The 140,801-nt window shown below is 35.7% G+C and overlaps 1 protein-coding gene and 1 pseudogene across 2 annotated transcripts; both read left to right on the top strand.

Moving 5' to 3' along the window:
• Positions 1-19,682: 19,682 nt before the first annotated feature.
• On the top strand, positions 19,683-111,478 carry LOC308605036 (WD repeat domain phosphoinositide-interacting protein 3-like; annotated as a pseudogene). The gene is made up of 5 exons: positions 19,683-19,751; positions 19,979-20,086; positions 107,421-107,429; positions 110,345-111,023; positions 111,354-111,478. The product of its transcript is annotated as a WD repeat domain phosphoinositide-interacting protein 3-like (transcript).
• A 20,134-nt stretch (positions 111,479-131,612) lies between these two features.
• On the top strand, positions 131,613-132,744 carry LOC308605071 (nucleophosmin-like). The gene has a single exon (XM_081214739.1). It carries the CDS (start codon positions 131,686-131,688, stop codon positions 132,463-132,465), a length of 780 nt encoding a protein of 259 aa, XP_081070865.1. The 5' UTR covers positions 131,613-131,685; the 3' UTR covers positions 132,466-132,744.
• Positions 132,745-140,801: the final 8,057 nt, after the last annotated feature.

Raw genomic sequence — 140,801 nt, 5'->3', positions numbered from 1 at the left:
AAGGTGAAAGATGGCCCCAAGATGTGGAGTAATTAGTTTATTTCAGCTGGGTAATTTTACAGACTAACAAGTAGAAGGATTATTCCAACTGTTTTGGGGAAGGGATGGATATTTACAGGAACTGGGCCACTGCCCACTTTTTGGCCTTTTATAGTTAACCTTGGAACTGTCATGGTGCCTGTGGGTGTGTCATTTAGCATGCTAATGTATTACAATGAGCGTATAAAAAGGCTCAAGTTCTACTGGAAGTCACATCTTCCACCATCTTGGGCCTAGTTAGTTCTAACCAGTTTATGTCATATACTGTAATTAATGGTTGTGCCATTTTTTAATGGCTGTGCCTGTCCCTTTCTTTCCTTCATTACCCCTCAGAGATTTTATTTCCATATTCTTATGGGAAGCAAGGGGTGATTGTCTGTCTTCTGTAGCTGCTTCAGAGCTGAGTAGAGACATTGACACTGCCTGTCAGGGAGTAAAAATCTCTGGATGCCTGATCTAGGGGCCCCAGGGACAGGAGGGCTTCTTGTTTTAAATCAGAGGGTGGTAAGTGATGGAATTCTGGAATCCTTGCATAGCCAATCATCTTGATGTGGAACTGTTGTAACTGCTCCCATAAACTTCCTATGAATCTCCTTGAAGATGAAGCACTTGCAACAGCATCAGAATACAACGATAACTGCCTATAAATGACAAGATTTAAAATGTCATGGTTAAACACTTGATTACAATGTAACTGGCCAACTTGATTACTGCTGTGACACAAAACAATTTTAGATAATAACTAGAATAATGACTGGTAACCTTATATACCAGGACATATCCAAATTTTAGAAATTTCATATAATTTCTAAAATGTCTATATTAATAACGTTTACCCACAGTATAATCTGACAAGGCTTATCACTTATATGACAAGGTTTCCCATGTAATTTAACATACCAAGTAATCCTAATTAATTTAATATCTCTCTGAGATGCCTCAGAGTTCCTTTTCCACAAACCTTCTACAACTTTCTGTATCCATATTATTTTGTCCCCTATTTTCTTTTTCATTATGAAAAAATCAGCTCCAGGACAAATAACTCTCTTTTCCCTTTAACAAATACATTCCATTCCTCATACCTTCTTTTACTGAAAACATATCTTACTTCCCTGGCATACTGAAGTACTTCTTATTTTTAGTAGCTTCAATTACCCATGTTATACTTTTAATCCTTAAAAACCTTGATCTTTAGCAAGCAGCAAATAACTGTAAACTGTTTGTCATAACAACATTTTCTGACTGGAAAACTTATGTTTTAGTTTTCCTCTCCTAAGAAGACAAAGGTAGACAAACTTAGACCCACCCAGTAATTAATATTCCAACATTTTATCCTATTTAAAATGACCCAGATAGTCGATGATTTACCACAATTTAATTTAGTTTAAAGTTACCAAAATCTGGAAAGACTATTTTAGATAGACATTCCAAAAATATAATTATTCTTATAGAGTTTACCTAAAAGCCCTTATCTCATTTACATTTACAGTAAGTCCATAACATACGAACCTTCAAGTGGTGAACTTTCTAAGATGCAAACGTGCATTCCATTAACGTCAGGCGTAAGTTAAATTGCAATTTGCCTTCCATCTCCTATTGCTAATGATCCTTCAGCTCTACCATCTCCTACATCTTCTCCTTTCTCCAGTCAGTAACTCTTCTTGCTTGTTCACTCGATCCCAGCCCCTGTATGCCAGCTGTTGTACTGTACTACTGTAATTTTCAAGGTACTGTACTATAAGATTAAAAATGGTTTATTTTTTTGTTTGTTTGTTTGTTGTGTGAAAAGTGTTATAAACCTATTAAAGTACAGTACTATATAGCTGATTGTGTTAGTTGGGTATCTAGGTTAACTTTGTTGGACTTACGAAAAAATTGGACTTACAAACGTGCTCTTGAAACAGAACTCATTCATATGTAGGGGGCTTACTGTACTTCCCATGTTGACAAAATATGTCAACAGATATAAGGTCTTACTTGACCTTCAGTAAGCTTAGGTACAACAGAAGTATTATAAGATACATACAAATACATAAACAAAGAGCTCATATTTCCCTTTCCAAAATTTCAAACATGAGTCGGGTACAACAATGTAAAACCCATCAGTTACAAAAGAGGTTGGATTCAATTGGATTTCTGGCAGATGAAACAAATCAAGGCACCTGTCTAGATGGCGAAATCATTTTTACTAGTATTTATGGGAAAGATACTTAAGATTTCTGTTTGTTCTTGACAAGTGAAGTTCTAAATTACCTACCCACTTTTCTGAAATTTTCATTATAAAAAGATGTGGGAGATGATTGTTCCTGGAGAGGAACAGTTATAATATTTGCATTTTAAAGGCATAGGAAGAGAGAGGCATTTTTTTTTTTTCCTAGGAGGATGACTTTGTTCCCTTAAGGCCAGAAAAAACAAAGTTTTTTGTTTTGTTTTGTTTTGTTTTGTTTTCTCAATACTTACAAACCTCTTAAGATAAGTTGGGGGCTTCCCTGGTGGCGCAGTGGTTGGGAGTCCGCCTACCGATGCAGGGGACGTGGGTTCGTGCCCCGGTCCGGGAGGGTCCCACGTGCTGCGGAGCAGCTGGGCCCGTGAGCCATGGCCGCTGAGCCTGCGCGTCCAGAGCCTGTGCTCTGCAACGGGAGAGGCCATGACAGTGAGAAGCCCGTGTACCGCAAAAAAAAAAAAAAAAAAAAAAAAAAAAAGATAAGTTGGGGAGGTTTGAGAAATGGTAAAAAAAAAAAAAAAAAGAAATAGTGAGCTATGGATTATTCCTGGAGCTACACCTCTGGTCCTGAAAAGACTAGATTTGTAAAACAAGGACAATTCCTGCTCCCCCACCCAAAGTGTTGAGTGGCCAGCTCAATGATATCAAAGGACTGAAACACGCATTCACCTATGCTGGAATGCTTTACTTTCTCTTTTTCAGCTTAGGAGAAAAGACATCCCCACCCAATTCCTAACAAGTTCTGAATATCAGCTATGGTTAACTTAGTCAGACCAGTGGCTTCCCATTTTGGAAATTTATTAACAAACACTTTTGAGGATTCTCCCTGGGTTTAAAAATTCTTTAGTTATGGCACTCAGCTTGGACTTTGATCTGAGGAGGCTTGCCTTCAGCCTCATGTGGTCCCACTTTTAAAGGTAGCCTTGCCAGAAATACTAGCTCTGTCAGGGACCTTAGTGTTCCAGAGAGCAGGGTTCACTTGAGGAACATTATGGAGTGGAAACCACCTCTGATTAGGGACTGAGGTAGGTTCCCACAGTCAAGAGCAATCATTTTTCTTGGTGGATGCTTTCTCTGTGAGGATCTCCAAATTGGACTATTATCTGGAAATTAGTAAGTAAGTAGGCCCTTCCCAGCAGGGAATGGGGCACTCAGGTATGAGCAGAAAATGATGTGCAAAGGTCAAATTTCCTAGCAAGAAGCTGAGGTGGGGAATTGCTTGGTTTGGGGCCTTCCATTGATTCCTATTATCATATAGAACTTGGAACAAGGGTCCAGGAAAATCAGTTAGCACAGTGTAGGCTGCATCTAGCTTTCCTACCCACCGCATCAATGGTTACCTTAGCTTTCTCAGGAGAAACGGCCAGGTGTCCTTTGGGAGACAAGGAGTGTCCTGGGCCTTGCCAGTCTTTGGTCTTCTTAGCTATTATTGCCACCCACTTCCAGTGGCCCTCTTGTTTGTATATTAGGTAGGGTCAGTAGACTTTGCCCATACAGGTGACATTCATCCTTCCAGTGGCCCTCCTGGTCACATTTAAATTAGATATCTTTTTGGAAGGACAGTGGCTCTGATCCAGGCTTCCTTGATCCTATCCCTGCCATGAGTCCCCAAAAGGGAGAGTAACTCTGATGTGGTGCAGGAGTTAGGAATGCCACCAATATTTGTGCCTTTCACTTTTGTTCCTGAGTCATTTTTGCCTCTTCATCCCTATTTTTATTGCTGAATACTCTAAAGGCCAAGTCCATGAGCTGATTCATGGATTTCTGGGGTCTTCAGTTGCCCAGATGGGGCCTTAGGGTTAGCTGGTCCATGAGACTATCTCCCTCTTTATTTGTTGGGATAGGCGTTCTCATCTTCATTGTGGACTTTGGGGAGGTGGACTCATTTAAAACATTGGGCTCCTGTGAGGAAATGTACTTTGAAGGGGCATGAGAGAGGCACACCCTACAGGAGTTCTTTAGACCTGGATCTTGGAATAGGGTCATGAACATTTGGATGTATGGAACTTCCCCCTCCACTTTTGGTTATGATGTCATGACAAGACAAGGGTCTGAGGGATCCTGACCAGATGGTAGTTATTCGTCCTTGTACTCTCACAGTGTCAACAGTGGGGTCCCTCTAGGCACTCAAAATCTGCCTGTTCAGTGAGCCTGAGGAGACCCCTTGGATTAATCAAGGAGAGGAACAAGAGTAAGAAGGAGAAAAAGCGACCAGAGTTCCAGGGCCTAAATCCTTCAGACATGGAGGAGACCTAGTCCCTGAGTCAACTAAGTGGATTACCTTTATCACTGCAAAAGAAAAAGAGACACAAATAGAGCTGAAGGGTAGGTCTGGATCACCTGAAAGGTAGTGATAATAATACAAGGTAAAAACTCCCCTCAGGATATGGTCCTTGTGATGTTGATGAGGTCTACCTCTTCACAGAAGTAAAAGAGGCAACATGGAAACCTGTTGGCAAAGCTGGCAGTGAGGCTCAAAGTTCAGTAGACAGTTTAAGAAGTCAGTAGAGAAGAAGGTGAAGGAAGCTATAAAAGAAATCAAGAGCAAAGAAAGAAGGTGTATAGCCATGGCTCTTCCTAGAGTACAGAGGAGTTGGCAAGAAGGTGTACAGCCATGACACTTCCTAGGCCAGAGATTCATAAACCCACTGAGAGAGGTGCTAGACCACTACCTAGACTCAGGAGTTCATAAAGCCTGCAGCTCCTGTGAGGGAAGTTCCTGCCCACAACTTTCACTCAGGGGTGCAATATCCAGGGTGAAGATCCCTGGGGAAAAATGGTAAGAAGGTGTATAGTCATGATGCTTCCTAGGAGAGATCCATAAGCCCACTGAGAAAGCTGAGAAAGGTGTTTGACCACTACCTCTGCTCAGGTGTTAGTAAAGTCTGAGACCTTCATGAGATGTGACCCTTAACAGGGAGCATGACATCCATCTTGGTGCCATAGTCAACAGCAGATTGAAATAAAGAGGAAGACTGATTGGGACTTAGAAGGTGCACAGCCTCAATGCTTGCTAGAGGGGGAAGAGACTATGACCCTATTGAGGGAGGTGTTCTCCCATAACTTCCGCTCAGGGGTGTAATGAGACCATAAGCTCCAAGAGCACTTGGGGAGTGCTGCACCGCAAATCTAGAGGAGGACTCATGGAGTCCCCCAATTTGGGTCTCCTGATGCAGTTTTGGCATCCCAGAACCAGACCGAGACTAAAAACATGTGGGGAGAGGAAATTGGGCTCGCAGAGACCTAAAGGGAAAACTCACCTGATCAAGTTTTCAATTATTTGCTGCAGTCTTAATTTGGATGTCCGTGTTGTCATCTCAGTGGATCTTCTCAAGTCCAAAGAGACAGAGCAATAGGGGAGAATGAGAAAGGTTGAGGGGAGAAAAGCCTCGGGTTCACTGAGCTCGTTCATGGTCAGAGCACTGGTCTGCCCGCCAGATCCCACAGGCAATGTCAACAACTACCTAAGGGGCTACTAGAATATACAAGGCATGAGAGGAGTCAAAACCATCCTCCATAGAGGGAAGCCATAGCCTGATAAGCCAATTTAGATTATGCCCTTTGAGGTCCTTTCTATATTCACTGGGACTGTCCCTTTGTGGTCACCAGAAAAGATGTTTCAGCAAATAGGGCATGAGAGGATGGTCCTGTCCCAGGTCTTGGGTGAGTCTCTGATACAGGCTGCCAAGTGAGGGTTCTTGGCTTCCCACAGGAAAGAATTTAAGAGTAAGCCTAGGCTAATGAGTGGGAGGATTATTCCAAATATTTTGGGAAAGGGGTAAATATTTCAAGGAATTGGGCTACCAACCACTTTTCGGTCTTTTTATAGTCAGCCTCAGAACTGTCCTGACACCTCTGGCTGTGTCATTTAGCATGTTAATATATTACAGTGAGAATATAATGAAGATCAAGGTCTACTGGAAATCAAATCTTACATCATCTTGTCCCTAGTTGGTTCTAATCAGTTTATGTTTTATCTTGTTCTTAATGATTTTGTCATTCTTTTAATGGTTGTGTCCTGCCCTCTTCCTTCCTATCTAACTTTGAGTCTCGAACCAAGAAACAGTACTTTAATGTGATTCTTGTTTTCTAGTGCTAAATCCTATATTTTGACTAATTTATATATGTTTTGTCTTATCCGTTCTTACCAGCCTCCATTCTCACCACTACCTTATTAAATAATCTAATAATCAATATGCTAAATAAGTAATGTTCTGAAACTCTTGGAAATGTGTTTTGAGATAAAATTTTTTTTTGTTAATTATGGCCATGGGAACTTTTTGATAACAGTATCTATTATTTTTATCTTTTTTTTTTCATTCTCAAGCTATAATGGAAGGTCTAATCTACAAGCAGTGTACAATAACTATTTGTGGAGAAATGAGTTAAAGTAAATAAATACCTTTTAAAGGCCTCTGATGAATGTTAATTTGAATCTACCAATATTAAAGTAGAAAATTATATAAAGCCTACTCAAATTTCATTTACATTCCTTAAGTACTACATAGTAGTATCCTTTATTTATATATATATTTGATTGCTGAAAGTTGTTTCATTTTTAAAATTTCTTTTTGATGAAGTATGAAAACAGAAAGTACACTTCTGTTCTTTAAAACACCCTTTCAGAATTGTTTTTCCTAATCTCCTTAGTATCAAAATTCTGTCCTGAATTTCTTAAATAAGAAACAAAAAAAATGATATAAACATTCAGCTTGTAGGTACACCAGTGCAACTCTTTCACATCCTTGTTGCCTAGGAATATTTAAAGAGAATTGGTAATGAGATTTACCAGTTTTAAATCTCAGAGGTCTGTCTGATGATCTTTTAGGTGTGGATACTTAAACCCTGGTTCATGTAGTAGCTACATGAACTACTTCACACTTAAGACCCACAAATCAAAGTTTGCCTTCTGACAAAGATGAATTTTTATTATATTATATATATATATATATATATATATATATATATATATATATATATATATATATATATATATAATATATTTATTTTTTTAAGTAGAAAGTTTAATAATGAGAGAAAAGCAGAAAAAAAAAGAAGAGGGCAATTGGAATTGGAATGCAAAATGTTATGTGTACTTATATATAATAGAGCAATAAATTAGTAAGATGATCTCTCAGGAAAGAAGAGAGAAAAGATTAAAATAAAAGTAAAGTACAATAAATACAGCAAAGACAATGGCATATTGTTTTCATTTTGAACACGGAACATAAACATAGATATCAGGTAACAACTCAGAAAATGATCAAATAAAAGTGAGTAATACAGACAAGAGAGAGATAAAACCACACATTTAGTCACATTCAAAAATGTGTGTTCCAAATTGATCCATCAGCAGATACTTATCTAAACAGGATTGAATTCCAAGGACCAATGAAAGCATTTTCAGGATCCTTAAACTTTTAGAGCAGCTTTTCACATTAAATTCCTAAATAAAGCAAGAGGATATTAATCATTGTAGGTGGTGGTAAGCTGGAAAGGTTGAAAAAAGCATTTCATTTTTTGATCTGAGAGAAAATTATGCACTTCAAGGAAAACATTTTATGAATAAGAACTGATTTATTCTGGAGAATGAGGTTATACCTATGTACAAAAACCACTTGCATTAAAATAGGGAAATATTTCATGGTAGTATTTTCCATTGGTGTATAATTTGGAGGTTACTTTTCTACTTTCACTTAGTTCTTCAACCATCATTGGGAAAATGGCATAGTGAGAGCAATAGCTTATACTTTGCTTATAATTTGGTTTTTAATATAAACATAAATATGTGTGTGTGTGTGTGTGTGTGTGTGTAAAATCAGAAAGAAAGGTCATTCTTTCCTGCTTCTCACATTCCCCAGTACTCCTGAGCTCAAAATTGTACTTCTATATGAAAAAAAAGGAGGGATAAAAGAGGCACGGGGACCAGAGATGTAGTTTTAACAAATTTCTAATTTGTACTTGAAGAAATAAATATTTCTGGATCCATGCACTGAGAACATGCTAGTTGTATGGATTGTGAACTTGTTTTTTAGCTTGAGATGTGGAAATTTGGTTAATGAACAATAATAATCTTGTAGCATAGTTCTCCAATTTTTTTTTGTTTGTGGTAGAGTCCTAACAATTGGCATGAATTAGTTGAATTCCAGGAGATGTATTCTCCTTCTCAGTTTCTGACTTTATTCCTCATTTCTGGCAACTCTAAGCTTCAGGTAAAATGTATGGGTTTTAAAATAAATCTAAGTCAATAGTGTAATATTTTGGGAAAGGATAATATTTTATATAAAAATTGTAAGCAAATATCTTATTTAGTTATGTGATATCTCAAGCCGAGTAAAGATTAAAAATGAGAGAGAAGCCATAGTCAAACATATGTTAGTACTTTAAAATTTTGTAAGACAAGGATATTTTTTTCTTATGGCTTTGAATTCTCTAGAGGAAAAGGATACTGACTTAATATAATGTTATTAATTTAAAAATAATATTAAAAGTTAATTTTAAACTTTTGCTTTTGTGGGGGAGTGACCAAGATGGTGGAGTATGAAAATCCTGAGCTCACCCTCTTTCATGTGCACACCAAAATTACAACTATTTACAGAGCAACTATTGATGAGAATGACCTGAAGACTAGCAGAAAATATCTTCTACAACTAAAGAAATAAAGAACCAAAATGAGCTGGGCAGAATGGACAGAGATGTAGTATAGTCTAGCCTCTCACCTCCAGGTAAGAGAGCCACAAAATGGCAGATTATCAAATTTTCAGAGGTTATCCCCAAGGAGAAAGTGGTCCAAGCCCCACATTGGCCTCCCAAGCCAGGGATTCTGCATCAGGAAGTTCAGCTCTGAGAACATATGGCTTTGAAGGTCAACAGGATTTTCGTTTGGGAGAACCATAGGGCTATAAGAAGGAGAGACTCCACTCTTAAAAAGCACACCCAAAATCTCACATGCTCCAAGACCTAGGACAGAAGAAGTAATTTGAAAGCAGCCTAAGTCAGACCCCCTTGGTGGTCTTGGAGAGACTTTCAGAGAGACAAGAGGCAACTGAGATACACCCTGGGGACAGAAACATAGGCAGCAGTCTTTTGGGGCAGCTCACTCTACCAGAAAAACTCTGGTGCTGGCAATTGTCATTTTAGAGTCCTTATTAGTGCCTGAACTTACCCTGCCCACTAACCAGTCAGTGTCAGTCCTGGGACTCCACAAGTCAAGTAGCAAGCCTGACACAGCTCCACCTACCAGCAGGCCAGCACCAATCTTGGCACACCACCCCTCCCCCCCACCCAGGCAAACTCACCAGCAGGCCAAAATCTTCCAATCTAGGACTGGTGCTGACCACTAAGAGTTGGCAACCTTTATACTATGCAGACCTTGTCAATCAACTGGGCTGGAGGGCCAGCCATGCTTACCAATGTGTTCACAGTAGTTGGCCCTAACACAGCAGAAACATTACATGATGATAAAGGGATAAGTACAAAAATAAAATATAACAATTGTAAATATATATGCACCCAAAATAGAACCTAAATACATAAAGCAAATACTAACATACATAAAGGGAGAAATTGATAGTAACACAATAATATTATGGAACTTTAACATGACAGTTGCATCATGGACAAATCAAGCAGACAGAAAATCAATAAGGAAAAATTATTTCACCTTAAATGAAACAGAAGAATTTAATGAGCAAAATAATTTAATGTTTTATATAAATAAAACAGTTCATCCCAAAACAATAAAATACATTCTTTTCAAGTTTACATGGAACTTTCCCCAGGATTGATCTCATGCCAGGACACAAAACAAGCTCCAGTAAATTTTTAAAAGATTGAAAACATCTCAAGAATCTTTTCCAACCACAAGGCTATGAGACTAGAAATCAACTATTGGAAAAAAAAAAACCTGCAAAAATATACAAACGTAAAGTGTAGACAATATGCTACTAAACAACAATGTATCATTGAAGAAATTAAATTAGAAATCAGAAAATGCCTAAAGACAATTGAAAATAAACACAATGTTCAAAAATCTAGCAGATACAGCAAAAGAATTTAAAAGAGAAATTTATCTCAATACAAGCCTAACTTAGGAAACAAACAAACAAACAAAAAACTTCAAATAAACAATCTAAACTTCCACCTAAAGGAGCCAGAAAAGGAGGAACAAGCAAAATTCAAAATTAGTAGAAGCAAAGTAATCCGAAATATCAGAGCAGAAATAAATGAAATAGGGCTTCCCTGGTGGTGCAGTGGTTAAGAGTCTGCCTGCTGATGCAGGGGACACGGGTTCGTGCCCCGGTCTGGGAAGATCCCACATGCCATGGAGTGGCTGGGCCCATAAGCCATGACCCCTGAGCCTGCACGTCCGGAGCCTGTGCTCCATAACAGGAGAGACCACAACAGTGAGAGGCCCGTGTACTGTAAAAAAAAAAAAAAAAAAAAAAAAAAAAAGAAATGAAACAGAGGCTAAAAAACAATAGAAAGGTTAAATGAAACTAAGAGTTAGTTTTTTTCAAAAAATAAACAAAAATAATAAACCTTTAGTCAGATTTATCAATAAAAAGAGAGAGCTCAAATAAATAAAATTAGAAATGAAAGGGTAGAACCCTAGAAATAAAAAAAAAGATCATGAGAGATTTCTACAAATAATTATATGGCAATAGAATAACCTAGATAAAATGAATACATTTCCTAGAATGTACAATTACCCAAGACTGAGTCAGGAAGAAATGGAAAACATGAACAGGCCGATTACCATTAAGGAAAATGAATCAATAAAAACAAACAAACAAATAAAAAAACAAACTCCCCTCAAAGTATTTCAGGACCAGATGGCTTCATAGGTGAATTCTACCAAATATTTAAAGAAGAGTTAACACCTAATCTCCTCAAACAATTCAAAAAATTTAGAGAAAAGAATGCTTCTAAACTCATTCTATGAGGCTATCATCACCTTGACATCAAGACCAGACAAAGACATCTCCAAAGAATTATAGGTCAATATAGTTAATGAACATTAGATTTGCGTAGATGTAAAAATTCTCAATGAAATATAAGCAAACTGAATTCAACAATACACTAAAAGTATCATGCATCATGATTAAGTGTGATTTATCTTGGGGAGGTAAGATGTTTTAAAACCTGTGAATCGATCAATGTGATACACCACATTAAGAAATGAAAGAATAAAAATTATATTGTCATCTCAATAGATGTTGAAAAAGCTTTTTTGACAAAATTCAACATTAATTTATGACTAAAAATTCTAAAATAATTGGGTTTAGAGGGAACATACCTCAACATAAAAAAGGCCATTCATGACAAACCCACAGTCTGTATTATACTCAATAGTGAAACTCTGATAGCATTTTCTCTTAGATCAGGAAGAAGATAAGTATACCCACTCTCACCATTTCTATTTAACATAATACTAGAAGTCCTACTCACAACAAGCAGAAAACAAAAAGTAAATGAGGAATCCAAATTGAAAATGAAGAAGTTAAACTATCACTGTTTGCAGATGACATGTTCCTATATATAGAAAATCATAAAGACTCCATCAAAAAATAATAGAACTCATCAAAAGATTCAGTAAAGTGCACATTACAAAATTAATATACACAAATCTCTTGCATTTCTATAACCTAACCATTAATAATCAGAAGTTAAGAAAATAATCTTATTTATAAATGTACCCAGAAAAATAAAATACCTAGGAATAAATCTAATTAAGGAGGTAAAAGACCTGTTCTTGGAAAACTATGACACTAATAAAATAAATTAAGAATGACACAAATAAATGGAAAAATAGACCATGTTCATTGATTTGAAGAATTAATATTGTTAAAATGACCATAGTGCCCAAAGCAATCTACAGATTCAGTGCAATCCCTATCAAAATATCAATGGCATTTTTCACAGAACATGAACAAATAATTCTAAAATTTGTATGGAAACACAAAAGACCCTAAATCACCAAAGCAATCTTGAGAAGGAACAAACCTGGAGTTATCCTGCTACCTATTTTCAAACTATACTACAAAGCTACAGTCATCAAAATCATATAGCACTGGAACAAAAATAGATACATAAATCAATGGACCATAATAAAGAGCCCCCACATTTACCCACACTTATATGGTCAATTAATCTACAACAAAAGACACAAGAAAATCCAAATGAGGAAAAGACAATCTCTTCAATAAATGGTTTTGGGGAAATTGGATGCCTAATTGCAAAAGAATCAAAATGGATTACTTTCTCACACTATATATATATATATATATATATATATATATATAAAATATTTTTATATATTTATATAATGTGTTAACTCAATATAGATTGAACACTTATATAAGACCTGAAACCATAAAATCTCTAGAAGAAAACATAGGCAGTATGCTCTTTGACACTGATCTTAGGGATTTTGGCTTTGTTTGTTTTTTGCCCTTCAGGCAAGGGAAACAAAAGCAAAAAATAAACAAATGGAATTATATCAAGCTAAGAAGTTTTTGCAAAACAAAGGAAACTATCAACAAAACAAAAAGTCATCCTACTGAGAGGGAGAATTTATTTTCTAATAATATATCCAAAAAAGGTGCTAATATCCATATACAAACAATTCATATAACTCAACCTCTAAAAAACAAACCAAGTTAAAACATGCTCAGAGTACCTGAATAGATATTTTTCCAAAGAAGACATACAGATGTTCAACAGACATATAAAAGATGCTTAACATCACTAATAATCAGAGAAATGAAAATCAAAACCACAATGTGATATCACCTCACACCTGTGAGAATGGCTATTTTCAAAAAGATAACAAATAGCAAATGTTGGTGAGGAGGTGGAGAAAAGGGGACCCTCATATACTTACGGTGGGAATGTAAATTTGTGCAGCCACTATGAAAACAGTATAGAGGTTCCTCAAAAACTTAAAAATAGAACTACCATATGATGCAGCAATTCCACTACTGGGTATTTGTCTGAAGAAAACAAAAGCACTAATTTGAAAAATATATATATGCCCTCCTATTCTCATTGCAGAATTATTTACAATAGCTAAGATATGGAAGCAACCAAAGTGTCCATCAATAGATGAACTGATACAAAATAAAATAGACACACACATAAACACACACACAATGGAATATTACTCAGCTTGAAAAAAGAATGTAATCTTGCCATTCGTGACAAAATAGATGGACTTAAGGGTTATTATGCTAAGTGAAATAAGTCACAGAGAGAAAGATAAATATCATGTGATTTCACTTATATGTGTAATATGAAAAACAAACCAAACAGAAAACAGAAACAGAGTCACAGTTTTGGAAGTGGAACTTCCAATAAACTTGGTAGAGTAACAGGATACAAAATTAATGTAGAGAAATCTCTGGCACTCCTATACACTAATGATGAAAAATCTGAACGAGAAATTATGGACACACTCCCATTTACCATTGCAACACAAAGAATAAAATACCTAGGAATAAACCTACCTGGGAGACAAAAGACCTGTATGCAGAATACTATAAGACACTGAAGAAAGAAATTAAAGAGAATACAAATAGATGGAGAGATATACCATGTTCTTGGATTGGAAGAATCAACATTGTGAAAGTGACTATACTACCCAAAGCAATCCACAGATTCAATGCAATTGTTAGCAAACTACCAATGGCATTTGTCACAGAACTAGAACAAAAATTTTCACAATTTGCATGGAAACACAAAGGACCCTGAATATCCAAAGCAATCATGAGAAAGAAAAACAGAGCTGGAGGAATCAGGCTCCCTGACGTCACACAATAATACAAAGCTACAGTAATCAAGAGAGTATGGTACTGGCACAAAAACAGAAAGATAGATCAATGGAACATGATAGAAAGCCCAGAGATACACACATGAACCTATGGTCACCTTGTCTTTGATAAAGGAGGCAAGAATATACAATGGAGAAAAGACAGCCTCTTCAATAAGTTGTGCTGAGAAAACTGGACAGCTACATGTAAAAGAATGAAGTTAGAACACTCCCTAACACCATACTCAAAAAGAAACTCAAAATGGATCAAAGACATAAAGTTTAGGTCAGACAATATAAAACTCTTAGCCGAAAACATAGGCAGAACACTCTATGACATAAATCACAGCAAGATCTTTTTTGACCCACCTCTTAGAGAAATGGAAATAAAATAAAAAATAAACTAATGAGAACTAATAAAACCTGAAAGCTTTTGCACAGCAAAGGAAAACATAAACAAGATGAAAAGACAACCCTCATAATGAGAAAGAAATATTTGCAAATGAAGCACTGACAAAGGATTAATCTCCATAATTTACAAGCAGCTTATGCAGTACAGTATCAGAAAAAAAACAAACAACCCAATCCAAAAATGGGCAGAAGGCTTAAATAGACATTTCACCAAAAAAGATATACAGATTGCCAACAAACCATGAAAGGATGATCAACATCATTAATCATTAGAGAAATACAAATCAAAACTAGAATGAGGTATCACCTTACACCAGTCAAAATGGCCATCATCAAAAACTCTACAAAAAATAAATGCTGGAGAGGGTGTGGAGAAAAGGGGACCCTCTTGCACTGTTGGTGGGAATGTAAATTGATATAGCTACTATGGAGAACAGTATAGATTTTCCTTTCGAAACTAAAAATAGAACTACCATATGACACAGCAATGCCACTACTGGGCATATACCCTGAGAAAACCATAATTCAAAAAGAGTCATGTACCACAATGTTCATTGCAGCTCTATTTATAATAGCCAAGACATGGAAACAACCTACGTGTCCATCAACAGAGGAATGGATAAAGAAGATGTGGCACATATATACAATGAAATATTACTCAGGTATAAAAAAACAAAAAAAAAACTTAATTGAGTTATTTGTAGTGAGGTGGATGAACATAGAGTCTGTCATACCGAGTGAAGTAAGTCAGAAAGAGAAAAACAAATACCGTATGCTAACACATATATATGGAATCTAAAAAAAGAAAAAATAATGTTCTGCAGAACTTATGGCAGGACGGGAATATAGACACAGACGTAGAAAATGGACTTGAGGACACGGGGAGTGGGCAGGGTAAGCTGGGATGAAGTGAGAGAGTTACATGGACATATATACACTACCAAATGTAAAATAGCTGGCTAGTGGGAAGCAGCCGCATAGCATAAGAAGTTCAACTCGGTGCTTTGTGACCACCTAGAGGGGTGGGATTTGTACGGTGGGAGGGAGATGCAAGAGGGAGTAGATATGGGATACATGTATAAGTATAGTTGATTCACTTTGTTTTAAAGCAGAAACTAACACACCATTGTAAAGCAGTTATACTTCAATAAAGTTGTTAAACAAACAAAAAATGAGTTATGGTTAATGTCAATAGAGAAGATACACCATTCATAAAATAAATCAAAATGCTGTGCAAACAATTTCAAAAAAATTGAAAACCCAATACACTATCTCTGGGTTAAGTTCCTGTATGAAAAGAGCTTAGAAGTAATCACTCCTATTCTCACAAAAAGGAAAAGGCTGACTGAACTGAAAATCAAAAAGTTTTCTCAGGCCCATCACAGAAATGAGGACACAGGGCAAATCACCATGCAGAAACTGGAGAGTCAGTAGAATATAGGAATTCACAGCTGAGAGCAGCATACCTGGATCAGAAACTGCATGAGATAATAATTGGTAGGAACAATTGTATGGTAAGTAATGGATAGCAGGAGGCTGAGTGTAGACTGTATTGAGATCTAAAAACGACTGTGGGACTAGTCTTAAGGAGAACCTCACAGTTGCATGGCTAACTGTTGGAGTTCCATTAGGCTATTATGGTAGATAACAGAGAAAAATCCCCTTGGGAATTAAGTATCTATCAATACCAGAAAGATCTCTGGAAAATTCCCAAACATTTTGAGAGTAATCAAGATATTTCTAAATAACACATGGGTCTTAGAAAAAGTCTCAAGAGAAATTTAAAAATGTATTTTGAGCTAACTGAAAATGAAAATGTAATTATGACAATATGTAAGGTGTAGCAAAAATGCTTAGAAGAAATTTATAGCATTGAGTCCATTTATTAAGAAATAGGAAGATCTGATCCAAGAGGCAGGATCAAGACGGCAGAGTAGGAAGACACTGAGCTCACTTCTTTCCATGAACACACAAAAATTACAACTTCCTCAGAAAAATTCTCTCAGAACAACCTGAAGACTAGCATTACGCTATTCTACAACTAAGAATACAAAGAAAGAACACATCAAGATGGGTAAGAGGGGAAGAGAAGCAATCTAGTTAGGACCCACACCCCCAGCATGCAACCCAGAAGAGAGGAAAATCACAAGCTTGGTGATTCTCCCTAAAGATTGAGGGTGTGAACCACATTTTGGGCACCCTAGCCTTGGGGCTGGCACCAAGAAGATGAGACCCATTAACAGACTTTGAAAACCAGTGGGGCTTACAATTGGGAGAACTGGAGAACTATAGGAATCCAAGACTTCACTCTTAAAGGGTGAGCACACAAACTTATTCCCAGTCTTAGTATAGAGGCAGCAGATTAAAAAGTGCCTGATGCATTAATTGACCTGACAAGACCATTCCAGTATGCCCCACAGCCCACAGTAGGCATTGGCTCTAAAAGTGCTCTGCCCTCACTAAGATGGCTACCACTGTGCCCTAAGAGAAGCTAAGGCTCACACTGGGATACAGCCCTAGCCTCTCTGCTCTAACCCAACCCTGCCTAGGTGGCAGCCACCAGAATACTGTGGGAGAAGCTCTAACTCAGATTGGGCTCCAGCTCTAGCAATGCTACCAAGGCAATGATATTGGTGCAACCCAGAAAAAGCCCTGGCCCATGTTTGCTTCACATCCAGGTCTCCCACCAAAGCCACTGGGTACACACAGACTGCTTAGGGACACTCCCACACAAGGGCAAACATTTAAGACTGGGATGGGTAAGTGTCCTAATTTCATAGAGACAAACAGAAAGTCAAATAAAATGAAAAGACAAAGAAATGTGTTCCAAGTGAAAGAACAACATAAAACAACAGAATAACACCCTATAAAATGGATATAAATAATTTACCTGATAAAGAGAAAAAAAAAGAGTAGGCTCAAATCAATAAAATTAGAAATTAAAAAAGGAAAAGTTACAACAGACACCACAGAAATAAGAAGGATCATAAGAGACTACTACAAGCCACTATATACCAATAAAATGGACAACCTGGAAGAAATGGACAAATTCTTAGAAATGTATGATCTCCCAAGACTGAAACAAGAAGAAATAGAAAATATGAACAGACCAATCACAAGTAATGAAATTGAAACTGTGGTAAAAAAAAAAAAAACTCCCAACAAACAAAAGTCCAGGAGTAGATGGCTTCACAGGTGAATTCTATCAAACATTTAGAGAAGAGTTAACACCTAGTCTTCTGAAATTCTTCCAAAAATTTGCAGAGGAAGGAATACTCCCAAACTCAATCTATGAGGTCACCATCACCCTGATACCAAAACCAGACAAATATACAACAACAACAAAAATTATAGGCCAATATCACTGATGAACATAGACAAAAAAAATCCTCAAAACTTACTAGCAACCCAAATCCAACAATACATTAAAAGGATCATACACCATAATCAAGTGAGATTTATCCCAGGGATATAAGGATTATTCAATATCTGCAAATCAATCAGTGTGATACACCACATCAACAAGTTAAGGAATAAAAAACATATGATCATGTCAATAGATGGAGAAAAATCTTTTGACTAAATTCAACACATATTTATGATAAAAACTCTCCAGAAAGTGAGAATAGAGGGAACCAATCTCAACATAATAAAGGCCATATTTGACAAACATACTGCTAACATCATACTCAATGGTGAAAAGCTGAAAGTATTTCCTCTAAGATCAGGAACAAGACAAGGATGTCCACTATTGCCAATTTTATTCAACATAGTTTGGAATCAGAGAAGAAAAAGAAATAAAAAGAATCTAAATTGGAAAAGAAGAAGTAAAACTCTCACTGTTTGAAGATGATGTGATACTATACATAGAAAATCCTAAAGATGCTACCAGAAAACTACCAGAGCTAATCAATGAACTTGGTGACATTGCAGGGTACAAAATTAATACACAGAAATCTCTTGCCTTCTTATACACTAACAATGAAAGGTCAGAAAGAGAAATTAAAGAAACAACTCCATTAACCATCACATCCAAAAGATTAAAATACTTAGGAATAAACCTACCTAAAGGAAGCAAAAACCTGTACTTCAAACACTATAAGATGCTGATGAAAGAAATTGAAGATGACACAAACAGATGGAAAGATATACCATGATCTTGTATTAGAAGAATCAATATTGACACAATGACTGTACTACACAAGGCTATCTACAGATTCAATGCAATCCCTATCAAATTACCAATGGGGTGTTTAACAGAACTAGAGCAAAACACTTTAAAATTTATGGAGACACAAAAGACCCCAAATAGCAGAAACGATCTTGAGAAAGAATACAAACATGGTGCAAAGGTTGTTTTTAGTATGTATGTCTGCCACCTCTTTCTTAGTGTATGCTGGCCATTATCCAATTGATAGAAAGTGTGACTGATGTTGTGGTGACTGGAGCCTGCACTGGATATTGAGCAGGGCCCCCTGTTCTGTGGGTGTCACTGCCCTGTCATGGGTGGGGTCAGTTCCCTCTTATTGGAGTAGAGGCCCCCAGATTTGTTTCTTAGCTGTGTTTCTGATCTGTAGTGCAAGGTAGGTTGGATTGGAACCCTCCTACTGGGAGAGAAGCTGCTCAGTATTCCTCCTCTGGAGCTGTTCACCTGTGGGTGTGTTCTGTTGTGTCACATTTCACCCATTGTGCAAGCTCTCAGATTTTACTCTTATTTCCACTGCACTTGGCCCCACCTTAACCATGGGTATGCAACCTATTGGCCAGGCTGTCTCTCAGGCACTGTTTTCACCAGGCCATATCATAGATCCACTGAAGCCAGGTCCTGGGATTTCAGTACTCCTGGATCTGGACCTGCTGTGGGCGTTATGGGGGAAGCTCAGACTCTGGCCTGGCCCTACCCCCATGTGTATGTGTGCACAAAGTCTACAGCTGCTAAAGTATAGAATGTCTTGGCTGTGGGATCACTCATTGTCCATTCATATGTTCTGCAGGTGCTGAGCTTACAAAGCCAGTCATGGGGGTGTCAATACCATGGTTGCACAGTAGCAAGGAGAGATTTCAGTTTTTTTCCCTTAGTTTCACTGCACCTGGGGCTCAGCTGTAGTTTCAGTCCCACCTCTGCTTGTGGGCCACCCACAGGGGTCTGCTCCTGAGTCTGCCTCAGAGCACAGGAGTCTACCCTGGCAAGGAGCGGGTATGGAGGAGGCAGCAGCCTGGGGCATGCGAAAGTCTGCCAAAGTGGGGACATGGTGTAGAGGAAGAGGGGTCAGCTGCCAGGGTTGCAAGAGTTGCAAGAGTGCCCAAGCAAGAGCCCTTTCTCTTGCTCAGAGAGGCAGGGGCTGGTGCATGGGGAGAGATGCTGTATATGTGGCCCTGCCCTTTGCGCATCACTCAACAATGGCATTTTGCTTCTATGGCGGTCCACGTTTCCTCACGAGCATTCCTGGTTGCGAATTTCCTCACTCCTGTCCCTTCACACTGTCTCTTTACAGCCAACAGCACTCTCCTCCCCGGGGCTGCTCTTCAAACCCACATTTCAGTACCCAGCTCCCATCCACACCAGCAGACACACCTCTCAGGTTGGGGCATGCAAGGCTGTGGTAAAGACCATCTGTGTACTTCTCACTCTGTCCTGCATGCCACAGACTAGTTGCTGCACTCTCCTCTGATAGTGCTCGAAACTTCCCTTCTGTCCCAAATGATCTCCCTGCTGGTGAGGTGGCTTCCCCAGATGTGGGAACCTCTCCTCTCCTTTAGCTCCCCGCCAGGGGCACAGGTCTCATCCCACTTCCTCTCCTCTTCCTTTTCCCTCCTTCTTTCTTTCCTCCTACCCAGATATGCGGGGATTGTCTTGATCTTTTAGGTGCCCAAGGCCCTCTGCTAGTGTTCAGGAGGTGCTCTGTGAGAATTCTTCCATTCCTAGATGTATCCTTGAGGCATTTGTGGGGAGAGAGGAACTTCACATCCTACTGCTCCACCATCTTGACTCATCTCATCTTAGTTTTAAATTTCTTGGGCGATACAGGCAGATTTATGCTACTTAATTTTTATTACACTTTAATTTCCATATCAGTGTTGTGGTTAGAACTTGTCTCTTCTAATTATTGCCATTGATTCAGGATCATGTATAACTCTTGAGTTCTGATATACAAAACAACACATTTTCACAACCTGAACATTTTGCAGAATGTGTTCTTGTGTTCTTCAACCTGTGCTCTTTATTTCCTTCTTATTTCCATTATTTCTAAAACTTCCCTTTCTATCCTAGTCATGGCTATTCCTAGATCTTTAAATGTTGGAATTGGATAGGACCTTGGGGGGGTCTACTCTCTTTCACGTTACTTATGAGGAAATTGAACCCGAGATGCTTAAAATTACTTGCCTTATGCCCTTCAGCTAGTAGATGGTAGAAATAAAAATAAAAGCGTATTTTCTAAAATTCTATTCTCCTAACAATACACTTCTTTCCCTTCATATAATATTTATTCTACAATGGTGGAGGCATGGCAGTCTACAATTTTTAAGAAGGATGTCTTAAAACTTGAAGAAACATTTTAAAAAATTTCCTTTCAGGAGGTGACTCACTAACAAACTTTAAATTACAAGCAGTAAGAGTAAGCATTGACCATTTAAAACATTGGAGAATTGTATCTAGTCAGTATCTACCTCAGACTAAGTTCTATTGTAGTCTATCTCAAAATGAAATAATACTCTGGTAGTTGACTATTATTATTAATATTAATTAATACTATGATTTTTATGTATCAAAAGGAGCAAATCAAAATGGATGAAATCATGTAATCTGAAAAAATGAATTTTATAAATCTTAAGAGTATAGCTTTTCCTGACATATATTAGTCTTTGGTACATGCAAGTACATACAGTTTTTTAGCTATAAATATGCAAATGATTTCACTGAAGCAGATCAGAATCGATCATTCATATTTCATACCCATATATAATATCTGTGTTGTACCCTTGATATATTTTACTAAATAAGGCTCTACCTAGAATTTGGGATGAGAAGGAACATATATCTCTTTTACCTATTCCTGAATGCATACTCAATCCCTGTGTGTATTCCAACATTCGTTCATAAAACTTAAATGTGGCCTGGCTATGTGTTTGCCTCCAGAAGAATTCACCAAATAAAAGTAGACATAATTTCCTATATCTAAACATTCTCCTAATTAAAACAAACATTTAGCAAGTATCAGATTTTTGTCAACAAACTTTTGCTATATAGAAATGATAAATATATTTTGTACTTCATTTATATACTTAATTTGACCAATTCTTGTGATATATAACTTACAGTTGTAAATTATCAATTTCATGGAAAATAATACAAGTTTACTAGAATAGTTCACATAGCATGTATGCATATTTTTCCATAGAAAATTACTGTTATTATAAGACAGAACCCCTAGGGCTCACATTTCATTATAGAACCTTATCCCATGACTATAGTTGACTTGGTAATGGTAGAAAGTTGACACGACTTAGGCCAATTGGAATTTATCTCCTGGAAATGCAAGGAGATTCATCGAGTTACATTTGGTTTTATGTTTTTATTTTTTTGTGTGTATTTGGAATTTTATAACTTTAGCATACAAACTATGAAAATTTGAGCTATCCATATTCAGCCTTTTATCTAGAAAATGTGTCAACATAAAGGAAAATGAGGAAGGCAGGAAGATGACGGAAGAGTAAGACACGGAGATCACCTTCCTCCCCACAGATACATCAGAAATTCATCTACACGTGGAACAACTCCTACAGAACACCTACTGAACGCTGACAGAAGACCTCAGACCCCCCAAAAGGCAAGAAACTCCCCACATACCTGGGTAGGGCAAAAGAAAAAAGAATAAACAGAGACAAAAGGAGAGGGACGGGACCTGCACGATGTAGAGAGGGAACCACAAAATACATAAAGATCTCTGTCGTTGCTTTGTCCAATGATTTAGTTTAGTTGCTGTCTAAAATTAAGACCTATAATATTCCCCTGTGGAATATATAGATAGATAGATATAGATATAGATGATATAGATATAGATATAGATAGAGTCAAGCATATTTCTTTACTTAAAATTAAAAAGAGATTCAGCTATAACAAATTCCACTTCAAAACATCTCTCAGATACAGGCAAGTTTAGTGCACTGATAACAAGCCCATTTCAAGGTAACATGCATTTTATATTTTGCTTTGATCAACAATTACAAGAAAAAATTAGACCTTATAGGTAGAACAGCATAAGCAGGAACAATCTTAGTCTAACTTGCTATGATAATGTCAATTGGAACTCTAAAAAGTGAAATACATTTAAAATTGTCAAGCAATGATAGTTCAAACATCAATAGCTTTGAAGTGATCTGCTTTAAAAAAAAATCACAATCTATTTCCTGAATGATTTCCACATGTTTACTGGACTGGGTTTTAACTGAGAATTGAGCTTTTATATAAGAAGGAATGTAGTGCCCAGAAGCTAGAAGAATTGACCTGTAGAATTCATTAGTGGAAAATCTATTTTAGCTCATCCTGAATAAACCATAGTACTAATAAAGAAGTCTGGTCTCAAGGTGCAGAGTGCAATTTTCTCTTTGTTATGAGGTATAATGGTGAAAGTATTAATATTTGTGACTCTCAAAAAAGGGCACTATCATTTGTTATTAGCTTTACACATGTATGTAACAGTGACAGACTCTTCACGCATTTAGCAGGTTATGACATTTGAGTGTCGTGGTTTGTAGGAAAGAGAGTTTTGTTCTTAGAAATGCAAATGTTCTCCTAGCTAACAGGATTATAGCCAAAAGTCTTGTCAATGACAAAATTACAGCTGCCTATTCATTTATGTCAAATGATTTTCTGTAAAGTGTACCTCTACATTATAGGTAGCACACAGTACAATTAATTAATTCCCCAAATTAAAATAAACAACTTTATTCAGGAGATTAATAAATGTAAAGGAAGAAAAGCTATTATCATTTTTGAATGATATATTTTTATAATTACAAAATCATTAACAAAGAAGTAATACATGTAAAGAAAACAAAATAATTATTTTTGCTAAATTAATTGTGCACAAACTTTTCTGCTTCCCTTTTTTTTAAATAAAGAAAGTCATATTTCTGCTTATATCCATTTCATTTCATTTAAACATTTCACTTACTGTCACTTATAACTTGCTCCTATCAACAATAAAAAAAGATCTGTAGGTTGAATAATAGTTTAAATGGTCTAGATCAGTGGTCCCCAACATTTTTGGCACCAGGGACCAGTTTCGTGGAAGACAACTTTTCCAAGATGGGGGTGGGGGTTGAGGGAGATGGTTCAGGCAGTAATGCAAGCGATGGGGAGCCATGGGGGGTGGCAGATGAAGCTTAGCTCACTCACCTGCTGTGCAGCCCAGTTCCTAACAGGAACCCAGTACCGGTCCACAACCCTGGAATGGGGACACCTGGTCTAGATGATTTATGATGGATTCTTTTAATAAAGTCAATAAAGTCATGGTATCTTTAGCTTTGTCCTTCTTGCTCCACCTTCCCCCATACCAGGTCTTTCCTTTGTAAATCATAGATAATTTGTCCCATTTCAAAACAAAGGATTTGGAATTTTAATGACTATCATGGAAATTATGGGAAGATACAGTTTGCATTTTTTTTCTAAATTGAAGCCTCTCATTGTTGATAATAAGCCCAATTTAAACAAAACTCTACACCCCAGGGACTAGCCTGTAACATTGCCTTGAAAATGTTAAATTGTGATTGCATCTCTTCTATTCATTACTTGGAGGGTTATGTTCTTCAAGGTAATCATGTATAAGTGAAACACTATTTAATTCTGGTGTTTATCATCAGTGAATCCAGAAATACCCATAGGCCTCTGGTTTGCCAGTTCTAAATTGAGAAAGCACGCCAAAGGTGGTATTAAAAGAATAAGATTAAGCAATATCCCTTGAAAGAAGGATTTACTTATCTAGGAAAGCAGAAATTATGTTTTACTACCTTGGAAACACCAAGCCTTAAATGAAAGATGAGAATAAAGCTCTAAATACAGAATGTAATAGAAGTTTTGTGTGCATGCACATATGTGCCTTTTTCCACAATCGACTTCTTACTCATGTGACATAACTAACCAAAAACTGGAAAGCTTATGGAATTCTGTGTTAAAGAGCCAACTTGAGCCATAGAATGTTCCTCCTCATGAATTCTACAGGTGCAGTTCTCTGGATGAGATGAATTTATTCTTGTGGTATTTATCTTGTTATTTTTAAGCTGTAAGGAAAATATATTTACAATATATCATGTAGTAAAATTGAGTGACTCATATTTTATGTTGATAATGAAATGAAAATTTCTATTAATTACATATATATGTGGAAACATACTGCTGAATGTTTGTACTAGGGAAAAAACAAAACAAAAAAAACACTTTCTCTCGGAAAAAGCACCAACCTGTAGCCCAAAACTTTCTATTATTATCCTAGCTAAGCCATTATATTGTTCTAAAACATGAGCTCTTTTGAGAGCATCAACTGCCCCCTCTGATAAATAAGAAATTGACCTATGATCTCCCATGATTCCTATTATACTTAAGAGAAGTTCCATGATTCCTAATATGCTTAAGTATTATTATCAATATTATTTTAAAATACCATTAAAGTTCTGTGTATTCACAGATTAACAATAACAACAAAAAATTCAAAACATTGTTACCAGAAAATAGACATCCTCTTATGTCTACCATCAGAGGTCATCATTTCCATTTCCTTTAAATTATTTCTACATTTGTTCTATATATCTAAATAACATACTTGTATTGCACTGTTTGATTTATTAAGAAGCATAATTCACTTTTCAAAAGATAGTGGACTCTCCACTTAGAAAAAAAGTGATATCAGTTATATTTCTCTTATCTCCTCACCATCAGTTGACATGTGGACATATGCTATATTATGACTCTCTTTCTCTGAGAATCATTTTTTTAACAAGCATCTAGACAAAATTAAATAGGTTTTCTTTTCTTTTTTTTTTTTACATCTTTATTGGAGTACAATTGCTTTACAATGGTGTGTTAGTTTCTGCTTTATAACAAAAAATCACTTATACATATACATATGTTCCCATATCTCTTCCCTCTTGCATCTCCCTCCCTCCCACCCTCTCTATCCCACCCCTCCTGGTGGTCACAAAGCACCGAGCTGATCTCCTTGTGCTATGCGGCTGCTTCCCACTAGCCATCTACCTTACGTTTGGTAGTTTATATATGTCCATGCCTCTCTCTCGCTTTGTTACAGCTTACCCTTCTCGCTCCCCATATCCTCAAGTCCATTCTCTAGTAGGTCTGTGTCTTTATTCCTGTCTTACCCCTAAGTACTTCATGACACTTTTTTTTTCTTAAATTCCATATATATATGTTAGCATACGGTATTTGTCTTTCTCTTTCTGACTTGCTTCACTCTGTATGACAGACTCTAGATCTATCCACCTCATTACAAATAGCTCAATTTTATTTCTTTTTATGGCTGTGTAATATTATATTGTATATATGTGCCACATCTCCTTTATCCATTCATCCGATAATGGGCACTTAGGTTCTTTCCACCTCCGGGCTATTGTATTTAGAGCTGAAATGAATATTTTGGTACATGACTCTTTTTGAATTATGGTTTTCTCAGGGTATATGCCCAGTAGTGGGATTGCTGGGTCATATGGTCGTTGTATTTGTAGTTTTTTAAGGAACCTCCATACTGTTCTCCATAGTGGCTATATCAATTCACATTCCCACCAGCAGTGCAATAGTGTTCACTTTTCTCCACACCCTCTCCAGCATTTATTGTTTCTAGAGTTTTTGATGATGGCCATTCTGACTGCTGTGAGATGATATCTCATTGTAGTTTTGATTTGCATTTCTCTAATGATTAGTAATGTTGTGCATCCTTTCATGTGTTTGTTGGCAATCTGTATGCCTTCTTTGGAGAAATGTCTATTTAGGTCTTCTGCCCATTTTTGGATTAGATTGTTTGTTTGATTTCTTATTCAGCTGCATGAGCTGCTTATAAATTTTGGAGATTAATCCTTTGTCAGTTGTTTCATTTGCAAATATTTTCTCCCATTCTGAGGGCTGTCTTTTGGTCTTGTTTATGGTTTCCTTTGCTGTGCAAAAGCATTGAAGTTTCATTAGGTCCCATTTGTTTATTTTTATTTTTATTTCCATTTCTCTAGGAAGTGGGTCAAAAAGTATCTTGCTGTGATTTATGTCATAGAGTGTTCTGCCTATGCTTTCCTCTAAGAGATTGATAGTTTCTGGCCTTACATTTAGGTCTTTAATCCATTATGAGCTTATTTTTGTGTATGAGAATCATTTTTTTTTTCTGGATACAATACTCATCTTTTTGTTCCATTTGTTTGATTTTCTATATATTTATAATTAACTTATTATAAAACACTCCCAAATATGTATGTTTGTGTATGTGAGTGAGTTTGTGTTTCTCTGTCACTATTAAGAACAAGTCTCTCTCAAGCGCTTTCTAACTTATCAAACTGCCTTGGTTTGTCACAAGGCCAGCTACAAATTTGTGTTCCAGAGATCCACCACTGCCTTAATTTCAATGATTCCATTCACATATCTTTTGTCTCCTTTTTCCTGATCTCATATCTCCTACTTTCTTACTTGATTCTCCAACTGGAGAATCTCCAAAAATTACTACTCCAGTAATTTTCTGGTAAAGGATGCATGGAGTTAAATTATTTATCTGACAATATTTTTACTTTATACTTAAGTGATAATTTGATGGTTTGTAAAATTCATGGATCTTAGTAATTTTTCTTGATTTTTGAGACATTTCTACCCTGTCTGTTAACTTCTATGATCACCAGACATTTTGATATTTTATATGAAAAACCTCTCTCTTTCTCTCATTAAATCCTTGATCCTAAAATTATTGAGGATGTATTTTTTATACCCAGTGTCATATATTCTTATTTTCATCTATTTTATTCACCCATAGTAGATCCATTCTATCCTCAAACCCATGTGCTTTAATTCTTTAAAATTATTTTGCATTATCTAAATTGATTTTCTCTGCTATATTTTCATTGTTCTTTATATAATTTTTGTTACTTAGTTAGTGGAGCTCTCAGACTGACAAATAAATTATCTTTTCTTCCTTACTTTTCATCTATTTGTATTTTTTAACATATTTATTAGAGTATAATTACTTTACAATGGTGCATCAGATTCTGCTTTATAACAAAGTGAATCAGTTATACATATACATATGCTCCCATATCTCTTCCCTCTTGTGTCTCCCTCCCTCCCACACTCCCTATCCCACCCCTCTAGGTGGTCACAAAGCACCGAGCTGATCTCCCTGGGCTAAGTGGCTGCTTCCCACTAGCTATATATTTTACTTTTGGTAGTGTATATATGTCCATGCCACTCTCTCACTTTGACCCAGCTTACCCTCCCCCTACCCCGTATCCTCAAGTCCATTCTCTAGTAGGTCTCCATTTTTATTCCCGTCTTGCGCCAAGTTTCTTCTGACCTATTTTCTTTTTTTTTTATTCCATATATATGTGCTAGCATACAGTATTTGTTTTTCTCTTTCTGACTTACTTCACTCTGTATGACAGTCTCTATGTCCATCCACCTCATTACAAATAACTCAGCTTCATTCTTTTTACGGCTGAGTAATATTCCATTGTATGTATGTGCCACATCTTCTTTATCCATTCATCTGTTGATGGACACTTAGGTTGCTTCCATGTCCTGGCTATTGTAAATAGAGCTGAAATGAACATTTTGGTACATGACTCTTTTAGAATTATGGTTTTCTCAGGGTATATGCCCAGTAGTGGGATTGATGGGTCATATGGTAGTTCTATTTAAACTTTTTTAAGGAACCTCCATACTGTTTTCAATAGTGGTTGTATCAATTTACATTCCCACCAAAAGTGCAAGAGGGTTCCCTTTCTCCACACCCTCTCCAGCACTTATTGTTTGTAGATTTTTTGATGATGGCCATTCTGACCAGTGTGAGATGATATCTCATTAAAATTTTGATTTGCTTTTCTCTAATGATTAATGATGTTGAGCATTCTTTCATGTGTTTGTTGGCAATCTGTATATCTTATTTGGAGAAATGTCTATTTAGGTCTTCTGCCCATTTTTGGATTGGGTTGTTTCATTTTTTGATATTGAGCTGCATGTGCTGCTTGTATGTTTTGGAGATTAATCCTCTGTCTGTTGCTTCACTTGCGAATATTTTCTCCCATTCTGAGGGTTGTCTTTTCGTCTTGTTTATGTTTTCCTTTGCTGTGTTTAAGCTTTTAAGTTGAATTAGGTCTCATTTGTTTATTTTTGTTTTTATATCCATTTCTCTAAGAGGTGCATCAAAAAGGATCTTGCTGTGATTTATGTCATAGAGTGTTCTGCCTATGTTTTCCTCTAAGAGTTTGATGTTGTCTGGCCTTACATTTAGATCTTTAATCCATTTTGAGTTTATTTTTGTGTATGGTGTTAGGGAGTGTTCTAATTTCATTCTTTTACATGTAGCTGTCCAGTTCTCCCAGCACCATTTAATGAAGAGGCTGTCTTTTTTTCACTGTATATTCTTGCCTCCTTTATCAAAGATAAGGTGACCATATGTGCATGGGTTTATCTCTGGGATTTCTATCCTGTTCCATTGGTATATATTTCTGGTTTTGTGCCAGTACCATACTGTCTTGATTACTGTAGCTTTGTACTATAATCTGAAGTCAGGGTACCTGATTCCTCCAGCTCCATTTTTCTTTCTCAAGATTGCTTGTGATATTCGGGGTCTTTTGTGTTTCCATACAAATTGGGAAATATTTAGTTCTAGTTCTGTTACAAATGCCAGTGGTAGTATGATTGGGATTTCATTGAATCTGTAGATTGCTTTGGGTAGTAGAGTCATTTTCACAATGTTGATTCTTCCAATCCAAGAACATGGGATATCTCTCCATCTATTTGTATCACTGTTAATTTCTTTCATCAGTGACATAAATTTTTGCATACAGATCTTTTGTCTCCTTAGGTAGCTTTATTTCTCGATATTTTATTCTTTTTGTTTCAGTGGTAAATGGAAGTGTTTTCTTAATTTCACTTTCAGAATTTTCTTCATTAGTGTATAGGTAAGCACGAGATTTCTGTGCATTAATTTTGCATCCTGCTACATTACCAAATTCATTGATTAGCTCTAGTAGTTTCCTGGTAGCATCTTTACGATTCTCTATTTATAATATCATGTCATCTGCAAACAGTGACAGGTTTTCTTCCTCTTTTCCGATTTTGATTCCTTTTATTTCTTTTTCTTCTCTGATTGGTATAGCTACAACTTCTAAAACTATGTTGAATAATAGTGGTGAGAGTGGGCAACCTTGTCTTGCTCCTGATGTTAGAGGAAATGGTTTCAGTTTTTCACCATTGAGGACGATGTTGGCTGTGGGTTTGTCATATATGACCTTTATTATATTGAGGAATATTCCCTCAATGCTTACTTTCTGGATGGTATTTATCATAAATGGGTGTTGAATTTTGTTGAAAGTTTTCTCTGCATCTATTGAGATGATCATATGGTTTTTCTCCTTCAATTTTTTAATAAGGTGTATCACATTGATTGATTTGTGTATATTGAAGAATCCTTGCAGTCCTGGGGTAAACCCTACTTGATCATTACATATCATCCTTTCAATGTTCCGTTGGATTATGTTTGCTAGTATTTTGTGGTGGATTTTTGCATCTATGTTCCTTAGTGATATTGGCCTGTAGTTTTCTTCCTTTGTGACTTTGTCTGATTTTGGTATCAGGGTGATAGTGGGTTCGTACAATGAGTTTTGGAGTGTTCCTCCCTCTGCTATATTTTGGAAGAGTTTGAGAAGGATAGGTGTTAACTCTTCTCTAAATGTTTGATAGAATTCTCCTGTGAAGCCATATGGTCCTGGGCTTGTGTTTGTTGGAAGATTTTTAATCACAGGTTCAATGTCAGTGCTTGTGATTGGTCTGTTGATATTTTCTATTTCTTCCTGGTTCAGTCTCAGAAGGTTGTGCATTTCTGAGAATTTGTCCATTTCTTCCAGTTTGTCCATTTTATTGGCATAGAGTTATTTGTAGTAATCTTTCATAATCCTTTGTATTACTACAGTGTCAGTTGTTACTTCTCCTTTTTCATTTCTAATTATATTGATTTGAGTCTTCGCCCTCTTTTTCTTGGTAAGTCTGGCTAATGGTTTATCAATTTCCTTTATCTTCTCAAAGAACAACCATTTAGTTTTATTAATTTTTGCTACTGTTTCCTTCATTTCTTTTTTCATTTATTTCTGATCTGATCTTTAAGATTTCTTCCCTTCTGGTAACTTTCGGGGGGTTTTGTTCTTTTTTCTCTAATTTCTTTAGGTATAAGTTTAGGTTGTTTATTTGAGATGTTTCTTGTTTATTAAGGTAGGCTTGTATAACAATAAATGTCCCTCTTTGAACTGCTTTTGCTGCATCCTATAAGTTTTGGGTCATTTTGTTTACATTGTCATTTGTTTCTAGGTATTTTTTTGATTTTCCATTTGATTTCTTCAGTGATCTATTGGGTATTATGTAGTGTGTTGTTTAGCCTCCATGTGTTTGTATTTATTACAGATATTTTCCTGTAATTGATATCTAGTTTAATAGCATTCTGGTCGGAAAAGATGCTTGATGTGATTTCAATTTTCTTAACTTTACCAAGGCTTGATTTCTGACCCAAGATAAGATCTATCCTGGAGAATGCTCCATGAGCACTTGAGAAAAATTTGTATACTGTTGTTTTTGGATGGAATGTCCTATAAATATCAATTAAATCCATCTTGTTTGATGTATCATTTAAAGCATGTGTTTCCTTATTTATTTTCAATTTGGATGATCTGTCCATTGGTGAAAGTGGGGTGTTAAAGTCCCCTACCGTGATTGTGTTACTGTCGATTTCCCCTTTTATGGCTGTTAGTATTTGCCTTATGTACTGAAGTGCTCCTTTGTTGGGTGAATAAATATTTACAATTGTTATATCTTCTTCTTGGATTGATCCTTTGATCATTATGTAGTGTTCTTCTTTGTCTCTTGTAATAGTCTTTGTTTTAAAGTCTATTTTGTCTGATATGAGAATTGCTATTCAAGCTTTCTTTTGATTTCCATTCACATGGAATATCTTCTTCCATCCCCTCACTTTCAGTCTCTATGAGTCCCTAGGTCTGTAGTGGGTCTCTTGTAGACAGCATATATATGGGTCTTGTTTTTGTATCCATTCAGCCAGACTATGTCTTTCAGTTGGAGCATTTAATCCATTTACATTTAAGGTAATTATCAATATGTATGTTTCTATTATCATTTTCTCAATTCTTTTGGGTTTATTATTGTAGGTCTTTTCTTTCTCTTGTGTTTCCTGCCTAGAGAAGTTCCTTTAGCATTTGTTGTAAAGCTGGTTTGGTGGTGCTGAATTCTCTTAGCTTTTGCTTGTCTGTAAAGCTTTTAATTTCTCCATCAAATCTGAATGAGATCCTTGCTGGTTAGAGTAATATTGGTTATAGGTTTTCCTCCTTAATCACTTTAAATATGTCATGCCAGTCCCTTCTGTCTTTCAGAGTTTCTGCTGAAAGATCAGCTGTTAGTCTTATGGGGATTCCCTTATGTGTTACTTGTTTTTTTGTTTTTTTTTTTCCCTTGCTGCTTTTAATATTTTTTCTTTGTATTTGATTTTTGATAGTTTGATTAATATGTGTCTTGGTGTGTTTCTCCTTGGATTTATCCTGTATGTGACTCTCTGTGTTTCCTGGACTTGATTAACTATTTCCTTTGCCATACTGTGGAAGTTTTCAACTATAATTTCTTCAAATGTTTTCTCAGTCCCTTTGTTTTTCTCTTCTTCTTCTGGGACCCCTATAATTCAAATGTTAGTGTGTTTAATGTTGTCACAGAGGACTCTGAGACTGTCCTGAACCCTTTTCATTCTTTTTTCTTTATTCTGCTCTGCAGTAGTTATTTCCAGTATTTTATCACCCAGGTCACTTATCCGTTCTTCTGCCTCAGTTATTCTGCTATTGATCCATTCTAGAAAAATTTTAATTTTATTTATCGTGCTGTTCATCTCTGTTTGTTTGTTCTTTAGTTCTTTTAGGTCCTTGTTAAACGTTTCTTTCTTGTATTTCCTCCATTCTATTTCCAAGATTTTGGATCATCTTTGCTATCATTATTCTGAATTCTTTTTCAGGTAGACTGCCTATTTCCTCTTCATTTGTTAGGTCTGGTGGATTTTTGCCTTGCTCCTTCATCTTCTGTGTGTTTCTCTGTCTTCTCATTTTGCTTAACTTACTGTGTTTGTGGTCTCCTTTTCACAGGCTGCAGGCTCGTAGTTTCTGTTGTTTTTGGTGTCTGTCCCCAGTGGCTAAGGTTGGTTCAGTGGGTTGTGTAGTCTTCCTGGTAGATTGGACTAGTGCCTGTGTTCTGGTGGATCAGGCTGGATCTTATCTTTCTCGTGGGCAGGTCCACGTCTGGTAGTGTGTTTTGGGGTGTCTGTGTCCTTATTATGATTTTAGGCAGCCTCTGTGCAACTGCTTGTGCTTGTGTTCCTGTCTTGCTAGTTGTTTGGCATAGGGTGTCCTGCCCTGTAGCTTGCTGGTCGTTGAGTGGAGCTGGGTCTTGGATTTGAGATGGAGATCTCTGGAAGATTTTCGTTGTTTGATATTACCTGGAGCTTGGAGGTTTCTTGTGGACAAGTGACCTGAACTTGGCTCTCCCACCTCAGTGGCACAGCCCTGATACCTGTCTGGAGCACCAAGAGCCTGTCCTCCACATTGCTCAGAATAAAAGGGAGAAAAGAAAGAAAGAAAGAAAGAAGATAAAATAAAATAAAATAAAGTAAAAATGTAAAATGTTATTAAAATTTAAAAATTAATAATAATTATTAAGAAAAAAAATTTAAGTAAAAAAAAATGGACAGACAGAACCCTAGGACAAATGGTAAAAGAAAAACTATGCAGACAAAAATCACACACAGAAGCATACACATACACACTCACAAAAAGAGAAAAAGGGGAAAAAATGTATATATCGTTGCTCCCAAAGTCCACTTCCTCAATTTGGGATGATTCATTGTCTATTCATGTATTCCACCGATGCAGGGTACATCAAGTTGCTTGCGGAGATTTAATCCACTGTTCCTCAGGCTGCTGGGAGAAATTTCCCTTTCTCTTCTTTGTTCGCACAGCTCCAGGGGTTCAGCTTTGAATTTGGACCTGCCTCTGTGTATAGGTCACCTGAGGGCATCTTTTCTTCACTCAGGCAGGACGGGGTTAAAGGAGCAGTTGATTAGGGCGCTCTGACTCACTCAGGCTTGGGGGAGGGAGGGGTATGGATGTGGGGCGAGCCTGCAGTGGCAGAGGCCGGCATGACTTTGCACCGGCCTGAAGCGTGCTGTGAGTTCTCCCAGGGAAGTTGTCCCTGGATCACGGGACCCTGGCAGTGGTGGGCTGCACAGGCCCCCGGGAGGGGAGGTGTGGATAGTGACCTGTACTTGCACACAGGTTTCTTGGTTTCTGCAGCAGCATCCTTAGCGCCTGACGCTCATCTCTGGGGTCCGAGCTGATAGCCGTGGCTCACACCCATCTCTGGAACTCCTTTAAGCAGTGCTCTTAATCCCCTCTCCTTGCACACCAGATAACAAAGAGGCAAGAAAAAGTCTCTTATCTCTTCAGGAGCTCCAAAAATTTTCCCGGACTCCCTCCACGCTAGCTGTGGTGCACTAGCTCCCTTCAGGCTGTGTTCATGCAACCAACTCCAGTCCTCTCTCTGGGATCCAACCAAAGCCTGAGCCTCAGCTCCCAGCTCCCACCTGCCGCAGCGGGTAAGCAGAAAAGCCTCTCAGGCTGGTGAGTGTTGGTTGACACTGATCCTCCTTGAGGGAATCTCTCCATTTTGCCCTCTGCACCCCTTTGCTGCACTCTCCTCCATGGCTCCGAAACTCCCCCACTCCACCACCAGCAGTCTCTGCCCACAAAGGGGCTTCCTAATGTGTAGAAATCTTTTCTCCTTCACAGCTCCCTCCCACTGGTGCAGGTCCCGTCCCTATTCTTTTGTCTCTGTTTTTTATTTTTCTTTTGCCCTACCCAGGTACTTGAGGAGTTTCTTGCCTTTTGGGAGGTCTGAGGTCTTCTGCCTGCATTCAGTAGGTGTTCTGTAGGAGTTGTTCCACATGTAGATGTATTTCTGTTGTATTTTGGGAGAGGAAGGTGATCTCCACATCTTATTCTTCTGTCATCTTGAAGCTCCTCCCATCTATTTGTATTTTGCTTGCCTTTTGGGGAGATATCTTCACCTTGATCTTCAAACCTCACACAGAGTTTTTCATTACTAATTACATTTTTGTGTTCACTGAGTGATCTTATTTTGTGTAGGTCCTGTTTTCTTTGTTGTATGATTATAGTAGCTTTACTTATATTCCTGAGTATATTAATTATGTGCATCTTGGAGATTTTTCTTACATGGCTTCTGTTTCAAAGGGTTTTTTTTTCTGCTTTTCATTTGTTTTATTTTTTCATATTATAGAATATTTTTCAAATAGTTTGAACTCTTTGTCAGTTTATACATATTAAAGATAATGAAGCTAAATCTTTTGGAAGTTCCAAATATGTAGGAGGTTGACTGTGGGCTTCACACAAGTGTAGTCTGGTTGGCTGCTTCTAGAAAAGTCCCAAGTCAATATCAGTAAATGTACAAAAACTTGTAAGTATACAGTTCATTTAATGTCCAGGCCAAGAAGTAGAATATTATCATTATCTCAGAAAACATATACCGCTACCAAGCCCCTCCCAGTTACCATTTCTTATTCATCCACAAGGATTTCTAACACTAAAAAAGTTTCCGTTGCAATTTTAAACATATTTTATAGCATAATTTATATCATTATGTGCATAAAGAATTGAATTTGTAATGACATTACTAGTTATGTCACATCATAGCATCGGTAATTTGTTAAAACATGAGAGTTAATGGAAATAAGTAATATGTGAGAATATTTTTAAACTGTAATATTGGGACTTCCCTAGTGGTACAGTGGTTAACAGTATTTCTGCCAATGCAGGGGACACAGGTTCGAGCCCTGATCTAGGAAGATCCCACATGCCACGGAGCAACTAAGCCCATGTGCCAGGGTTAATGAGCCTGTGCTCTAGAGCCCACGAGCCATAACTACTGAAGCCTGTGAACCTAGAGTCAGTGCTCCACAACAAGAGAAGCCACCACAATGAGAAGGCCGTGCACCTCAATGAAGAGTAGCCCCCGCTAACCACAACTAGAGAAAGCCCGCACCTAGCAATGAAGACACAATGCTGCAAAAATAAATAAATAAATAAATAAATAACTTTTAAAAATAAATAAAGTTCAAAAAAAGGAATAAAAAACTGTAATATTATGTACATTTTAAGTGATTTTATATTAGATATGAAGGACAATACAGACAATCCAATATACTCTTTTTCCTAGAAATATATGTATAGCATTTTGGAAGTAGTTGTCTATACCTTTTATTTTAGAAAATTTCTGGAAAATTCTCTAGACTTATAGAACATAGTCTTTATTTAGGACTATAGTTATTCTCAACTTTAAACAGTATATAAGGTTACATTATCAGAATTGTGTTCAATTTCATGTAATATTTAAAACTTATATTAGTTATTATTTAAAATAAACCTTAATATACAGATAATCTGTGTGAAAATTTAAGCCTGTTACCCTTAAACTCAAAACTTGCTGAAGTCAGAAAAGTGTGGCTTACAAATACAATCATTGTGTATTTTATATAAGGTAGGCACTGTTCAACTTACTTTTAAGGCATTAAATAATGTGAGTTAGCACCAAACATTCATTTTGATCTCATTTGAAAAGCATTTTTTTTCTTTTTATAGTATAAATCAATATTACAATTGAGATATATACCTTGGAGATTATAATAATGTATATGTATATGTATATTTCAAGATATTTTTAACCAAATATTATATGTTGTAACACATGGGTTTTAGTTACAGTTACATGAAGTGAAAATTTTGTAGTTGCTTGATTTCTTACAAATATTTTATCTTCTTGCAAAGCAGTATAGCAAAAACAAAACAAAATCACTAAACTCCTGCTATTAATTTAAACTATTCCTTCTCACTACTATAGCAACAATAGTTATGAGGTGAACTCATTTGCCACACATTTATTTAGAGCCTATTTTATGTGAAGTACCCCAGTCAATGAGACACAACCCCTTTGATGAGGAGTTTATGTTGATGATAGTCTCTCAGAGTCTTTAAGGACTACAATATTTATATGGATTATATAATAAACACAGACAGGTTATAATAATTTTATTGTTGGCATTTCGTTATTCATATAGATTCTTCTTCCTGAAATTTCCTTTTGGAAATACATTCCACCACTCATTTGCCTATTTAGAAGCAACCAGCAGATGGTATTATACTCTCTTTTCTTGATAAAATAGTGAAATATAAATAAAATATAGGGCTTAGACCTAGACATTAGGTCTCTTTAAATTGAGTTCTGATTATCTAATAAATTACAACTCCTTCAAGATAATTTTCAAAATTGTATAAATATTTTCTTCCACATGGTAGAAGAGAAGGTTGGTGGTGTTAGTAGCAGTTATATTTGTACTTCAAAGAAAAACTAACAATTTACTTCTTCCATTTAGCAACCTATTCTGTATATACTCTCTCCTTAATATATCTTACTTCCTCTATTTAAAATTGCAACTAAAATTTCTGTGTTTCTCTTTACCCTTATTACTCCAGCCTAGTGTTCTGCTTTCTTCTTCTCAGTTGATAAAGCTTCAAATTCTACCAACAAATTTCATTCGTAGTTCATTTTAAAACATTTGGTTAGTATAGAGCACTGTAAAATTAACCTTAACTGACCACTCAACACACTGTATAAAGAGTGCTCCCAAAAATTTATTTTATTTTACTTTTTAAGAAAACTTCAATCAATTAAAAAAATAGTAACAAAGCCCAACCATCCCTAAAGCCTTGTGCATTTATTGGGGAAGGTTAAAGCGTTCCTGAAAAACACATTAAGGGTTAAATAGAGCTGTGTGGAAAATGAAATATCCTGGAGGAAACTAGGATGAGGAGGTCAGTTGATTTAACCTTGTGTGGAGTTTTGGGAGAAGGGAAGAAACTCTCCAGTAAAAACCTGTACACACGTTCCTAAATATTGAATTTGAAATTTACATCATCTCATTCTATGATTTCTATTGCATTGTAATCTCCAAGAGATTAATCTCATTAAAGCAGTAATCTTTTTCATTATATAATATTGTTTCTCTCATTTGCTGCTGTAGGATTTTATGTTTTCAAATATAAAGAATATTCTAATGGTAAAATAATGTTAAGGAGTTATGGTAATTTGAAAAGAGCTGAATATAAATATTAAGATGTTTAAAGCAGAAATGTACTCCCAGATCCCCATAAAAATCATAGTCACTCCTAAATAACAAATTAGTTATTTTTCAATAGTTAATAATAGTTATTTTCAATGTACAGGAAATTTCCCAATAAAACAATATTTTAAAAATGGTTATTTTAAGATGTTAAAATATTAAATGTTGAAACTCTATATTTCTAGGTCAATAATATTAGTATACCTGAACCCTAATTTAGCCATAATTCATTAAAAATTGATGATATTAGATATATTTGTGAAACTGTCAAACAAGAACAAAGTAAATATTATATTTTCTTATTAATGTATTTCCATTTCTTGATGAAAGCATTTTAGAAGGAGGAGGATACATTTTGCTTTAAACCTCATTTCTTCTGCATTTATTAACAGAATTTAAAAAAAAACATAAAGTATAACTTCCCCATATCAATTACATTTGATATTTCTAAAATATGGTTCATGTAAGAAAAGCAAAAAAATAAAAAATAAAAAAGGAGGCATAGAAATTTTCCTTGTAAACCTAAGAAAGACTTAAAAGACAAGAAAGAAAGACATAAAATGTGGTTTAGAAAAATTTAATATAAATTATTAATAAAGACATTACTAAGTTATATATGATCTGGTGATCCTGCATTATAAAGTAACTTTTTTCATAAATAGTTATATTCAGAGTCTCCTATTTGAAACCCAAAACCTATTTCATAGTTTCAACTTTATGTTTTCTTCTAAATTTCACAATATTCTTTCTGTTTGTAATGGAAAACAGATTTGATAGCTAGATCTTCATTAACCACATATACAGTTACTTCAGTAAATTTTTAACATCTTTGGCCCTAAAACAGCTTTTTATTATTTTCAATTTGTAGAAAACATCTTTTTATCCCTCTGGATTTCTCTTGTTCTATTTTTGTAGTTGTTAAATAAAGAAGGAATTATCTATAGGTACCTAATTCCTAAATTGTCATCTTTTCTACAACTCCTATCTTGGTTTTAATTTGATTATAATGCCTATAAAGTGACTTATTGCCTTTTCAGTTACATTTACAAATCCTTTAGAAACCTTCAAAATCAAAAATCATTTTTAAAAAATAGCATATACACAAAGTGATTTTCCCCATAAATAAATTATTTGGAATTTGGTTAAAATTATTTGATATAAGTAAATATTAATACTGTAATCTGCCTTAAATAATTCATTGTTTCTATATCTGTTCATACAGTTTTTAAACCACATGCAAGTCTTTTTGAGGGATGCTCTTTATAATAAGCAGAATAATGGTTCCCCAGGTCTATCCACATCTTAACTTCTGAAACCAGTGACTATGTTACTTTATATGGAAAAGGAGTGTTAAGGTGGCAAATGGATTTAAGGTTCCTAGTCAACTGACCTTTAAAAAGAGATTATTTTGGGGTTTCCTTGGTGGCGCAGTGGTTGAGAGTCTGCCTGCTGATGCAGGGGACACGGGTTCATGCCCCGGTCCGGGAAGATCCCACATGCCACAGAGAGGCTGGGCCCGTGAGCCATGGCTGCTGAACCTGCATGTACGGAGCCTGAGCTCCACAACGGGAGAGGCCACAACAGTGAGAGGCCCACGTACCGCAAAACAAAACAAAACAAAACAAACAAACATGAAGATTATTTTGAATCATCTGAATGGGCTGAATGTAATCACAAAAGTGGATTTGTGGAAAAATCTTAAATGTGGAAGAAGGAACAGAAGAGGAAGTTTGGGTGATAAGATGTGAGAATAACTTGACCTGCTGTAGTTGGTTTTGAAGATGAATGAAGAGGTTAATGAACTAAGGAATATGGGTGGCTTCTAGAAGTTGAAAAGAGCAGGAAATGGATTCACCCCTATAGCCTCCAGAAAGAGATGCAGCCTTGAGGATACTTTGGTTTTTGTCCCATGAGACCTATTTTGGACTTCATCAGAAATGAAAGATAATAATGTATGCTGTTTAAAGCCACTAAGTTTGTGGCAATTTGTTATAGGCAGTGACTGAGAACTAATACAATGTTCCTTATTGAGGAGGGATTCTGCTGAAGATGTTTAAAAGGTTACAAAGGGTTTAAATTAAAAATATGTTTTCCATGAAATCATTATACTGAACTGTTATAGATTTCATATTTTTCATCTTCCTAATTACACTGTGAATACTAAATGATGTTAGTTACAATGCTTAGTTGCAAACAATAGAAATGGACTTGGAGATCTTTAGCAGAAGAATTTTTGGAAGGATATCAGGTGACTCATGAATAGATAAGATATTTTGTCATCACCGAAAATATACAGGTATTAATTGTGGATAGTCATCCCAGGAAACATCCAGGTTTGGATACCACCTACAGCACTTCCACAGCTGAATGGTCAAGGGCACTCTTCAACTCCTCTCCTGGATAATTGTCACCAACCTTGACACTGTGAAAAGTTTTTCACTTGCTCCTTTGTCTTTGAGACATTGTTCAATATTCCAAGTCCTAGGTGTATAAAATTCTAGAGGGTCAAACTGATTGCACTTAGAAACCCTATTGATTACAGGATTATGGAGAAGGTAACAGTGCACTTTGACTTCTTTGGGAGAAGTTTGGTCCATGTCTTCCTCCAAGATCCACAGAATGAAAGTTCCTCAAATTGAAGAGGAGTTCATATGCTGAATGCAGACTACCTGGTAAGTGTTCCATTAAATTTAAAATTTGTTGTTATTACTAAAATAATTGTTATTATTACTATTATTATTATCCCATTCTAGTGATGAGGAAACAGCTTCAGATTAATGTTAGGTAATTTATACAAAACCATCCAAGTAGTAGTCAGAAACAAAGAAGCAATATTCCGATGCCTGATTCTATTTTTCTACAAACATGATGCCTAAAATTCAGCATACATGTCATGTAGTAGAGTAGAAAAATTGTGATTTTAAAACTCTAATAATAATTAAGGATAAATATTAGCTTCAGAATAATGAGTATGGATTGCTTCAATCGATACATTTTTATAATTCAAGATAATTTTTTTCTTACATGTTAGGTATATAGTACTTCTTTAGGTGGGTAAATTTATCACCCATAGTTTATTAAGGTGACCAAAATACTAGAACTCCTTAATTTCAATAAATAATTGAAATTTCAGCAATCCCAAATCCTGATGATAGTGAAGAAAACTTAGCTTGCCAGTGGGAGGTAATATTTCCTGTTTACTTAGTTTCTTTCTCTGCAAAGGTCGTATCTTCTCTCTCTGCATTTATGTCCAACAGTTGTATACAAAGACAGAGAGCTGTTGCGCACATAAGGCCTGAAGTCAAGGGAGTGGGTGGGTATTGTGCAAATTCATGCATATCATCAGACTGATTTCATTCTGGTTCTCTGCTGACTACCAAGGATTTATCTATCCCATCTAGTCACTGGTGCCAACTGAAACCACTTTCTCAGTCCAGTGTTGGTGTACTCAAATCTTCTCTGCTGATACCAGCTTTCAGTGATTGCTCTTTCTTCCTCTTGGTGGAACGTGTCTCATATATTTTCATTTTCTAAGCTCCTCATTTTGACGGCCTGATGTCCTTCAGTAAGCAGAGGAATACAACCTCATCTTTAGGGAAGATTTTATGGCTGAGGATGGAGGTTCTTAATTCAAGCAGATACAGTACAAGGGGAGAAACATTTATTTAAATTACAAATTTGAATTTCGTATCTGCCAATATGACAGATAAAGCCAAGGATGTATAGCTCTGCAAGTCTTCTTCAAGGCTCTCCACATTGGTGTCAAGTGCATGTGTGTATGTGGCTCCTTTTTTACTCACGCTAATACAGGTCTAGGACTTGTGGAAATGTTGTTTTTCCTTGTGCCTGTCTGTATTTTTATTCAAAGATTGTTGATAGCTTCTTGAGGGACACAGCTTCATACTCCTCAAAATATCAAAGAATCAATGAATGTTTTGATCAGCTCCTGATTTATTTCATTTCTACTAGTAAGTCAATTCTTACAAATAAGTGCAACAAGGCATAGCTCCAAGATATGAATTATACCACTCTGTGGGAGTTTCAGGTACATTAATTACTCATAATGATTTTTAGAATTTGATTGCTATATTTTTTTTCAGAAATTACATCTTTTAACAGAGACTTGTAATAATTTTTATGCATCTCTTTTAAGCCCTGTAGATTTGCACATCAGAGTCACAGCACTGCTTTGGGTTTGCCCGTGATTGTGCCTTTACTAGGGATAACTGGAAATACTCCCTCCAGGGCAGGCTCATAGTAACAAAATCCCTCCACTTCTGTTTATCTGGGAGTGTCTTGATTTTGCCCTCATTTTTGGAGGTTAGTTTCCTGGATGTAGACTACTCAGTCAACAGTTTTTTCTTCCATCCCACTGCTTTCTGACATCCGGAGTATAGCAGAGAAATGGGTTGATATTCTTACTAAATCTGATTAATTTCTAATCATACTAGAAATTAGATAACTAAAATATGAAGTATTTATGGAATTTAGCACATATAGTGAAAGCATATGTATAATAAGAACATGGACAATATGATTGTCCATTCTGAGCCTTGTGTTAGAAATGTCGTATTGTAACCCTGGCAATATTTGGCTTCAATTATTTGTCCACTGCCTTCGATAAGAAAATATCTTTCCTCCTAAACTCATATATGAGGACAAATTCTGGCTGTGCAGACATATTCTCCTTAAGGATAGAAATTTGAAAATATATAATCTTTATTTTTAAAATTAAAAATTAACCTACACTTGCATATGTATTTAATACCTATACTGTCAGCATTGCAGTTAAAAAGCCAATATTAATTTATTATTTTTTTAAAAAGGAAACCGACTTAGGTTAGTTTTACAATTTGTACAGTTCAACCCAACTAGAAATTATACGCATCAAGTTCTGAATCCATGTTTACCATATTTATTATGTAAACATATATTTTTCATAATAAATATTCAGATATGTTTTATCTCCTACAACTCTTCATTTCACCGTGCCTGTATCATTTTTATTTTTTATTTCATATATTTAACAAGAGCTAATACTTTGAGACAACAATTTTAACCAAAACTACTTGTAATGGTTTGAGGAAGAGGAGAGAAAGGTGTTGTAAAAGCACTTTGCACACACAGGAACATCAAGGTACTACAGACATGCGGATCTAAATTGTGTTTTTGTCTGGAATGACAAAGTAAACAGAGAGAGAATAAAATGAATGAGAAAAAGAATTATTTCATAAAGAACATATTGAGGTAATATTACAGAAGAAATTATAAATAAAAGAAGAATTAGCCTAGAAAAGGCTAAGAAGGAGACAAAAAGGTAAGAAGAGTTAAAGTAGAAGAAAATTATAAGGTGGATGTAAAGAATCTGAAAAATAATTAGGCAAAGGAAAGGGAAGCTGAGTATATTTAAATCAGATGACTTTTACCCTATATGTAAACCAGGAACTAAAGTCTTGCACTAAACTGAAAGGGTTAGAATGGGCTTTTAAGGACAGTGATAAAAGGCTTGAATTAGGAACTACTGTGCAAACTATGCAGCCAAATAAGAATAACTAGAATGACTGACAACAGTACTGGGTCATTTAAAGCCACTTTATATTGAATATATCACTCTCTGAGGGATTCCTTTAATCAAGCTGCCACATCTTCCTGAATGACATGCATACGGAATTGTCAAAATGCTGAGATTTCTTTTAATTTTTAAATTAGATATTAATGATTATGTGAATGAAAACCTACTTTTTGGTTGAAATACAGTGCATTGTTAAATATTGCACACAATCTTATCATTTACCTAGACTTGTCAACTGTGTATTTCCATAGATAAAAAAGATTTTTTAAGCTGTAGAAAATTTTAAATTACCAGAGCTTTAATACTCTTCAAACAAAACCATATCTTGCAAGGCATTACAAATTCTTTCGAGTGATATTTTAAATTAAAATAGAAAAATCTCTATACAGTACAATGTTTTAAAGGGAAAAAGAAACAAAGCACTAATTTCTGAAATAGGTTAAGATTTTCTCCAATATACTTGAGGTCAAAGCACTGACTTGCCATTTGTGTGTTCATATAGAAGAAGAGGATCTTTTTAAATTGAAGCATACTTGATTTGCAATATTATATTAGTTTCAGGTGTACAGCATACTGATTCAGTATTTTTGCATATTATACTCCACTAAAAGTTATTACAAGGTAATGGCTATAATTCCCTATAGCTATAAATTATTATTTTATAATTTAGATAAAATATATCCTTGTTGCTTATCTATTTTATACATAATAGTTTGTATCTCTTAAACCCATAAACCATGTCTCTCCTCACTTCCTTCTCCTGTTTAGTAACCACGGGTTTGTTCTCTATATCTGTGAGTCTGTTTCTGTTTTGCATGTACACTCATTTGGATTGCTTTTTAGAGTCTACATATTAGTGATATCTTACAATATATGTCTTTCTCTTTCTGACTTATTTCACTAAGCATAATATTCTCTAGGTTCAACCATGTTGCTGAAAATGGCAGAATTACTTTATGGCTGAGTAACATTCTCTTGTATATGTATATACAAATTTTTCTCTATCCATTTCTCTGCTGATGGGTACTTGGGTTCCTTCCATATCTTGGTTGTTGTAAATAGCTCTGCTCTGAACATTGGGGTGCATGTATCTTCCCAAATTATTATATATTTTTTCCAGATATATATACCCAGGAGTGGAATTTCTGGATCATATGATAGTTCTATTTTTAGCTTTTTGAGGAACCTACAGACTGTTTTCCATAGTCGCTGCACCAATTTACATTCCCACCAACAGTGTACAGGAGTTCTCTTTTCTCCACCTCCTCACCAACACTTGTTATTTGTAGACTTTTTGATGATAGCAATTCTGACACTTGTGAAATTATAGCTCATTGTGTTTTTGATTTACATTTCTCTAATAATTAATGATGTTGAGCATCTTTTCATGTGTCTGTTAACCACCTGTATTCATTCTTTGGAAAAATGTCTATTCAGGTCTCCTTCCAATTTTTTGATATTTTAAAACTGAGTTTTACAAGCTGTTTATGTATTTTGGTTATTAACCACTTGTCAGCATATCATTAGCAAATATGTCCTCCCATTCCATAGGTTTTCTTTTCATTTTGTTGATGGTGTCCTTTGCTGTGCAAAAGTTTTAAGTTTAATTAGGAGCTAATTGTTTATTATTTATAAAAATTATTTATAAAGTTTATTTATTTATAAAAATATTGCTATGATTTATGTCAAAGATAGTTCAGCCTATGTTGTTTTCTATGAGTTTTATGGTTTCAGGTCTTACATTTAGGTCTTTAATTTAGTCCAGTGACATTTAAAGTAATTATTGGTAGGTACGTATATATTGTCATTTTATTACTTATTTTCTGGTTGTTTTTGTAGTTCTTTTCTGTGTTTCCTCCCTTGTTTGATTATTTTCTTTAGTATTATAGCATGCTTGTGTTCCTTCTTTTTTCATTTTGCATAGGTGTTGTACGTATTTGATTTTTGATTACCTTGGAATTCATATATGTTGACCCATATTTATATCTACTTTTTAAAAACTGCTAGTCTTTTACGTTCAAACACATTCTTTAAAAATCTATATTTTTTACTCCCCTTCCACACATTTTGGTTTCTTGATATCATATTTTACCTCTTCATGCTTATCCCTTAACTATTCATTGTAGTTATAGTTGCTTTTACAATTTTTTTTCTTTTAATCTACATGTTGGCTTATTTAGTTGGTTGATCCTCAATTTTTACTATATGTTTGTCTTTCCTAGTGGGATTTTCCCTTTCCTATGGATATATATATATATATATATCATTTAGAGCACACCGTTTAACATTTCTTTCAGGGTACACTTAGTTTTGATGAATTATTTATTTTTTTGCTTCTCTGAGAAGTTTTTTTCTTTCCTTCTAGTCTAAATGATAATCTTGCTGGGTAAAGTTTGCTAGGTTGCATATATATGTTGCATATATGCATTTTGAATATGTCATGCCACTCCCTTCTGGCCTGCAAAGTTTCTGTAGAGAAATTAGTTGATGACTTTATGTGGATTCCCTTGTATATGACTCTTTGTTTTCCTCTTGATGCCTTTGGAATTCTCTCTTTAACTTTTGCCATTTTAATTATGATATATAGGTGTGGATTTGTTTGGGTTTATCTTGTGTGTGATTGTCTTTGCTGCCTGTACCTGGATATCTATTTCTTTCTTCAGGTTTGTGAAGTTTTCAGCCATAGTTTCCTCAAATATATTGTTAATCTCCTTCTCTCTCTTCTCCTTTCAGAGTCCATATAGTTGGAATGTTGAAATACTTAATGTTATCCTAGAGAGCTCTTAAATTGCTTTCATTTAATTTTTTTCTTTCTGCTAGCCTGATTGGATGATTTTCATTATTCATCTTCCAGATCACTTATACATTCTTCTGTATCACTTAGTCTGCTATTCATTCCTTCTAATGTGTTTTTTTTTAATTTTAGCTGTTGAATTATTCATTTATGATTGGGCTTTTTTTAAATATATTTTCTAGGTCCCTGTTAAAATATTCAGTGTTTAGATCACTCATTTTTGTTTTTGTTTTTGCTTTTTTTCTTTTTCCCCATCAGCTAACATTTTTATTACCAATACTTTGAATTCTTTATCTGGTAAATTATTTATTTCTGTTTTATTATTTAATTTTTGGGGGGTTTTTCTCTTGCTCATTCAGTTGAGAGTAGTTCCTTTTCCTTTTGCTTAACTATCTCTGCCTTTATGCACTTATGTGAAATAGTTAGTATTGTGGTCTTGAAAGGGTGTTCTTATGTGAGAGCATCCCTATACAGGCTGTATGTGTCCAATGTCTTTGGTGGGAGGTTTGGTTTTTTTGGTTTTTTTGTTTGTTTTTTGTTTTTTTTCTGTACATGGGCCTCTCACTGTTGTGGCCTCTCCCGTTGTGGAGCACAGGCTCAGCAGCCATGGCCCATGGGCCCAGCCACTCTGTGGCATGTGGGATCCTCCTGGACTGGGGCATGAACCCACGTCCCCTGTATCAGCAGGTGGACCCTCAACCAGTGCACCACCAGAGAAGCCCAGGAGGGCTCTTTTGACATGGATGACAGTTATGTCTTTTCTCAGGGAGTACTGTCAGCTATCACCTTGGTAGTGAGTGTGGCTGGAGATGGAGGGGCTAGAGCTTGTGCTGGGTGTGAGGTGGGACTTCCTCTTTGCTCAGTATCTGTTACTCCCCTGTTAGGGACCGGGTCTTATCCCAAGTTGCTGGAGAAGAAACCCTGAGGGTCAGGTTTGAGCTGGCTCTGTTCCATTTAAGTGTGCTTTTTTCCCCCTTTCCTCACACCAGGACTTTTGCCCCAGAGGAAGGGAGTGCTGAAGCAAGTGAGGCCAGTGTGCAGACAGAAGTCTGATGCACTGCTTGAGTAGGTGTCTACCGCCTTGGGTGCAAGTCTCCTTGGTCTCTCACAGCCGATCACTGCTGCTGACCCCACCTCCCTCCCTGTTGTGGAGTCACTGCACTGGTGGGAGTCCCTGTGGACTTGCAACATGGGTCTGTAGGTTAACTGTTGTGAGGGAGTGGTCACCATCAGAGATATGGGCAGCTTCTGAGGTGCTGCCTGAGTAAGCACCAACAATGGCTGCCATCACTCCACCCAGGCTCCACCCTAGGACCAGGTTTCCTCTGTTCTCCATGATCAAATGTTTTCTCTGGCCGTGGTTGCCCTAGATTCATTGTGATGTTGTGGCATGGAGTGAGTAGGGCTGGATCATTTGCTCAGCTTGAGCTGGGGCACGTGGTGAGACAGTCAAGGGAAACCTGGTGGCTGCTAGAGCAAACCTCTCTCTGCCCTGCCTCAGGGGCTAGCCACTATATATGCTCTCCTCAAAAGTGGAGGCCAAGTTTCTCTGAGCCCTTCTGTTTGTCACAGCAGTCCTCCAACCAGCCAAGATGTCTTGTCTCCTCTATGTGGGACCCCAGGACTGGAACACCTAAGTCTGAGACTCAACCTACTCACTCCTGAGGGTGGGTGTTCACCTCTGTAAACTCCATTTCCTGCTGAGTCCTCTCCCAGGGGCACAAGACTGACCTGATTTTTTCTCTTCCCTCCTTACCTGATTCCATGTGGATCTTTCCTATAGCCTGAGTTGTACAGGAGTCTTTCTGCCAGTATACAGTTGATTTTCTGTGAGAATTGTTCTACTTGTAGATGTGTTTTTCATGTGTTCTTAGGAGGAGGTGAGCTTCATGTCCTCTTACTGCACCATCTTTGTTCTCTCATTGAAAGGACCTTTTTTAAGAATACAAAATTTAAAATAAACAGTGCTCTAAATAGTCCTCAAACACTTTATTGTGCACAATATTTTAATAATTAAATTATCAGTGTAACATTTAAAAATTTAAAAAAACCTTTTCTGAAATTTGACCACAGTGTTTCACAAAAACTGCTGTGCTCAAAGACATGAACTATTGAAATGTGTTGTTAGTTTTAATTACTGTAGGTGGACAATTACCTGATAATTATATGGATAAAGTGTTCATTTCATGAGTAGAGAAAGGGTGTTGGCCAAAGATACAAATTTACAATTTCAGGTATTTTAAGAGGACAATTTGTAGGATGATTAAAAGCTGCCATTTACAAAACTATTTCTGGAATTTTACCAAAGTGTTATTCCTTATATAATTCCATAGATATACAAATACTTTAAATATTCATGAGCATTTAAATATTTATACTTTAAATATTTAGCTTCCAAATATATTGTTTTGTATATGGAAGGATTTTTACAAGTGCATTGTATTTTTCTCCAATTTGGAATTCAGTATTTTGCAATTATTTATTCCATGTTAATGCTATGTTTAATACATACCAAAGAATATACTTAATACATATGTGGAATTTTAAAAATTATGCAATAATACAATAAGCATCAGTTGTACTCATCCATGGCAAATTCTAGAATATTATTAAAGTTGTAGACAATCTTGACACAGATATTCTGAATATTTTATATTTTCTTTTTTCTTGTAGATTATCATGAGATTTTTATATGTCTTATATAAATAATGTAGAATTTGAAATAAATTTTAATTATACTGAAAATTTCACCATTTTCCAACTCAGATTGTATTTTTGTATCCTGTGAAGCTACAGTTGAGTCATAATCACTCGTGATTAGAATTTCAATGTCAACCTTTTTTTTTTATTTTTCAAATGAAAACAACTAGACAAATACGGTATATGTAGAATTTTATCATTAAGATCTAAATTTGCCTGCTGTCTAATCTTTACTTTGTGTCATTATATTAAAATAAAATAACACCTTTAGTATTTTTAGAAAGTTAAAATTTATTATCTTATTAAAGAATTTTAAAGTCCTATTGATTGTCTTATTAATCCCAATTATGCATATCACTAATGAAATAGGAAACGTATGTGTATATATTAAAAAATATTTATCTAAAATTAAGTTTAAAACAAAATTTTTCATGACTTTAAAGTTGATGTTTACTTATTGAACTGTCAGAAATTGGTATTAGAGAGTAAATTGCAACTTGGGTTTTTCTGTTTATAACTTATCTCAGACAGAAAAGATGGAAAAATAATAAATATAATACATATATTTACTGAATGCCTGCAATGTGCCATTTGCTGTGCTATGTCCAATATGTGCTCTGAGCCAAAGAATAAAATTTTTTAATAGATTCACACAACTGAATGTAGGACTCTTAGTCTCAAATTCATTACTGTTTCCCTTATGCTGTACTATAGATTCATTATTATTATTATTATTATTATTATTATTTTAAATTATTAGGACTATATCATGGTTTCTTCAGTCATGGATTGAAATGATTTATCTGGATCTTTTCACATGAGTTACTTGTAGATCTGTATTCTTATCCATGGTCCTTGGATACTGGAAGTTAGGGTTCATGAAGTCTCTGGAATAAAAATTTGTATGCATGTATATAGATGATTCAAATAAGAATACCTTTTGATCCTTATTATATTAGTAACTTCTTAAAAAATCTATAATCTCTACTGTAGGAAATATGAGGCATCGTTTCAAAAATTTTCCACTTAAGAGAATAGAAACTTTGTACTACTCTATTAGCACTTTTATGTATTTGAAGAGACATATGAGAAATACTACTTCTATTGTTTTATCTACAATAGAGGAGGATATGGCAATCAGAATTTTAATCTAATTGTATACCAATTCAATTGAGTTTAACTAACAGCTATTGAGTGTTCATTTTTCCTGAGATTCCAACATATAAAAAAGAAATATACATTTTGTATATCATTTAATGAATAGATAAACTCTAATTTGCTATATTGGCTTAATTTACACATTTATTGTATTTTCAATAAGTACTACTTTGTGAAAAACAATGCATGGTGCCTGTGGTGAATGTAAACAAACATGCAACTGCTTACTCTTTTTTCCAATGAGATTCATAACACTGTAAAAAGAAATCCAAATATGAATCAATATGAGAGCAGTTAGATAAATGAGAAAGGTGAAGGGAAGTAACATTTTTCTCCTGGTTCTGTTCATGAGCAGTGATCAAGATTCTTGAAAAGGCAACCCAGAATATTAAGGGGGGTTAGAAATTATAGCAGTTATAAGGAAAATTGTTAATAAATTTATGACTAAGGGGAAATCACTTTTAAGGCTAAGTTTCTCATAAGGTCCTAAATATCCAATCAGATGGGACACTACATTTCTTTGCTAAACAAATACAAATTTTGAGAGTGACTTGAAACTTTAATTAAAATTTCAGTCTTTTGCAGATTTTATGGGAAGAAAAGGCACACCAATGGAAGTGCCTCTAAAACGACATTTCATTTTCATGAAACATAAATGTGTGGGTTTTCTTCATAAATGCAATATAATTAATATAACAGGAATTCAGAAACTCATGGGAGATCTTGTTATAGATAATCATAATTCAAAATTATTTATAACATTTATGATTGACCTTTATACACCCTGCAACACAAAATAATATCCAGAACAGGGTGAGGCTAAGTATGTAATTGAGTGGTGAAACATTATCATAGATAGACTTAGATCCTTCCGTAAAGTAAATTTTTTTTCCACATAGGTTGGTATGGTGGATAGGAAGACTATGCATTGAGATTTATTTCACCATAAACTTGCATGTCCTCTATGCAGAAGACAAATGAAAGAGAGAGAAATGATAGAGTCATATGTCACGACATGCATGGTACAAAATATTTAATATTTTTTCTGATCTGGTCCTTGGTATTGTTCAGTGAAATTTACTTCCATAATAACAAAACAAGGTACAATTTCTTAGGTCTCATCCTACTAAACCTATAAGAAATATTTGTATTAGTCTTCACTTGTCTTATCAGTCAGAATTCTTTCATGGTTCTCTTGCCTCACCAGGCAATCCTTCAGAACTGCTGAAGTCTTTGATTTCCTCACCTAAATCTAGATAGAAATAGATATGAGTCTTTGAAATCTTTTTAAAATTAGAAACTACTTATTTAGCTACAAGCTTTTGTATATCATATATATGCTGACCACTCCCTAATTCATATTGCTTGTCCTAACTTTTCCCTTGAACCCCAGACTACTGAACAGTTCTATTTTGCTGACTAATGCTTCATTCCTGACATTCTACCTGTGTTATATATCTTCAAATAACTGCTTGGAATCCATTATTCATATTTTCCCACTATGCTTTCTACCATAGCAGGATTAATCCATTTGAACTAGATCAAGAAACCCTTGCTCTCTTACTTCCAGTTGGATTTGCATAATGAGAGATATCAGAATGAAGGCTAGAGAGCAAGAGGAGAGTAATATTGGGCTATTTATTTCACTAAGATCACCATATGTTATCTGTAACACTTTACTGAAGAACACAGTTTTCTTCAGTCAACTTTATGTATGGAAATCTACATGGTTTGTGACAATCGCTCTTTCCATTTAGATGTAGGGCTTATAATGCCAACCACTTTCTTATCACAGTTTTTAACCCCCAGAATACTGTACAAACCCCCTTTGATTTTCCCAGACCCAACTTTTGTAATTACTTTCTTCCCTTTATTAAACTCTCTTCAAACTGTCAGTTTCTGTATGCCATCTGTTTTCTGCTGAATGTCAACTAAAACATCACTCAACAAAGTCTTCATCTCAAAGTCATTCAAAGTCTTCATCTCACAGACATCACTCAAAGTCATCTCACAGACTTTTCGGGAATTAGCAAATACATTTAATAATAGTTAAAGCCAAAACTTTTGAAAATATTCTTCTTTTCTCTCTTTCTCTTATCTCCATCTAAATCCATTCTTAAGTTCTGTTGTCTTCATTTGAAAATATATTCAGATTTTGACTCCTTTGCATCCGTTGTCCACTTCTAGCACCCCAAATCTTTACTTATCTATGTTCTATTCTCATTGCAGTGAGAATGATCCTTTTAAAATAAAATACTTATTATGATACCTCAGTATTCAAATTTTCTTTCCCCTCTTTTTACCTTCAATGAAGAGAGTAAAACTGAGATTTAATATCTGAGTAGTCACCAAGTAACATTAAATTGAAGGCTTTTTAAAACTAACTGCATTAATGTTTTGGCTATAGATAGTGGGCTTGCAGCAAAATTAGACAATTTTTGACAATTAGATTTTGACAGAGCTGATTGGCTTGTAAAACTTCCAATGGAGGAAGTGAGGTCTCCAATGTTTAGAAGTTGTAAGAATATTGAGAACAATTTTGAGTAATGTTTAATTCAAAAAATTACTCAAGTAATTTTCAAGAATATATACATGTTTACTCATTATCCTTCTCATGGAAGTTTATTATCACTATGCTATATGGTTTCCACTTGAAGGACTGCTTCAAAGATGTGATGCAAGCTCTGAAACAGCACATAATATGTTTCTGGATACCACAGAGAACTGTGAAGGCATGTATGAGTACGAGGAGAATTTCTTTTTTTATTGAAGAATAGTTGTTGTACAATATTATATAAGTTATAAGTGAACAACATAGAGATTCACAATTTTTAAAGATTATACTCCATTTATAGTTATTATAAAATATTAGCTATATTCCTTGTGTTGTACAATATATCCTTCTAGCTTATTTATTTTACACATAATACTTGGTACCTCTTAATTCCTTACCCCAATCTTGACCCTCCCCACTTCAATCTCCTCACTGATAACCACTAGTTTGTTATATATATAATGGATATTATATATATCACATCTCCTTTATTCTTCCATCTGTTGATGGACATGTCCATATCTTGGCAATTATAAATAATGCTGCTATGAACACTGAAGTGCATGTACCTTTTCGAATTTGTGTTTTCAGTTTTTTTGGCTATATACCCAGGAGTGAAGTTGTTGGGTCATATGGTAGTTCCATTTTTAGTTTTCTGAGAAACCTGCATACTGTTTTCCACAGTGACTGCACCAATTTACATCACCACCAACAGTGTGTGGGGGTTCCTTTTTCTTCACATCCTTTCCAACATTTGTTATTTGTGTTCTTTTTGATGATTGCCATTCTGACAGGTATGTGTGTGTAGTGATATCTCATTGTGGTTTTACTTTGCATTTCTCTGATTATTAATGATGTTGAGCATCTTTTCATGTGGCTGTTGGCCATCATGGGGCTGAACATCCTTATGAGGGTAATTTCTAATGGCTACAACAAATGACCTGTTAAAAAAAAAAGTTTCTCTCCTGCTCCTGGAGCTCTGGACTCTGCTGAATTTGTGGATTAACGTTAATGACACAAAGAACTGCTTCACCAGGGTCAAAACAATGGTTCTACAGTAAGCTACCAAAAAGTCATCTTGAAGGTAATTGCCAATTTTGAAATTGTTGTGGATGAATTCCAGAATTAATAGTCAAAATATAGGTTCAGATTATTGGGTTGGGTTGTTGATCCTGGTTATCATCAAGAAATAGTTTTGTTATAAACTGGAGACAGGATGGATGGAGACGGGAACCAGCAGTCTCATGTGTTCTTCCTCATATTTCCATTCAATCCCATCCATCTGAGAATCTGCTCAAAGGCAAAAATGAGTAGTGCAGGAGGGCTTAAATTCTGATATATACACTTGAATAATTGCTGAAGGAAAAATATAGGAGTTCATTTCAGTAATAGTTATTCTTTTTTTTTTTTTTTTGTCCTCTCACTGTCGTGGCCTCTCCTGCTGTGGAGCACAGGCTGCAGATGCTCAGGCTCAGCGGCCATGGCTCATGGGCCCAGCTACTCCATGGCATGTGGGATTCTCCTGGACTGGGGCACGAACCCGTGCCCCCCACACCGTCAGGCGGACCCTCAACCACTGCGCCACCAGGGAAGCTCTAGTTATTCTTTTTATCCAATGTTATTTGTATGGTATGTTTATCATGTACAACTTCACCATTGACTATGTAAGTTGCATATCAGCACACTGTGATGATAAATGGGATAAAAAATTTGAATCTTCAGATGAACATATAAAAAGATACTTGATATCATATATCATTAGTGAATTGAAAATTAAAACAATAATGGGATATCAATCCTTCTATTAGAATTGGTAAAAAACAAAACACTGATAATACTAAATGCTGGTATAGATGAAGAGCTATAGGAATAATTATTCATTGCTGATGGGAATGAGAAATCATAAAGCCCGTTTGAAAGACAGTTTGGAATTTCTTACAAAGCTAAACATGGACTTATCATATGATCATGGTCCTTGATATTTACCCAAATTACTTCAAAAGCTATGTCCATACACAAACGTGTACATAAATGTCTACAACAGATAAATTCACTATTGCTAAAACTTGAAAGCAACTAAAGGCAGTGGGTGAATGGTTAAGTTGTGATGCATTCAGTCAGTAGAATATTATTCATCAATAAAAAGAAATGATATATTAAGTCACAAAAATACATGGAGAAATCTTAAATGCATATTTCTCTGTAAAAGAAACCCATCCAAAAATGCTCTGTACTGTATAATTCTAACTATATGACATTCTGGAAAGGGCAAAACTGTAGGAAAAGTAAAATGATCAATGTTTTTCACAGTCTTGGGGAGGAAGTTTATGATTAAGTGGAGCACAGGGATATTTAGGGCAGCCAAACTATTCTACAAGATATTACAGTGATGGATACATGTCACTATATATTTCTCAAAAGCAGTAGAATGTATAATACAAAGAGTTGTAACAATATTATTTTATAATATATAATATTAATATATTATTATACATAATATTATAATAAAATACATGTAATAATATTATTAACTATTAATAATTATCAATACTGTCTCATTAATTATCAAAAATATACCATGTTAATGCAAGATGTTAATAATAGGGGAAACTGGGTGGAGGGACTATATATGGGAACTCTCTGTACAGTTCACTTAATTTTCCATAAACATAAAACTGATTGAAAAATAAAGCTTATTAAGTTTTTGTTTAAACAGTAAATCTTAAAGATGTTATCCAAAGATCTTTTACATAGATCTAGATCAGGAACTGACAATATTTGGCATTCTCTCCCTTTATGTAAGAGTCGAGTATCTCTTAAATGATAGGTGCTTTATGATTTCACTTATAAATACAAATATAAAAATAAGAATAGAGTTTTGGCTTTGGAAAAAACAAAATGGTGAAATATAATGACCACCTGTCATTTTTGCAACAGCTTCCAATAACCCCTTTCTCTTCTTCGATGGGCCAGTCACACATCATGAGAGGCAATAACTTTGTTTCTGAATCAGAACCCTACTATGGTATGCTCATCCAATCAGAATCTTAGTGCAAATCTAGAGATTTTCATGCCAAATAAAGGAAATTTTTAAGTTGTCTATGCTGGCAGTGGAACACTATTTAGTACTGACAGAGGAACTAGCAATTTGCTAGCCAGATGGTCTTGCTGCCACATACTCCTAGAATCTCATTTTTTGCACATTTCTCTAGCTTACATTTTCCAACCTGCAAGCAGTATACAGTCTGCCCTCCATATCTGTGGCTTCTGCATCTGGGGATTCAACCAATCATGAATCAAAAATACTTTTTAAAAACTTTCAGAAATTTCTAAAAAATGAAACAAATCTGCCATGTGCTGGCAGCAAGTCATACATAATTTACTTGTATTAACTATTATAAGTAATTTAGAGATGATTTAAAGTATATGGAGGATGTGCTTAAGATATATACAAATACTACACCATTTTATATATACATTTGAGCATCCATGGCTTTTGGTATCTTTAGGGTTCCTGGAGACAGTAACCTGTGGATATCAAGGAACGACTTTGGTGATTTCCACTACGTATATCTATTTCATTAACTTTCACTTAAAACAGCCAGAATCAGTTTCTGTTGCTTTAAACTAAAAATGGAAAATGCCATTGCTATTATTTTCTTATTATGATTATTTATATTATTTTCAGTCTTTATATAAGGGGAGGCAATAAGTACAATATAATAAGATAAAAACAATTATGAACTACTTGTATATCTAATAAGCAGTAAGTTAACCAATCAGAAATAAATATTTTTGAATTGTAGTCCATATTTCCACAGCTTAAAAATCATTTCAATTAACAAAAGAAATAAATGTGTACTTTCATTTGTGAGGCTAATATATATCAACAGTCAACAGATTCTTCAGAAAAGAAAATCAAAATTTTCTCATCAATAAAGTTTCAAGTCAGCTAAACAGTGTTCTGTGGGTAATACTACTCAATAACCTTTCATAATATATACAGCCCTGAAAGTCCTGCCATTTTACTAATAACATATTTTCATCATAAATCTCTCAATGTCTCTGGAAATAGAACCTCTTTAGATCTTTGGTGAAAAAGTGCTGTGATCACAGGGCAGAAAAGGTGAAAAACAGGGCATCTTCATCAGGCTAAGATGTGAATGCCTTCACATAAATATAATCTTCATCTAAACTAAATTAAGTTGTAAAAATAAAGTTCTTATGCCGGGTTGACATAAAAGAACTCACTGAATGCACAGAACTGTGAGGCTACCACATATTTCTAAATAATAGTGAGTAGACAGACATATTATTATACTGGGAAATTTATGTTATAATGACAAGCATTAAAAGCTTTCAAACATTTCTACTTTTATTAAACAAATGCTTTATATGATTATATGAACATGTGTGCTATAAAATCCTAAAACAAATTATTGATATTTAAAATTACACAGGGAAAGATTCTAAATTCCTGTGAAAGTAAATGAACTCAAATCTTTATTCTTATTTTATATTTTCCAGATAATAATACTGTCATATGAGAGGTATACATGTGAGAACATTTTAACAAAAAGTAATACACAAATACCAGTAGGAATCTTGCCAATTAAATTGTTATCTAATTTTTATAGAATTTTTATAGAATTACTATAATATTTTGGGAGCCCCCTTTTTCCTGAAATAATCAGCATTAAGTTATTTTTTTTAATGTAAAGTGATTCTTTGATGTTGTAATATTCATGGATGTTATTTTGTTTTTTTGGTGTTTTTTTTTTTCCCAGTGTTTTTGAGATGCAATTAATATACTGCATTGTATAGGTTTAAGTTGTACAGCTTGAAGATTTGACTTGCATACCTCATGAAATGATTGCAAAATTAGCTTAATGAACATACATCTTCTAATAGAGATACAAAATTAAAGAAATAGAAAAATATACACTTTTTCCTTGTGATGAGAATCCTTAGGATTTAATCTCATAATGTTCCTACATAAAATACAACAGTGTTGATTATATTTATTATGTTGTACATTACATTCCTAGTACTTATCTTATAACTGGAAGTTTGTAAATTTTGCTAGCTTCATCCAATTTCCCATCCCCCACCCCTCACCACTTGTAACCATAAATCTGATTTATTTTATTTTATTTTTTATTTATTTTTTTTTTCTTTTTGCGGTATGCGGGCCTCTCACTGTTGTGGCCTCTCCCGTTGCCGAGCACAGGCTCTGGACGCGCAGGCCCAGCGGCCATGGCTCACGGGCCCAGCCGCTCCGCGGCATATGGGATCCTCACAGACCGGGGCACGAACCCGTATCCCCTGCATCGGCAGGCGGACTCTCAACCACTGCGCCACCAGGGAGGCCCTATTTTATTTTTTAATTAATTTTTATTTGAGTAAGTTTGATTTACAATATTGTGTTAGTTTCTGTTATACAGCAAAGTGAATCAGTTACACATATACATATATCACTCTTGTTTAGATTCTATTCCCATGTAGGTCATTACACAGTACTGAGTAGAATTCCCTGTGCTATACATTAGGTTCTTATTAGTTATCTATTTTATATATATTAGTTTATATATGTCAGTCCCAATCTCCCAATTTATCCCCACCCCCTGTTCCCTTTTGGTGACCATACATTTGTTTTCTACATCTGTGACTCTATTTCTGTTTTGGAAATATGTTTATTTGTACCATTTTTTTAAAATTCCAAATACAAACATTATCATATGATATTTGTCTTTCTCTGTCTTACTTACTTCACTATGACAATCTCTAGGTCTATCCATGTCACAGCAAATGACATTATTTTGTTCTTTTTATGGCTGAGTAATATTCCATTGCATATATGTACCCCATCTTCTTTATCCATTTATATGTTGATGGGCATTTAAGTTGATTCTATGTCCTAGCTATTGTAAATAGTGTTGTAATGAGCATTGGGGTGCATGTACATTGTCAAATTATGGTTATCTCTGTATATATGCCCAGGAGTGGGATTGCTGGATCATATGATAGCTTTATTTTTAGTTTTTTAAAGAACCTCCATACAGTTCTCCATAGTGGTTGTACCAATTTATATTGTCACTAACAGTAGAGGAGGTTTCCCTTTATACCACACTCTCTACAGCACTTAATGTTTGTAGATTTTTTGATGATAGCCATTCTGACTGCTGTGAGGTGATACCTCATTGTAGTTTTGATTTGCATTTTTCTAATAATTAGTGATGTTGAACATCTTTTCATGTGCCTCTTGGCTATCCATATGTCTTGTTCAGAGAAATGTCTATTTAGATGTTCTGCCAATTTTTCCATCAGGTTATTTTGTTTGTATTTTATGTTGAGCTGCATGATCTGTTTGTATATTTTGGAGATTAATCCTTTGTTGGTTGCTTCCTTTGCAAATATTTTCTCCCATTCTGTGGGTTGTCTTTTAATTTTGTATTTGGCTTCCTTTGCTTTGCAAAAGCTTTTAGGTTTAATTACGTCCCATTTGTTTATTTTTGTTTTTATTTTCATTACTCTAGGAGGTGGGTCAAAACAGATCTTGCCACAATGTATATCACAGAGTGTTGCACCTAAGTTTTCCTTTAAGAGTTTTATAGTGACCAGCCTTACATTTAGGTCTTTGATTTATTTTGAGGTGTTTTTATTTGTATGGTGTTAGAGAGTGTTCTAATTTCATTCTTTCACATGTAGCTGTCAGTATTCCCAGCACCACTTATTGAACAGACTGTCTTGCATATTCTTCCCTCCTTTATCATAGATTAGGTGACCATAGGTGCGTGGGTTTATCTCTGGACTTTCTATGGTGTTCCACTGATCTATATTTCTGTTTTTGTGCCAGAACCACAGTGTTTTGATTACTGTAGATTTGTAGTATAGTCTGAAGTCAGGGAGACGATTCCTCCAGCTTTATTTTTCCATCTCAAGATTGCTTTGGCTATTCGGGGTCTTTCGTGCTTTCATACAAATTGCAAGAGTTTTTGTTCTAATTCTGTGAAAAATTCTATTGTTAATTTGATAGTGATTGCATTAAATCTGTAGATTACTTTGAGTAGTACAGTCATTTTGACAATATTGATTCTTCCAATCCAAGCACATGATATATCTCTCCATCTGTTTGTTTCAACTTTGATTTCTTTCATCAGTATCTTATAGTTTTCTGAGTACCGGTCTTTTACCTCCTTAGGTAGGTTTATTCCTAGGTATTTTATTCTTTTGGATGAGATGGTAAGTGGGATTGTTTCCTTAATTTCTCTTTCTGAACTTTCACTGTGAGAGTTTAAGAATGCAAGAGATTTCTGTGCATTAATTTTCTATCCTGCAACTTTACCAAATTCATTGATGAGCTCCAGTAACTTTCTGGTAGCATCTTTATGATTTTCTATGTATAGTATCATGCCACTGAAAACACTGATAGTTTTACTTCTTTTCCAAGTTGGATTCCTTTTATTACTTTTACTTCTCTGATTGCCATGGCAAGAACTTCCAAAACTATGTTGAATAATTGTGGAGAGAGTGGACATCCTTGCCTTGTTCCTGATCTTGGAGGAAGTGTTTTCAGTTTTTCACAGTTGAAAATGATGTTTGCTGTCTGTTTGTCATATACAGCATTTAATATATTGAGATATGTTCCCTCTATACCCACTTTCTGGAGATATTTTTTTAATCATAAATGGGTGTTGAATTTTGTCAAAAGCTTTTTCTGCATCTATTGAGAGGATCATATGGTTTTTATTCTTCAATTTGTTGATGTGTATCACACTGATTTGCCAATATTGAAAAATCCTTGTATCCCTGGGATAAATTTCACTTGATCAAGAGGTATGATTCTTTTTTGTTTTGTTTTGTTTTGTTTTGTTTTTGTGGTATGTGGGCCTCTCACTGCTGTGGCCTCTCCCATTGTGGAGCACAGGCTCCAGACGTGCAGGCTCAGTTGCCATGGCTCACGGGCCCAGCCTCTCCACAGCATGTGGGATCTTCCCGACTGGGGAACGAGCCCACGTGCCCTGCATCAGCAGACGAACTCTCAACCACTGCACCACTAGGGATGCCCTGGTATGATTATTTTAATGTGTTGTTGGATTCTATTTGCTAGTATTTTGTTTAGGATTTCTGAATCTATGTTCATCACTGTTATCAGCCTGTAATTTTAATTTTTGTGGTAAGTTTGTCTGGATTTTGTATAAGGGTGATGGTGGCATCATAGAATTAGCTTGGGAATGTTCCTTCTGCAATTTTTTGGAAGAGTTTGAGAAGGATATGTGGTAACTCTCTTCTAATGTTTGATAGAATTCACCTGTGAAGCCATCTGGTCCTAGACTTTTGTTTGTTGGAAGGTTTTTAATCACAGTTTCAATTCCTGTACTTGTGATTGGTATGATCAGGTTTTCTATTTCTTCATTATTCAGTCTTAGAATGTTGTAAATTTCTAAGAATTTGTCCATTTCTTCCAGGTTGTCCATTTTATTGGCATATAGTTGCTTGCAGTAATGTCTTATGATCCTTTGTATTTCTGCAGTGTCAGTTGTTACTTCTCCTTTTTCATTTCAATTTTATTGGTTTGCATCCACTCCCTTTTTTTCTTGATGAGTCTGGCTAACGGTTCGTCAAATTTGTTTATCTTCACATAAGACCAGCTTTTAGTTTCATTTATTTTTGCTATTGTTTGCTTTGTCTATTTCATTTATTTCTGGTCCAATGTTTATGATTTGTTTCCTTCTACTAACTTTGGGTTTTCTTTCTTCCTCTTTCTCTAGTCACTTCAAGTGTAAGGTTAGGTTGTTTATTTGAGATTTTTCTTGTTTCCTGAGGTAATATTATATTGCTATGAACTTCCCTCTTACAACTTCTTTGTTGCATCAAAAGGGTTTTGGACCATTGTGTTTTCACACTCATTTGCCTTTAGGTATTTTTTGATTTCCTCTTTGATTTCTTCCGTGATCCAATGGTTGTTTAGTAACATATTGTTTAGCCTCCATCTGTTTGTGTTTTTTACAGTTTGTGTGTGTGTGCGTGTGTGTGTGTGTGCATGTGTGTAATTGATTTCTAATCTCATAGTATTATGGTTGGAGAAGAAGTTTTGTATGATTTCAATTTTCTTAAATTTACAGAGGCTTGATTTATGGCCCAATATGTGATCTATCCTGGAGAATGTTTCATGTGCACTTGAAAAGAAAGTGTATTCTGATGAATTCACATGGAATGTCTTATAGATATCAAATAAGTCTATCTGGTCTAATGAGTCTTTCAAGGCTTGTGTTTTCTTATTAATTTTCTGTCTAGATGATCTGTCCATTGGTGTAATTGTGGTGTTAATGTCTCCCACTATTATTGTTTTACTGTCAATTTTCCCTTTTATAGCTGTTAGTGTTTGCCTTATATATTGAGGTGCTTCTATGTTGGGTACATAAATATTTATAATTGTTATATCTTCTTTCTGTATTGATCCTTTGATCATTATGTAGTGTTTTCATCTCTTGTAACAGTCTTTATTTTAAAGTCTATTTTATCTGTTATGAGCATTTCTACTCCAGCTTTCTTTTGATTTCCATTTCACAGAATTTCTTTTTCCATACCCTCACTTTCAGTCTCTATGTGTCCCTAGGTCTGAAGTAGGTCTCTTGTGGACAGTATATATATTCTTATTTTTTTTTATCCATTTATCCAGTCCTTGTCTTTTGGTTGGAGTGTGTAATCCATTTATATTTAAGGTAATTATCAATATGTATGTTCCTATTGCCATTTTTTAAATTGTTTTTGTAGGTCTTTTTTCCTCCTTCTTTTGTTCTCTTCTCTTATGGCTTAATAACCATCTTCATTGTTGTTTTGAGGTTGCTTTTTTCTTTTTTGTGTGTGTATCTATTGTAGTTTCTGAGTTTGCTCTTCCCATGTGGTACTGATATAGCGGTATATATATGTAAAAAATTGTTTTAAGTTTCTGGTCTCTTTTCTTCCTAGAGCAGGTCCTTTAACTTTTGTAGTAAATCTGGTTTTGTAGTTCTAAATTCTCTTAGCTTTTGCTTGTCTGTAGAGCTTTTGATTTCTCCATTAGATATGAATGAGAGCCTTGCTGGGTAGAGTACTCTTGGTTGTAGTTTTTTTTCCTTTCATCACTTTAAATATATTATGACATTCCCTTCTGGCCTGCAGAGTCTCTGCTTAAAAATCAGCTGATAACCTTATGGAGATTCTTTGTATTTTATTTTTTGCTTTTCCTTTGTTGCTTTAATATTTTTTGTCAGTTAGATTAATATGTGTCTCGGTGTGTTCCTCCTTGGGCTTATCCTGTATGGAATTATCTGTGCTTCCTGGACTTGATTTAATGTGTCCTTTCTCATGTTAGAGAAGTTTTTGGCTATATCTTCAGTTATTTTCTCAGGGCTTTTCTCTTTCTCTTCTCCTTCTGGACCCATATAATACTACAAATGTTTGTGGATTTAATATTGTCCCAGAGGCCTCTGAGGCTGTCCTCATTCTTTTCATTCTTTTTTCTTTCTTCTATTCTGTAGCAGTGATTTCCACCACTCTGTCATCCAGCTCACTTATTTGTTCTTCTACCTCAGTTATTCTGCTGTTGATTCCATCATGTGTTTTTTTATTTCAGTTATTGTGTTGTTCATCTTTCTTTCTTTGTTCTTTAGTTCTTCTACCTCCTTGTTAAACATTTCTTGTATCTTCTTGATCTGTGCCTCCATTCTTTTTCTGAGATTTTGGATCATCTTTACTATCATTACTCTGAATTATTTTTCAGGCAGATTGCTTATCTCTTCTTCATTTAGTTGTTCTTGTTGGCTTTATTTGGTTCCTTAGTGGGCAACATATTTCTCTGTCATCTCATTTTTCGAATTCTCTGTTTTTCTGCTCTCCTTCCCAGAGGCTGAAGGTCTCAGTCTGTCCTGCCTGCCACAGAGCAGTTTCTGTGCTCTCTTCCAAAAGATCACAAAGCTTCCCTTCTGTCCCAACTGATCTCCCCACCAGTGAAGGTACTTCCCCAGATATGGGAACATCTCCTCTCCTTGAGATCCCCCTCCAGGGAAAAAGGTCCCATCCTGCTTCCTCTCCTTTTTCTTTTCACTTCTTTCTTTCCTCCTACCTAGTTATGCAGGGGTCTTTCTTGTTCTTTTTGGTGTCTGAAGTCCTCTGCTAGCGTTCAGCCTGTGCTCTGTGAGAATTGTTCCATTTGTAGATGTATTCTTGATGCATTTGTGGGGAGACATGAACTCTACATCTTCCTACTACTCTGCCATCTTGACTGAAGCTGATTTATTTTGCTATGGGTTTGCTTGTTTTTGAAATATAATTGACCTAAACACTGTGTTAGAACCTGGTACACAAGATACTGATTCAATATTTCTACACATTAAAAATGATCACCGTTATAAGTCTAGAGAGCATCTATTACCAAAGAAAATAATTATTAAATTATTATTGACCATATAACCCACACTGTACATTACATACTCGTGATTCACTTATTTTGTAACTGAAAAATTTTACCTCTAAATTCCCCTCACTGATTATTTTCCTCCCCCAACCCCTCTCCCTCTGGCCACCACCTGTTCATTATCTGTAGTTATGACCTTGTTTCTGTTTGTTATATTTGTTTGTTTAGCTTTTTAGATTTCACATATATGTGAAATCATACAATATTTGTCTTTCTTTGTATGACTTATTTCACTCAGCATAATTCCCTCCAAATGCTGTTGCAAATGGCAAGATCCAAATGGCAAGGTCCAAATGCTGTTACAAATGGCAAGATTTCATTCATTTTATGGCTGAGTAATATTCCACTGTGTGCATATAGATACATAGATAGAGAGATATACCACATCTTCACTATCTATTCATCTATTGATGGGCACTTATGTTGCTTCTATATCTTGGCCATAGTAAATGTGTGCATATGTTCTTTCAAATTAGAGTTTTGTTTTCTTCTACTCAGAAGTAGAATTTCTGGATATTTGACAATACTGTTTTTAATTTTTGTGGACTATCCATACTCTTTCATAGTGCCTGAATCAAGTTATAGTCCCATAAAAAATTCACAAGATTTCTCTTTTCTCCACATCAACAACAATACATGTTTTTTGTTGTCTTTTTGACAAGTGTAATATGATATCTCATTGTGGTATGGATTTGTATTTTCCTGATGATCAGTGATGTTGAGCATCTTTTTTATGTGCCTGTTGCTCATCTGTATATCTTCCTTAAAAAATGTCTATTTAGAACCTCTGACCAGTTTTTAAATTAGTTTTTTGTTGTTGTTTTTTCGGGTGTTGAGATGTATGATTTTTTTGTATATTTTGCATATTAATCCCTGTCTGTTATATTATTTACAAATATATTCTCCCACTAATTAGGTGGCCTTTACAGTTTGTTAATACTTTCCTTCACTGTGCAAAACCTTTTGAATTTGATTAGGTTCCATTTGTTTACTTATCAATTTTTCCCTTGCTTGAAGAGTTATCCCAAAATAGCTAAAACCAATGTCTAAGAGCATACAGCCTCGGTTTCTTTGAGAATTTTTATGGCTTCAAGTCTTACTATTAAGTCTTTAATTTATTTTGAGTTTATTTTTGTATATAGTGTGAGAAAGTAGTCCAGTTTGATTCATTTGTATGTATCTGTTTCTCAGCACCATTTATTAACCTGGTTGTTTTTCCCATTGTACATTTATGCCACTTTTCTTATAGATTATTGCATAATAGTGCTGGTCTATTTCTGGATCTTTGTTCAAAACCATTGATCTATGTGTCTCTTATTGTGTCAGTACCATAGTGACTTGATTACTGCAGCTTTGTAGTATAGTTTGAAGTCAGGGAGGGTGATATTCAAGCTGTTTTCTACTTTCTTAAGATTGTTTTGGCAATTCAAAGTTTTTTGTCTTTCCACAAAAAATTATAGAATTATTTTAGTTCTGTAAAAGAAAATGTCATAATTATACTTGTAGGGATTCCATTGAATCTATAGATTGTCTTAGGAATTAATGCCATTTAACCATATTAATTCTTCCAATCCATGAGCACAGTGTATCCCTCCATCTTGTTGTGCCACCATATATTTCTTTCATCTGAATCTTATATTTTCCTAAATACAGGTTTTTAACATCCTTGGTTGGATTTCTTCCCAGGAATTTGATTATTTTTATGTGATTTCAGATGGGATTTTTCCTTAATTTCTGTTTCTGGTAGTTTATTTATAGTGCATAGAAATGCAACAGATTTCTTTATATTAATTTTGTATACCACTGCATTACCAAATTCACTGATGAATTCAACTGCATTTTTGATGGTGTCTTTTGGATTTTCTATGTATAGTATCATGTCATCTACAGTTAGAGTTTTCCTTCTTCCTTTCCAATTTTTTTGGTATGATACTAGGGTTAATATTTCCAATACAATATTGAGTAAAAGTGGTGAGCATGGACAAACTTGTCTTTTTTCCAATCTTAGAGCTTTAATCTTTTCACCATTGAATATGATGTTAGCTGTGGGCTTGTCATATAGGGTTTTTATTATGTAGAGGTATGTTCCCTCAGTACTAACTTCAATGAGACTTTTTATTATAAATGGATGTTAAAGTTTACCAGAAGCATTTTCTGCATCTAAAGATGATCATATGATTTTTATTCTTCAATACATTTAAGTGGTGTGTCACACTGATTTATTTGCAGAAATTGAACAACTCTTGCATCCCTGGGCTCAAAACCACTTGTACATGGTGTATTGTTAAATTTGGTTAGGTAATATTTTGTTGAGGATTTTTGCACCTATGTTCATCAGATATATTGGCCTGTAATTTTTTTGGTAATGTCTTTGTCTGTTTTTGGTATCAGGGACTTATAGATAGAATTTGGAAGCATGTCTTCTACAGTTTTCTGGAATAGTTTGAGAAGGGTAGGTGATAACTCTTCTCTAAGAGTTTGGAAGAACTCATTTCTGAAGCTGTCTGGTCCTGTGCTTTACTTTGTTGGGAGTTTTTAAATTACTAGTTAAATTTCATTACTCTTAATTGACTTTTCTTATTTTCTATTTATTTCAGATTCAGTTTGGGGAGATATCACCTCTTAGGAATTTGTTCATTTCTTCTAGATTGTCCATTTTATTGGCACATAATTGTTTGTAGTAATCTCTTATGATCCTTTGTATTTCTGTGGTGTCTGTTGTAACTTCCTTTTCATTTCTCATTTTATTGATTTGTGCCATCTCTCTTTTTGTCTTGATTAGTCTTGCTAAAAGTTTATCAATTTTATCTTTTCATAGAAACAGCTCTTAGTTTCATGTATCTTTTCTATTGTTTTTTCGGTCTTTATTTCATTAATTTCTGCTCTGATCTTTATGCTTTTTACTAATTTTGGGTTTTCTTTCTTCCTCTTTCTCTAGTCACGTTAGGTGTAAGGTTAGGTTGTTTATTTGAGTATTTTCTTGTTTTCTGAGGTAAGACTGTATTTCTATGAACTTCCTTCTTAGAACTGTTTTTACTGCATCCCAAGGGTTCTGGACCATCATGTTTTCATTGTCATTGATCTCTACATTGCTTTTTTTTTAATTTCCTCTTTGATTTCATTAGAATACATTTGTTATTTACTAACATATTGTTTAGCCTCCACGTGTTTGTGTTTTTTACAGTTTTGTTTTTTTCATGTAATTGATTTTTAATCCCATAGTGTTGTGTTTGGAAAAGATGCTAGGTATGATTTCAATTTTCATAAATTTACCAAATGCTTGATTTGTGGCCCAAGATATGATCTATCCTAGAGAATATTCCATGTTCACTACAGAATAAAGTGTATTCTGCTGCTTTTGGATGGATTTTTCTATAAATATCAATTAAGTCCGTCTGGTCTAATATGTCATTTAAGACCTGTGTTTCCTTATTGATTTTCTGACTGGATGATTTGTCTATTGATGAGAGTTGATTATTAAATTCCCCCACTATTATTGTGTTACTGTCAATTTCCCCTTTTATGGCTGATAGCATTTGCCTTATATTGAGGTTCTCCTATTTGTGGGCATATATATTTACAGTTGTTATTTCTTCTTCTTAGATTTTTCCCTCAATCATTATATAGTGTCCTTCTTTGTCTCTTGTAACATTCTTTATTTTAAAGTCTATTTTGTCTGATATGAGTAATTCCACTCCAACTTTCTTTTGATTTCCATTTGCATAGAATAACATTTTCCATCCCCTCAGTTTCAGTCTGTATGTGTCCCTAAGTCTGAAATGGGTCTTTTGTAGACAGTATACATATGGGTCTTGTTTGTGTATCCATTCAGTCAGTCTATGTCTTTTGGTTGGAGCATTTAATCCATTTACATTTAAGGTAATTATCAATATGAATGTTCTTATTGCCATTTATTGTTTTGGATGTCTTCTTGAAACTCCTTTTTCTTCCTTTCCTCTTTTTTTTTTGCTTCTCTCTTGCGATATGATGTCTATCTTTAGTGACGTGTTTGGATTGCTTTTTGTTTTTTGTGTATGTATCTGTTGTAGATCTTTGGTTTGCGGTTCCCATGAGGTTTTTTTTTTCTTGCATGGTTGTTAGAAATTTTATTTTATTATTTTTTAATACATCTTTACTGGAGTATAATTGCTTCACAAAACAGTGTTAGTTTCTATTGTACAAAACAAAGTGAATCAAACATATGCAAACATATATCCTCATATGCCCTCCCTCTTGAGCTCCCTCGCACAGTCCCTATCTTACCCCTCTAGGTCATCGCAAAGTACCAAACTGATCTCCCTGTACTATGCTGCTGCTTCCCACTGGCTATCTGTTTTACATTTGGTAGTATATATATGTCAATGCTACTCTCATTTCACCCCAGCTTCCCCTCCCCCTCCCCATGTCCTCAAGTCCATTCCCTATGTCTGCTTCTTTATTCCTGATCTATACAGTGACTATGGAGAACAGTATGGAGGTTTCTTAAAAAAATTAAAAATAGAAGTACCATATGACCCAGCAATCCCACTACTGGGTATATACCCTGAGAAAACCATACTTCAAAAAGAGAGAAGTTTGTTTTAAGTTTCTAGTCTCTTAGTATCATATGTTTTTCCAATATCCTGAATTTGTACTCTCTTCTCATGATTGCAGGGTTTTTGTTTCTTTGTTTTTTGCATTACATGGGCCTCTCACTGTTGTGGCCTCTCCCTTTGCAGTGCACAGCTTCTGGATGTGTAGGCTCAGTGGCCATGGCGCATGGGCCTAGCTGCTCCACAGCATGTGGGATCTTCCCAGACCGGGGCATGAACCCATGTCCCCTGCATCAGCAGGCAGACTCTCAACCACTGCGCCACCAGGGGAGCCCATTGCAGGTTTTGATATCATATTTGTGTGTGGATGACTTCCTACCTTTACTCTATGTTTGCCTTTACTGTTATGCTTCCCCATTTGTAATTTTCTTGATTCTATCTGTGGCTTTTTCTTTTTTGCCTAGAGAATTTCCTTTTGTATTTGTGTAACATTGGTTTGGTGGTGCTGAATTCTCTTAACATTTTCTTATCTGTAAAAGTTTTGATTTTTCCTTTGAATCTTAATGAGAGACTTTCTGGGTAGAATTTTTTTGTAGGTTTTTTCTCCTTCATCACTTTAAATATATCATGACATTCCCTTCTGGCCTGCAGAGTTTCTGCTGAAAATATCAGGTGATAACCGTATGGGGTGGGGGGGGGGCTTCCCTTGTATTCTATTTGTTGATTTTCCCTTGTTGCTTTTAATATTTTTCTTGTCTTTAATTTTTGTTAGTTTGATTAGTATGTGTCTCACCATGTTCCTCCTTGGATTTATATTATATGGGATGCTCTGCACTTCCTGGACTTGAGTGAGTATTTCCTTTCTCATCTTAGGGAATTTTAGGAGTATAACATCTTCAAATATTTTCTCAGGCCCTTTCTCTCTATCTTCTCCTTCTGGGACCTGTATAATGTGAAGTTTGTATGTTTAATGTTGTCCCAGAGGTCTCTAAGATTGTCTTCATTTATTTTTTTCTCCTTTCTTCTGTTCTGCAGCATTGTTTTCTACCACTCTGTCTTCCAACTCACTTCATTCTTCTGCCTCAGTTATGCTGCTATTGATTCCTTCTAGTTTATTTTTCATTCCAGTTATTGTATCATTATTCTCTGCTTGTTCTTTAAATATTCTATCTCTTTGTTAAATATCTCTTGATGTTCTCGATCTGTTCCTCCATTCTTTTTCTGAGATCTTGTATCATCTTTACTATCGTTACTCTAAATTCCTTTTCAGGTAGGTTGCCTATCTCCTCTTAATTTAGTTGTTCTTGTGGGTTTTCATCTTGTTCCTAAGTCTGAAACTTATTTCTCTGCCATCTCATTTTGTCTAACTTTCTATGTTTGTGGTTTCCTTTCTACTGGCTGAAGGGCCATTGTTCCTCCCACTTCTGGTGTTTGCCCTCTGGTGGGTAGGTTTGCTTCTGAGGCTTTGGAAGACTTCCTGGTGACTAGTGTCTGCCCAGTGGTGTGTGGATAAAGGTCCTTTCCCTCTGGTGGATAGGGCTGTGTCAAGGGGGCTTATTTATAGATGACTGTGAGCTCAGTATGGCGTCAGGAGTCCTGTCTGCTGATGGGTGTGTCTGTGTTCCTATCTTTCTTGTTGTTTGGCTTAGGGTGTTCCAGCACTGTAGCTTGCAGGTTGTTTTATAGGGCTGGGTCTTGATGCCAAAATTGCCACCTCCTGGGTTGTTCATACTGTTCACTATTCTTTGGGGCCTCTGTAACCAGTGCCCTTGCCCCTCAGTGAGCCATAGCTGGCTCCTGCTTCCCAAGGAGTTCCTCTAAGACATGCAGGTAAGTCCAGCCTCAGTTTCTATGGAGTTACTGGATTTTGCTGGGTCTCAGTTATGTGAAATCTTGTGTGCACCTTCCAAGAGTGGAATCTTTGTTTTCCCCAGTCTTGTGGAACTCTTGCACTCAAGCTTCACTGGCCTTCAAAGCCAAATGTTTTGGGGATTCCTTCTTCTGCTGCTAGACCTTCAGGCTGGGGAGTCTGATGTGTGGCTCAGGACCCTCACTCTTGTGGGAGAACCTTTATGGTATGTTTGTTTTCCCCTTTGGGGGTCGCCCACTCAGTAGTTATAGGATTTGATTGTTGTAAAGCTCCCCTCCTGCCATCTTGTTGTGGGTTCTTCTTTGTCTTTGAATATCAAATGTCTTTTTGATAGGTTCCAGTCTTTTTTTATTGGTGGTTGTTCAGCAGTTAGTTGTGATTTTGGTGTTTTCGTGAGAGGAGATGAGCTAGGGTCCTTCTATTGCACACTCTTTTCTGGAATCAAGGGCTGCTTTTATTTTGGATGCTTGCTGCCTCTTTCCTCAGTGTGTGCTGTCCATTATCCCCTTGATATGAGGTGTGAATACATATTAGCAACCCTGAATTTTTACTCCCCCCACCCCCAACATATTCATTGATTTTGACATCATATTTTACACCTTTTTGTTTATCCCTTAACCACTTATTGTGGCTGCAGTTGATTTTACTAATTTTGTCTTTTAAACCTTTTCTTGCTCTCCAAGTGGTTTATCTATTATCTTTACTCTATGTTTGCCTTTACCAATGAGATTTTTCCTGTCTTCACTTTCATATTTCTAGTTGTGGCCTATTTTATTTCTCCTAGAAAAATCCCTTTAACATTCCCTGTAAATCTTGTCTTCATGGTGTTGAACTCTTAGCTTTTTATTGTCTATAACACATTTACACTTTTCTTTAAATCTAAGTGATAGCCTTTCCAGGTAAAATATTCTTGTACTTATTTTTTTCTTTTCATCTCTTTAAATATATCATGCTACTTCCCTTTTGGACTGCAGAGTTTTGCTGAAAGCTCAGCTGATAGGCATATGGGAGATCCCTTGTATATACCTTGTTACTTCCCCCTAGCTGCCTTTAATATTCTCTCTTCATCTTTAATTTTTAACATTTTAATTACAGTGTGTTTTGGTGTGGTCCACTTTGGGTTGATTGTGTGTGGGTCTCAGTGTGCTTCCTGGACTTGGATATCTGGTTTCCTCTCCCAGATTAGGAAAGATTTTAGCTATTATGTCTTCAAATATATTATCTGCCCCTTTCTCTCTTCCTTCTCCTCTGGGAGCCCTATAATTCAAATGTTAGTACATTTGATGTTTTCTCAGAGGTCACTTTAACTGTCTTCATTTCTTTTCATTCTTTTTTCCCCCTGTATCTTCTATTGTACTTTTGATTCCTTTTAGGGTATTTTTTATTTCAGTTACTGTGTTCTTCATCTCTGTTTTGTTCTTCTTTATATTTTCCAATTCTTTGTTAGAAACTTCTATTTTCTTTCTGCTTTCATCCATTCTACTCCTGTGTTCTTTGAGCACCTTTATGGCCATTACCCAGAACACTTTATTGGAAGACTGCTTATCTCCAGTAGTCTTAATTCTTCTTCTGTAGTTTTATATTTTCCCTTCATTTAGAACATATTCTTCTGTCATCTCATTTTGCCTAATTCACTGTTTTTATTTCTAGGTATTTGGTAGTTTGTTTATGTTTCCCAATTTTGGAAGAGTGGCCTTATACAGACAGTGTCCTATGGAGCCCAGCAATCACTTCCCTCTAGTTACCAGAGCTATATGCTCTGGAGTTGCTCATCTGTTGTGTTGGACTAACCACTGTGGGTGGGCTTGTAGTCATGGCTCTCCCCTGAACTGGTGAGTTGCCAGGCCCTGTCTATGTGAAGGCTGCTGGCTACTGTAGGTCCTGGCACAGCTGCCTGCATGGCCAGAGGAGTCTCAGACTTGGTGCCAGCCTGCTAGCTGTCAGAGCCAAGTCCCTGGGGACTGGCTTTCGAGCTGGATGTTAACGTTAGTCTAATGTTGTGTTGGGATACGGTTTAGGGGTATCCCTTGGGCTTTTGTCACCTTGATAGAGGTTGGAACATGTTTCTGACATAGCTGATTGTGATGTCTAGCATGTCCCAGGGCTGGCATTGGCATGCTGGTAGGAAGGGCCTGGACCCAGCTTAACCCAGAGAGGTGCCAGCCTGCTGGTGGGTAGATCCAGACTTGACACAACTAGTTGTGGGTCTTCATTGTACTAGGGGCTGACTTTGGCTCACTGGTGGGCAGGTCTGTGGTCCAGAGCTCTTGAAACTGCTATTTTCTCTTAAAAAGTAGAGAAAATCATAAAACAATGTTATCTCATAAACAAAAATGTGAAAACTGTAAACAGTACAATACTCGCTATATTAAAATATATATATATACAAGGCTTAAAGAGAGTGAACAATTTGTTATCGTTTTTCTTTCTCTTTATTAAATTACATATTCAAAGAAACATGATCTCATTGCATTCTGAATTATAACAAAATTCTTTGTGAACAATTACTTTTGTGAGGTGTAAATACATTTTACTTGGATTCTTTATATAATGGGAATCCTAAAAACAACTTATATTAACTTGTTAAAATTCCTTTAAGATTTTCTGTATTAACATTAAAAACTTAACAGGGGTGATAAGCATTTTTCAGAATGTTCATGGCCAATGAATGTTAAAATGGATAAGCAAATGGACATATGCCATAATTTATATAATGAATATTTTAAAATGTTGAGCTCTCTCCAATTATATATATATATACATATATATATATATATATATATATATATATATATATACACATATATATAATTTTGTTATGGTTGAAATACTTATTATAATATTCATTTTTAATTTTTTAATCTGCTTTTTATTATTTTATCATGGTCTCACCTTGCAATACTTTAAGTTATATAATTTTTAATTTAAAATCCTAATTCTTTTTACTTATTTGCCTTGTTTTATTGCAATTTCTGGGACTTCCAGTAAAATACTGACAAAAAGGAATGAGATCAGACACACTTTGTTCAGATCTTAGAAAGAAAGCTTCAAATGTTACTACTAAATACAATATCAGCCATATATTTTTCATCAGTTAACATTTTTTAATTAGTTTCTCCTTTTTAACAAAGTGAATCAGTCATACATATACATCTGTTCCCACATCCCTTCCCTCATGCATCTCCCTCCCTCCCACCCTCCCCATCCCACCCCTCCAGGCGGTCACAAAGCACTGAGCTGATCTCCCTGTGCTCTGCGGCTGCTTTCCACTATCTATCTACCTTACGTTTGGTAGTGTATATATGTCCATGCCTCTCTTTTGCTTTGTCACAGCTTACCCTTCCCCCTCCCCATATCCTCAAGTCCATTCTCAAGTAGGTCTGTGTCTTTATTCCCGTTTTACCCCTAGGTTCTACATGGCATTTTTTTTTAAATTCCGTGTACATGTGTTAGCATACGGTATTTATCTTTCTCTTTCTGACTTACTTCACTCTGTATGACAGACTCTACGTCTATCCACCTCATTACAAATGGCTCAGTTTTGTTTCTTTTTATGGCTGAGTAATATTCCATTGTATATATGTGCCACATCTTCTTTATCCATTCATCCGATGATGGACACTTAGGTTGTTTCCAGCTCCGGGCTATTGTGAATAGAGCTGCAATGAACATTTTGGTACATGTCTCTTTTTGAATTATGGTTTTCTCAGGGTATATGCCTAGTAGTGGGATTGCTGGGTCATATGGTAGTTCTATTTTTAGTTTTTTAAGGAACCTCCATACTGTTCTCCATAGTGGCTGTACCAATTCACATTCCCACCAGCAGTGCAAGAGTGTTCCCTTTTCTCCACACCCTCTCCAGCATTTATTGTTTCTAGATTTCTTGATGATGGCCATTCTGACTGGTGTGAGATGATATCTCATTGAAGTTTTGATTTGCATTTCTCTAATGATTAATGATGTTGAGCATTCTTTCATGTGTTTGTTGGCAGTCTGTATATCTTCTTTGGAGAAAAGCCTACTTAAGTCTTCTGCCCATTTTTGGATTGGGTTGTTTGTTTTTTTGCTATTGAGCTGCATGAGCTGTTTATAAATTTTGGAGATTAATCCTTTGTCAGTTGTTTCATTTGCAAATATTTTCTCCCATTCTGAGGGTTGTCTTTTGGTCTTGTTTATGGTTTCCATTGCTGTGCAAAAGCTTTGAAGTTTCATTAGGTCCCATTTGCTTACTTTTGTTTTTATTTCCATTTCTCTAGGAGGTGGGTCCAAAAGGATCTTGCTGTGATTTATGTCATAGAGTGTTCTACATGTGTTTTCCTCTAAGAGTTTGATAGTTTCTGGCCTTACATTTAAGTCTTTAATCCATTTTGAGCTCATTTTTGTGAATGGTGTTAGGGAATGATCTAATCTCAAACTTTTACAAGTCCCTGTCCAGTTTTCCCAGCACCACTTATTGAAGAGACTGTCCTTTCTCCACTGTACATTCCGGCCTCCTTTTTCAAAGATAAGTTGACCATATGTGCGTGGGTTTATCTCTGGGCTTTCTATCCTGTTCCACTGATCTATCTTTCTGTTTTTACGCCAGTACCACACTGTCTTGATTACTGTAGCTTTGTAGTATAGTCTGAAGTCAGGGAGCCTGATTCCTCCAGCTCCATTTTTCGTTCTCAAGATTGCTTTGGCTATTTGGGGTCTTTTGTTTTTCCAAACAAATTTTGAAATTTTTTGTTCTACTTCTGTGAAAAATGCCAGTGGTAGTTTGATAGGGATTGCATTGAATCTGTAGATTGCCTTGGGTTGTAGAGTCATTTTCAAAATATTGATTCTTCCAATCCAGGAGCATGGTATATCTCTCCATCTATTTGTATCATTTTTAATTTCTTTCATCAGTGTCTTATAATTTTCTGCATACAGGTCTTTTGTCTCCTTAGGTAAGTTTATTCCCAGATATTTTATTCTTTTTGTTGCAATGGTAAATGGGAGTGTTTTCTTGATTTCATTTTCAGATTTTTCATGATTAGTGTACGGGAATGCCAGAGATTTCTGTGCATTAATTTTGTATCCTGCTACTTTACCAAATTCATTGATTAGCTCTAGTAGTTTTTCGGTAGCATCTTTACGATTCTCTATGTATAGTATCATGTCATCTGCAAACAGTGACAGATTTACTTCTTCTTTTCCCATTTGGATTCCTTTTATTTCCTTTTCTTCTCTGATTGCTGTGGCTAAAACTTACAAAACTAGGTTGAATAAGAGTGGTGAGAGTGGGCAACCTTGTCTTGTTCCTGATCTTAGTGGAAATGGTTTCAGTTTTTCACCATTGAGGACAATGCTGGCTGTGGGTTTGTCATATATGGCCTTTATTATGTTGAGGAAAGTTCCCTACTTTCTGCAGGGTTTTTATCATAAAGGGGTGTTGAATTTTGTCGAAAGCTTTCTCTGCATCTATTGAGATGATCATATGGTTTTTCTCCTTCAACTTGTTAATATGGTGTATCACATTGATTGATTTGCATATATTGAAGAATCCTTGCATTCCTGGAATAAACCCCACTTGATCATGGTGTATGATCCTTTTAATGTGCTGTTGGATTCTGTTTGCTAGTATTTTGTTGAGGATTTTTGCATCTATGTTCATCAGTGATATTGGCCTGTAGTTTTCTTTCTTTGTGACATCCTTGCTTGCTTTTGGTATCAAGGTGATGGTGGCCTCATAGAATGAGTTTGGGAGTGTTCCTTCCTCTGATATTGTTTGGAGGAGTTTGAGAAAGATGGGTGTTACCTCTTCTCTAAATGTTCGATAGAATTCGCCTGTGAAGCCATCTGGTCCTGGGCCTTTGTTTGATGGAAGATTTTTAATCACAGTTTCAATTTCAGTGCTTGTGATTGGTCTCTTCAGATTTTCTATTTCTTCCTGAGTCAGTCTTGGCAGGTTGTGCATTTCTAAGAATTTGTCCATTTCTTCCAGGTTGTCCATTTTATTGGCATAGAGTTGCTTATAGTAATCTCTCATGATCTTTTGTATTTCTGCAGTGTCAATTGTTACTTCTCCTTTTTCATTTCTAATTCTATTGATTTGAGTCTTCTCTCTTCTTTTCTTGATGAGTCTGGCTAATGGTTTGTCAATTTTGTTTATCTTCTCAAAGAACCAGCTTTTAGTTTTATTGATCTTTGCTCTCGTTTCCTTCATTTCTTTTTCATTTATTTCTGATCTGATCTTTATGATTTCTTTCCTTCTGCTAGCTTTGGGGTTTTTTTGTTCTTCTTTCTCTAATTGCTTTAGGTACAGGGTCAGGTTGTTTACTCGAGATGTTTCCTGTTTCTTAAGGTGGGATTGAATTGCTATAAACTTCCCCCTTAGAACTGCTTTTTCTGCATCCCATAGGTTTTGGGTCGTTTTGTCTCCATTGTCATTTTTTTCTAGGTATTTTTTAATTTCCTCTTTGATTTCTTCAGTGATCACTTCGTTATTGAGTAGTGTATTGTTTAGCCTCCATGTGTTTGTATTTTTTACAGATCTTTTCCTTTCATTGATGTCTAGTCTCATAGCATTGTGGTCGGAAAAGATACTTGATACAATTTCAATTTTCTTAAATTTACCAAGGCTTGATTTGTGACCCAAGATATGATCTATCCTGGAGAATGTTCCATGAGCACTTGAGAAAAATCTGTATTTTGTTGTTTTTGGATGGAATGTCCTATAAATATCAACTAAGTCCATCTTGTTTAATGTATCATTTAAAGCTTGTGTTTCCTTATTTATTTTCATTTTGGATGATCTGTCCATTGGTGAAAGTGGGGTGTTAAAGTACCCTACTATGATTGTGTTACTGTCAATTTCCCCTTTTATGGCTGTTAGTATTTACCTTATGTATTGAGGTGCTCCTATGTTGGGTGCATAAATATTTACAATTGTTATATCTTCTTCTTGGATCGATCCCTTTATCGTTATGTAGTGTCCTTCTTTGTCTCTTCTAATAGTCTTTACTTTAAAGTCTATTTTGTCTGATATAAGAATTGCTACTCCAGCTTTCTTTTGATTTCCATTTGCATGGAATATCTTTTTCCATCCCCTTACTTTCAATCTGTATGTGTCTCTAGGTCTGAAGTGGTTCTCTTGTAGACAGCATATATATGGGTCTTGTTTTTGTATCCATTCAGCCACTCTGTGTCTTTTGGTGGGATCATTTAGTCCATTTACGTTTAAGATAATTATTGATATGTATGTTCCTATTCCCATTTCCTTAATTGTTTTGGGTTCGTTATTGTAGGTATATTCCTTCTGTTGTGTTTCTTGCCTAGAGTAGTTCCTTTAGCATTTGTTGTAAAGCTGGTTTGGTGGTGCTGAACTCTCTCAGCTTTTGCTTGTCTGTAAACGTTTTAATTTCTCCATCAAATCTGAATGAGATCCTTGCTGGGTAGAGTAATGTTGGTTGCAGGTTTCTGTCCTTCATCACTTTAATTATGTCCTGCCACTCCCTTCTGGCTTGTAGAGTTTCTGTTGAGAGATCAGCTGTTAATCTGATGGGGATTCCCTTGTGTGTTATTTGTTTTTTTTCCCTTGCTGCTTTTAATATGATTTCTTTGTGTTTAATTTTTGACAGTTTGATTAATATGTGTCTTGGCGAATTTCTCCTTGGATTTATTCTGTATGGGACTCTCTGTGCCTCCTGGACTTGATTAACTATTTCCTTTCCATATTAGGGACGTTTTCAACTATAATCTCTTCAAATATTTTCTCAGTCCCTTTTTTTTCTCTTCTTCTTCTGGAACCCCTAGAATTCGAATGTTGGTGCGATTAATGTTGTCCCAGAGGTCCCTGAGAGTGTCCTCTGTTCTTTTCTTTCTTTTTTCTTTATTTTGCTCTGCATCAGTTATTTCCACTATTTTATCTTCCACCTCACTTATCCGTTCTTCTGCCTCCATTATTCTGCTATTGATCCCATCTAGAGTATTTTTCATTGCATTTATTGTGTTTTTCATCGATGCTTGATTCATCTTTAGTTCTTCTAGGTCCTTGTTAACTGTTTCTTGCAATTTGTCTATTCTATTTCCAAGATTTTGGATCTTGGAAATACAATCTTGGATCATCTTTACTATCATTATTCTGAATTCTTTTTCAGGTAGACTGCCTATTACCTCTTCATTTGTTAGATCTGGTAGATTTTTATCTTGCTCCTTCACCTGCTGTGTGTTTTTCTGTCTTCTCATTTTGCTTATGTTACTGTGTTTGGGGTCTCCTTTTTGCAGGCTGCAGATTCGTAGTTCCCGTTGTTTTTGGTGTCTGTCCCCAGTGGCTAAGGTTGTTTCAGTAGGTTGTGTAGGCTTCCTGGTGGGGGGGACTAATGCCTGTGTTCTGGTGGTTGAGGCTCGATCTTGTCTTTCTGGTGGACAGGTCCACATCTGGTGGTCAGTTTTGGGGTGCCTATGTCCTTATCATGTTTTTAGGTAGCCTCTCTGCTAATGGGTGGGGTTGTGTTCCTGCCTTGCTAGTTGCTTGGCATAGGGTGACCAGCACTGTAGCTTGCTGGTCGTTGACTGAAGCTAGGTGCTGGTGTTGAGATGTAGATCTCTGGGAGATTTTCGCTTCTTGATATTATGTGGAGCTGGGAGGTCTCTTGTGGACCCGTGTCCTGAAGTTGGCTCTCCCACTTCAGAGGCACAGCACTGACTCCTGGCTGTAGCACCAGGAGCCTTTCACCACCTGGCTCAGAATAACAGGGAGAAAAAGTAGAAAGAAAGAATTAGTAGAAGAAAGAAAGATAGAGGGAAAGAAAGGAAGAAGGGAAGAAAGGAAGGAAGGAAGGAAGAAAGAAAGGAGGGAGGGAGGAAGGACGGAAAGAAAGAAGGAAAGAAAGGAGGGAGGGAGGGAGGAATGAAAGCAAAAGGAAGATTGAATGGAAGAAGGGAGGGAGGGAGGGGGGAAGGAAAGAAAGAAAGAAAGTCAGAAGGGAGGGAGGAAGGAAAGAAAAAGAAAGTGGATAGAAGAAGGGTGGGAGGGAGGGAGGGAGTAAAGAAAAAGGAAGAAGGAAAGGAGGAGTGGAGGGAGGGAGGGAGGAAGGGAAGGTAGGAAAAAAAGAAAGAGAAGGTAAAGTAAAATAGAGTAAAGTATGAAATATAGTAGCTTTATTAAAATTAAAAAGTAAATATTGAAAAAAAAAATGGACCGATAGAACCCTGGGACATATGGTGGAAGCAAAGGTATACAGAGAGAATCTTACACAGAAGACTACACATACACATTCACAAAAAGAGAGCAGGGGGAAAAATAAAAATTCTTGCTCTCCAAGTCCACCTCCTCAATTTGGGATAATTCGTTGTAAAAAGAGGAAAAGGGCGAGAAGTCTGAAATCTTGTTCTCTAAGTCTACCTCCTTAATTTGGGAAATTTTGTTGTAAAAAGAGGAAAAGGGGGGAAAGTCTTAAATCTTGTCCTCAAAGTCCACTTCCTCAATTTGGGATGATTCGCTGTCCATTCATGCACTCCACAGACGCAGGGCGCATCAAATGGACCGTGGAGCTTTAATCCGCTGCCTCCGAGGCTGCACAGAGAGATTTCCCTGTCTCTGCTCTCACAGCTCCCGGGTCTCAGTCTTGGACCTGGCCCCGCCTCTGCACGTAGGTCTCCGGAGGGCGTCCGTTCTTTGCTCAGACAGGACGGGTTTAAAGGAGCCGCTGATGTGGCGGCTCTGGCTCACTCAGGCAGAGGAGAGGGAGGTGCGTGCAGTGTGGGGCAGGCCTGCGGCGGCAGAGGCTGGCATGACGTTGCAGCAGCCCGTGGCGCTCCATGCGCTTTCCCGGGAAAGCCATCCCTGGGTCCCGGGACCCCGGTAGTGGCGGGGTGCACGGGCCCCATGGAAGGCGGGGTGGACAGTGACCCGCGCTCGCACACAGGCCCCGCGGCGGTAGCGGCCGCGGCGGCAGCAGCAGCCCCAGCGTCCCACGCCCGTCTCCGAGGTCCTCACCTTACCCACGGCTTGCGCCTGTCTCCGGCGCTTCCCCAAGAAGCCCTCTTAATGCCCTCTCCTCGCGCACCAGGAAACAAAAGTGAAAAAAGTCTCTTGCCTCTTCTACTCCAAAGTTTTCCCCCTCCGCCACCTGCAGTCTCCGCCTGCGAAGGGGCTTCTAGTGTGTGGAAACCTTCCCTCCTTCACGGCTCCCTCCCACTGGTGCAGGTCCCGTCCCTATCCTATTGTCTCTGTTTATTCTTTTTTTCTTTTGCCCTACCCAGGTATGTGGGGAGTTTCTTGCCTTTTGGGGGGTCTGAGGTCTTCTCTCAGCTTACAGTAGGTGTTCTGTAGGAGTTGTTCCACGTGTAGATGAATTTCTGATGTATCTGTGGGGAGGAAGGTGATCTCCGCATCTTACTCTTCTGCCATCTTCCTCCGGGGCCCATCAGTAAACTTTTAATGCGACTTTTTTCACATTGAGATGTTTTCTATCTCATGGGATGCAAGAAAGTTTATGGGTATTTAATTATGTAATTTTAGTTACATAAATTATTCAGTAGCTATAATCCAGTAAATAATTTTCTGATTTTTATAAAATATTCTAAATTTTGGAAATTTTATTCATATTTCTGGCAAATGATTCTCTTAACTAATAAATATGTTAAGCCAAAAAAATTAACATGTATTTGAGGTAATTAGTACAAATACTATAATAATTATATGTCTGCATAAAGATTTTACAATTATGTGTATTGCTTGATCAAATATTTGGAACTAGTACCAGTACCAGGCATCATATATCACTTTAAGATATTTTGTCTTTAATGGCATAACAGTTTAATTTTCAAATAGAATAATCAGAAGTTTAAATCTACTATTGTGATATTATTTCTCACCCTATGTCCTTCTCCCTGCTATTATCCTCATTAACTTTCAAGTTTGACAAGTAAACTTTATAAAGCTTTAACAATTTTAAAGTGGTTTATAGAAATTTACATATATAAATTTTGTTAAAAATAATGAGTTAATAAAGAATATCTCTAAATGTAAAATTTTGATGAATACTATTTTGGTCTTCTTTGTATCTTCATAAATTTGTCAGTGGTACACTTCACTGACAAAAAAATTATTTCAAGTAAGAGAAGAAAATTTTCTTTACAGTTTTCATTTTTAAGGATAAGTAATTAAAATATAAAGTTTTACCTTTTTTGTATCAACACATCATCTAAAGCAGTGTTTAAAACTTCATCCAGAACATTTTGTTCTACAAACTTAAATATTTGAATGCATATATTTGGAGGTTTTACCTCTCACTGCTTTTTATGAAAGTTAATAAGGTCACCATGAATATTAAAGAGTGACTGTGCTATACAAAATAAATTCTTATGTATTAGATAGTTTAATAGGAATGTTAACATAGTTTGAGATATGATACTTTTTTAACAATAAAAATATTCACAATAAAGTTGCATGTACTCTATATAATACCAGCATATTTAATATTTATTGTTACTTTATAGCTTCTGGTTTTGCTTTTGAACATAAGGCCATGCATTATTTCTATTCTTTAAAATTTATTCTGCTTTAGGAATATTATGACCTTGACCAGGTAATCCAAATTCTAGTGATCATTAGATTAGCATAGAGAGCTCAGATGCACCTCCAGGAACACTGACTCAGCAGTTTGGGGGTGAATCTCATGAATTTGCACTCCAACAATTTCCCAGGTGATGCTAATGACTGCTGTTCCTCAGAGATTTGAGTAGCATTGGGCTAAATTGTGTGGTTCTTTGTCAATATATATCACAATTGTTCATGTTCTTCTCAATGATTGTAAAAAGTGTTGTATTAATATTACTAAAAATAAATACTAATATGTTCTCTATAAAAAATTTGGTCTGGAGCTCCCTTGGTGGTGCAGTGGTTGAGAGTCAGCCTGCTGATGCAGGGGACATGGGTTCGTGCCCTGGTTCAGGAAGATCCCACATTCCACAGAGTGGTTTGGCCCGTGATCCATGGCTGCTGAGCCTGTGTGCCCAGAGCCTGTGCTCCACAACGGGAGAGGTCACAACAGTGAGAGGCCCGAGTACCACAAAAAAAAAAAAAAAAAAAAAAAATTTGGTCTGAAGTGAAATTGTTAAAGGAATACACACATAGATACTAGTTGGTAACTTGCTTAAAACAAGAGGATTTGCTTCTTTAGTTGTCTTATTTCAAGCTATCATTAATTCACATCCACTTTACTGTAAAGACTTGCCTAACTGGCCTACTTGCTTATAATTTATCTGCCTGTTGTATCTGCCTGTTGTTGTCTGATTTTTCTAAACACAAATCTGACCAAAGTTAAAAACAAATCATTCAGGATAAAGTTCAAATTTGGCTTAAAATAACCCTTGTAATCACCTTTCATCAGACCTTCTCTGGTCTCAACTTTAGAGACCAGTTACAGTTCCATCTTTCTGTACCAGCCAGAATTTTGCATAGACCTTTCCTCAGCCTGGAATTAATTCCTATTTTCTAACACTTGCCCCTCCTAAACTTGTCTCAAGAATGCCTACACATCTTCCAGATATCTCTCTCTGGAAAGCAAACAAATCTCTATTTAGAATGCAAACAAATTTCTTGGGATATGGGGGATGATTATTATCCTGGAATGTCTCTGGGGAGGGAGATGTTGTCTATCTATCATTCTTAAATTGTTTCTAAATGCCTTTGCTCAGAACATCCAAATTATGCAAGAACATGAGAGATTTAGGGGAAATTGTCACCTAATATTTTCCTCCTCCATATACTGATACATCCTTATAGAAGGCATAACTCTACCATATTATCATGGACCCCTTATATGTAATATCTGGGGCTTGTTTAAATGAAGATATGGGTAGTTCTGATCATCTAATTTTGATTTTATTTTGAATATGTTATAGAATATAGCATGTAGCAAATATATCTATGATTTTTTTTCACCATAAATGATGATTAAGACTTTTAGTAAACAATCCATATTAACTTTGTAGAATAAGTCTCTGGAATTTTCTTCTCAGATACAGAGGGTTATGTTATACAGTCTTCCTTCATCATCATGTATTGTCTGTGAAGTTCTTACCCTGATTCCAGAGTGGAAGAATCAAACATTGATATCATATACTGAGACAAGTGTGTATATGCCTCAAGAACTATGTCTTAGCACAATAAATATACAATCAAGGGAAACACCTTCAAAGTAGTTGCAAAATTTAATCAGAATTAATCCTATGGATCAGAATATGTGGAGTAGATTGCAATTGGGATTAATAATAGTTAATAAAGAAATGCAAGCAGCACTAGAAAATACACAGGAGACTAAGATTAAAAGTCACAAGGTCAGCATTTAGCTATAGTGGAATCTCTTTTGAAAGTCTGTCCTGCTTCCATAAATGTACTTTATATGGGATTTGGAAACATAATGTTCAAAGCCTGGTATCTGACTTGCTATTTCTCAAATATCCAGATCTGATAAAACTCTTATACTATTTGAGGATTAATGTACTACTGGTTTTGCTTTGTGTTAAAATAAGATTTAGTTAGTTCTCTGATTTTTTTTTCTTTTTTTTTTTTTTGCAGTTTTGTATGTTAGGTGTTGTTGCACTTGAAAATAAACTTATAAACTCTCTCATTTGATATTCAGGAATATGGACATACTATACCTAAAGTTTTACAACAGTGACTTGTCCACCTTCAGCAAGTTGTATACATTAAAAAGAATGTGGATTCTATTAGGGACACTCTAGAGGGAGATTACAATAAATTTTAGATGATACAGCTGACCAGATTTCACTTTTCTCAAGATGCCATTCCATTTTCAACTGATACCATCTTCTCTATTAAGAAAATGATGTCTTGGGGCTTCCCTGCTGGTGCAGTGGTTGAGAGTCTGCATGCCAGTGCAGGGGACACGGGTTCATGCCCTGGTCCATGAAGATCCCACATGCCTCAGAGCGGCTGGGCCCGTGAGCCACGGCCGCTGAGCCTGCGCGTCTGGAGTCTCTGCTCTGCAATGGGAGAGGCCACAGCAGTGAGAGGCATGTGTACCGCAAAAAAAAAAAAAAAAAAAAAAAAAAAAAGAAAATGATGCCTCATATATTCTCTTCCCAGATACAAACAAGACTTTGAATAAGTTGTTTTGTTTGTTTGTTTGTTTCTGAAAGTGTCATTGCTTTCATATTTATTTTGTTCAGTTCTATGACAGGAATTGAATTTCTCCATGGAACAAATTTTACACAAGTTTCAGCACAGTAAAGGGAGATAGTGGCATCATGATGTTAATCAAATGCCAAAATTCTACTAAAAGAAAATTGAGGCCAGCACAGTTATTTGAAGTATCTTCTCCAGAACCATGTTTGCTTTTTTTCCATTATAAACAAACTGTTAGAGGGAGATGTGTTATCATTTCCTACTTGCATTTTGAAGAACGAACATTTCTTATTTCAAGTTATATCTGTATAATAAAGGCATAGTTGTACAATTAGGTACTGCTTTGTTAAAGTAGGTCCAAATTATTTTAAAAAAAAAACAGTACTGCTATATGAATTAAAATAGAGAACAGAGCTATAAAAATAAGATATGGGGTATTTATTTGATACTTCTGGGTTATTTATTTTAATTTTTTAAATTCAATTTTTATTATTATAACTTTATAAACTTACACAACTTTGTAAGTCAACAATATTTAATCAGAATTAATATTATATATATATATTCTTTTTTGAAATTTCATTTTATTGAGGTATAGTTGATTTACAATGTTTCAGGTGTACAGCATAGTACAGGTGTACAAAGTATGCTTTTTCAGATTCTTTTCCATTATAGGTTATTACAAGATGTTGAGTATAGTTCTCTGTGCTATACAGTAGGTGCTTGTTGTTTATTTCATATATAGTAGTGTGTATCTATTAATCACAATTCCTCATTTATCTCTCCCCTCTTCTTCCCCCTTTTGTAACCATAAGTTTGTGTTCTAGGTTTGTAAATCTGTTTCTGTTCTGTAAATAAGTTAACTTGTATATTTTATTTAGATTTCTCACATAAGTGATATCATATATTATTTCTTACATTTTCTTCCATTATAGGTTATTACAAGATAGTAGTGTGTATATTTTAATGCCAAACTCCTAATTTACCCCTCTCTCTCCCTCTCTCCCTCCTCTTTGGTAACCATAAGTTAGCTTCTATGTCTGCAAGTCTACTTCTGTTTTGTAAATAAGTTCATTTGTATCCTTTTCTAAGGTTCCACATATATGTGATATCATATGATATTTGTCTTTCTCTGTTTGGCTTTCACTTAGTAAGATAATCTCCAGGTCCAGCCATGTTGCTGCAAATGGCATTATCTCATATATGTATATATATATAGGAATCCCCATATATAATAATATATAATATATATAGGAATATATAATCCATATATATATATATATATATATATATATATATATATATATATACTTTATGGGATTCCTATATATATATAATGACCCATAAGGTCATCACTTGATCTTTCAGTAGAAACTCTGTAAGTCAGAAAGGAGTGAGTGGCAGGATATATTTAAAGTGATGAAAGGGAAAAACCTACAACCGAGGTTACCTTACCCACCAAATATCTCATTCAGATTTGAGGGAGAAATCAAAAGATTTACAGACAAGCAAAAAATAAGAGAATTCAGCATCACCAAAACAGTTCTGCAACAAATGTTAAAGGAATTTCTCTAAGCAGGAAACACAAGAGAAAAAAAGGACCAACAAAAACAAACACAAAACAATTAATAAAAAGGTAATAGGAACATATGTATCAATAATTACCCTAAAAGTGAATGGATTAAATTCTCCAACCAAAAGACACAGACTGGCTGAATGGATACAAAAGCAAGGCCCATGTATATGTTATCTACAAAAGAACACTTCAGACCTAGGGACACATAAGAACTGAAAGTGAGTGGATGGAAAAATATGTTCCATGCAAAAGGAAATCAAAAGAAAGCCAGAGTAACAATACTCATATCAGATAAACTAGACTTTAAAAGAAAGACTGTTACAAGAGAAAAGTAAGGACACTACATAATGATCAAGGGATCAAACAAAGAAAAAAACATAGCAATTATAAATATTTATGCACCTGACATAGGAGCACCTCAATGCATAAGGTAAATGCTAACAGCCATAAAAGGTGAAATTGACAGTAACACAGTAATAGTGGGGGACTTTAACACCCCACTTGCACCAATGGACAGATCATCCAGACAGAAAAGAAATAAGGAAACACAATGTTTAAATGACACAAAAGGCTAGATAGACTTAATTGATATATTAAAGGACATTCCACCCAAAAGCAGAAGAATACACTTTTTTTCTCAAGTGCACATGGAACATTCTCCAAGATAGATCACATCTTGGGTCACCAATAAAGCCTTGGTAAATTTAAGAAATTTGAAATCGAATCAAGCACCTTTTCTGACCACACGTCATGAGATGAGAAATCAATCACAGGAAAAAAATGTAAAAAACACAAATACATGAAGGTTAACCAATGTGCTACTAAATAACCAAGAGATCACTGAAGAACTCAAAGAGGAAATCAAAAAATATCTAGAGACAAATGACAGTGAAAACACAATGACCCAAAAGCTATGGGGTACAGAAAAAGCAGTTCTAAGAGGGAATTTTCTAGCAATACAATCCTACCTCAACAAACAAGACAAATCTCTAATAAACAGTCTAACCTTACACATAAAGGAACTAGAGAAAGATGAACAAAAACCCCCAAAGTTAGTAGAAGGAAAGAAATCATAACGATCAGAACAGAAATAAATGAAATAGAAAAGAAGAAAACAATAGCAAAGATCAATAAAACTAAAATCTGTTTCTTTGAGAAGGTAAAGAAAATTGATAAACCTTTAGCTAGACTCTTCAAGAAAACCAGGGAGAGGACTCACATCAATAAAATTACAATTGAAAAAGGGGAAATTAAAATGGACACCACAGAAATACAAAGGATCATAAGAGACAACTACAAGCAACTATGTGCCAATAAAAGGACAACCTGAAAATAATGGACAAATTACTAGAAGGGTATTAACTTTCAAGACAGAACCAGGAAGAAATAGAAAATATAAACAGACCAATCAAAAGTAATGAAATTGAAAGCTTTATTAAAAATCTTCCAAAAACAAAAGTCCAGGACAAGATGGCTTCACAGGTGAATTCTATCAAACATTTAGAGAAGAGCTAACACCCATCCTTCTCAAACTCTTCCAAAGAATTGCAGAGGGAGGAACACTCCCAAACTCATTTTATGAGGTCACCATTACCATGATACTAAAACCAGACAGAGATATCATCAAAAAAGAAAATTACAGACCAATATCATTGATGAACATAGATGCAAAAATCCTCAACAAAATACTAGTAAACAGACTCCAATGCCACATTAAAAGGATCATAGACCATGATCAAGTGGGATTTATCCCAGGAATGCAAAGATTCTTCAATATATGCAAATCAATGTGATACACCATATTAACAAATTAAGGAATAAAAAATATACGATCATCTCAATAGATACAGAAAAAGCTTTTGACAAAATTCAACATGAATTTATGTTAAAAACTCTCCAGAAAATGTGCATAGAGGGAGCCTACCTCAACATAATAAAGGCCACATATGACAAACACACAGCAAACATCATATTAAATGGTGAAAAACTGGAAACATTTCCACTAAGTTCAGGAACAAGACAAGGATGTCCACTTTTTCCCTTCTATTAAACATAGATTTGGAAGGCCTAGCCACAGCAACCAGAGAAGAAATACAAATAAAATGAATACACATTGGAAAGGAAGAAGTAAACTTATCACTCTTTGCAGATGACATGATAATATACATAGAAAATCCTAAAGTTGTCACCAGAAAACTACTAGAGCTAATCAATTAATTTGGTAGTTTCAGCATACAAAATTAATGCACAGAAATCCCTTGCACTCCTATACACTAACAATGAAAGATCAGAAAGAGATATTGAGGAAACAATCACATTCACCAATGCAACAACAACAAAAACAAAAATACCTACAAATAATCCTACCTAAGGAGGTAAAAGACCTGTACTCACAAAACTATAAAACACTGATGAAAGTAATCAAAGGTGACATAAACAGATGGAGAGATATATGATATTCTCAGATTAGAAGAATCAGTATTGTGAAAATAACTGTACTCCCCAAAGCAATCTACAGATTCAATGAAATCCCTATCAAATTACCAATGGCATTTTTTACAGAATTAGAGCAAAACATTTTACAATTTGTATGGAAACAGAAAAGATCTAAATAGCCTAAGCAATCTTGAAATAGAAAAACGGAGCTGGAGGAATCGGGTTCCCTGACTTGAGACTATACTACAAAGCTACAGTCATCAAGACAGTATGATACTGACACAAAAACAGAAATATACATCAATGGAACAAGATAGAAAACCTAGAGATAAACCCACACACCTATGGTCAACTAATCTATGACAAAGGAGGCAAGGATATACAATGGAGAAAAGACACTCTCTTCAATAAGTGGAGCTGAGAAAACTGGACAGCTACATGTAAAAGAATGAAATGAGAACACTCCCTAACACCATACACAAAAATAAACTCAAAATGGATTAACGACCTAAATGTAAGATGAGACACTATCAAACTCTTAGAGGAAAATATAGGAAGATCATTCTTTGACATAAATCACAGCAAGATCTTTTTTGACCCACCTTCTAGAGTAATGGAAAGAAAAACAAAAATAAGCAGATGAGATCTAATGAAACTTCAAAGCTTCTGCACTGGAAAGGAAACCATAAACAAGATGAAAAGACAACCCTCAGAATGGGAGAGAATAATTGCAAATAAATCAGTGGACAAAGGGTTAACCTCCAAAATATACAAACACCTCATGCAGCTCAATGTCAAAAAAACTAACAACCCAATCAAAAAATGGGCAGAAGACCTAAATAGACATTTCTCCAAAGAAGACATACAGATGGCAAAAAGGCACATGAAAAGATGCTCAACATCACTAATTATTAGAGAAATGAAAATCAAAACTACAATGAGGTATCACCTCACACTGGTCAGAAAGGCCATCATCAAAAAGTCTACAAATAATAAATGCTGGAGAGATTTGTGGAGGAAAGGGAACCCTCTTACACTGTTGGTGGTAATGTAAATTGATACAACCACTGCGGAGAACAGTCTGTAGGTTCCTTAAAAAACAAACAAAAAAATAGAACTACCATATGACCCAGCCATCACACTACTGGGCATATACTCAGAGAAAACCATAGCTGAAAAGTACACAAGCACCCCAATGTTCATTATAGCACTATTTACGGTAGCCAGGTCATTGAAGCAATCTAAATGCCTATTGACAGATGAATGGATAAAGAAGATGTGATACATGTATACAATGGCATATTACTCAGCCATAAAAAGAATGAAATTGGGTCATTTGCAGAGACGTGGATGGACCTAGAGACTGTCATACAGAGTGAAGTAAGTTAGAAAGAGAAAAACAAATATTATATATTAATGCATATATATGGAATCTAGAAAAATGGTACAGATGTACCTGTTTCAAGGAAGAAATAGAGACACAGACATACAGAACAAACCTATGGACATAATGAATTGGGAGATTGGACTGACATATATACACTAAATAATATGTATAAAATAGATAATGAATGACAACCTGTTGTATAGCACAGAGAACTCCACTTGGCTGTACAGTAGAAACTAACACAACACTGTAAAACAACTATACTCCAATAAAATAATAAAATATATTGAAGTTAAAAAAAATGACTGAAATCATTATACATGCATTTGTCCAAGCTCATAGAATATTCAGCACCAAGATTGAGACCTAAATTTAATTATGAACTTTGGGTGATTATGATGTTTCAACATTGATCCATGTTTAGTTAAAAAAAAAGTACATTTTCAGTGAATGATGTTATTAATGGTGGAGGCTATACATGGGTAGTGGCAGAAGGTATATGGGAAATTATCGTAACTTTCTCTTAATTCGCTTTAAAACCAAAACTGCTCTACAAATAGTCTTCCATAGATGACTGGCAATCTTACATGCTAAAATCTATTTCAGTGGTTCTATAAATTATTTCCTGATACATAAACTTTTCAATACTACTGTTTCCATAAATGTTAAGAAAATTTTACTTAAAATGTTTATCCACACAGATCACTTTATATCTTTTGATCCTGAAGCAAATCATAACAGAAAAAGAGACAAAAATGTCTAAGAATGACCTGTGCTGAGGAAATATAATTAAAAACAATATCTTCTTCCAACCAAGAAAACCTCTCTGTAAAGGTAGTAAACAAAGAATATTGTATTGAAAAAAGCATTAAACCACCATGTGATGCACATCACAGGCAAGTTGCTAAGAGATTGCAAAATTAGAAAGAAATCTCACCTTTTATAGAGCCAAGAAGACATGTTCTCAAGATAAAAAATAGCTAGTCTTCAACTAAGAGGGCTTGACAACATCATTCTTCAAACATAGATTCATCCTAGATTCACATGGTAGAAGGGATTACCCTCTGTGTTAGCTAATTGGCTTACCCAGAGGAATAATAAATTTTGTATAACTTTAGGGTGGGAGATAGAGAAACTGGGAGGCAGGGGTTCCATCTTCCTTTATGTTTACATTTCAGTGAGATGGTTCCTGGGTCCTTGAAAAAGCCATCACTGGGTCATAAAGATGACAAAGGTCTATCTGGTTTTCAAAAAAATTTTACATATATTTTAAAGAGAGAAGAAAGTACTTGCAATTGTAAATTTTCTAACCTCTTTCTTTATTTTCAACAGGGAAAATTAAGCCTCCTATTTGTAATTTTTATTTGTTCCTACATCAGAAATATAACATTGAATGAGATTACCTAAATATGAGGGTTTTCCTCTGCTCTGGTTGCAATTCTGTTCAAAAACAAGAATAAATCTCACTAAATTACTGGAAAAAATGTATTATGTATTTTTTTATTTCTACATAAATAAATACTTATAATAAGTATGTTTTTTTGTTTGTTTTGTTTTTTGTTTTGTTTTGGTTTGGTTTGGTTTTGCGGTATGTGGGCCTCTCACTTCTGTGGCCTCTCCCGTTGCAGAGAACAGGCTCCAGATGCACCGGCTCAGCGGCCATGGCTCACGGGCCTAGCCTCTCCATGGCATGTGGGGTCTTCCCGGACCAGGGCATGAACCCACATCACCTGCATCGGCAGGCAGACTCTCAATCACTGCGCCACCAGGGAAGCCCAATAATTATGTTTTGAACATTCCTCAGATTGTATCTTATATGTTTACTTACATTTCCCACACATTTCTTTTAGTACATAGAAACTATATTCTAAGATAAAAAGAAAGTTTTCCTACTAAAATAAATGCATAGGGATTGTGACATACAAGCTTAAAAGACAGATGGAACAAAAACAAATGAAACAAGTTACTGGCATGACAATATCTCTACCAAAGATTATTTTCAGAGAAATTAACAATTGTCCTGGTTAAATGATGATGTTTTTAGATATTCTGAAATTATCCCCTACAATAGTATAAGTGGGGGGTTAGGTGAAAATGGTTTTCAAAGTAAAAAATGTTTATTGAAAAAAAATATTTTATTGAAAAAAAATTTATAAAGCAAATCATAAGAAATGACTCTAAGAGCTTTAATCATTCTGCAGTATGTCTGTCAAATATATCTGTGTCCACAGAAGTGTTTTGCTCTGTCAAAGCAAACTACAATTTCTAGTCAGGGATTTTCATCATGGTCAAAATCTTTTCTCTTCATCCTTTAAGTATGAGATATGTTCAAATTAAAAACCATCTAACAAGTCCTTTCTCCTCTATTTCAGTTTCCAGAGCTGCTCAGTATTTGTAATTTGTTATTCATCTGAAGAAATATTAAATAATTATTAGAATAAATTCAAATGTATGACCCATCACATTAATACAGTTTTTACAGTCTGAGGTACTTGGAACATATGCAGTTCTCTCTCCTTTTTTTTTTTTTTTTTTTTTGTGGTACACGGGCCTCTCACCACTGTGGCCTCTCCCACCGTGGAGCATAGGCTCCGGACGCACAGGCCCAGTGACCATGGCCCACGGGCCCAGCTGCTCCTCAGCACGTGGGATCCTCCCAGACCAGGGCACAAATCCTCATCCCCTGCATCTGCCGGCAGACTCCCAACCACGGCGCCAACAGGGAAGCCCATTTTTTTTTCTTTTTTTTTAAACTTAGTGCTGTAGAATGCATGGGTAATTTGAGAATGAAGTGCTGCATGTTCACCTCATCAGAAGCAATGAAAGAAAGCCAAGAGAAAGATTAACAAAGAATATGTTGTACTTTTACAGTTACAGAATGATTCTCTCTGACAAAAGATATTCACAGAGATTTTGACTACTTGAATGGTTTGTGTGAATGAACTCATAATCACCTTTAGGCCTCTCTGTGATTGGTATAAGTAAAAATAAAAAGTATAGATGTAATGAGCCCTTCAAGGTAGCTGAGCAGTCCATTCTGACTACCAAGCAAGGAATAAGTTCTGTGTTTGAATGAACAGTAACTATGATAGTTACTAACATTTAAAAAATATAATAGAGGAAAAATAAAATTTAAAAGTTATTAAATGATTTAAAAGTACCAACTTTAAAAATCTACTATAATAAAAATTAAATTATTTTAAAATGAGTTCAGTTAATTATCACCATTAGAGCCCACAGTGACTCGTTAAACTTTTATTATTCTCCCCTCTCTTTTCTTCCTTTTAGAGGGTGAATCACATTTTAGGACAAAATCTATTTTTCTATAGGTGTATTAGAGGGATACAAGGGGACATTTCTCTTCTCTATTTTACTTCCAAACTTGTGGCTTTAGTTGCCTGTGATTTGGTTTGTAGTGGTTTTCACATTACTAATGGTTATAATGATACTGCAATCCAAGTCCCAGATTTTCCACACACTGAAGCCCGTATAAGTTTACCTCAAGGCATACTTCAGAAATAATCACTCATGTTTTTTTCTGGGCTCTTAACCTGATTTTCTACTTTTCTATGTTTGTTATTTTCAATATCAATGGTTTTCTTAATCCACACCTTTATCAATATTCATTTGAATGATAACAATCCCCTTAACTATTTACATATCATGTGAGTAGTGTTAAATTTATTTAACAAGGCCATTAGACTAAAGTGGCTCTAATGCATTGGCAGTCTACATAAACAAACCAAAATCTAAGCCAGTAAATGTCTCAAGGTTACCAAATCAAAACCTAAGGGCAACCAATCACAAACAGCCAATTAGATTTTAAGCTATAGCCACTCAGTAATTTCCTTGCTTTTCTTCTGCCTTTTCTCTATAGAAGTCTCTTCCTGAGCTACTGTTTGGGGAGTGTTTCTAACCACTTCTTGTTTTGTGCTGCCTTATTTGAATAAATTTTTGCTCAGATAAACTCTTAAATTTTTTAACGTGCCTCAGTTTATTTTTAACAGTACATATGAAGACTGAAAAATAGAGCTGATCAATATAACGTGGTAGGTTCTAATGTGAATAAAAATCATTTGAAAAAATATAGAAACAAATTAGAAAGAGAGAGGGAGATTGATTTTAATTTTAATAGATGTTATATAATTTATTTTAGGTAGTATTATCTTTTAAGCAGAAGTTTGTTTTTTTTCCCCCGAATTTATAATAGCTTATCTCATACCTCATTTACAATAACAGCTATGCAAACTGAATTGCACTGGTGTAAACTTTGCTCATAAATTGCAATAAGCTATTTCTCTTTCAAGTTCTTCTCCAATAACTCATGAATGTACTGTTATTCTGGGTACAATATAAGTTTTTTCATTTTTCCTTTATTTTGGTTCTTATTTATGTAGAGTTTGCTTGATCCCAGAATGTGTGGTAGCCTTCAGCTATTCTGTATTAAATATGATTTCTGCCCATTCTCCATTTTTTCAGTAATCTTATGTGCACTTTCAGTTCCACACTCTGAAAAGGTTAAAGATTTTTTTCCGTCTTTTGCTTAATGTTGTCTATCTCTTCTGCTAGAATGAAGAATCTTTTCTGTCAACAGAAATTTCTGTGTTGTTATTGTATTATTATTATTATTATCCTTCTGCCCATCAGAATGCCTGGAGTACCATAGAAACACAGTAAATATTTGTCAATGAACTTGTACCAGCAGTTTCTACAGATATTTTGGTGTGTGGGGAAGGAGAGTTTTTATTTTATACATACTTATTATAACTTAATGCTCATATTATTGGAGGAATTTGGGGTTTTTTTCAAGAAAATAATCTAAAGAACATTAGCAACAGTGTTGTGCCAGATAGCATGCGTACTTTTGACCAACTTCTCCACTGATGTGAGCCCACCTCAAGTGCCTTGCCATGTCATTCCTCAAAGAGAATTTCCACTTTATGAAATTCTTTAAACATTATGCAAATTGAGAACATGACTCATTATCCCTTGTAATGTATATCTATTCTATTTTACTCTCCATCAGATGTGTATTCACTTCCTTGGTCTGTTAAGAACCCTATAGTATCTCCTTAGAGAGACATTTCTTCCCCCTTTCTGAATTCATGTAATTTATGCAGGTAGGAATCTACCAGCAGTACACAGGAGCAAGCAGAAATCTTAGACAAGGTATCCTATTGCTCCTGCCACATTGAATCATTCAGAGATTGCTTTTGACTCAAGCCTGTCTAGGGAGACCCAAACCAATGACTCTTATCAGAATAACACATTAGGAAACCAATAGTTTATCTTAGGACACAGAGACACAAGGGGGAATTACATATTTGAGGGGATGTAAGCTTCAAAATGAATCTTTCTGATAAAAAGAAAGAGACTAACAATGAGATCCACACAGAATAAGACAAAACCAAGACAAACTATGCCCTGATGATAAAATTTGAGTACATGGACCAGCTCACCTCAAGTCAGAGTTGTCCTTCTAGTACATGAGCCAGTTTGAGATGAGTTTTTGTCACTTCCAACTGAAAGTGTAAGAATGTAATATGCTATTCTAAATCTTCTGAAATCCCTGGTATAAATACAGTGAATTATGACTTAGGGATTAAATGTTTTATACTCCATATCTATGATTATTTCTAACTTTTTATAAAAGGTATTCAAAACAATTCCAAATATTGCTTCATCAGTTTTTTTTTCTCTCTCTGTTTTTTTTTAATATTGGTTGAAGGGCAGCATGATATGAAATTATATTTTTGCGTATCTCTATTAAGAGTGTCCATCATCGGATGAATGGATAAAGAAGATGTGGCACATATATACAATGGAATATTACTCAGCCATAAAAAGAAACGAAACTGAGCTATTTGTAATGAGGTGGATAGACCTAGAGTCTGTCATACAGAGTGAAGTAAGTCAGAAAGAGAAAGACAAATACCGTATGCTAACACATATATATGGAATTTTAAAAAAAAGTGTCATTAAGAACCTAGGGGTAAAACGGGAATAAAGACACAGACCTACTTGAGAATGGACTTGAGGATATGGGGAGGGGGAAGGGTAAGCTGTGACAAAGCGAAAGAGAGGCATGGACATATATACACTACCAAAAGTAAGGCAGATAGATAGTGGGAAGCAGCCGCAGAGCACAGGGAGATCAGCTCGGTGCTTTGTGACCGCCTGGAGGGGTGGAATGGGGAGGGTGGGAGGGAGGGAGATGCATAAGGGAAGGGATGTGGGAACAGATGTATATGTATGACTGATTCACTTTGTTATAAAGCAGAAACTAATAAAATAAATAAATAAATAAATAAAAAGAGTTTCACAGTGATATAAATTTAAAATTATATTAGGTATATTGAAATTGGTTTATTAAATATATCCATAGGGCTTCCCTGGTGGTGCACTGGTTGAGAGTCTGCCTGCCGATGCAGGGGACACGGGTTCGTGCCCTGGTCCAGGAAGATCCCACATGCCGCGGAGCAACTGGGCCCATGAGCCATGGCCACTGAGCCTGCGAGTCCAGAGCCTGTCCTCCACAACAGGAGAGGCCACAACAGTGAGAGGCCCATACTGCAAACAAAAACAAAAACAAAAACAAATATATCCATAAAATTGTGATAAGTTGAGATTCATGTCATATACAAATGGCCTATACAGGAGACATTTAATCCATTCATTAATTCAACACATATTCAACACACAAAACAACACTTTTTTTTTTTTTTCTGTGATAGGCGGGCCTCTAACTGTTGTGGCCTCTCCCCCTGCGGAGCACTGGCTCCGGACGCGCAGGCTCAGTGGCCATGGATCACAGGCCCAGACGCTCTGCAGCATGTGGGATCTTCCCAGACCTGGGCACGAACCCGTGTCCCCTGCATCAGCAGGCGGACTCTCAACCAGTGCAGCACCAGGGAAGCCCAACACATTAACATCAATACAACAAAACCTCTTTTTTTAACTTTTTTTTTACATATTTTTTTATAGAGCAGTTTCTTAATAGTTATCTATTTTATGCACATTCGTGTATATATATCAACTTCAATCTCCCAATTCATCCCACCACCCACTCCCCTGCTTTCCTCCCTTGGTGTCCATATGTTTGTTCTCTACATCTGTGTCTCTATTTCTGCCTTGCAAACTGGTTCATCTATACCATCTTTCTAGATTCCACATATATGTGTTAATATATGATATTTGTTTATCTCTTTATGACACTTCACTCTGTATGACAATCTCTAAATACATCCACATCTCTACAAATGACCCAATCTTTTTCTTTTTTATGGCTGAGTAATATTCCATTGTATATATGTACCTCATCTTCTTCATCCATTCGTCTGTCAATAGGCATTTAGGTTGCTTCCATGGCCTGGCTATTGTAAATAGTACTGCAATGAACATTGGGGTGCATGTGTCTTTTTGAATTATGGCTTTCTCTGGATAGATTCCCCATAGTGGGATTGCTGGGTCATATGGTAATTCTATTTTTAGTTTTTTAAGGAACCCCTATACTGTTTTCCATAGTGGTTGTATCAATTTACATTCTCACAAACAGTGCTTGTGCTGTTTTCCTATACTGTTATACTGTTTTCCATAGTGGTTGTATCAATTTACATTCTCACAAACAGTGCTAGTGCACTGCCTTTTCTCCACACCCTTTCCAGCACTTGTTTTTTGTAGATTTTATGATGATGCCCATTCTAACTGGTGTAAGGTAACACCTCACTGTAGTTTTGATTTGCATTTCTCTAACAATTAGTGATGTTGAGCATCTTTTCATGTGTTTGTTGGCCATCTGTATGTCTTCTTTGAAGAAATGTCTATTTAGGTCTTCTGCCCATTTTTGGATTGGGTTGTTTGTTATTTTTTTTTAATATTGAGCTGCATGAGCTGTTTATGTATTTTGGAGATTAATCCTTTGTCCGTTGACTTGTTTGCCAATATTTTCTCCCATTCTGAGGGTGGTCTTTTCATGTTTTTTTTTTCTTTTCTGTGTAAAAGTTTTAAGTTTAATTAGGTCCCATTTGTTTATTTTTCTTTTTATTTTCATTACTCTAGGAGGTGAGTCAAAAAAGATCTTGCTGTGGTTTATGTCAAAGATTATTTTTCCTATGTTCTCCGCTAAGAGTTTTATAGTGTCTAGACTTACATTTAGGTCTGCAATTCATTTTTAGTTTATTTTTGTGCATGGCGTTAGGGAGTGCTCTAATTTCATTCTTTTACATGTAGCTGTCCAGTTTTCCCAGCACCACTTATTGAAGAGACTCTCTTTTCTCCATTGTGTATCCTTGCCTCCTTTGTCATAGGTTGGTTGACCATAGGTCTGTGGGTTTACCTCTGAGCTTTCTATCCTGTTCCATTGATGTGTATTTCTGTTTTTGTGACAGTACCATATTTTCTTGATTATTGTTACGTTCTAGGGCAGTCTGAAATCAGGGAGTCTGATTCCTCCAGCTTTTTTTTTCCCCTCCAGGTTGCTTTGGGTATTTGGGGTCTTTTGTGTCCCCATAAAAATTTTAAGATGTTTTGTTCTAGTTTTGTAAGAAATGCCATTGGTGATTTGATAGGCATTGCATTGAATCAGTAGATTGCTTTGGGTAGTTTAGGCATTTTCACAATATTGATTCTTCCAATCCAAGACCATGGTATATACCTCCATCTGTTTGTGTCATCCTTGATTCCTTTCATCAGTGTCTTATAGTTTTCTGAGTACAGGTCTTTTACCTCCTTAGATAGGTTTATTCATAGGTATTTTATTCTCTTTGTTGCAATGGGGAATGGGATTGTTTCCTGATTACTCTTTCTGAATTTTTGTTGTTAGTGTATAGGAATTCAAAAGATTTCTGTGCATTAATTTGGATCCTGCAACTTTACCAAATTAATTGATTAGCTCTAGTAGATTTCTGGTGGCATATTTAGGATTATCTATGTATAGTGTCACATCATCTGCAAACAGTGACAGTTTTACTTCTTTTCTAATTGCATTCCTTTTATTTCTTTTTCTTCTCTGGTTATGGTGGCTAGGACTTCCAAAACTATGTTGAATAAGAGTGGTGAGAGTGGATATCCTTGTCTTGTTTCTGATCTTATAGAAAATGTTTTCAGTTTTTCACCATTGAGAATGATGTTTGCTGTGGGTTTGTCATATATGGCCTTTATTATGTTGAGGTAGTTTCCCTCTATGCCCACATTCTGGAGAGTAAAAACTCATAAATCAGTGCTGAGTTTTGTCAAAAGCTTTTTCTGTATCTGTTGAGGTGATCATATGGTTTTTATTCTTCAATTTTTTAATATGGTGTATCACATTGATTGATTTGCCTATATTGAAGAATCCTTGCATCACTGTGATAAATTCCACTTGGTCGTGGTGTATGATACTTTTAATGTGTTGTTGGATTCTGTTTGCTGGTATTTTTTTTGAGGATTTTTGCATCTATATTCATCTGTGATATTGTTCTGTAATTTTCTTTTATCTAGTATCCTTGTCTGGTTTTGGTATCAGGGTGGTGGTGGCCTCATAGCATGGGTTTGGGAGTGATCCTCCCTCTGTAATTTTTTGGAAGAGTTTGAGAAGGATTGGTGTTAGCTCTTTTCTAAATGTTTCATAGAATTCACCTGTGAAGCCATGTGGTCCTGGACTTTTGTTTGTTGGAAGATCTTTAATCACAGTTTCAATTTCATTACTTGTGATTGGTCTGTTCATACTTTCTATTTCTTCCTGGTTCAGTTTGGAAGGTTATACCTTTCTAAGAATTTGTCCATTTCTTCCAGGTTCTCCATTTTATTGGCATATACTTGCTTGTAGTAGTCTCTTATGATGCTTTGTATTTCTGTGGTGTCTGTTGTAACTTCTTTTTTTTTTTTCATTTCTAATTTTATTGATCTGCGTCCTCTCCTCTTGATGAGTTTGGTTAAAGGTTTATCAATTTTGTTTATCTGCTCAAAGAACCAGCTTTTAATTTTATTGATCTTTACCATTGTTTTCCTTGTTTGTATTTCATTTATTTCTGCTCTGATCTTTATGATTTCTTTCCTTCTACTAACTTTGGGTTTTATTTTATCTTCTTTCTCTAGTTCCTTTAGGTGTAAGGTTAGAATGTTTATTTGAGCTTTTTTCTGTTTCTTGAGGTAGGATTGTATAGCCATAAATTTCCCTCCTAGAACTGCTTTTGCTGCATCCCATAGGTTTTGTATCAATGAGTTTTCATTGTCTTTTGTTTCTAGGTATTTTTTTATTCTCTCTTTGATTTTTTCAGTGATATCTTGGTTATTTTGTAATGTGTTGTTTAGTCTCTGTGTTTTTTTTTGTTTTTTCAGGTTTTTTTTAGTTTTTTTCCTGTAATTTATGTCTAATCTCATAGCATTGTGATCAGAAAAGATGCCTGATATGATTTCAATTTTCTTAAATTTGCTGAGGCTTGGTTTGTGACCCAAGATGTGATCTATCATGGAAAATGTTCCGTGTGCACTTGGAAAGAAAATGTAATCTGCTGTTTTTGGATGGAATGTCCTATAAATATCATTTAAATCTATCTGGTCTATTGTGTCATTTAAAGCTTGTGTTTCCTTATTAATTTTTTTGTGTGGGTCATCTGTCCATTGGTGTAAGTGAAATGTTAAATTTCCCCACTATTATTGTGTTACTGTTGATTTCCTCTTTTATAGATGCTAGTATTTGCCTTACGTATTGAGGTGCTCCTATGTTGGGTGCATATGTATTTATAATTGTTATGTATTCTTCCTGGGTTGATCCCTTTATTATTATGTAGTGTCCTTCCTTGTCTGTCACAAGAGTGTTTCTTTTAAAGTCTAGTTTATCTGATATGAATATTGCTATTCCAGTTTTTACATGGAATATACTTTTCCATCCCATCACTTTTAGTCTGTATGTGTCCCTAGGACTGAAGTGGGTCTCCTGTAGACAACATATATATGGGTCTTGTTTTTGTATCCATTTCCGCAAGCCTGTGTCTTTTGATTGAATATTTAATCCATTCACATTTAAGGTAATTATTGATATGTATGTTCCTATTAACATTTTCTTAATTGTTTTTGGTATGTTGTGTAGGTACTTTTCTTCTCTGTGTTTCCCACTTAAAGAAGTTCCTTTAGCATTTGGTGTATAGCTGGTTTGGTGGTGCTTAATTCTCTTATCTTTTGCTTGTCTGTAAAGCTTTTGATTTCCCTGTCAAATCTGAATGAGATCTTTGCCTGGTAGAGTAATTTTAGGTGTAGGTTATTTTGTTTTATCACTTTAAATTTATCATGCCACTCCCTTCTGTCTTGTAGAATTTCTGCTGAGAAATCGTTTGTTATCCTTTTGGGGATTCCCTTGTATGTTATTTGTCATTTTCCCCTTGTTGCTTTTAATACGTTTTCTCTGTCTTTAATTTTTGTCAATTTGATTATTATGTGTCTCAGTGTGCTTCTCCTTGAGTTTATCCTGCCTGGGACTCTCTGCACTTCCTGGACTTGGGTGGCTATTTCTTTTTCCATGTTAGGGAAGTTTTGACTATAATCTCTTCAAATATTTTCTCAGGTTTTTCTCTCTCTTCTCCTTCTGGGACCCCTATAATGTGAATTTTGGTGTGTTTAATATTGTCCCAGAGGTCTCTTAGGCTGTCTTCATTTATTTTCATTCTTTTTTCTTTATTCTGTTCCATGGCAGTGATTTCCACCATTCTGTATTCCAGGTCACTTATCCATTCTTCTGCCTCAGTTATTCTGCTATCAATTGCTTCTAGTATATTTTTCTTTTCACTTATTGTATTTTTCATCTCTCTTTGTTTGTTCTTTAATTCTTCTAGGTCTTTGTTAAATGTTTCTTGAATCTTCTTGATCTTTGCCTCCATTCTTTTTCTGCAGTCCTGGATCATCTTCATTATCATTATTCTGAATATGTTTCTGGAAGTTTGCCTATCTCCACTTCATTTAGTTGTTTTTCTGGGGTTTTATCTTGTTCCTTCACCTGATACATAGTCCTCTGCCTTTTAAATTTGTCTGTCTTTCTGTAAATGTAGTTTTTGTTCCACAGGCTGCAGGATTGTAGTTCCTTTTGCTTCTTTATTTTTTTCGTTTTTAGTTAGCTTGACCAATGAGTAAGCAGAAGTGTCAGTTCTGGGTGGAGGCTTTAAGGTCCAATACCTTCTTCACCATGTTCTCCTTTCTGACACAACTACTGGCAATCTTCCAGATAGTGGCTGCTCTGACACCTTGTGTCCCAGAGATAAGATGATATGGAATAGAACCAGGGTCAACCTGCTAGTGTTGGAGGGTCTCCTGCAGAGGTGGGGTGATGGCTGTGGCTCACCATGGGTACAAGGGCACTGGCAGCAGCAGTTCTGGGAACTACTCATTGGTTTGAGCCTTCCTGGAGGCTGCCATTAACCCCACCATACCAATACAACACAACTTCTATGTGCCAAGTGATTTTCTGAGAGTTTGGAATACATTCTCAAATAAAACTGACAAGTGTTCCCTGACTTGTTTAGATCACGTTGAGATCAGAGTTATAAAGACTTCCTTTGCTCTATAGATCATTCTTGACACCCAGAAGTATCATGTCAATGTATCATGTCAATATTTCTAAACTTAGGAATATTTATTTGTGTGACTTTGTAGATATAGCCCATGTTTATAGTTAAGCAGTTACATTTAAATTGAGATTCTGGTATTAGGTTTAGGTTATTATTGTATTAAAGAATATAAAGTATGACCACAGAGCAACTAAGCCTGTGCACCACAACTACTGAGTCTGTGCTCTACAGACCATTTGCCACAACAACTGAAGGCAATGTGCCTAGAGCCCATGCTCTGCAACAAGAGAAGCCACCTAATGAGAAGCCTGCACACCACAACGAAGACCCAATGCAACCATAAATAAATAAATAAATAAATTAATTAATTAATTAATTAAAAACAAAAGAAAATATAGTATGTAATAAAGACAACATGATGTACTAAATCACATTTATGTCCCACTGATATGTTGAAAGCAAGAAGTGTCTTATTTATAACATATATTTTTAATCCATTTAATAGTTATTTGCTGAACATGTATTATGTGTTAGTTTTGTGTTGGTGGATATAATAGTCATTTGTCTAACATTATATACAGTCTGGTAAGGAAGACAGATTATAAAAACTAATCACTTCCAGATGTGTAAAGTTCTATAAAATTAAATTTCATGTAGCTAAAATAGAGAATAATAAGGAAAAATAAGGTTGGTGTGGATGGCTATATTGGTATAATTTTCAAATAATTATTCAATTTACTTTCTAGCTGTCATAATTGATTCTCAAGAACTATTGTATTCCATATGTTACACAGGATTTTATCTTTCATCATGTGATAGGATAATTACTATGGTCAAATATAACCTTAAGCAATTGCAAAGATAGAGAATCCTCACATATTTTAATTATATTAGCATCTATTTTTAACAACTTGAAGAAAAATGAAAAATAATTAGAAAAGTTTAAAATAAAAGAGGGACCAGAACTCTGTGTGTGTGTGTGTGTGTGTGTGTGTGTGTGTGTGTATATATATATATATATATATATATATGTATATTTTTTTCTAAGTAGTTATATTCCTCTAAGCCCTATGGGCTAAAAAAACTACACGTGCTATTGCAGTTAACCCTAAGTTTAACACTTTGATTTGGATGCCAATGAATAAACTAACATTCAAAAAGTTTAGGCAAAGGTTGCAAGTTCTTTTAGATAGAAAAAAGGAAGATTCCAAATCATGAATTCTAATCAATGTCCTGTATACTATAGCAAACTGTATCTAAAAGTGAATTTAAAGAAATCCAAATACATATATATTTACAAATAATTCATGTCCAATATGTTCCTTTAGTATACCTTTGTCTGTTTTTCTTATTTTTGTCTTAACCAATTGGTTATTTCGTCAATTTTGGATAAAAGAACTGCTACTCATTTTTATTCATTTGTTTCCCAAAGTGAAAGTGAACTTACTGGTCAAATTTTATTTTATTTTATTTTTTTTCTATGTGGGATGGCTGATCTTGAGCCTCCAGGGAGCAGGCTGGCCCCAGACTTCTCCAAGTCCACATTTCTTTGCCTCCAATTCTTACGTGTCCAAAGACGGGAAACCACAGACACACCTTTGTAGGAGGGTTAGTCAAATTTTAAATTCAGCACCTTACAGATTTTTTCAAGAAAAATGAAGAAATCACAGTCATGACTGTTGAACTTTGCCAAAAGGAAAAGCATTGTGTGCTTAGAGAAGAAAATTATAAAATTATATGAGGTAAAAATATATATAAAATATCTTCCTACACAGGCCAGAGACTTACATTATAGTTGGGGGATATTTGAGAAAGTGTAGATCTCTGTTAAGCATTTCATGAGCCCCTGCATTCCCAGTTATTAAGTCATTTATTTCCTTAATTATAGAAAATTCATAGTAAGACTTTCCATTCCACTCACATCTAAGCTTAACTATTAGAATCTGCTTCACTATTGTTTTCCAGGGTCTTTAAATCCTTGTAAGATCTGCTCACATCCTACCCCAGTCTCCCAATTCTTCTTTTACAACTATTCCTCCATTTAAGTCTTCTGAAATATCTCCTCAACGATCTTTAAAGGCCTGGCAGCTTCTAAGATTTGGAGCTGTATTCAAATAGCACCTACTTGGGCTACATTCACCTGACTACTTCACCTAGAATAACTGTTCTAGGATTTATTCTGTCACCTCATTTATTTTTTTATAACATTATTTACTTTTTTTATGTTGTGCTTCCGAAAAAAATTGTTGGTTTCAAGACAGCAAAGACCTTGTCTATCTTATTTCTTTCAAGATCAATTTCTGGCACATTGAAAGTGCTCAATATATAGTTGTTGACTGATGGCATGAGAGTCTTCTATGCCAATCCTTTTTGGGTTCAAATAGACTTGTATAAGGGAAGCATAAAACACAATTTTCAAATAATTATAATTAATTTGAGGAATGTATACCTATTTTTTTCCCAACTTGACATCATGGGTCTATGATATAATCCCAATTTGATGTGGAAAGGAAACACTCTATTTTATCCTTTTAAGATACTTGTCTCAGAAAAGCATGTCGATTACACTACTGAAGTTAGGCGCCTACCTTCACCCAGAAATTGGAATATAAGGTGGTCACATTCCTTGGTGGTCACATTTCAAAGTGTTTTCTCCTACATCCTTAAGAAAGATATTCCTGCATTGTAAAACTGACTTTTAAAAAATTTATGGGACTTCCCTGGTGGTCCAGTGTTAAAGAATCCACCTTACAATGCAGGGGACATGGGTTCAATCCTTGGTCAGGTAACTAAGATCCCACATGCCGCAGGGCAACTAAGCCAGCATACCACAACTACTGAGCTCATGCACCTCAACCAGAGACTGTATGCCACAAACTACAGAGCCCAAATGCTCTGGAATCCATGCACCACAACTACAGAGCCCATGTGCCCTGGAACCTTGCACCACAACTAGAGAAGAGAAAACCCACATGCTACAACTAGAGAGAACTCCGCATGCCACAATGAAGAGCCCAAGTGGTGCAATGAAACATCCTGCATGCCTCAATGAAGATCCAGTGTGCCACAACTAAGACCCAACACAGCCAATAATAAAATAAAATCTTAAAAAAAATTAAAAATTAAAATTTTACACCTCAAAGTGGCAGAAAAAGAACTTAAGAATTTTCTAAAGTAAATGCTCTATGAAAAAGGAGGTTAGGGGATAAGAGTACAGAAGGAGACTCTTTAAAGTTTAGTAAAGCTGAGGAAAATGTTAAGGTCATCTTGGTCAATAGACATCAACAACTTATGACAACTTAACTAGAGTCCATGAAATTCATACAAGTTTATATACAAATTTTAAAAAAATTCCAAAAGGATATTTAAATTCTCATTAGTTCTACCTTGTTCTTATCAAGTACATTTTATTTTCTTTCAAACTCAGAGAATTTGAAATGATACATTTTAATACAATATAAATGTTTTTTCACTAATATGGATTTGACTGTATTTCACATTGTGAAAAATTTAAACCTAAAAGGAGAAAGTATGATGTTTAATGTTGAAATGTATTCTATGGCTAATTGAAATTAATAAAAAAATTTGTCTAATGAATTGTGAATAATCAGTTTTATTTAAATGTCTAATTTGTTTAGGCACATGTATTGCCTATTTATACTATTATTATGCAAAATTACAAATGAAAAAAGTTGAATTGGTCAAATTAAGAAGGTCATTGAAGTAATTAAGACTGGTGAAGAATATTATACAAAACTGAGGAGAGTAATAATGTAAAATGTACTTGTTCTTTTATATTCAGATTTAGGTTCCCATTGAAAGTTAATTTAAGACCTCAGAAAACAGTATAAACACACACACATACACACGTTTATATATGTGCAAAGTGGGTCATTATTAAGATGACCTAAGACATTTTAATAATTATTGAAATAATTTGGGGTTTATCCCTTTTTATGAAGATCAATGGGTTATTATTAAGCAGAATTTAAAACAAAATGAAAATGTGTGATAACTATTAGCTTAAAACAAATACTTAGTGTAAAGCATCATCAAAAATAATTCATTCAAAAATATTAACATTAATCATCCTAATGTTTCTTTTTAGCTTAACTAATATAATCATATAATGTATTAGTTTATAGGGAAAAACCTATAAAGAATGTGCTAAGATAGTGTGTAGAGAGGAAATGACTGAAGAGTAGGAGATAAGAGAAATGAAGAGAATATATGATTACTGATCATTAAATTCACTTCATTTTGTATATTAAGGATTTGAGTAAACATTTCCAGAGTATAAGTACAAATTACTTAATATCTCATAAAAATGTTGATATGAATTTTTCAGTTACTGCATGCTTTGAATTATGTTTCTAGTTCAATTGAAATTGACCCTCAAATATTTACAAACTGATTATAGACAAATTTTCTTCCACTACAAATACAGGTACATGTGAACCCAGAGCAGGTTATTGATATTGATGGAGTAGTGTCAGAGAAATCACTTTTTCTTGTATCCCCAAGGTATACTCTCAATAAATCCAACGTTCTTTAGAAGACTTTTCCATACTTTGAAAATAGTGAAAGTGATTTTGTCTGTTAAACACAACCACACATCTGAGAAACTAAACCCACCAACCAAATTTTCTTGTTACATAAACTTGAAGCTGAATTTTTAATAAAAATGTTAGTTGTCAGTTTGGCTGTCTACCTGTATTGGCTAACATGAGCATTTTCTAACTTTATCTTCTAGGTGTATCAGGTAGGTAAATGTATCAAACTTTTCTTCTTTTTTCTTTCTTAAAGGAATTTTATCTGTCTTTCTCTCATATTTTTTTCCAGTTTTACACCAAATTCTCTCATGTCAATGATATGATTTGTTCAACATATCTTTATTGATTCTGTTATATACAAGAGTATCACTAAAGAAACAAACATGCATAAAACAAGATCCTTCTCATTGAAATCTTTCAGACTAGAATGGCAGATAAATATGAGACAGTGTGAGGAATACATCCAAGTTGGAAGCTTATTTAATTTGGGGGGGGGTGTTTTTTAAGAAAAATGTTACAGGGCTTCCCTGGTGGCACAGTGGTTGAGAGTCCACCTGCTGATGCAGGGGACACGGGTTCATGCCCTGGTCCAGGAAGATCCCATATGCCATGGAGCGGCTAGGCCTGTGAGCCATGGCCGCTGAGGCTGCACGTCTGGAGCCTGTGTTCCACAACGGGAGAGGCCACAGCAGTGAGAGACCTGTGTTCTGCAAAAAAAAAAAAAAAAAAAAAAAAAGAAATAAAAAAAGAAAAATGTTACAGTGTACAAATAAAAAACCATGTACAGGCACTTCAAAGGGACCAATGCAAGTGAGGGTACTCTGAGTCTTAAGTTTCATTTAGGTTATGGTAAATCCACTGCTGATACAGAGCATTACAATTGTGATATACTCAAAGTGTTATCAGAATACTGTTGGTCAGATTACTTTCTCATGTACAATTACCATGTCATTAAATATTAGAGAAAGAAATCTATTACTTCTGCCGCCTCTGAAAGTCAATTGAGGGTTCATGGAAGTAAAATCTAGTTAAGATTGGCAAATAAGAAGTAGATCATCAGATAGAATAGGTGGGAAGGAAAACCTTTCAGACATAGAGAGATGCACAAAGGACAAAAAGAGATGTGTGCACCTTTTAAAGAAAATACAACTATGTATAGCATAGCAGTGTCATAAATGAATAAGGAAAAATGTATGGGAATTCCCTGGCTGTCCTGTGGTTAGGACTCAGCGCTTTCACTGTGGAGGGCGCAGGTTCGACCCCTAGTTGGGGAGTTAAGATTGTGCAAGCCACACAGTAAAAAAAGAAAGAAAGAAAATATATATAGGCTGGATATTAGATTGTTGTCAGAGAAGGTCTTTGTTCTTGTTTGCCATGCTAAGTACAGCTGCTTTAAATTTTAAACCAGTGAAATGTCTAACAAGGAAGTCATAGCTCCTTTTGTTTTTTAAACAGGTCTAATTAAAATTATGTGTCACTCATCATAGTTTTTGAGTAAAAAATTATATTTCATGCTAGTACAGATACAAATCATTTATTGTTCATATACTGTTAATATTTTTGATAGAATATAGGAAAAATAAAAACTACCAATTAACATTCACGTTTATATATTCAATATAAAACATGTAGAGAATATTATTTATTAAGTGACTAGGTATCATTAAATCACTACGAAAATAGTTACCAGGACCTGGCAGACAAATATGCTTTCACATGCTATATAAAATTAAGCATCAAAACAAAATAAAAATAACTTTAAGGGTCTGATAAAATAGGCTAAAGCAAGGACATTGAAAGTTAATGCTTCCTTTTCTACCTAAACTTGCCTTATTCAATTTCACACATTTTATTAAATGTAATAATTTTTAAAAACCTACAGAGGGCAAAGAGAGACAAGATCTTCTGAATGGCCTAAGTATGCTTGTGAATCACCTAGATGACTCCAAATATTATTTAGGATGTTTTTGTTGAAGGTGACCAAAACCCAAAACAAAGTGGTTTAAATTATAAGTAGAGTTGTGACAAATCATGGCTTTTACTCTATTGGTGATTCTGATTTTCAGTGATCATTTGTTAATATGTAAATGTAGTGTCTTCAACAGTTGTTGTTCTCACACATGCCTCCAGAAAAGCCCATCAGTTCCAGCATTTCTAACAAGAATGAGCAAATAATTTTGTGTATGTTCAGTACTTAATCAATGCCTGTCCGGTGGGTTACAAAGCACTGGTTCATTTCAATGAACCCTGCCATCTCTCCCCCACTAGGGATGTGGTCAGTGTTCTCCAGTGTGCACAGGATATGTAGGAAATGGGGATTCCTGAACAAAAAGTTGAACTCTGTTAGGACAGTGGCAAAAGGAAATGAATTATTGCAACTGCATAAAATGGAATGTCATTGCTTTATTTCAAGTACTCACAATTTATCTCCTGAAATTTTGTGATGACTCCTAATTGTACATCATTTTAACATATTTTGACAACCATCTCCAAACCATATCTATAATGTGATCTTTATAGCACAAATCTAACTTATATTAAGGTTTTAAAAAATACCCTAGAAATGCAGCAAAAATTATAGGTTTCATGAAATGGGCATCTCAAGCTTTTCATATTTCTCATGACTTACACATGTGCCTCCTGTTCTCTTACACTACATCTCAGAATTAACATTCCAGAATTACTAACTGTATGCATTTTTATATTTCTGTTCAGTGTATTTGCATGCCTTTGCTATAATGTCTGAAATCATTATTTCACCTAGACCTGAACTTTTAATTCTCCCCCAATAATCACAACTAGCTCAGATAAGTCCTTGTTCTAGAACACTTCCCAAATGCCAAAGGCCAGAGTGCCATTAAACTTCTTACACCAATAGTACTCATGCAACTTAGAACATTATTCTAAAAGTGTTATTTTTGTGTTTTCACATGAGGAGCTTTATGGAAGAACTTGTTCATTGCTGTGAGTGCAGCTCCTGCATAGCTGCATCTAATAAATACTTGCAAAATGAAACCATGGAGCCTCTGTGCTGGCTATAAGGACCCACTGGACAGCAGGCAGCACTGAAGCTCAGCGGACCCCCCACCGCTGACCCCTGAACTTCCTGAGGTCTAACCCACAGGGCTACTGGTTGCTCTATGCCGGCTTCAACAAGTACCATGCACTCTTTGCATGTGGGATCAAAAGTGGATTCCAATTCTATAACGTCAATTCACTGAAAGAAAAAGAACAAGAATTTCTAGAAGGAGGAATTGGCTATGTTGAAGTATTATTTCGCTGCCACTATTTAGCTTTAGTTTATGGTGGGGGAAAAACCCTTCCAACAAGGTGATGATCTGAGATGACCTGGAAAAGAAAACTTATTGTCATAGGATTTTCTACAGAAGTCAAGGCTGAGCTAGAATTGTGGTTGTTTTGTACTCTGATTAAGGTGTTTACATTTACATGCAATTCCCATCAATTGCAGGTCTTTGAAACCTTCTATAACCCTGAAGATCTCCTGTGTTCTGTCCAATAGTAAGAACTTCCCCCTTGGCCTCCCCAGGCACACACACGGGCCACAGGCTTACTCATGGACCTGGCCAGTACCAAGAAGTCGTCACTGGGCATTCCAGCCCATGAGGGTGCCCTGAGCTGCATTGCTCTCAACCACCAGGGAACAAGAATTTCAACCACATATGCAAAGATGACCCTTCTAAGAATACTTGATATTTCAGGGCATTTAATTCAGGAACTATGAAGAGGATTTCAAGCAGCTAATATTTGCTGCATTAACTTCAATCAAGATGCTTTCCTCATCTGTGAGTCTGATAACTATGGCACATCGCATATTTTGCTGCCAAAGTTTTTTTTTTTTTTTTTTTTGTGGTAGGCGGGCCTCTCACTGTTGTGGCCTCTCCCCGTTGCGGAGCACAGGCTCCGGACGCGCAGGCTCAACGGCCATGGCTCACGAGCCCAGCTGCTCCGAGGCATGTGGGATCTTCCCAGACCAGGGCACGAACCCGTGTCCCCTGCATCGGCAGGCGGACTCTCAACCACTGCGCCACCAGGGAAGCCCAACTGCCAAAGTTTTAAAAAAGGAATAAACAATCTAGTTTAGCGTCAGTGAATTTCCTTCCGAAATACTTCAGTTTCAAGTGGAGTTTTTAAAAGTATCAGGTTCCCTCAGACTCTTCATGCATTTGTGCCTTTGGAACAGAGCCAAATGCTGTCATTGCGATTTGTGCAGAGACAGCTACTACAAATTCCTGTTTAACCCAAGGAGGAGTGCAAGTGGGACGTCTACACACAGTTTTTAGAAATGACCTACAACAGACTGTGACTATTCACTGGGCATAAAATCAATACGCACGGCAGATTGCCACTAAGAGCACTGAGTCGACCTCTCAAACTCCTGGGGCTGGTGCCTGCGCTCTGGGGCCTCTTAAGTAAAGGGTTGGAGGGATTGCCCGGGAACTCTGGTCTCAAAGCCGTATGTGGCTGTCTGTTTTTCCTAAGCCAGGCTTTCCATCTCCAGTATTAAGGAAAGAGTCTCCATCAGGGCATTGTGGACACTCCAGGGGCTCTGAGGATCTCGTGCCTGACTACTGGCTTGTTACCTTTAGATCAGCTGTGACATTCGTTTCAGTGGTACCACCAGATCCTAGCACTTGCATTTGGGGCTCTGTACAACCTTAGGGGCCTCTTGAGAAAAAGAGAGACAAATTGAATTTTGTCTTTGGTGACAGATTCTATCACTTTTACTGAGTTTGTGATGGGGAAATAAACAAATAAATGTTAAATGTTAAATTATAAATAAATAATGTTAAATAATAAATAATAATTACCAGTAACATCTGGTAAATATTATCATCAGATTTAAGTGGGAAATCCTCCCATCTGAACATGAAGGCAAAAGACACTGCCAAGTTTGAGATGCCAGGCATTTTTCTGGAGAGTCCCGTGCCTCTCCTCCGTGCCTCTCCTCCGTGCCTGTTGTAATCCATAGTGTAGTTGTGTCTCGATTTTGGGAGTTCCCGTCTTTGTGTTGGAGCTGTTAGAATTAAGGCAAACGCCAGGCCAACCCTGTGAGCAACGCTTGTGTATCTCCTGTGATCTCCTGATGAAACTGTGGGGTGGGGGGTGTTAAAAGAGAGTTTCCGTTACCTATAGAGAACAGAGGAATGCATAGAATGAGTCATAGAAGAAAGTGTCACTCAGTTTAGAGGTTATGAAGAGAAACTTTGGACATCTTAACAAAGCAGTGCTCAATTTCTGTTGTCATGGAGCAGGATGCCTTAACCTGCTATTTACACCTTCGTTTCTCACCATTTTCTTATCTCCCCAATGTTTATAAGAATAGCTGCACACTAACATTCTGGGAATGAGAGGAACATAACATTTTTTTTTTTAATATTTGGTAACTAAAATAGGTTATGGGCTCTATATCGTTAGTACTACTTGAGTACTTAATTAATATACTTAATTTTCTTAAATTCCTTTTAAACTTAATTTTATGGTTTTGGTTTCAGGTTGCAAATATTTAAACTCTACAGCAACAAGTTCTCAGTTTTGCCAGTTCCTTTACTGTCGTGTAATCAATTAACTTTGTATGTGGCTTTCCATGTAAATTATGAATGTTACTTTTATGTGTATTTAATCATGAACTTTAATTCTGCACTTATTTGTTATGTTTCTTTTAAAAAAATAAAAATTGGAGTATAGTTGATTTAAAATGTTGTGTTAGTTTCAGGTGTACAGCAAATTGAATCAGTTATACATATACATATATCCACTATTTCGTTTTTGAGATTCATTTCCCATAGAGGCCATTACAGAGTATAGAGTTCCCTGTGCTATACAGCAGGTTCTTATTAGTTATCTATTTTACATATAGTAGTGAGTATCTGTCAATCTCAATCTCCCAATTTATCCCTCTCAAACCCCTTATCCCCTGGTAACTATAAGTTTGTTTTCTACATCCATGATTCTACTTCTGTTTTGTTAATAAGTTCTTTTTACCCCTTTTTAAAGATTTCACATATAAGCAATATTGTATGATATTTGTCTTTCTGTGTCTGACTTACTTCACTCAGGATAACAATCTCTAGGTCCATCCATGTTGATGCAAATGGCATTATTCTGTTCCTTTTTATGGCTGAGTAGTATCCCATTGTATATATGTACCACATCTTCTTTATCCATTCCTCTGTTGATGGACATTTAGGCTGCTCCCATGCCCTGGCTATTATATTTAAATAGTGCTTCAATGAACATTGAGGTGCATGTATCTTTTTGAATTATGGTTTTCTACTGGTATATGCCCAGGGAGTTTTATTTTTTTGTTTTTCAAGGAAACTCCGTACAGTTCTCCATAGTGGCTGTATCAATTTACATTCCCACCAACAGTGTAGGAGGGTTCCCTCTTCTCCATACCCTCTCCAACACTGATTGTTTGCAGATTATTTGATGATGGCCATTCTGACCAGTGTGAGGTAATACCACATTGTAGTTATGATTTGTATTTCTCTATTGATAAGTGATGTTGAGCTTATTTTCATATGCTTGTTGACCTCCTGTATATCTTCTTTGGAAAAATCCCTATTTAGTTCTTCTGCCCATTTTTTGATGCAGTTGTTTGTTTTTTTGATACTGAGCTGCATGAGCTGTTTGTATATCAAAATATATCCAAAGAGATTTATCCCTTGTGAGTTGCTTCAATGGCAAATATTTTCTTCTGTTCTGAGGGTTGTCTTTTTGTATTGTTTGTGGTTTCCTTTGATGTTCAAAAGGATTTTAGTTTAATTAGATCCCATTTTTTAATTTCTGTTTTTATTTTCATTACTCTAAGAGGCATATCAAAAAAGATCTTGCCGCAATTTATGTCAAAGGGTGGCCTTCCTATGTTTTCCTTTAAGAGTTTTATGTTTTTGTTTTGTTTTGTTTTGATTTTTTGCAGTACGTGGGCCTCTCACTGTTGTGGCCTCTCCCGTTGTGGAGCACTGTCTCCAGACGTGCAGGCTCAGTGGCCATGGCTCATGGGCCCAGCCGCTCCACGGCATGTGGGATCCTCCCAGACCAGGGCACGAACCCGTGTCCTCTGCATCAGCAGGCGGACTCTCAACAACTGCGCCACCAGGGAAGCCCAAGAGTTTTATGTTGTCCAGACTTACATTTAGGTCTTTAATCCATTTTGAGGTTATTTTTGTTTATGAAGTTAAAGAGTGATCTAATTTCATTCTTTTATATGTAGCTGTCCAGTTTTCCCAGCACCACTTATTGAAGAGACAGTCTTTTCTCCATTGTTTATTCTTGCCTCCTTTGTCATAGATTAGGTGACCATAGATGCATAGTTTTATCTCTAGGTTTTGTATCCTGTTCCATTGATGTATATTTCTGTTTTCGTGACAGTACCATACTGTCTGGATGACTGTAGCTTTGTTGTATAGTCTAAAGTCAGGGAGCCTGCTTCCTCCATCTCTATTTCTCTGTCTCAAGATTGATTTGGGTATTCATGGTCTTTTGTGTTTCCATACAAATTGTAATTTTCTTTGTTCTTATTCTGTGAAAAATGTCATTGGTAATTTGATGGGGATTGCATTGAATCTTTAGATTGCTTGGGTAGTATAGTCATTTTCAGAATATTGATTCCTCCAATCCAAGAACATGGTATATCTCTCCATCTGTTTGTGTCATTTTTGATTCTTCCATCAGTATCTTATAGTTTTCTGAGTACAGGTCTTTTGCCTGCTTAGGTAGGTTTATTCCTAGGTATTTTATTATTTTTGTTATGATGGTGAATGGGATTGTTTCCTTAATTTCTCTTTCAGATTTTTCATTGTTATTGTATAGGAATGCAAGAGATTTCTGTGCATTAATTTTGTATCTTGCAACCTTACCAAATTAATTGATGAGATCTAGTATTTTTCTGGTAACATATTTAGGATTTTCTCTGTGTAGTATCATGTCATCTGAAAACAGTGATAGTTTTAGTTCTTCTTTCCCAATTTGGATTTCTTTTATTTCTCTTTCTTCTCAGATTGCTGTGTCTAGGACTTTCAAAAATATGTTGAATAAGAGTTGCAAGAGTGGACATCCTTGTCTTTTTCCTGATCTTAGAGGAAATGTTTTCAGTTTTTCATCATTGAGAATGATGTATGCTGTGGATTTGTCATATATGGCCTTTATTTTGTTGAGGTAGGTTCCCTCTACACCCACTTTCTGGAGAGTTTTTATCATAAATGGGTGTTGAGTTTTGTCAAAAGCTTTTTCTGCATCTATTGAGATGATCATATGGTTTTTATTCTTTAATTTGTTAATATGGTGTATCACATTGATTGATTTGCATATTTCAAAGAATCTTTGCATCACTGAGATAAATCCCACTTGACTATGGGGTATGATCCATTTAATGTGTTGTTGGATTCTGTTTGCTACTATTTTCTTGAGGATTTTTGTGTCTATGTTAATCAGTGATTTTCATCTGTAATTTTCTCTTTTTTGTGATATATTTGTCTGGTTTTGGTATCAGGGTGATGGTGCCTTGTCATATTAGCTTTGGAGAGATCCTCCCTCTGAATTTTTTTAGAAGAGTTTGAGAAGGATAGGTATTAGTTGTTTGCTAAATATTTGATAGAACTCACCTGTGAAACCATCTGGTCCTGGACTTTTGTTTGTTGGAAGATTTTTAACCACAGTTTCAATTTCACTACTTGTGATTGGTCTGTTCATATTTTCTATTTCTTCTTGGTTAAGCCTTGGAAGCTTGTACCTTTCAAAGTATTTGTCCATTTCTTCCAGGTTGTCCATTTTATTGGCATATAGTTGCTTGTAGTAATCATTTATGATATTTTGTATTTCTGCAGTGTCAGTTTTAATTGTTCCTATTTCATTTTTAATTTTATTGATTTGTGTCATCTCCCCCCTTTTTTGTGTGTGTCTGGCTAAAGGTTTATCAATTTTGTTTACCTTCACAAAGAACCAGCTTTTAGTTTCATAGATCTTTGCTATTGTTTTAATTGTCTCCTTTTCATTTATTCCTGCTCTTATCTTTATGGTTTCTTTCCTTCTACTAATTTTGAGTTTTGCTTGTTCTTCTTTCTCTAATTGCTTTAAGTGTGAGGTTTGTTGTTTATTTGAGATTTCTCTTGTTTCTTGAGGTAAGAGTATATTGCTATAAACTTCCCTCTTAGAACTGTTTTGCTGCCTTCCATAAGTTTTGGATCATAATGTTTTCATTCTCATTTGTTTCTGGGTATTTTTAATTTCCTCTTTGATTTCTTCCTTTTGTTCTTTAGTAGCATACTGTGTAGCCTCCACATGTTTGTGGGTTTTTTGTTTGTTTGTTTGTTTGTTTGTTTTTTGCTGTACACAGGCCTCTAACTGTTGTGGCCTCTCCCATTGCAGAGCACAGGCTCCGGATGCGCAGCCTCAGTGGCCATGGCTCACAGGCCCAGCCAATCCGCGGCATGTGGGATCTTCCTGGACCGGGGCATGAACCCGTGTCCCCCGCATCGGCAGGCGGACTCTCAACCACTGCGCCACCAGGGAAGCCCTGTTTGTTTTTTTTATAGTTTTTTTTTCCTGTAATTGAGTTCTAATCTCATGCCATTGTAGTTGAAAAAGATACTTGATATGATTTCAATTTTCTTAAATTTACCAAGGCTTGATTTATGACCCAAGATGGATCTATCCTGGAGAATGTTCCATGTGCACTTGAGAATAAAGTTTATTCTGCTGCTTTTAGATGGAATGTCCTATAAATATCAATTAATTCTATCTGGTTCAGTGTGTCATTTAAGGCTTATGTTTCCTTATTTATTTTCATTCTGGATGATCTATCTGTCCATTACTGTATTTAAAATACTCCACTATTATTGTGTTACTGTCAATTTCCCTTTTTACAGCTCTTAACATTTGCCTTTTAAATTGAGGTGCTCCTATGTTGAGTGCATATTTATTTTGAATTTTTATATCTTCTTCTTGGATTGATTACTTGATCATTATATAGTGTCCTTCTTTGTCTCTTTTAACAGTCTTTCTTTTAAAGTCTATTTTGTCTGATATGAGTAGTGCTACTCCAGCTTTATTTGACTTCCATATTTCCATCCCCTCACTTTTATTCTGTATGTGTCCCTAGGTCTGAGGTGGGTCTCTTGTAGACAGCATATGTACAGGTTCTTTTTGTATCCATTCAGCCAGGCCTGTGTCTTTTGGTTGGAGCATTTAATCCATTTACATTTAAAGTAATTGTCCATATGTCTCTTTGTATTGCCATTTTCTTAATTGTTTTGGGTTTGCTTTTGTAGGTCATTTTTCTTTCCTTCCTCTTTTTTTCCTTCTCTTGTTTTTCTTGCCTACAGAAGTCCTTTTAGCATTTGTTGTAAAGCTGGTTTGGTGGTGCTCAATTCTCTTACCTTTTGCTTGTCTTTATAGCTTTTGATTCTCCATCGAATCTGAATGAGATCTTTGCTGGTTGGAATATTCTTGGTTGTAGGGTTTCCCCTTTCATCACTTTAAATTTCCCTTGCATCCCTTCTGGCCTGCAGAGTTTCTGCTGAAAAATCACCTGATAACCTTATGAGGATTCCCTTGTATGTCATTTGCTGCTTTTCCTTTCTTGGTTTTAATATGTTTTCTTTGTATTATTTTTTGTTAGTTTGATTTGTATGTTTCTTGATGGGTTCCTCCTTGGATTTATCCTGTATGGGACTCTCTGCTTTTACTGGACTTGGGTGCCTATTTCCTTTTGCATTTTAGGGAAGTTTTTGACTATATTCACTTCAAATATTTTCTCAGGCCCTTTCTCTTTTTTCTTCTTCTGTGACCCCTATAATTCAAATTAGTTGCATTAGTTAGTGCATTTAATGTTGTCCCAGAAGTCTCTGAGACTGTCTTCATTTCATTTCATTCTTTTATCTTTATTCTGTTCCTTGGCAGATATTTCCACCATTCTGTCTTCCAGTTCACTCATCCATTCTTCTGTTCTGCTTTTGATTCCTTTTAGTGTATTTTTCATTTCAGTTATTGTCTTGTTCATCTCTGTTTGTTTGTTCTTTAGTTCTTCTAGGTCTCTGTTAAACTTTTCTGTATCTTCTTGATCCATACATCCATTCTTTTTCCAAGAACTTGGATCATCTTTACTATAACTACTCTCAATTCTTTTTCAGATAGATTGCTTATCTCCTCTTCATTTAGTTGTTCTTGTAGGTCTTTATCTTGTTCCTTCACCTTTAACATATTTCTTTGTCATCTAATTTTGTCAAACTTACTGTGTTTGTGATATCCCTTCTGCAGGCTGCAGTATCATAGTTTCTCTTGCTTCTGGTCTCTGCCTCCTTGTGGGTGAGGTTGGTCCAGATGTTTGTGCCAGTTCTCCCTTGATTGTCAGTTTGATTGGTGTTGTGGTGATCAGTGCTTGTCCTAGATATTGATCTGGGTCCTCCCCTTTGCTCTTGGTTGTCAATGTCCTATCACAGGTGGCAACTGCTCCCTAGTTGTTTTAGTGCAGGCCCCCAGATCTATTCCTTAGCTGTGATTCTGATCTGCAGTGTTAGGTAGGTAGGGTTGCAGTACACCCACTGGGAGAAGGCACTGAGTTTTCCTCCTTTGGAGTTGCTCACCTGTGAATGTGCTCTATTGTGTCTTCTTTCACACATTGTGCAGGGTCACAGAATATACTGTTGTTGGCACTGCTCTCAGTCCTGCCTTAACTGAGGGTATGCCAGCAATTTGCCTTGGTGACTCTCAGGCATTATTTCACCTGGCCACTGGTACAGGTCCACTGAGGTCAGTTCCCAGGACTTCAGTAGTCATGCACCTGGACCTGCTGTGGAATCTATGGAGGCAGTTGAACTCTGGTTTGGCCCTATCCTCATGTGTATGTGCCTGCAAAGCCCACAGCTGCTCAAGCCAGACCCATCTCAGCTGCAAGAGCACTTGTCCTTTTGGATGTTTTGCAGGTGCTGAATTTAGGAGGCTGTCAGCAGTGGTGTAACTCTGCAGTTCACACAGCCATGAGGAGAGTTTTCAGCTCTTCTTCCTTAGTCACATAGCCCCTGGGGCTCAGCTGTGTTTCACCTCTTGCTCTGGGGGAATTTCCTAGAGAGGGGAGCTATCTGCATCCTCCTAGGATAGTGGGATGGGTCTCAGAACCCACTGGCAGATTTCCTAGTAGTGAGAGTTATCCACACTCCCAGGACAGCAAGAGAGGTTCTGGCACCTACTGATAGATTTTTCTAGTTCGGGAAGATATCCACACCCTCCTCAGACAGTGGGGTAGGTCCCAGAAGCCCTTGTTGGATTTCCTAGTAGTGAGAGGTTTCCACGCAGTCTGGGACAGTGGAGGCAGGTCCTAGCACTTGCTCAAGGGTTTCCTAGTGGGGTGAGTTATCTGTGCCCTCCTGGGACAATGAGGCAGGTTCTGGCATCCGCCAATGGACCTCCTAGTTGTGGAAGCTATCTGTGCCCTCCTTGGACAGCTTGGGCATGTCCTGTGACCCGCTGATGGAATTTCTAGTTATGGGAGCTGTCCACGACCTTCTGGGTCAGCAGGGATGAGACCTTGCATCTGCCCCTGGGCTTGGAAGAGTTGACGAGTGCCTGCCTCTGAAGCCCAAGATGATGATGGTGACTCATACCCACCCCCAGAGCTCCTGTAGGCAGTGTCCTGTTGCCTGGGAGCACTCTTAGGGATAGTTCTTATGGTTGTCCCACCCCTATCCTTGTGTGCCTCCCAGTATTGGTGTCTTGCCTCTGTGGTGGTCCCAGGCTTCTTCCTAGTGCACCCTCAGTTGCCATGACCTGACCTCTTCAGTCTGTTTTTCACCTAACCCTTGTCTTCTCACTGAGATTGAGCTTCTGAGTCTGACCTTTAGCACCTGACCCTCACCCTAAGTAAAGTTGATATTCCTTGCCCCAACACTTCATCTCATCTCTAGATTTATTGGTGAACAATAGGAGCTTGGACTTGGTAAAACTTCCCTAATCTTGAACTGATTATCCTCCAGGAATTCTATTCTAATTGGAATCATTATCTGCCCCATTTGATCTTTCTCCTAATTATTCTTATCCCAAAACTTGTTTAAGTGTTTTCAACCTTAAAATAAACACAAAACCACCACAATCATTCATCTAAAATCAGCACTATATAAAACTTTATTTTTCCTCTCTTACAACCAAAGTCCTTGAAAAAAATTTCTCTCTTACTGTCTCAGTTTATTCATTCTTCAACTTCTATTCTTCAACTAAATTCTCACTTCTGCTTTAACCTCTTAAAGAAAATTGCATTTTTAAATAAATCAAATGTATAATTTTCAAACTTAATTTTTGATCTCTCTATAACATTTTACACTAATAAAGACTTTATTTTCAGTGATTTTTTGTGTGTGTTTATTAATCACATTTTTTAAAATTTGAAAATATTTTTTCAATGTTTAACTTTTTTCTGTATATTGCTTTAAGACTCTTCACAGGGTACTGTAATTAGGTGGGAGTGAAGGGGCTAATCATATGACTTTCATGTATTCCAGAACAAAGGCCATGTTGAAGCCTTTATCCTGTTAGTGATTGGCATTTACTAAAAGGTTTTTAATTGCATAGTATCTTTATCAATTCTGTGCTTTAGAAGTACTACTTTGATATAACTGAAACATTCATTCCAACTTTCAGAAGATAAAATGATGATGATTAGTTGGGAAATAATTGAAATATTCCAAAATGAGGTGACAAAGTTCTTAAACAATTTAATAATTATTAAATAATGAGCTGTTAGGCACTTAAAATGATGGGTAAAAAGTTTTAAAAGGACTTTTAAAAGGCTTTTGTTTTTTGAGCTGAACATTTCAATGAAGTTGTTCTTAACTGGCTGTGATTTTGCCCCCACAACCTGGTGACATTGGCAATGTCACAATGATTGCCACAATTGATTGTCATAACTGGGGGAGATGTTACTAACATCTAATTCATAAAAGTAAGATATTCTGACTTTTTGTTATGACTAAATTTGAGATTACTAATGGATATCTAAGTAAATAAGTTTGATATTGTTTGAAAAAATAGTTATTAGAACTCAAAAGAGAGTTCATGTCTGGAGATATAGATATGGAAACTGATAACATATAGATGATATTTGATGATTTGAATGAGATTAATCATAATAAAATGTGAGCAAACACCAACCAGTTTATCACTGAATACAAGGGTGTTAAAATTTGTTAGACGGCTGCCCAGATATTGATCATTTCAGCCCTCATGATGGATAAGTTGGGTTTAAAGCAGTTATTAGTCCCTGAATCTGTCATCTTCAGGGTTAAGCAATTTTCTTTTAATTAAATGGGCCAAAACAAATATTTTTATTCTCTATATTTTCCACAACGTGGAAAATATTAGTAAACACTAATAGCATAGAAGAATGAAAGGTGAGAGGATTAAGGAAGACTGGAATTTAAGGGACCTATCAGAATGGAGGAAAGTGAGAGGAAATTATGAGAAGAGATCAGTTGTGGAAGCAAAGAATTAATAGTAAAAAAAAAAGGACATATAAAGATGCTTAAGATATGTCAATTAAGATAAGGATTTATACATAGTAACTTATTTTAACAAGAATAGAGATGTGACTGACCTTGAAGTGTGAAGTTCTAATACTGTTTATTGTTGAATGGAATGCCTTATAAATCTATGTAGAGGGAAATGCTTTCTCCCTATTGTACTGGAAAGAGATAAGTTAGAATGAAATTATTCTTTATTTGCATTTCCCCTTTGTGTTTATTTACTGGGAGAAAAAGTTATTTACTGCACTGGTAAGATTTATGTGACTTCTGGGGTTCATTGAACCACATCCAAAATTCCCAACATTTGACATTGACCTTAAAAGTGGGAAATGGGGCACATTTTCCTCTCTCTTCATCTGCTAGTTCACAGATGAGGCAATGATAATTTATTATTATTATTGGGTATTATTTTATTTATTTATGTATTTTACAGGCGATTTCTAGACTTTAATCATTTTCATAAGTGAAACTTTACTCCCATTGAATAGCAACTCTTCATTCCCCTGCCTTCAGCATTCTATTCTCTGCTTCTATGTGTATAACTATATTCTAAACCACATGAGTGAGTAGAATCATGCAGCATTTATCCTTCTGTGACTGGCTTATTTCACTACACATAATTTCCTCGTGTTTAACCATTTTACCACATATGGCAAGAGTTCATTTTTTTCAAGCTAAATAATTTTCCATTGCCTGTATAAACCACATTTTCTTTCTTTTTTTTGCAGTACATGGGCCTCTCACTGTTGTGGCCTTTCCCATTGTGAAGCACAGGCTCCAGACGTGCAGGCTCAGTGGCCATGGCTCATAGGCCTAGCTGCTCCATGGCATGTGGGATCTTCCCGGACCAGGGCACGAAACTGTGTCCCCTGAATCGGCAGGCGGACTCTCAACCACTGCACCACCAGGGCAGCCCCCACATTTTCTTTATTCATTCATCTGTCTATAGACATTTAAATTATTTCCATATCTTGGCTATTGTAAATAATGTTGTAATAAATATGAGAGTATAGGTAATTCTTATCTATAAGAATCAGTACAGATGCTCATTTTATTTCCTTTGGATAAATGTATCCCAAAGTGGACATACTAGATCATAAGGTAGTTATATTTTTAAATTTTGAGGAACTCCCATGCTGTTTTTCATAGTGGCTAAACAGTTTACGTTCCCACCAAAAGTGTACAAGCTTCCCTTTCCTCTAGAACCTTGCCAATATTTGTTATCTCTTATCTTTTTGATACCTGCCATCCTAGCAGGTGTAAGGTGGTGCATTTTTTTTTTCATTTCCCTGATTACTAGTAATGTTGAGAATCTTTTCATGTACCTATTGGCCAATATATGTCTTCCATGGAGAAAGCCTATTCAAATTATTTGCCCATTTTTAATAGTTCTTTCCCCTATAAATTGTAAGAATTCCATTTATATTTTGGATCTTAACCTCTTCTCAGATATATGGCTTGCAAATGTTTTTTTTCCCATTCAATGGCACTTTTTTTTTTTTTTTTGGCTGCATTGGGTCTTCATTGCTGTGCATAGGCTTTCTCTAGTTGTGGTGAGCGAGGACTACTCTTCATTGTGATGCATGGGTTTCTCATTGTGGTGGCTTCTCTTGTTGCAGGGCCCTGGCTCTAAGCTCATGGGCTTCAATAGTTGCAGAACTCGGGGTCAGGAGTTGTGGCACGTGGGCCCTAGAGCACATGGGCTTCAGTAGTTGTGGTGTGTGGGCTCAGTACTTGCAGCATGTGGGCTCTAGGGCATGTGGGCTTCAGTGATTGTGGAGTGCAGGCTTGGTAGTTGTGGCTCGTGGGCTCTAGAGTGCAGGCTCAGTAGTTGTGACACACAGGCTTTGTTGCTCCATAGCATGTAGGATCTTCCCAGACCAGGGATCAAACCATGTCCCCTGCATTGGCAGGCCGATTCTTAACCACCACATCACCAGGGAAGTCCTGGCAATTTTTACAGAATTAGAAAATAAAGTTTTAATAATTTAAAACTAAAATGGACTCTGAATAGCCAAAACAATTTTTTAAAAAAGAATAAAACTGAAGACATCACAGTTACTAATTTCAAAATATATTACAAAGCTACAGTAATTAAAACAGTATGGTACTGTCATAAAGACAGACATAAATCAATAGAACAGAATAGAGAGCTCAGAAATAAATTCACACATATATGGTCAATTTTGATAAAGGTGCCAAGAATACACAATGAGAAAAAGATAGTCTCTTCCACAAATGTTGTTGAGAAAACTGAATACTCAAATACAAAGAATAAATTTGCATACATAATTTATACCATACACAAAAATACACAAATATACAAAATGGATTAAAGACTTAAATGTAAGACCTGAAACTGTAAAAATCCAGAATAAAACATAGGGAAAAAACTTCCTAACTTGTGTCTTCACAATGATTTCTTGTATATGACACCAAAAGCATATGGAACCAAAGCAAAAATAGATCAGTGGACTACATCAAAATTTTGTTTTGATGTATTTATATCATTGTTTAGAACTTCCCTCTTTAACTCAGGCTTAAAGACTCATCCTTTATGACAAAATTCCATAGCTCCATGAATGTGCATAGGTAAATATATTTAGGAACACTTTCATAGCTTTGCCTAACCCATAAGTAGATCCTAAGAGATAGGGAAAGGCAAGTGACAGAATGGTCACTTAGTTTGGATTAAGGCAGTCCAGGAAAGTCCTTGATGAAGAAAATAGGAAAGAAGTGAATGAAATTCTCAGGTGGAGGGGAGATGTATTTAATATCCACTGGAATGATGTTCCATTGCAAATATCTACAGTGAGATTGTCCTCAGTGTATTCTTATCTTGGGTTAACATGGATAGAAGTAAGAGAGAATGATCCAATAGAGTGGGAGAGAGAATTGGATCAAAAAATAAGAACTCTTAATGAGATTCTAAAACATGAATATTGAGAATTAGGAAGACAGAGAAAAAATAAAAAGTGTACATTCCTAGTATATTGAAAGTTATGATTTCAGAAATACAAATAGAGAACTGCCATCACAAGTAGCCACAATATTACAAATATATATTATGCATATGTCAAAAACACTAATAATATAAAAATCATATCAAATATCTCTATTTGCTTTCAAAACATTTCTGTATTAATAAATGTGTTACTTATTTCCATGTATATGAACACATCAGCTTCATAAGTTTTATTCCATAAAAAAGGAATTAAAACTTAATTCAGGAGTCCTCAAAGTGTATTTCACAGAAAAGTAGGTTTTATTAGATGCTTGAAACAAATAAATAAAAAATGTCCATACAGTTAGAATGAACTACCCAACCAGAGAGATGGATATTGTCTAACCAAATTCTTGTGGGAAAGCCCTGGTTCGCTGATTGCAGTTTTGATTAAACTTGCTCTCATCTGCTGAGTTAGACAGCCAGTTTCACCAGTTAATATCAGTGTTTCTATGTTACTGCTGGGCTGTCATGTGTCACTTGATTCATCCTAATTTATGAAATGTCAATGTTATCCACTGTCTGCAAAAGGTCTAGAGTGAAGGGATGAAACAAAGGCTTGCAATTTCAATTTGCAGGATGTTGCTGCAATTATAATACTGAACCTCTTATTAAAAACTAAGTGGGCTTTGCCCTGTACAAAAGGGCAGAATACATTCATTTGTGATTATCTAAATTCTGAAGGGAATTTTATCCCTTCAAAAGAGTTGATTAATTTCCAGGAACAATGAGAAACAGTGGCAAGGAATTGACCTTGATCATCTTCACCAATGGCCTGGCAGAAAAATCCTCAGACAACCTGTGCTGTGTAATTGCTTCTTTCTTTCTTTCTTTCTTTCTTTCTTTCTTTCTTTCTTTCTTTCTTTCTTTCTTTCATTTATTTGGTGTGTCTCCTGCATATGAAGGACTATCATTTTCTTTTGCAGAGAAAATTTCCCTACTTTCAATGCATTTCTCTGCTATGGCGTGACTTACACAGGTATTTCCTTCTTCCCTTTGGAATTTCCTTTCTGCCTCTAGTTTATCACAAACTTGCCTCCTCTTACAAAGCTGATGATACTGTTTGCCATTCACATAAAGAGGCTCTTCTTTAAATATCTCTGTCCCAGTAAAGGGATACCTTAGATAGCAGGCATAGATCCAGCTCTAAGCATCATCATGACCATCCTTCCTGAATTGATCACATATCCTGCCACTGGTAGAATTATGATAGACCCTGTTGATTGTGTTGGTTTTGGCTCCTGTCTGAACAGTCTGTGTCCCTATCAAACTTGCTGCTGGGTCATGCCTTTCTAGAGAGTGATGCCATCTTCAGTAAATGGCTGATAGAAGATGGTCTGTCCTTCAACAGTCTGTGCTACTTGCTGCCTCTAGAGAGTGATCTGCTGCTGTGTTTGTGTCTGACTGGTAGTGACAGCTGTCTGTGGCTGCTGGATGATGATCTGTTGAATCTGGCCCTTGCAAAGTCTGTCCTTTCTTTTACTCCCAGATCTGGATCTATCTCAATGGAACCAAATTTATCTGCTACAAATATTCTGTGTCCCAGATACAGGTACTAGCATGATGGTTTCATCATGTCCACCAGGGACAGTTTGGATAATGATAGGTTGGACAGAGATTAACACTAACTTGTACTACTAATGTACGGCCCTGAACCTGCTGCTGAATCCATCTTGCAATCTGCTCTTTTGAAATATTGCTGTTTGCTACATTCTGCTCTATGGTCCAATGAAGTTAAAATCCTTTTCAAAGGCAGCTTTGCTCTGGAGATCCTAGAAGATTATGAAGTATATTTCAGAGTGCAGGGGAATTGGTAACAGGCAAGATTGTTCTGGGTCTGGTGCCTGAAAATCTGGACCTAAGTGTGAGACAGAAAGAGATGCATCTCCATCTGGCACTAGCACTCTGCAAGGGTCAAGAACCCCAATGTGCCTGCTGCAATGGTCACATCATGCATGGGACTGGCCTCTGCAGGCCTTGGACTAGAATGCCTGGAGGCACTCACAGGCTCTGGGCCAAGGCCACCAGCTCTTTTGCTCATGTAGGTAAGCTAAGCTCAATTCTAACAATCTATTTTTTATTTAATATATATTCATAAACATATGCATATGCACACTGGACTACATTACTTTCTGATAGCCATTCTAGGATATTTAGGGAAGTATTATTCATAAAACCATCTATAAGGCATTAGAAAAAACGAAAACAACACAAAAAACTCCTATGACAAGACAAACTAAGAGATAAAAGGTACATAGAAAGACAGTTCTAGGGATATTAGCAGAATAACAACCCTGTCTAAAAATCAGACTAGAGCACATAAAGAGTGATATTTGAACATGATTTTTTTTTTTGTGTGTGTGTGTGTGTGTTACGTGGGCCTCTCACTGTTGTGGCCTCTCCCGTTGCGGAGCACAGGCTCCAGACACGCAGGCTCAGTGGCCATGGGTCATGGGCCCAGCCGCTCCAAGGCATGTGGGACCTTCCCAGGCCGGGGCACGAACCCACGTCCCCTGCATTGGCAGGCGGACTCTCAACCACTGCACCACCAGGGAAGCTCCAAACATGATCTTTAATATAGAAATATTTTGACAAGAAAAGTGGGAAATTTATGGAAAACAGGATAAACTTCTTTCAAAAAGTGGAGAACAATCCAATTTGACATTAATATAAGACACACAAAGGAGCTGTTGTCTTATATTAATAAGACAATATTATTAATAAATATTATAAATATTATAATATAAAAATAAATATTATAAATATAATAATAATAATAAATAAATATTATGAGACAATAAAGGAGTTGCAATATCCTACTGTGTTCTCTCAAGTTTTTTTTTTTTCTTTCTACAGATATGCTAAATTTGTCTAGCATGGGCTTTTTATTGCAACCCTGTAAGTCATCCTTTCCCAGGGTTCTGGTTTTAAACTTCTTACTTTGTACACTCATCTTTAGAGCTGACATCACAGCCATGGCTTCATGAAAAACTTTAATGCTGATGACTCCCATCTTAAACCAGTCTCCTAAACTGCAGACTATTTCACCAAATGCCTCCTAGTTATCTCCCAATGAATGCCCTATAATTATTCTAAAACCATTATGTCCATCATTTCTTCACAAATCTATGTTGCCTTGAGTTCCCTAACTTAATCTATAGCAATAAAATGCTTGAAAAAAACAATAAGGAGGAATCCCTAGGCAACAGTAATAATCACATGATGTCACATCTGCAGACAATTCAGAATATCCCTCAGAAATTTTCCACACAGAGGAAATAAAAGAGAATGATAACATTCCACTTTAAAGATAGTTTTACTGGCAATGGAATTTCTTTGAAATGTGCCTCTGTGGAGAAGTAGGAAGAAAGAGCAAAAGAGATTTTCAACTGAAAGGGAGGCATGCAGGACTAGCTACATAATTTACAGTGCCCAGTGAAAAATCAGAAGTGGGACTCCTGTTCAAAAATTATTAAGAATTTCAAGTCAGCAGCAGTAGAACATTAAACCAAGTGTGAGACCCTACCATGTGCAAGCCCTGAGCAACTGCATAGCCCACACACCTTGAAGCCATCCTTACGTGCAAGGAGCCTTACGTGCTAAGCCATCCTTAGCTTGCCAAAATTCGCAAGTTAGAAAGTACTTAGGGTTCACATTAAAGGGCAATAGGTATTCATAAAGAATTTTTAAAGAAAATTGAGAGACAAGAGCTCTGAATGAGGACAAATTGTGACATAGAAATTTTCAGTATCCTGTTAATCTTCCATTCAGCTCTACCTGTAATTACATCAGTGATTATATGAAATATTAAGGAACTGTACTTTTACTTTTTTAGCTCATAACCATTCTACATTCATAATTTTTCTTAGAAGTATGATTGACATTTATAACATATTTTGTAATAAAGAAGTTCTCACTGTGTCCATCATTACTTACCTTAACGTGTATGTGCTTATTTTAAAGAAAATATTCATGTGGTTTCTATGAAGTTTGTTTTCCCTTCTGACATTTTATCTGCAACTTCCTACATGATAACTTCAGAAATAAAGCTTATATTGCTTATAAGCTTATATCTATATTGATATTGTAGGCTATTATTTAATTCCTTCCATTATGTCTTAGTGTTACAAACTCTGCTATTATTTATCATGCTATATTTCAAGACCTATCAAAAAACATCTTTTGTTGTTTAATTCACTTTCAATGTATCACATCTTCATATCATCAACTCTGCCTTTTCATTCAATGGATTTTACCCCCTTTAGATTTATTACATTGTTTACTCTTTTCAGCTTATGAACTGTTTTCCCAGATTTAAGAAAATTAGACATCCATGAAAAATATAGGAGGATACATAAATATATTCTATTCTGGAATATATTTGTGCATCACTGTTGACATATGCCCCCTGCTGGTCCAGTTTTGGTCCCTCCTCATTGGAACTTGTCAATCATTCTAAATTGTATGTGGGTTTTATAATGTGAGGATATTTCCCAGAGGCTAAAATAACTGAAATTCTTGGGTAAATTGAAAAACAAACAAATACATGAATTAATAGATTCAACAAAATACATGACGGAATATGCAATTCTGTGTATTTTTATTATTTAGATTTTCAATGCTGTGTCATAGAGAAAAGATGGAAAAAATCTATTGCTAAAATTGTTATGATAAAAGGTTTTTAAGCTCATCTTGCTTTTAGAAAATAAATGAAGTAAACTAAATACCCTGAGTCATATCAGGGAGAAAAAACTATCTAATACCCTGTGTTTTGTATAATTGATAAGTTTTTTTATGTTTTTAATAAATGGTGCATATAAATCTTTTGATATATAATTTTGGTGGTGTATATAGCAAATGAATGTTTCTGTAATTCTAACCTCTTTTGCATTGTCATGTGCTACTTTCGCTTCCACTGTTGTTATATTGTTATATCTAGTATCTCTTTTCTTGTTAATTTCATGCTTATGAATTGGGAAATCTTATTAGAAAACATTTATATAAAGTTCAAATAAAACACAAATTATAAAATATCCATATATAATTTTCATTTTTTGCAAATTTATGTTTGTTAAACATCTGTTGTTTATTATTATATTGTAAATTCCATAATGGTGGTAAAGTATTTAGTTCTAGATTAGGTGCACAGTTCCATGGTCATAGTTTCCAATATTTTATCAGTTCACCACATGAGTTCCAAATTCATATTTATTCTGTGAGAATTTTGTAGTAACTATACAAGCACAATCCAAATTATAAAATATAGGAGTATTTGGATGGGTTTATTTTTATTGTTTTCGTTTTTGCTTATGTTTATTTGCTTTGTGAGAGTGCAATAACCTCCAATGTTTCATTTATTTAATATTCTGTGAATCAAAACTCGTTGAAAAATGACCAATGTCAGGCATGTGATGTGTCAGTCATATTTCCTGAGTAATAAATTTTTTTACCATAGGAGCTACTGTCCTGGGTTCTAGTTTCTCCTTCTCACATACATTTGAGCATGTCTGTGTTTGTGCTGCTGTTTGAGAACATTTATGTTAGTTATGCTGCAGGCATCTCAGTGAAAAACAGCCTTAACTGGCAATCAGTTCAAGAATACAATTTCAGAGGATAATTCATTGAAAATTGGGGAGATTCTCACATTTCTGTTGCTAATCTTTCACATGAGGATCACATCTTAACTGCCAAAATAAAACCAAAAGAAACAGATAATGAGAGTCAAGAACAGAATGGTGATCTTACTCAGGGATAAAGGTGCATGTTTAGTATGAGGGGAAGATAAACAGTAAGAAAAAGTCCCAACTGTAAGGCTTACAATGCAGTTATAACTACATCATAAGCATTATCAACTTTAAATAAATTCAGTATGTAAATATGGAATAGTAGCTTGGAGGAGTACATTTCACAGGTGTAATATAAAACTACATTTACTTGAGATTACATTAATTACAAACAAGAGCAATGAGCTCATGAAAAATCTGCCAAGCTGAAGCAGGATGTGTTACAAATAAATTTATCATTTAATTGTATATTGAGGTCTAAATTACTGCATACTTATGGAGATAGCTATTGAACTCAAGAGAATAAGCCTACAAGATATGCATCAAATGGGACTGGTTTGTGGGTCAGGCCTATTGCAGCTGATTATCAATTCTGGAATGAACACTAATACCAGATTCAGTACTTTGCATAAATTTGAAGAGATAAAGAAGAATTTTAGAAAAAAAATCAAAGCCATAACTGTCTATATTTTCCCCTTCACTGCTAGCATCCACTAATTCTCTTGAGGTTCACCCTCTGATACTTGGTATTCTTTGTTGTGAATGGAATTTTCTAGGCTTGCACAAATAATTTTGACTAATAGATGTATTTATAGCATCTTATGCATTTCAAATAGAGAACACACTGCATATATTAAAAATAAACCATGGACTAGAGAAAAGAAAACCTCATATTCAAAAGAAACATCATAAGACCGTGGCTTCTAACCATAATGCAATAAAGTTAAAAATCAATGAGGTGATGTAAAATCCTCACATCTCTATGTTAAGAAACTACAAAGTGAATGCTGGGTTTAAAAGAATATAAGGAAATTTGCAAAATACTACTTAATTCTTATGGACTTTTCTTATGCCAAAATATATAAGCCAAAACTAAACTAGCCCTTGTAAGAAAATTTGTAGTTTAAAATACAGTTCAAAAGTAAAATGTGTCTACTATACAGCCACTAGAATGGCAAAAGTTAAAAAGACAGACAATAACAAACATCTGTGAGGATGTGAATGAATAAATATTCATATACTGCTGATGGCAAATTAAATGGATACAACCCCCTGGTCTGATCCCGTCCTGCGTGACTGTTCTTTGGAACGGTAGTCTTTTATCTCCGTCCACTTTCTCTCCCACCGAAGTGCGTGCCACCAACCCATGGAAGATTCGATGGACATGGACATGAGCTCCCTGAGGTCCCAGAACTATCTTTTCGGTTGTGAACTAAAGGCCGACAAAGATTATCACTTTAAGGTGGATAATGATGAAAATGAGCACCAGTTATCTTTAAGAACGGTCAGTTTAGGGGCTGGCACAAAGGATGAATTGCACATTGTCGAAGCAGAGGCCATGAATTATGAAGGCAGTCCAATCAAAGTAACACTGGCAACTTTGAAAATGTCTGTGCAGCCAACGGTTTCCCTTGGGGACTTTGAAATAACACCACCTGTGGTCTTACGGTTGAAGTGTGGTTCAGGGCCTGTGCATATTAGTGGACAGCACTTAGTAGCTGTGGAGGAAGATGCAGAGTCAGAAGATGAAGAGGAGGAGGACGTGAAACTCCTAAGTATATCTGGAAAGCGTTCTGCCCCTGGAAGTGGTAGCAAGGTTCCACAGAAAAAAGTAAAACTTGCTGCTGATGGAGATGAAGATGATGATGATGACGATGACGATGATGATGAAGATGATGATGATGATGACTTTGATGATGAGGAAGCTGAAGAAAAAGCTCCAGTAAAGAAATCTGTACGAGATACTCCAGCCAAAAATGCACAAAAATCAAACCAGAATGGAAAAGACTCAAAACCGTCAACACCAAGATCAAAAGGTCAAGAATCCTTCAAAAAACTGGAAAAAACTCCTAAAACACCAAAAGGACCTAGCTCTGTAGAAGACATTAAAGCAAAAATGCAAGCAAGTATAGAAAAAGCGCATTGAACAATCCTGGGCACTACTGGTAAATTAAACCCAAAGATGGGGAGAGAGGAAAAGGAGAGAGAAATGTAGTCCAAACTGAGTATCATCAACAATCCAGACTGAAGTCTTCTATTTTAACTCAATCCCCTCTCCTGATTTGCCACCCACCCATGCCCCCCTTCCAGGCTGGAAGCAATCTCTTGATCTCCTAAAACACTTTCTTTTGACTGCTGTGATTCAGTGAACCTTATACTTTGCTTTCTATTACTTGTGCATTTGCCTCACCTCTCTGACCATATTTCAATCACCTTTGTATCTCCCTAGCTGCTCAATAAATAATTTGAATCAAAAAAAATAAAAATAAAAATAAAAAATAAATGGATACAACCACTTTGGAAATTTTTATACCTTGGTGGTATCTTTTAAAGTTGAACAGTTGAATATCTTTTGACCTAACATTTACATGCTTAACAGAAATATTTATGATATATATTAACCATATAATATGCACTAGAATGCTCATGACAGTACTATTTTAATTGACCCAAAACTTTACCAGATGCCCCAAAATAAATTAAATTGTAAATATAAATAAATTAAATTATGCAAATTAAATTGTAGCATATCCGTATAATGTAATTCTTTTCAAAAATAAGAATAATCTGGACTACTTGCAATATGAATAGATCTCATAAAGCATTATGGCAAGTAAAAGAAGCAAGACAAAAGAATATACACTATTTGGAAGAAATGTTATAGAATACCATGCAGAACGCTGCTTTGAAAGAGGATAGGAAATGAAAGGGAATACAGGACAGCTTTTAAGAGGTTATGAATTTTGATCTAGGTTGCTAGTTTCACAAAGTAGTCAGTTTGTTAAAATTATGTGAGCTACACTCTTATGTGCACTCCTCAGTATTTATATTACCCTTCAATAAACAGTTTTAAAGGACAGATGAATAAATGTTGAAAATATGTAAACTCTCAAGTCAAAATTTTAAAAAGAATAAGAAAGCAAATCCAAAATATGAAGGATGAAGGACGTTGGTTTTGAAAAAGAGCCAGGGAAATGACTGAGAGCAAATTACAAAGCCTGATTCATGTTTGAGGATGATGAGAACAATGATTTGGATTCAATTAAGGTTAGTACCACCTTAATTTCTTATGTAATCATCAACAAGTATTCCAAATTCAAACTCAAGTTTTGGTCACAGATACATTTTCCTCCTTTCAAATAGAAAGAACAAAACAGAGAGAAAATTCATGGATAAAGGAAACCATGAAGATCATTCTTTTTCTGTTTTAACTGGTAATAGGAGACAGAAGTTGGGAGGGAATATAAATACAAAAGCAGCAATATTACCTTTTCACATTCTGTTTCTTATTGTATTACTGGGTCTATTTTTGTTTGTATTATGGTAGGTGTGGAGTTTTGATAACCTGTAGAGAAACTTTCTCATAAATCTGGTGAGACATCTTTTACTTCCACAGTAAAAAAACACAGGGCCAATTTAATTGACAGGTGATAGTACTTTCAGCAAAACTCACTGTATCAAAAACCCTAACACAAAAGTTAGAAAGAATAAAAACTTTATGCAGTTGAGCTCTTTAGCCTGTTGGTACTTGAACATGTTTCACCACCCATATGGTTTATGAAATTACAATTATATGTCTAGCCCTATTCAAGAATTCAATAAGCCTTTTCTCATTAATAATTGATTAACTGATCATAATATTTCTTAAGGATCTTTAGCCAAGGAAAGAAGGTGTCACTATATCAGGATAATGATATATGTGGTCTGTAGCAACTATCTCAGGCTCTGGGTCTGTATCACTGGCAAACTCCATTTAACTAGACATAACTGACCATTTGGGGACATAACTTTTGGATTTTGCAAAAGCATTACTCTATCCCTACAAGTTTACCATGAGTATTAAAAAAAAGTATTTGTGTAATAATTTCCTCCTCTCCACCACTAGGCCATATTTCCTAAACCTAACCATATCTGCATGATCTACACTGTCTTGGCATATCAAGATAAAGGCCATCTCAATTTCATAGTGCCAGGGCATTTAGGACTCTTATCGCTTAACTTTTTATTGAATGTTTAACCAAAAAAAGTGACCACATTAATATTTCTTACTTTAACTACACATTCCAAATGCTTAGGAATATAACCTTTATTCCATCGAATATTCACCTTGATATAACCACCATGACAACTAATTACCACACACACATACATACAAACAGACTGCACGTACTTCCTCCTACCACATCTTATTGGTAAAGTTTGAGTATGAGAGAATATGCCTGAGCCATTATAGAGTAAGGGAAATTTTGGAATTTTGTGGAATGTGTATATTGTACTGCATGTACACTATCCCCTCAGATGCATCAGTGAAACAAACTATATGGATTCCATGAAAATTGTTCCTGGGAACAGAATACAGTATATTTATTCATGTCTCTTAAAGTTTCTTGCTGAACGCTTTACTCCAGTGGATGTCATTATTGAATTGGAGAGCTTTCTATTTTTATTTGTTGAATTCTAAGGGCTCTTACAATTGCTGTTGATCAGAGATCGATGTCCTTGGGCACTCTTTGGAATGGAAAAGATGTCATTTTATTTGAGAGATCATTGTGTACAAGTACCACAATGAATTGATCATATAGACCCTCCATCTTCCATAAGGATTTTATAACTTCTACCCACTTTTCCAAATCCTCTATTACACAGCCTCACTAACTGTGAGGACCTATATAACAAAGATATTCTCATGTGGATATTTTAGAAACAGTTAACTTCTACCAGTGGAATAAACTTAACAAATCAATTATTTCATTCCATTCCCTTGTTGACAGGGCAACAACTATCATTGTCAAAGTTTGTACTAATGATTACAAGAGTGACACAATGTTATTTAATCCATTCTAGTTCCACTGTGAGGTACCATGACCAATCTACATAGAGGGAGTTGTTTAACAATACTAATATAAAGTAAAATTAAATTAAATAAATAAATTTTATTTTACATCTTTGAATATCCACTTAACCTAGAAAGAAGCATTTAAACTTCTTAACCACTAAGACAGGCTGTACAAATTAAGGGACTTCTGTTGTACCTTTCCCATGATTCTGGACCTTGACTTCCTTTCAAATTCATAAAATAACACTACCTTCTGAAATTTCATTTATTTAGTCCCATAATATTTTCTGCCTGATCTAACATTATGGTTTTCCTAATTTAGGAGGCATCAGAATAGCTGTTTTCTCTGCTTGCAATGACTCCACTAATATTTATATTATCCTAAATAATTCTCCATATCAATAGGCAGTATCTACATCCCATATTGACACTAACTTCAGCACAACTGCATGTTCCATAGAATGTAGAATGACTTAATGGGGAGTGTGACCTTCATGTTTAGCTATTACCAGCCAGGTAAGCTCTGACACTGGGTTTGCTAAATATCTGGGCCCAAAGAATAAAGTGTGCCATCCTGAGAAGCAGTCCAGATACACTACCTTTTTTCCTTTCCTGTGACTACCATATGGTCCTACTGCATTTGAACAGGTTGAAACCTTCTTTGCCAAATCCAGAGTTCTGCTAGTGACTAATTAAGTAGATAATAAGATGAGGAAGCATTTGATAAATGACAGGCACAGAAGATCCAGGTGGAGGCATGTAAGCAACAGGGATCCCACTCAGGTGTCCCCAATTATACTACAGATTAAGAGTCAGTCTCTGAACTCATACCAGTTGTAAGACATCTGTTAAAAAGAATCTGAGACTAGACATTACAGGGGGCCTTGACTCAACAGTGGATGCAAGAGTAACAAAAGATCTCACCTGAGGAATTTACCAGTAGAGCCTAGGCCACCTCCAGAGTTCAATCCTCAAACCCTCACTTGGGTTAGAGATTGAAAGGTGCCCTCCTAAACCTTTTCTGAATTGCATGTTGTACTCAAGAGAAGATTGTAGAGGCCTGACTGGCTTTCTGCCACAGGCCGTCTCCTAGATGCCTCTTAGAATGTTCTTTTTTGTTCCTTTTTGCTTAAACCAAAACAAAGGGAGTATGCATCTTATATTTATATCAGCCTTTCCCCTTTCTCACTTAAACCACTAGGCTATTCTGTCAGTCCTGCCACAGCTACTCTAATGCCAGTAGAGTACATTTATAAAATATTTTTCAGGGCTTTGTGTGTGTGTGTGTGTGCATATGTGCATATGTACACACTCATAGGCTAGTAAAATAGGGAAAAATGTCTGTCATTGGAAAAATTGATCAATAAAATGTGGAGGATTAAGACTGTATAATATATATATAACATTTAGAAAGAGTCTTCACAAGCAATCTAGGAGAATATTAACTAACACTCTTCACCCAGGTACATTCACCTTTCCTCAAAGAAGATGGCAAAAGGAGTCTTTAATTTTATCTGGCAGCATTAAAATAGAGTGGTGACTTTTTGAACCTTAAGCCCCTCCTTAGACAAGGAGAACTGTCATGTCTCCTGCTCTATGTACGTATTTACATGTATATATGTGTGTGTGTGTGTGTGTGTGTGTAATAAGTTGTTCGCTTTAGTATAATAACTGGTATTGTTGGTCTATTTCTCCACATCTGGCTGTTCGACCCACTTTGATCATCCCACAATGGCTTAAATTACCTTCTACTTTGTTTTCTATATAATCTAAAGTTTGAGTGCTTCACCAAACTTAAAATTAAAAAAGCAGCTGCCATGAAAAAAACTATGTCTATTCTCAGTAGCCTGGCATATGAGATATGTATCACTCACTGGGTTATGAGCTAGATAAGTGTAAGAACATACTTTGTCATATTTACCAATTTAACCCTGGTGCACAGTATATCACTGGTTTTAATTTTTTTTTAATAATAAATGTCTTTTAAGTTCCAGCTCCAGTTAATATTGTAGCTCTTTCTGTGTATTCTTATTCACACCAGACAATTTCATAATCATGTGTGGAATCTCGTACTGTAACTTCCTCTTATTTGTTAAAACATATTCTCAAAATATAGATTAAGTAGCTTTTCAAACTTAGAATTTTGGCAGAAATTACTTCTGGTCCTTCTCTATGCTGGACTCAAAAGAATATTATACTGCCCTGTTCCCTGAGGTTAACATTTATATATAATACTTAGGCCAAGAAAATGTGAGTGGAAATGACATATATCACCCCTGGGTGGAAATATTTAATTGCTAGTGCTTGACTTTTCCATTCATTCTTTCTCGGTCATACAGAACTAGAAAGTTGTGTATTCCTGGTATATGTGTAGAGATGGTTGAGCCTCATTTAGCCTGGCTCACTGAACTGCCTCATAAAGGATAGTTGCACAAATGACCACTTAGATTTGCAGGGGTATTTACCTCAGTTACTGAGATCAGAGTTGTGAGTTGTCAGAGCATAACATAGTCTGTCCTGATGGACACAGAAACTTTCTCACTTCATTATGTTTTCTTAGCCTGTCTTCTCCCCTAGGGCAATGAGTAATACCTTTTAAAATTTCTTTCTCTATTTTATTTATTTCTTATTTTCTCTTTTGTTATTGAGGGATAGTTGCTTTAAAATGTTGTCTTATTTTCTGCTGTACAACGAAGCGAATCAGCTATATGTATACATATACCCCCTCCCTCTTGGACCTCCCTCCCACCCCCACCCTCCAATCCCCCATCTAGGTCACCACAGAGCACTGAGCTGACCTCACAGTGTTATACAACATGTTCCCACTAGCTATCTGTTTTACACATAATAGTATATACTTGTCAATCCCAATTCCCAATTCATCCCACACCCCTTCCTCCCATGGGACCAAACATTCATTCTTTACATCTGCCTTTATATTCCTGCCCTGCAAATAGTTTCATTTGTACTATTTTTCTAGATTCCACATATATGTGTCAATATACGATATTTTTCTCTTTCTGACTTACTTCATGCTGCATGACAGACTAGAAGTCCATCCACATCTCTACAAATGACCCAATTTCATTCCTTATTATGGCTGCGTAATATTCCATTGTATATATATATACCACATCTTCTTTATCCATTCATCTGTTGATTGACATTTAGTTACCTTCCATGTCTTGGCTACTGTAAATAGTGCTGCAATGAACATTGGGGTGCATGTTTCTTTTCGAATTATGGTTTTCTCAGGGTATATGCCCAAGAGTGGGATTGCTGGGTCGTATGTTAGTTCTATTTCAGTTTTGTAAGAAATCTCCATACTATTCTCCATAGTGGCTGTATCAATTTACATTCCCACCAACAGTGCAAGAGGGTCCCCTTTTTTCCACACTCTCTCCAGAATTCATAGTTTGTAGATTTTTTAATGATGGCCATTCTGATGAGTGTGAGGTGATAACTCACTGTAGTTTTGATCTGCATTTCTTTAATAATTAGTGATGTTGAACATCTTTTATGTGCTTCTTGGCCATCTGTATGCTTTCTTTGAAGAAATGTCTATGCTTTCCACCTATTTTGTGATTGGGCTGTTTGTTTTTTTGATATTGAGTTGCATGAGCTGTTTGTGTATATTGGAGATTAATCCCTTGCCAGTTGTTTCATTTGCAAATATTTTCTCCCATTTTGAGGAAGAATTGTCTATTCATCTGGTTTATGGTTTCCTTTGCTGTGCAAAAGCTTTTAAGTTTAATTAGTCCCATTTATTTATTCTTGTTTTCATTTTCATTACTCTAGGATGTGGTTCAAAAAAGATCTTGCTGTTATTTATGTCAAAGAGTGTTCTTCCTAAGTTTTTTCTCTAAGATTTCTATAGTGTTTAGTCTTACATTTAGGTCTTTGATCAATCTAGAGTTTATTTTTGTGTATGGTGTTAAGGAGTGTTCTAATTTCATTGTTTTACATGTAGCTGTCCAGTTTTCTGAACACCTCTTATGAAGAGACTGTCTTTTCTCCACTATATATTCTTGCTTCCTTTGTCATAGATTAGGTTACCATAGATGTGTGGGTTTAACTCTGGGATTTCTATCCCATTCCATTGATGTATATTTCTATTTTTGTGCCAGTGCCATACTGTCTTGATGACTGTAACTTTGTAGTGTAGTCTTAAATCAGGGAACCTGATTCCTCCAGCTTCGTTTTTCTGTCTCAAGATTGCTTTTGCTATTAGAGGTCTTTTGTGCTTCCATACAAAGTGTAAAAATGTTTGTTCTAATTCTGTGAAAGAAGGCATTGATAATTTGATACAGAGTACACTGGATCTGTAGATTGCTTTGGGTAGTACAGTTATTTTCACAATACTGATTCATCCAATCTTAGAACATGGTATATCTCTCCATCTGTTTGTGGCACCTTTCAGTTTTTCATCAGAGTCTTATAGTTTTCTGAGTACAGGTCTTTTACCTCCTTAGGTAGCTTTATTCCTAAGTATTTTATTCTTTATGTTACTATGGTAAATGTGATTATTTTCCTTAATTTCTCTTACTGATATTTCATTGTTAGTGAATAGGAATGCAAGAGATTTCTGTGCATAAATTTTGTATCCTGAAAATTTACCAAATTCATTTATTAGTTCTAGTAGTTTTCTGATGGCATCTTTAGGATTTTCTATGTATAGTATCATGTCATCTGCAAACATTGATAGTTTTCCTTCTTCTTTTCCAATTTGGATTCTTTTTATTTCTTTTTCTTCTCTGCATTTTGTGGCTAGGACTTTCAAAACTATGTTGAATAATAGTGGTGAGAGTGGACAACCTTGTCTTGCTCCTGATCTTAGGGGAAATACTTTCAGTTTGCTGTGGGTTTGTCATATATGACCTTTATTATGTTGAGGTAGGTTCCCTCTATGCCCACTTTCTGGAGAGTTTTTATCATAAATGGGTGTTAAATTTTGTCAAAAGCTTTTTCTGTATCTATTGAGATGATATATGGTTTTTATTCTTCAGTTTGATAATATGGTGTATCACATTGATTGATTTGCATATATTGAATAATCCTTGTATAACTGGGATAAATCCCACTTGATCATGGTGCATGATCCTTTTAATGTGTTGTTGGATTCTGTTTGCTAGTATCTTGCTGAAGATTTTTGCATCTATTTTCATCAGTGATATTTGTCTGTAATTTCTGTTTTGGTAATATCTTTGTCTGCTTTTGGTATCAGGATGATGGTGGCCTTGTAGAATGAGCTCGGGTGTGTTCTCTGCAACTTTTCAAAGAGTTTGGAAGGATGGGTGTTAGCTCCTCTCTAAATGTTTGATAGAATTTACCTGTGAAGCCATCTGGTCCTGGACTTTTGTTTTTTGGAAGATTTTTAATTACAGTTTCAATTGTGTTACTTGAGATTGGTCTGTTTATATTTTCTA

Source organism: Mesoplodon bidens (genome assembly GCF_964165515.1).
Source record: "Mesoplodon bidens genome assembly, chromosome: 17".
NCBI classification, from domain to species: Eukaryota; Metazoa; Chordata; class Mammalia; order Artiodactyla; family Ziphiidae; genus Mesoplodon; species Mesoplodon bidens.
Note: the sequence above shows the minus strand (reverse complement) of the source record. Positions and strands in the feature narration are given on the sequence as shown.

Excerpts from the sequence above, each read along its gene's own strand:
- LOC308605071 (XM_081214739.1), top strand. The coding sequence starts at position 131,686 with ATGGAAGATTCGATGGACATGGACATGAGCTCCCTGAGGTCCCAGAAC.